Source organism: Nyctereutes procyonoides, unplaced genomic scaffold (assembly GCF_905146905.1).
Source record: "Nyctereutes procyonoides isolate TBG_1078 unplaced genomic scaffold, NYPRO_anot_genome, whole genome shotgun sequence".
In the NCBI taxonomy this organism is placed as follows: domain Eukaryota; kingdom Metazoa; phylum Chordata; class Mammalia; order Carnivora; family Canidae; genus Nyctereutes; species Nyctereutes procyonoides.
Window position 1 is genome coordinate 4,681,245 of NW_026575040.1, and position 105,273 is coordinate 4,786,517.

Here is a 105,273-nt window from a genome sequence, read left to right on the forward strand (position 1 = left end):
GAGGAGAACACAGGCAACACCCTTTTTGAACTTGGCCACAGTAACTTCTTGCAAGATACATCCACTAAGGCAAAAGAAACAAAAGCAAAAATGAACTATTGGGACTTCATCAAGATAAGAAGCTTTTGCACAGCAAAGGATACAGTCAACAAAACTCAAAGACAACCTACAGAATGGGAGAAGATATTTGCAAATAACATATCAGATAAAGGGCTAGTTTCCAAAATCTATAAAGAACTTATTAAACTCAACACCAAAGAAACAAACAATCCAATCATGAAATGGGCAAAAGACATGAAGAGAAATCTCACAGAGGAAGACATAGACATGGCCAACATGCACATGAGAAAATGCTCTGCATCACTTGCCATCAGGGAAATACAAATCAAAACCACCATGAGATCCCACCTCACACCAGTGAGAATGGGGAAAATTAACAAGGCAGGAAACCACAAATGTTGGAGAGGATGCGGAGAAAAGGGAACCCTCTTACACTGTTGGTGGGAATGTGAACTGGTGCAGCCACTCTGGAAAACTGTGTGGAGGTTCCTCAAAGAATTAAAAATAGACCTGCCCTACGACCCAGCAATTGCACTGTTGGGGATTTACCTCAAAGATTCAGATGCAATGAAACGCCGGGACACCTGCACCCCGATGTTTCTAGCAGCCATGTCCACAGTCGCCAAACTGTGGAAGGAGCCTTGATGTCCATCGAAAGATGAATGGATAAAGAAGATGTGGTTTATGTATACAATGGAATATTACTCAGCCTTTAGATTCTTTTTTTTAATTTTTTATTTATTTATGATAGAGAGAGAGAGGCAGAGACACAGGCAGAGGGAGAAGCAGGCTCCACGCACCGGGAGCCTGACTTGGGATTCGATCCCGGGTCTCCAGGATCGCGCCCTGGGCCAAAGGCAGGCGCCAAACCGCTGCGCCACCCAGGGATCCCTTACTCAGCCATTAGAAACGACAAATACCCACCATTTGCTTCAACGTGGATGGAACTGGAGGGTATTATGCTGAGTGAAGTAAGTCAATCGGAGAAGGGCAAACAGTGTATGTTCTCATTCATTTGGGGAATATAAATAATAGTGAAAGGGAATATAAGGGAAGGGAGAAGAAATGTGTGGGAAATATCAGAAAGGGAGACAGAACATAAAGACTCCTAACTCTGGGAAACGAACTAGGGGTGGTGGAAGGGGAGGAGGGCGGGGGGTGGGGGTGAATGGGTGACGGGCACTGAGGGGAGCACTTGACGGGATGAGCACTGGGTGTTATTCTATATGTTGGTAAATTGAACACCAATAAAAATTAATTTATTAAAAAAAAGAAGACTCTGCTGGACCACCAAGTGGATTCAGAGGAGTAGATACTAGGATAGAGGGTCTAGTTAGGACGATAGTGCAATCCTGGTGAGGAAGAGTAGGATTATAACATCGGGATTGATTTAAGATGTAGGATGTTTACAAGGTAAAATTGGTCTTGTTTAAATGAGGGCGGGAGAAGTCTAAGATGCTTCTTTCAGGGTTCAGGCTGAACTAGTCATAGATGCCGTTTATGAAGCTAGGAACATGGAAGAGATGCAGGCTGACAAGAAAATGTGTTTGCCTATGAGACATACAAATGGAGTTGTCTAAAAGGCAACTTATCCAAAAGGCAACTTGAAGAAGGAAAGGAGGAAGATATAAATTTGGGAGTCTTTGTCACCTGCAGTCAGTGTGCCACACAGGATGATTGAAACAGAAAAGCCATTTGTTGAAAGGGCACTGGGTGGGTCATAGTATCGCCAAGCAGGACATGCAAGCTTGGGAAATGAGTGGGAACAATGGGAGGCCAGTCCACCAGAACAAAAGCCAAAGTTAGACGTCAGAACCAGAGAGTGAGAGTACTAGAGATTTCATCATCAGTGGATGCTTCATGTCACCATGTCACTAGTACCCATCCCCCTATCGCTCAAACCATGGGAGAGAGCTGACCCTGCTGTGGCCACTGCCAGGGTGAATCATCCACAATTCTATTTCTCTGAATTATTTACCCCAGAATCCACATTTCTGGGGGCTACTTGGCCAGGCCCTGGTCACATACCTCTGCCTTAGCTGCCAACCCCTTTGATGTCTGTCATGGAATGTATGCTCTGCTTATCTCCAAGACTCGTAAGAAGGAAGGTGAATCAGATTCTGAGAAGCCCCAAATTACTAAGGTCCACTTCAGGTGGGGGCTGTTGAGGTCAATGGGAAGAGTGAAGAGATGAGAAATCGTGTGGACTAAACTGTTTTCTCATTTTTAGGGAAGATTTTTATTTTTAAGTAATCTCTACACCCAAAGTGGGGCTCGAACTTACAACCCCAAGATCAAGAGTTGCATGCACTACCTGTAACCTGAGCCAGCCGGTCCCTTGTTTTCTTATTTATAAATAGTGAATGACAGAAAAGGAGTCCATTAAGGATGCTGCAGAGGGCCCATGTGAGCGTAGGAAGAAACTGGAACTGGGTAGCCCCTAGGAGCTAACAAAGGGTGCAGGATCCGGGTGGTCAACAAAGCCAAATGACATCAAATGGTCGAATAAACTAATCCATTTCCAATGGATTTTTCAGTTCAGAAGTCCTTTGCAACTTCACTGAAAGTATTTTCAGTAGGGATTTGGGGAGAAGGTCACCAGATTTAAGCACTAGGTTTAAAGAGTACATGGGAGGTGAGGAAGTGGAGAGTCCCACTACTCCCTAGAAGTTTGCTGCAGGCAAGAAAAAATGTGCAACGGTCAGTAGTCGGTGGGATTAAAATTGGGTGTTTTTTTTTTTAATTTTTATTTATTTATGATAGTCACAGAGAGAGAGAGAGAGAGGCAGAGACACAGGCAGAGGGAGAAGCAGGCTCCATGCACCGGGAGCCCAACGTGGGATTCGATCCCGGGTCTCCAGGATCGCGCCCTGGGCCAAAGGCAGGTGCCAAACCGCTGCGCCACCCAGGGATCCCTTTTTTTTGTTTTTTTATTTTTATTTTATTTTATATTTTTAAAAACATATATATATATTTTAAAATTTTATTTATTTATGATAGAGAGAGAGAGAGAGAGAGAGAGAGAGGCAGAGACACAGGCAGAGGGAGAAGCATGCTCCATGCACTGGGAGCCCGACGTGGGATTCGATCCCGGGGCTCCAGGATCGCGCCCTGGGCCAAAGGCAGGCGCCAAACCGCTGCGCCACCCAGGGATCCCTGTTTTTGTTTTTTTAGATGGGCCCAGTTGATCAAGTTTATGTGCTGAGATCAAAGAATAGGGAAGAGGGAAAAGTTGAATATCCATGAAGGAGAGGCATAGTGAAGGAACAAAGTTCCTGAAGAGATGAAAAGGGAATGAACTACACATCATAGTGGAAGGATTAACCTTGGATTTGAAGGGAAACCTTCTTTTCTGAGAAAGAAAGGGTGGGAGAGAGTCAAATGCTTGGAGGGAACTGGAAACTAAGACAGTTTCCTCCCCCTTGCTTTCAGTTTCTCTGTGAAGCAGACTGGGGGATGGTGACAGAAGCTGACCCGTAGAAGGACTGCTGGGTACACTGTGGGCACAACTGAAGAGACTGAGTTTGTAGTAGCTCTGCATTGAGTATAAGTTAAGTTAGCTTACACGATTTATTCTAGATAAATGTGAATCAGAGACCCCAAAGTCAGAGGGTCTCACAAAGGGCTTGGGAAGCTTTCAAGAACCAGAGACCAATCTCATCATTTCTGGTCTCAGCCTCTAGATGGTTCATTCTCTCCCTGAAGGTAGTCTTTCTCCATCTCCCATTCCTCATGGAGGTAAATTCACCATAGCTCCTGAGTTTTTATTTCTTCTGTTCAAGAAACCAGTCCAGTTAGAATAATCCATTTCTCCTCCCTAATCCAAGATTCCCAGGAGAAAACATTTACTTAGCATAATTTGGATTAGGGATCCACTAACAGTTCAAAAAAGCTGCAGCCACAGTGTCAGGGGTCACACAAAACGAGCATGGCCCTGGAGCCCACAGATCCGGAGGGTGAGTGTGGAAAATATAAATCCCAAAGAAGAGGGTTCATTAGCTAGACTTAAACAGTGTCCACTCAAGAGCACAGTTCTGCAGGATTGGGTGATTTCCCTTATCTTGGTTTAGTAGGAGAGGGGAGGGGAGCGGAGGGGAGGGGAGAGGTGGGGAGGGGAGGGGAGAGGAGATAAATGGCCGGAATAATCCAAGATTATGATTTTAAGGGCAAACATGTTAACAAAAATGTGATAAAAGTAATTGACCAGGGGCACTTGAGTGGTTCAGTGGTTGAGCATCTGCCTCTGGCTCAGGTGGTGATCCTGGGGTCCTGGGATCGAGTCTGGAATCACACTCCCCGCAGGGAGCCTGCTTCTCCCCTCTGCCTATGTCTTCCTCTCTCTGTGCCTCTCATGAAAAAAAATAAATAAAACCTTAAAAAAAAAAAAGCAACTGCCCATAGGATCTGGACTGGATAGTAAAAGAAGCAAAGCAGGAAGATACCGATAAACCATGAGTCAGTCAAGATTCATGTGATTCATAAGGAGTAGAAGAGCTGGTGGTGTGAGATGGGAGGGGGTGAAGAGGGGGAAAGCCTGGAAGGTTGTGAAATACCAGATTTTGAGATTTTACTCGTAGGGACCCACCCCCTCTGTTTACTCCCAAGTGCTTGTGTTCAAACACTGTCAGGCTTTTAAACGCTGTTACAGGGACTTTATTGTGGGGAACTGTTGTAGGGGAACAGAGCCAACTCCTTCCCCCAACTACTCTGAACTTCTACACTCTGAGACTAAGGCTTTAAGTCCTGTTGTCTTCTATCGCTCGCTTTTTTCAGTTATTATGAGCTATGGGTGTAACAACCCGATGCTAAGACCGTGTTGTGGCCCAGGCTGAGAGAAAGGTGAAAGGACCAGGGAGTCGGCTTCATAAGGAGGGAATCCGAAAGGAGATGCTGAGCATATCCAAGGGAGGGATGGATATGACCTGCCTCTACCACTGTGGGCAAAGCTTTCCCTGGGCCTGCTGTATCCGGCTAAAAAGAGGCAGGGAGGAAGGAGAGTAGATCCAAGGTAAGCCTTCCCCCCTTAGTGCGGATGGGAAAGAGGGGCATATGGGAGCCCTGACATGCAAGTCTAAGGAGGAAGGGGGATGCGGCCATACCTGAGATCAACTACAACGGCCCTAATTAGGGCTCTCGTGCTTCCTACTGGCAGGTTCTTATATGCATTATGTTGAACCGTCGGACACTGCAGGTATTTGACCCTTTACAGCCTGCAAAACAGCAACCTCATAAAGGCCCGAGCTATCACCTTAGTTCACCCTCACCACCACAACCCCGTTACAAGGTATTAGTGCCCCCACTTTAGAGATGGGAAAACTGACTCGGAAAGTGAAAGTCGTGGTTCGCGGCTGAACGGGAAGTTGCCGCGACCGAGCTCAGAACCCAGATCGTTCTCATGGAAAGCCAGAGCGCTTCCCGGCGACCTCAGGAAAAGCTGGGATGTCTGACTCCGCCGCTGCAAACCAGGGGGGTCCTGGAGCCCCGCGGGGTCGCGGGAAGCCCTCCTCGGTCTCCAGCTGCAGCCGAGGCAGCCGGGGCGGTCGGCCCTGCTCGTTCCTCCCGGCCACACGGGGCGCCCAGCGCCGACTGCCTGTTCCGGAGCGCTCTCCGCGCACCCCAGACCCCTCGGTTTCCCACGCACCCGCCCCGAAGCTCCGCGCATGCGCCACCTGCCGCTGCCCCGTGCTCCGCCCCCCCCCCCCCCGCCGGCGAGGCCCGCGCACGCGTGGAAGCCCGGCGTCCGGGGCGGGGGCGCGCCCGGGGGCAGGCCGCGCGGCGATTGGCTGGGAGCCGGCCACGTGACCCCGGCGGCGCCGCGCGAGCATGCGCAGACTGGCTCTGCGCGCCCGTGACGGAACGACGAGACGTGGGGGGAGCGCGACCTCGTCTGCCGGGCCCGGCCCCCGCCCCTTGGCCTGCCGCTCCGCCCCCGCGGGGCGTCCCGGGCCGCTCGTCCCCTCGGCGGCGGCCGCACGCGGCCCGGGGTCGCCGTGAGTACTCGCGAGGCCGGCCTGTGGGGCGGCCGCCACGGGGACGGGGCGGGGCGGCCGGGCCGCGGGAAGGGTGCGGGGCCCGCCCCGCCTCGGCCGGGGTGGATGAAGTGAGGGGCTTGGACCGGGTGGCGCTGAGGGCCCTCCCGGGCTTGACAGGCTGCGCTCAAGGCCGGGCGGCCGGCGGCACCGACCGGGCACAGAGCTTCTTCCCGGGAGGCAGGTGCTGGGTGTGTTTGGGGTCTCCGGGGGAACCCGGGGAGGAGCCGTGCGGCTCGCCCCGGGGAGGCCTCGGGGCCTGCCCTGGAAGCGCGGAGGGCAGCAGGGTTCGGGGGCTCCCCTCGTCCTCCCCCGCCGCCGGGCGTCCCGGGGGCAGCGCTAGCCTTCGGGAATCGCCCCCCCGTGGGTGTCCGCCCCCCTCGTGCATCCCCCCCACCCCGCGCTCTTTGTTCCGTGGCCTAGTCTTTCCGGGGACGGAGCGCTCGCCCTGGAGCGGAGGCACCCCCTTCCCCGGGAGGACAAAGCCGGGAGTCAGGCCCACAGCTTTATGTCGGGATCCGAGGCTGCTTCCACTTAGACGAGAAGTTGTCGCAACCGAGAAGTGCCCGTGGACCCGGGGGAGGACCTTTGTGATCCAGACTTGAGGCGCATTTACACTGGGCCCGTTCCCGTGCAAATCCGTGAGGTCTTCTGAGCTCCACACTTCACCCCGAACTGAGAGAGTGGAGGCGCTCCCCTCCCACAGTCTGTATTTGGCCCAGCCTCTCTTGAAAGGTTCCCTCCTTCGCCTCATTTAGACGGATCAGATAGGTCTTTCTTGCTCAATTCATTAAACAACTCCTTTCATGAGTTATAACCACATCGCAAGAAAAATTGGATGCAATTACAATTAGGACCTGTCCAATGTGCTTAAGTCCCAGTTCCACTATACTGATGCTAAGCCACTTGCTCAGCTTTCCTACAACTGAGTATTCTTTTTTTTTTTTACAGATTTTATTTATTTATTCATGAGACACACACACACACACACACACACACACACAGAGGCAGAGACACAGGTGGAGGGAGAAGCAGGCTCCATGCAGGGAGCCCGATGTGGGACTCGATCCCGGGTCTCCACGATCCCGCCCTGGGCTGAAGGCAGCACTAAACCACTGAGCCACCCGGGTTGCCCTCCTACACCTGAGTATTCTGTGTATAATACATACAAAAGCATTGAGATAGATCATCTTTTGGGTTTATGCCTCTTTGAGATGTCTGTGATTCTGCGAATGTCATGACCCACCACTTCCCCCTTTCCCACTGTTTTAAAACCCATTTTCTACCTCTTGGGGAATGGGTGTTGAGAGTAGAAGGGAGTTGCTTTCACTGAAACAGCCTGGTTTGGCAAAGATGGTAGTCTCTTGAATTGTTTCTTCCCTGGACGAGAAAAATCCCCTCTGAACTTTTTCTCCTTGTGATAACAGCAGAAACCAAGCAGCAACAGCCCTTGGAGAGAGGCTAAGTTTCCCTTGACTTCTACGGCGACAAAGACCTTGAGAAAATTGGTACTTCTGGCCTACGCTGCCAACGTCCTACCACCCAGCCCAAGACAGCCCAAGCTGGACAATAGTGCCTCCCTCTTTATTCCTCTGTGATCATCCAGATCAGCACCTGACTGTTTATTTTCAAATCTCACAAACCCAGCTCAGCCCTCAGATCTTCATAATTTTGGTTCTCAGCTGCTCTTGAAGGTGAATGGAATCTTGCTTTTTAAAGTCATTTATTTTGTATGATTTTGTCTATGCGTAGACACATTTAAGTTCTCGTATGTATCTCCCTTTTGGTTTAGGTATCAGACAGTTCATTCAGTAAGTATGAGTTGAGGGACTGACAACATAGACAGTAAAGAGTCAAGGCCTCTGCCACCACAGGGCTTATGTTCTGATGGAAGATAAATAAACATTTTGTATGTCAGAGCATGGTGCTGTAGAAAAATATAAAGTGGGTAGGGGACATAGAGAGTGCTAGTGTGTGTGTGTGTATTGAGGTTTTGCTGTTTTATAGAGGATGGTCAAGATGACCTCTGAGCAGAAATCTGAAAGTTAAGGAGCAAGCCATATGGATATCTGAAAAGTGTTCCAAGAAGAAGCAACAGCAGGGACAGGCCTTATGGTGGGAATATTCTTAATATGTTTGAAGAACAGCAAGGAAGCAGTTGTGGAGTTTCAGGGATTATTTTCCTATTCACATTTAGAGTTGACTTTTCAGGGCCCCTGAAAAAAGTACAAGAGTAGCTTATGATTTTTTTTTAAGTTGTTATGAAATTTTCCAACTATACACAAAAGTAGAGGACAAGAAACCCTCATGAATCCATCACTCAGATTGATCATTAATATATTGCCGTATTTATTTCATCTCCGTCCCGCCCACTCCACACAGACACATACACACATACACCCTAATGCCCTTTTTGGGCTGGAGTAATATTTTAAAGTAAATCTCAGATATTGGCCATTTCATCTCTAAGAACTTCAGTTGTAGTTTCCCATATTGTTTTTGATGAGTCAGTCACTGCGATCAGTGTTTGCCCTGGCATTGTGCCATATGTCCCCGTCGTGAGTCAGTTATCAGGCTTAGCTTGGTATCTGGGAACAGACCACAGGCCCCTGGAGCACACAAGGATTTAGAACAGTGGTTCTCAAATTTTATCATATGTCGGCATAATTTGGGGGGGCTTGTTAAAACACAAATTACTGGACCGCATCTCTGGAGTTTCTAATTCAGTAGGTCTTTTTTTTTAATTTTTTATTTATTTATGATAGTCACACAGAGAGAGAGAGAGAGAGGCAGAGACACAGGCAGAGGGAGAAACAGGCTCCATGCACCGGGAGCCCGACATGGGATTCGATCCCGGGTCTCCAGGATCGCGCCCTGGGCCAAAGCCAGGCGCCAAACCGTTGCGCCACCCAGGGATCCCTAATTCAGTAGGTCTTAATAGAAGTCTGAGAATTTACATTTCAAATGTTTCCAGATGATGCTGACATTGCAGATCCATAGATCCCAGTCTGATCTATAAACCTAAGGTTCAGTAGAACCATATTAGAGACCAAGAACACCTCCTTTTAAGGTTGGAGAGAGTGAGACAGATATGTGCAGAACCAGGAAGGCCTAGATAGTGGTTCTTAATTTTGTGAAACGGCTAGGAGTTAGTGTTTTTCTGACAATTGGGATCATTATTGCATTTTTATTTGGAGAATAGGTTCCAAGACTAGTCCAGGGTATTTTGGCCATGACAACTTAGACCATGTCTAGTAGGGGATTTTCAGTGTTATTGAGGACTTTTTAAGTTAGCTCTGATTGTCATATAAAGGATTCTAGTGGTAATGATATTTAATAAGTCATGATGATTCAATTTGAGTACATAAGTAGAGGTAAAGATTCCCAGAAGAATCTGATTCTGGTGAGGGTTGGTACTGTGGATGAATGGACTAGATAGAGTAGCATATCATCATCTGGTCTTAACCACCATCACTTTTGGCTTCAAGGGTTGATCTAGCATTATGATCTAGAGTAGGAACTTGCTCTAATCCCAACTCTTGAGCTCAAATGGAACAACAGTGTCTTATGTTTGTATAGTGCTTTCACGGTTCGTTATCCTTATGAACTATGTGTACAAGTGTGTGTACATGCATGCAAGTATGTCTCTATGCAAGTGTCTGTAATATGTCTAATAAAAGTGTATCCATAAACATGTGTGCCTGTGTAATACCATCTAGCTGTTAAGTGGTGATGAAACCAATTGTTGTCTACTTTCCACAGGAGAGTGACTTGTTACCACCACCACAGCAGAGCCTGACCTCCCCAGCAGATCTCCAGTCAGCCCCTGACATCACCCCCTCCTTTGTCTCCCTCTGTGGCCTCCTAAATGCCCATCCCGTTGGCCTGGGTTCAGCTGGTGGTATGGAGGGGTGCTGCCTAGCACTGACCTGGGAGTGTGTGTGACCCACTGACCCAATGGTGAGAACTGACTGCCCACCTCTCCCAACTGATCATTCATGGGATAGATGGGACCAAGTGCAAACCTCACCTTTTCCTGGTATTTTCCCTCCTACCCTTTTGAAAGGTAGTGTGTTTATCTGAATTAACGGAAAGAGCATGGAGAGAGTATTACTTGGTGTGTGTACAGGTAGATTTTCTTGGGAAGGGAGGGGAGAGTTTAGTAAGGGATAGAAAAGGAGTGATAGGACAAGAGAGCTTAGCTATGTGTGGTAGCTTCTTTGCAGTAATGATCCTAGAAGGGGCCAGCTTGCACTAGATCTAGATATGCCTAGGAATCAACATTGATGTTGAAGTCTGCATCTCTCCCCCATTGGCTACCAGAGCCTTAATCATCATACCTACGCTCAAGAAGGCCAAAATTCCGTTTTCTTCCATCCCTCACAAGTCAGAGGTAGGCCATGGATATGACCAGATCCAGGAAGAGACAGATGTTCCCAAGGGTGAGGCAAAGGGAGTAAAGGGAATAGGGCCTCAGTTATTCCATTCTAAGAGGCCTCCCATTCTTTGTGGGAATCTGTTTCCTGTCACCCCACTCCGTTCCGTGGGATGATAGAGATCCAACCAGGGTTGTATTATTTCTCATCACTAGGACATCAAAGGCCAGTTCTGGAATGATGATGATTCGGAGGGAGATAATGAATCAGAGGAGTTTCTCTATGGAGTTCAGGTGAGATTACAACCCCTAAAAACCATGTTTGATAGTCTAAATGTGTGTGTCTCTGAATACAATAAGTAGTGAAGGATTATTCTGGAGCAGGGATAAGATGAGGATACAATACAATGTTCGTATGGTCTGAGCATTGTCTCAGCAGAGCTGATCTCATATCCTTGCTATTGCCTGAGACCTATACCTTTACCAGAGTAAACTACATCCTTTGGATGTGGAAGCTACCCATGTGTTCTTGGTTGGAAATAATTATTTTTTTACTCTAATAGCTAGTGGGTATCATTTCATTCATTAGGGTCAAATTTTTAAAAGATTATCCTGCCAGTGATTGCTTCATGCTATCACTACCCAGGACACAATCCTGAAGAGGAATGTTGAACTCTTCACACAGAACCATCTGAGTTAAATTCTATATTCTTCAGCCTGTTCTGGGTTCTCATAGAAAGGATACCTAAGTATCCCTGGCCAGGGTCAGAGGAAAAGATGCAGACTTAAGGCTGTGTAGTTCTTAAGCGAAGCCTGCATTTATTTGGTCCACTGAAACTTCTTAGAGTGGAGATGGCAGGAGACTTAGGTGCCAACGATGGATGGCTAGGGCCACCATCAAGAGCTCCTTCACAGAAGCAGCCTTTTGCTTATATGTACTGCTGCCATTTGATTTTCCTATTCCTGGTGTTTGTTCATGTTGTTTTTATTTTTCATATCTCTTTTCACCTCTTTTCCCTCCCCCCATTTCTCCCCACTGTTTTGGCTGCTGACTCAGGGGAGCTGTGCAGCTGACCTGTATCGACACCCACAGCTTGATGCAGACATTGAAGCCGTGAAGGAGATCTACAGTGAGAACTCTGTATCCATCAGGTGGGACTACACTTCAGGAGCAAGCCACTTCTTTCTGAGCTGTTAAAAGGCTGGAGGTTTTTTCCTTTTATGGTATCATTAGGTGTCTGTGGACATGGATAAATTATGAACTTAGTGATAGATAGCGGAGTTGCCTAGAATACTTAAGCTTAGCTGAAAGCATTGATGAGGGAGGTATAGCCACTTTTCTTAGAGGTTTACTCTTATCCTAGATCCCTCTAGGCTGATAGTTTGACCTTTGAGGTAAGAAGGGCTTCTGGCCTGGAGAAAGCCCTGATCATATACGTGGCCTCAGGCTGCAACTAAGTCTAGATACAGAGCTACCTTCCACTCTTCCCTCTCCCCTGGCCCCAGGCTCAGTTCTCCCTCCTCCTCAGTCTTGTTTCTCCCTTAATGAGTCTCCCCTGTATCTCTGTAGAGAATATGGAACTATCGATGACGTGGACATTGACCTCCACATCAACATCAGCTTCCTCGATGTAAGTGGTGCTAGTACCTGCCAACAACATGTCTAGCTGGACTTGTGGATTTTGTCATGTAGGCCAGGAGTCTTGTTCCTGAGTGCTGTATTTGGAGCATATATTCTTCATCCCTGTCTTTCCTAGACCATCAGCAGACAGTGGTGTGTACTGTCATGTGCATGTGCGTGTCATATAGGGAAACTTCCAAGTCCATTCCTCTCTGTTGCTAAATGGGAAATTGTTTCCCTTACTCTTGTAGGAGGAAGTCTCTACAGCCTGGAAAGTCCTCCGAACAGAACCTATTGTGTTGAGGCTGCGATTTTCTCTCTCCCAGTACCTTGATGGACCAGGTAAAGGCACTGACTTTGGGCAAGTAAATGCTTTGAGTGTGGCCTAATCCAAAGTTCTAAGTTAACTGAGCCAGAGAAAAGCTAGGAATAAAGCCTTTGGAAATAGTTTGCAGGCCATTGGTAGAGGCTTTTCAGTTTCCTGTCACTGGTATCTCCATTCCCTGTTGCCTGATATCCATCCCCTAAAGGCCTTCTTAGTGATGAAATTGTTTTCTCTGGTCCCCAGATATTATTTATTCCTTCCATTCCCTCCAACTTCCTCATAGAAGCTAAAATATTTTAAACTGGTCAGACAGTTCCCAGAATCTACCCTCTGCCTCAGATGTTTGCCTCTCCATCACTATTGGTTAGAGTATGCTTAGAATCTGAGGAAGCTTGTCCTCTGAACTGGAGTTTTGGACTCCCAGGAAAATAGATTGTACATACTAGGAGCTTTTCCTTCTCTTTGCAGAACCATCAATTGAGGTTTTCCAGCCATCGAATAAGGAAGGGTTTGGGCTGGGTCTTCAGCTGAAAAAGTAAGAACTTTGATCTTTCTGGTGATGGACATATAAGGGGAAGAGATGGACATATGGATGAACAGGCACACCTTTGGATGGAATGTTTTCTCCCAAAAATATCTTTCTGATATATTCCCAAGAAAGACTAAATTTGGAAAGCAAAATTTATGGCTAGGTAGGATATCCTCTGGTTCTGGGGTGTCTGGCTTTGAGACTTCCTGGAGGTAAAGGTAAGGTACTTGCCATTTAAGGATAAGTACAACCCTAGAATTAGGGTAATGCTCTTCACTTTTTCTCTAGTGGTATTCTCAGAGTGGGGCTCTAGCAGCTCAGACAGTTTTTAGTTTATGGAATATGTTCAGTGCCTTGCTAATATTGGTGTACAAAGAGAAATAAATGAATTGTAGATGAATACATGTTCTAACACAAGTGAACATATAAGATATAGAAAGAATATAGAGGAAGGAGTGACTCAGTCTGTCTAATGGTGGGTGGAGGGCTGAGTGAATGAATGAAACAGAGATGATTCATGTTTTCAAGGATGGATAAGAGTTGCCCATACAGACAGACTCAGAGAGTGAATAATATTTGCAAGGACATAGTCAGGTGAAGCAGCATGTGTGTAGGAAGCTCAAGTAGTTAAATATTGCTAGTAAAATACAAGGGGAGAGTGGTAGGAATCGAAGCCAGAGAAGTAGGAAGGGGTCCAAATCAGAGAGGATCTTGGGCTTTTATCTTGTAGGCAGCAGGAACATTGAAGGATTTTAGGCAAAGAAAGAATGTGGCCAGACTTCATTTTAGAGAAACGATTCTGGTAGCACTGTGTAAAATCAGTAGGAAAGGGTGAAACAAGAGACCAGAACTAGTTTAGTAGGAGGCTTTTGTAGAAGTCCAGACATAAGATGATGAGGGCCTGAGCCAAAGTGTGACTGTAGGTGAGAATAGAGGTGAAAGATGGACTAGAGAGCTTTCTGGAGTATAGAATCACTAAGAGTTGAGCGTTGATTTGGATATGTCATATATGGTCATAAGAACTAAGGAATAGTGGGAAATTACTCTTAGATTTCCAATCTATATGTCTGGGTAATTTGTAATACCACCAATTTAAATAGGGATATAAGAAGAGGACCAGGTTTATGGGATAAGGATAGATAATTAGTTCCATTTTAAACATGTTGTTTAAAGATAACTTTGAGGGGAGTCATCTGGGTGGCTCAATCAGTTAAGTGTCCAACTCTTGGTCTAGGCTCAGATCTTGATCTCAGGGTCATGAGTTCAAGCCCCGAGTTGGGCTCCATGCTGGGCATGAAGCCTACTTAAAAAAAAGAAAAAGATAATCTTGGGATATTCAAGTGGAGGTACTTAGTACATGGTTAGATATGTAACAGAAGTTAGGGTTGAAAATATATTCAGTGAATGAGTGGAGATTACAACTGGTATAAAGTAGGAGACTGCTAAGGAAGAACATGATAAAATGGAAAGAAAATAGAATCAAAGGCAGAACACCCTTGAACATCCAGGCAAAATACTCAAGAAACCTGCAGAGTAGGCACAGAAAGAACATTGAAGGCAGTCCAGAGAGGTTGGAGAAGAATAGGAAGCAAATGGTGTCAGAAGGCAAGGGGGAGTGTTTCTACAAGGAGGGCAAGAGGCCAGAGAGGATAAGTCAAAGGAGAACATAAGAATTTTTGTTGGATTAGTTGGATAGTGGAGTAGCAGAGGTAGAAACCAGACTGCAGTTGAGTTGGGAAGTGAGTGATTAGCAATGAAGTATAAACAATAAGTGTGAACTGAGATATTTGGATGAGGATAGCAGGGAAAGAGAGATTTAGCTAGACTGGGGTGCATGCAGAAACTTGAAACTTTTTGTAGAGTTTGGGAAAGGAACTGACAGGAGAGGGGGATGATTGATGAATCAAGATCCGTAAAGAGGCAAGAAGCGGCTGAGATCTAGAGAATAAATAGAGGAATTAATAGAAGGGTTATCTTGTTTCCAGAGAATGGAGGAATTGAAATAGAGGAAATGGAGATAGATTTTGTAGCAGGCTTGGAAAATTAAAGCCGGTAACTGACAGCTTCAGTTTTCTCTGTTAAGAAGGAAGAGGTTGGGATCTCTGGGTGGCGCAGCGGTTTGGCGCCTGCCTTTGGCCCAGGGCGCGATCCTGGAGACCTGGGATCGAATCCCACATCGGGCTCCTGGTGCATGGAGCCTGCTTCTCCCTCTGCCTATGTCTCTGCCTCTCTCTCTCTTTCTCTCTCTGTGACTATCATAAATAAATAAAAAAATTAAAAAAAAAAAAAAAAAGAAGGAAGAGGTTGGGGATCCCTGGTGGCTCAGCAGTTTGGCGCCTGCCTTTGGCCCAGGGCGCGGTCCTGGAGTCCTGGGATCGAGTCCCACGTCGGGCTCCCGGCATGGAGCCTGCTTCTCCCTGTTCCTGTGTCTCTGCCTCTCTCTCTCTCTCTCTGTCTATGTTTATGTCTATCATGAATAAATAAATAAAATCTTTAAAAAAAAAAAAAAGGAAGAGGTTATCAGCTGTAGGTGAAGTGAAGAGCTTAGAGAAGGCAGTAAGGATTTAGAATAATAGAGTAACGCCAGGGAGGACTGATCAAAGACAAGTGAAAGGATTGGTAAGACTAATTGGGGGCTCAGCTCAAGTTGGAAGCCATAAGTTTGGGGATATAATTTTTTGCTTAACAATGTTATACCCCTCATGTCCCATTCCTTTTCTTCACTATTCCCAAAATAGAGGGTGTTACTCTATTCCATCCAACTACCTCTGTTCCACTGTCAGTATGGTCATTCTTGGCAATAAATTCTCAGGTTCATGGCCATTGAAAGCTCATCTTTGAGATCCTCCACTAAAGGCAAATCATCTCAGAATTGTTCTGGTCCATTAGACTAGGTAATGGGAGTGGGTATTTACCCTTAGGCAAAGAGGTACTTTAGGACAGTACATTTCCATGTGTTAAGATCATTATCAGGGTGTCTTCAGACACACATTCCCTTACCACAACTAGCTTACAGCTCCTGGGTCTGAATTTTAGATTAATTGCTTTTCATAGTTTTACTTCTTGACTTCCTCCCCTGCCTGACCTTTTGTAAGTCCATTCACTTTGATTTCTTAGGATCCTAGGTATGTTCACTTCCCAACAATGGAAACATCTCAGCAACGATTTCTTGAAGACCCAGCAGGAAAAAAGGCACAGTTGGTTCAAGGCAAGTGGTACCATCAAGAAGTTCCGAGCTGGCCTCAGCATCTTCTCACCCATCCCCAAGTAAGTGCTGCTCCAGGAGCAGCTCATCTCTAATAATGGTGGTCTTGTCTGAGCTCCAGCTCCACTTGCTTGATTATGTAAACTTACCTATTTTGCTTTCTCCCAAGCTTCTCCAAATTCTGCACCTTTAACTATTAACACCACCCACATGGCCCTGTCCCCCATGAGTCTTTATCCTTGTACTTCCGACACCAGTATTCATACTTTGTCCTTTCATGGTATGTATTTGAAGAATTGTATGCTAATTTTTTCCAACTTTTCTTTTTATGAACCTCATCCATTACTCCCTCTCCTGAGAAAGCAGAGTCTGAGTATAGGCATCAACTCCTTGCCCTCATGAAAGGGTACACTGAGGGGTGCCGGGGTGGCTCAGCTAGTTAAGCATCTGCCTTCGGCTCATGTCATGATCCTAAGATCTTAGGATTGAGCCCTGAAGCAGGCTCCCTACTCAGCAGGGAGCCTGCTTCTCCCTCTCCCTCTGTCGTTTCTCCTGCTTGTGTTCTCTCACACGTACTCTCTGTCTCAAATAAATAAAATCTTAAAAAAAAAGGTACACCGATTCATTATCTAGGTTTTGGAAATAAATATTGTCTCGTTCTATGTCCCAGGCCTACATTTTTCCCCACTGGTGCCTCTAATTTTCCCAAAGGCAAATACAGACGCAGATTTGTAGTTTCCCAGGCACTATTCTTGACAGACTGTCAGACATTAGGCTCTTTGGACTTCAACCACTTGCTTAGTATAGTATTTAGCACTTAATCATATGTGTATAAACACCACACACACACACCCTCCCCAAATAAATAGGCATCCTGTCCAAGATCATTCCATACCTAGCCTAGATGCTATAGAAATTGACTGAGACTTTGCCTTTGCTTGTCTTCCATGTTCTAATCTGAAGAACACACAAATAATGACATAAAAATCAATTCAGGTTTGTGATCTACTTGTTTTAAAGGTGTTTAACATCCAATGGAACTTTCCTCAGATGGGATTTCTTCTTTGGCTTAAGTTGCTTCACCCATCCTGACCTAGGACTCAGTGTTCTTCTAAGGGGCTCATTTTGAATCCCTGGTTTCATCACTTCTCTTTGCTTTCTCTCCAGGTCTCCCAGTTTCCCTATCATACAGGACTCCATGCTGAAAGGCAAACTGGGTGTACCAGAGCTTCGAGTTGGGCGCCTCATGAACCGTTCCATATCTTGCACTATGAAGAACCCCAAAGTGGAGGTGTTTGGCTACCCTCCCAGCCCCCAGGCAGGTCTCCTGTGCCCCCAGCACGTGGGCCTCCCTCCCCCAGCGCGGACCTCTCCTTTGGTACATGGGCTGGGGAGGGTTTGACTTGGGTGTCAGGAGGGTGGGAATGGAGATGTGGGAGATAGCTTCTCAAAATGAGGTGGGGGTAGGGTTTTTCAGGCATCCTAAATCAAACTTGGACAGGTACCATGAGTGGGCAGAATGGAGCACATTTTTTAATAGCTGAAAACATGTCTAAACTGTCTGGCAAGCTTCTCTGATAGTAGGCCATGAAGCAGGGAGTCTGAACTTGGGTATCCCAAGGCATCATGCATGATTTTATTAGGGTGTGGTTAGGACTTGGTCATCTGCTGCTATATTAACCTATTTATCTACCTTGAAGAAGGTTAAGGACAGGTGAGCCCTTTTCAGGTACTTGTGGCAAAAATATCCAAGGGTTCTTTCTCCAGCTTTGGGATTATTTAGAGTAATTGGAGCTAGGGTGAAGCTACTTTAGGAGAATCTTAGGTGTTGAGTGTGAGGTCTATCTAGACACCAAATTCATAGAAGGCTCATAATGTCTGTCTTTTTACTCTCATCAGGTCAGTGGTCACTGCAAGAACATCCCCACTCTGGAATATGGATTCCTTGTCCAGGTAATTGAGTTCAAAGCTTCATTCCTAAGCCTTTCCCCTGTTTTCTGACCCATCTGTTCCCCTAACATCTCCCAGCTCCTCAGTTAAATATTTCCTGAATTGCTTGGCTCCCAGAACCATACTAAGCATTTGTGGATAGCAGAAAAGAAGGCATAGTACCTATCCTCAAGAAGCTTACAGCATTATTGGGAAGATGCTTACAGACCATGTCTGATCAAGTGCCAAATGATGCATTACAAATTTTAAGTGCATTTCAAAAAAATAAAAAATAAAAAAAAACACAAATTTTAAGTGCATAGGTGTCAAGATATGAGAGGGATTGGCACTGATTTCCTTATGATCCCCAACATCCTCATTTAGATGACCTTCAGTTTTCCCTATACCTCTTTCATTGCTCAGCTACTACTGGGTCATATTTTTTTTTTTAATATCTCTTTATTCCCTGGGTGTGCTTTTTCTCACTTTTCCATCTCTATTATCTTTGTTCACATCATTATCTCTGGCCTTCCTGCCCATATCGGCTTGTTGCAGTCAAGCCTCAATGCTACCTTTGCCATAAAATTCTTCTCTAGTACTCCAACCATATTAGGTAGGAGTGATCTCTTCTCTCATTGAACTCTTAAGGTGCTTTTTATTTTGTATGGCACCTCTGTGTTGTGTACCATATGCTGCCTTGAGTTGTAATTAATCTGTATATGTGCCACAGTTGAGTTGTAATTAATTTGTATATATGCCACATCTCCCTTGTTGGCATTGAGGGTCTGAGAAGAGAATCTTTTATGTTATTGCATAATCAAGGAGACCATTCACCAAACTGGGTACATAGTAGGCATTTGGTATATCTGTGTGAAGAGAAGCCCTTTCATCTCCCTTTCTCAGCCCAAAAGTATGTGAAATGGGAACAATTTGATTTATACAGAAGTATACCTGGTAGAAAGAGTCATGGTAAGACAGAGTGTGGTTTTATTTCATTATTGTTGTTTTTTAGGTTTTATCTTTTAAGTAAGCTGTATACCCAATGTGGGGCTTGAACTCATGACCCCGAGATCAAGAGTTGTGGTCCGCAGACTGAGCCAGCCAGGTGCCCCTAGACAGATGTTTTAGAAAATTCTTTACTAATGAGCACTGGGTGTTTTATGCAACTGATGAATTACTAAATTCTATTCCTGAAACTAATAAAACATTATATGTTACCTTAAAAAAATTGTTTAGGATATTGCCATTTGGCTCTGGATTTGTGCTCTTTTCCCAACAGAGTTGTATCTCTGGTTTTGACCAGTGGACAGGCTGATTGTTCCGGATAGTTGAAATGGCTTCTCAGGCCTCCTACCATGTAATCATGGACTGAATATTTACCTATCTCAGAGGGATAATCTGTAATTACTTCAACTAAGGTTAATAGTTTGGTTAGTACCTGTTAATGTTTATAAAATACTTTCATGAAAATTATCTCATTAATCCCCATTTCTCTGAGGTGAATAATATCTTACTTTATAAATGAAGAAACCAAGGCTCAGGTTAACCTATTTGCCCAAAGTTACATATGTTATTTTTTTTTAAAGATTTATTTATTCATTCATGAGAGAGAGAGAGAGAGAGAGAGAGAGAGAGAGAGGGAGGGAATGAGAAAGAGAGAGAGAGGCAGAGACACAGGCAGAGGGAGAAGCAGGCTCTTTGTAGGGAACTCGACGTGGAACTCAATTCTGGGTCTCCGGGATCACGCCCTGAGCCAAAGGCAGACGCCCAACCACTGAGCCACCCAGGCACCCCAGTTACATGTGTTATTAAGTAGTAGAGGGGTAAGATCTTAAGTCAGCTCTTCTACCATGGCTGGTCTCATTTTTACTATGATATAAAGTGGTAGCTCTCGAGTTGGGCCATCAATTTAACTAAGTGCAGGGCCCAAGAATAGATTTTGCCTTAGGCACAGAGCTGGGAAGAGGGAGAGTAGCTGGAAAAGAAGCTCAAATTATTTCCCATATCTGTGCCTGTATTTCCAAAAGACTTGATACAATCTCTTCTCTCCCCAGATCATGAAGTATGCAGAGCAGAGGATTCCAACATTGAATGAGTACTGTGTGGTGTGTGATGAGCAGCATGTCTTCCAGAACGGGTCCATGCTTAAGGTATATGCCCTAATCTGTGACCATCTTCCCTGAACCCCTAGCTAAAGCTCCTTCACTCCTCATCTCCCCTTTATTCCTTTCTTCCTGGGTCTGTAGTAAAGACAGAATTCTGTCCTTATTCTCTGGGACTCTAGAAATAATTGTTTTTCTCAGAAAACAAATCTCAGCAGTCCTATTTGGAAAGATAAGGATATATGGATATTTTTGAAGATATAATCCCCATTCAACATTTAAAAATAGGGGTCAGGTGTTGATTAAGATGATTGCATATGATGCTGTTCTCAAGGACTCCCAAGTCTAGGTGGGTGGACAGATACTACACTATAAGTACGTAGAAAAGATACGAACAATGTTGTAGGAGCTCACAAGTGAGAGCATCTAACTACTTAGGGAAGTCATGGAAGGCTTCATAGAAGAGACAGCATTAATTCTTAAATTTAAAAAAGTAAGGTATTTTAATTAAGACTTACTTATAATTTTCTCATGACATAGAGGGCCCCAAATTCCTACTTCATTCTAGAGTTGTCTGAGGTCAGATTTTTCCTTCTTTCCCTGTAACACCTTCTTACTGCATACCCTGTGCCACTACTGTCTGTTTAATATGTCCATTCAGCCAGCTGTCTGTACCCGTGAGCTGTGTGTTTTCTCCTTCTACACACTGGGAGTCATGTCGGGAGCTGCGGAGGAGGTCGCTACTGGAGCAGAGGTATGGAAGAAGGAAAAGCTGCTGGCGAACTGGAATCAAGAAAGGCCAGGGAACCTAGCATTTTCACTTCTTGCAATTTCACCCCTAGAAATGTTTTCATATGTAAGGATGTTCACAATACTGTTGTTTGTAATAGAAAAAAACATGGATACAATTCCATCTGTGGGGGTTCGGTGAAAGAGATCCTGGTATGTCCTTACAGTGGAAATACTATATAGCTATTACTTATGGGTAGAAAATTATAACATATACGAAAAAGAAAATATGACAGTATGTGTAACATAGTTCTTTTTCAGTTGCCTATTTAATAAAATAACTGTTTCCATAGGAAAAATAGTCTAAAAGGATTGACATCAGACTTAACAGTTGTACTTGTGAGGAATGAGATTTGTTTGGGGATAGGAGGATGATTTTTATCTTCTTTAGTCACTTTTTAATTCATTGTTAATTGAATTCTTATGAACAGCCTGTATTTTCTAATGAAAAAACCATAAGCATGTTTACTTTTAAAAAGAACAACAGAGAGAAGTGCTGAGAGCCTCTTGAGAGGTGGACCCCTGCTGGACACTGTGACTTCCAGCTCGGGAGATCCCTTAGTTTCTGCCCCCTTTCTCTCTTTTCCCTGAAGGTGGTGGATCTGCTGGTGGCCATGTGTAGGGCAGCTTTGGAGTCCCCTAGAAAGAGCATCATCTTTGAGCCTTATCCCTCTGTGGTGGACCCCACTGATCCCAAGACTCTGGCCTTTAACCCCAAGGTATTGTTGCTTGGGAAGAAACGATAAGAAGTAGTGGGAGTTTGTGGGCCGTTATTCAGTGGAATGCGGGACAGAAAGAATGGAACACTTGGTTCTCGGGAACTTCTAAACCCCAAGCTTTAGCTCTTGTGAATAAATGAGTTTGTTAGAAGGAGGTGGGAAGAATTAATATTATTGTGTTATGTTAGGGAAGAATATAGACTGGAGCCAGGCAGACCTGGATTCCATTTGCGGGTCGTTGTTCCCTAGCTTAATGGTGTAAGAAAAGCCACTAGTCCTTTCTGAACCCCAATTTGCTTATCTGAAAAGAGGGTGTAATACCTACCCTGCAGATGGTTGTAAAAGTGATAGCATATGCAAAGTACTGTATTAGGGTTTTCCAGGGAAACAACCAATAGGAGATATATATCAAAAGAGATTTATTAGAAGGAAGTGGGCTCATGCAGTTAGAAGGTTGAGAACTCCCAGGTTCTGCAGTTTCCAGGCTGGAGACCCAGGAGAGCCAGTGCTGTCAATTACAATCCAAAAGCTGGCAGTCTGGAGATCCAAAAAGAGCAGATTTTTCAATTCCAACCCAAAGGTAGAAAAAGGCCAGTGAATGTCCTAGCTTCAGCAGTCAGGCAGGGGGAGTTCCCTCATACTTGGTCCTTTTGTTCTCTCCAGACCTTCAACTGATTGGGCGAGGCCCACCCAAATGAGGGTGGGGAATCTGCACGGCTGATTCAAAGGTTAATATCATCTAAAAACTCCCTCACAGACACACTGAGAGTAATGTGTGACAAAATATTCAGGCCCTCCGTGACTCAGTCAGATCAACTCGATTAACCAATTAACCATTGATGAAATTAACCATCACAAGTACACAGCAGAGTACCTCACCATTACCCTTCTTACTATGTATCAGGCACTGTATGGGTTCTTTACATAATGTTAATATATTTATTACATAATGTCTTCAGAACATCTCTGTGAGTGTTTCAGGAATTTTTATCTTCATTTACATACAGAGATACCGAGGTTCTAAGAGGTTAAGTAACTTCCCCTATTACGTCCAGCTGGTAAAAGAGAACTAGCATGTGATTCAGAACTGTCTGACATTAAAGCTGTGTTCTTTCCATGACATGCTATACTGTTTCCCTGGGGCCTAGACTTCTTTTGTACATCTGGCCCTTCTTTTCATCACATCTTCCTCTCCACTTTTCTTCATCTGGGTCTTCTCTTCCCATTGATTCCCCACAGAAGAAGAATTATGAGCGACTTCAGAAAGCTCTGGATAGTGTGATGTCCATCCGGGAGATGACCCAGGTATTCTGCTCTCTGCCTGTCCTGCTTACGTGCCCTGTTGTGCCTGGAATCCATGGGAGTGGAGTAAAGATTTAGAAATGCTACTCTGTTTCCTCACTGTATTTTCTTTAGTGTTCCCCCTTAAGCCTTCCCAGTTCTTGTTCTCTGTTATTCCTCTTTTCTCACTCCTGATGTCTCTCTCAGCCTCTATCTTTGCTGCCAGTTCCTTCACGAGTTGTTCATATTTAATGTTTTCCCCATAATTCTTAGGGAATGAAAGAAATGAGGGAAAGACTTCTGCCCAGGGTTGGGAGGGTGAGGAGGGGGCTTGGATGTAAGGAACTCGCCCCAGGGGCCTACATCTTCTGTCCTTCTAGGGGTGGGGCAGCAACATGGAGCAGTGACCATCCTTTGACTCAAGGCTGCCCCTCACCAGACTTCCCCACCCCTCGTCTGCAATCTCTGCATGAATAGACATTCATTTGTACTCACATTTACAGGTGGGCCTCTTCTCAGCAAATCCTATATATCACAGTTCAGATTAACACATAAGATATACCTAGGAGGGGTGATTTGTCAGAAAGACTCTCTGCTTTATGTAAACTTTTACCACAGGATTCCTTAGCCTGATCTTTCTGGGACATTGATTTTATTTATTTTTGATTTAAAGTCAACTTTTTAGGGTTGTAGGAATTGCATAAAATGAGGGAGACCCACCTGCATGTTGTTTTGTAAGCATTTTCAGTCATTTTCATATTTATTTATGAGTCTTCCCAATCTGACTGGGCTCCTTGAGGGTGGGAACCATCTCCTCTTGCCTTTGTGTGGCCTTCAGTGCCTACCTTGCCCTGGGCCCTGATAGTCAGTCTGTTTGAAGTGGGAGGGTTCCCACCTCTCCTGGGAGATAACTTTATGGCCTTTGTCTTACAGGGTTCATATTTAGAAATTAAGAAGCAGATGGATAAACTGGATCCCTTGGCTCATCCTCTCTTGCAGTGGTAAGTAGTACGGATGGAATGGTTCATCCTTTGGGGATTGGAGGGGAGGTGTGGGGGTGTATAGTATGAGACACGGAACCTGCACCTTCTTTTAGAGGCAGTTTTTTTAGCATCCTCCCTGAAGTTATACATGTTCTGGCTGCTTTTTCTTGGGGTTTTATTGATACACTTGCCTGGAAAAGAACTCGGAACCTCCCAAGAGCTCACAAATTCTGACACCATTTCTCAGGTTCTCTTTAGTTATATCTTGTTTCCCAGTAGGTTTTTAAGTACCTCTGCATGTAGGAATTAGTACTGTTTCAACTAAGTTTTCTGTGCATCCAGAGAGGTCTGTCTCCCTCTTCTACTCCTTTAGACCTGTCTCAAGACCTGTCTCAAGACCTTCCCTGTTGATGTATACTGTCCAGAGCCTTGAGGCACTATTATTATTCCCTTCTACAAAAGATTCTGAGCATTCTCTGCTGCCCTCCACCGCCTGCCCTCCTTCCCTCATCTTGATTTCTGTTGTTTTCCTGACATAGCTTTCCCCTCTTTCCCTAGTCAGCTTTTGACATCAGTGCTTTCTCAATGCAACATTCTCTCTCAGAGCATGAGGGATGGCCAGGCATAGACTATCCAGGATGGCATCACCAGTAAATGAGTGAAGCCCAAAGAACCAAACTATCCACTACATGAGATAACATTGCCTTCTGAGCCCTCACTGTTTTATGCCTTTGTTCTCCTGTTCTCTGAGTTCAGCCTACACACAGCCCAGTCTGTCCTTGAATCCTCAGGAAGTTTGTTGTAGTTTCTTCTTTTTCTTCCTCCCATCCTCCAGAGCCCTGAAGGCTTCCTTTGAGCTCGATAGGATGGCTTTTAAGCCCCAGTTGTATGTCTCTAAATCCTAAGAACAAGTTGTCACCCTACTAATACAGATCCCTGCTGACTTTTTAAATTTTTTTTATTTTTGTAACTGATCTTATGTGCTCTTCCTTTTGTATTATCCTTTCCTCTTCCTAGATGTAGCAGTCTTCCTACCACCCCCCTCTCTTTCTTTCATCCATCATTTACCCAGTAACTAGCTGGTCTCTGGTCAGTAGCTTCCCTTTTATGCTTTTCTACCCAAGCATTACCACCCACAGGAATATCCAGATAGTAATCTGAACATTTCACACAATTCAGATAGCCCTGGAATCCTTGCTTGTTCTCTCAGGGTTTTAGCAAGCCTCTGCTTTGTTCTGGATGCTCTAGCCACACACTCATTCTTTCCATTCCTTTTTTTTTTTTTTTTTTTCTGTTTTATGCTAGGATCATCTCTAGCAACAGGTCACACATTGTCAAACTACCTCTCAGCAGGGTAAGTGACCATTCTTCTTCTAAATAAACCCTTTAAATTGCTGCTGAGGGGCAGGGAGGGGCTCCAAACCAGCTAACCATATTGGTTCTAGACTTGTCTCGTTGGCTCTGTCCATCAACAGTAGTCTTTGGACCTAAGCATATCCTCACTATTTGGGGTCAGTGCAAACCTGATTTGCTCCCTATCCTCAACCCTTCCCTCCCTGATCTCCATTTCTTCTCTGTTTTCCTGACCCGACCCCCACCCTGGGCAGCAGCTGAAGTTCATGCACACCTCACACCAGTTCCTCCTGCTGAGCAGCCCTCCTGCCAAGGAGGCTCGGTTCCGGACCGCCAAGAAGCTCTATGGCAGCACCTTTGCCTTCCAGTGAGGAGGGTGGGGACTGGGGGTGGGGGGACAACAAATAATTTAGGGGGATGGGAGGGCAACTTCACTTGAGGTATATGTGTGTGTGTTATCTATATCCATCAGCCAATCAGATATTTATTATTATTATGACAGGTACTGTGGAAGGTAGAAAGATACATATGATATGGTCTTTACTCTCAAGCTACTTATGTTGTAGGTTGAGGAGAAATGACATTTACATATAAAAAGCTGTGGTTGGGGATCCCTGGGTGGCGCAGCGGTTTGGTGCCTGCCTTTGGCCCAGGGCGCGATCCTGGAGACCCGGGATCGAATCCCACGTCGGGCTCCCGGTGAATGGAGCCTGCTTCTCCCTCTGCCTGTGTCTCTGCCTCTCTCTCTCTCTGTTTGACTATCGTAAATAAAATAAAATAAAAAAATTTATAAAAAAAAAAAAAAAGCTGTGGTTAAAGGAACAGATTAGAGGAGATAGGTCTGAAGAGTATTTTGAAGGAAATGAGCAATTTATGCCTGTTTATGCGGAGAGAGAGAAAGTGAGAGAGATATTACGAAGGGAATGGTGGTACCCTTTTCTTAAAACAGACATGAAGTCAGGACTGGCTGCTGTATTTGGGATCAGTGATAAGCTTGTCAAGTGTGAGATGAATCTGCTTAACTTGAAGTATCAGGAAAATAGACAAATGAAAATACTGAACCAACATTTGGTGATTTAGGATGGAACTAGCTGAAGTACAGAAAAAAGGATGGGACTGGAAACTAAATGGAGGGTTAGCCGCACATATTTTGCATGCCTGTGGCTATGTCCATGTGCATCACTAGGTGTATCTGCTCTATCATGGTGTCCTGTGTGGGTGAGATTGGGTGGGAGTGGCAGTCTTGGAAGTGCTTCTGGGCACCTCAGACTTTGAGGAGACCTGTATTCTACCCTCCTTACAGTGGGTCCCACATTGAGAACTGGCATTCGATCCTGCGCAATGGGCTGGTCAATGCATCCTACACCAAACTGCAGGTGAGGCTGTGCCCCTTTCCCTTTCTCTCCACCCCCTCCCTGCCCTACTCAATTTTAGGGAAGGCTGCTCTAGAGTAGTCAACTGTTTTTGCTTCAGCATCCTCAAATCTAGCCTGCCGGGGGCTTCCCTAGGAAAGAGGTTGGAACTGTTTGTATAGCATGAATGTGGTTTTTGTATAATTGACCCCAGGCTGTGTTTTTTGGTGGTTTTGGGAATGGGATTGTAGCAATATGCAGGAATATGAATTGCTGACTGCAGCTACTATGATAAATTAACCTATTAAACAAAGTTTTTTTAATTTATGTGACTGTTCATTCAAAAAGTTGATAGAAAAGGCTTATTTCTTTGCCCTGTGAGACTCCAAGGAATGGTTATTGTTTCTCCTCTTGGCTACCTGTTCTATCATTCCCTTTTTGGAATCTGAATATGTACCAGGGCCTGGAGACAGGAGTATGGATTCTGAGGGACTGACTCAGTGGCTCTGCCACTCCTCACTTTCCAAGACCTTGGTTTCTAGTAGGGCAAAGGGGTTAACCTGCATCCACTTTTCAGCCAAGTAGCTTTTCAAGAATAAGTTCCTAGCGTTATCTGAATGAGTAAGAAGGTAATTGGAGGGACAGAGGGCTGGATAAGCCTTGTGGCTGCCTAATATACAGCCATGGGAGGGCCCAGGCTCATATTGCTCATCCTGGTGTTTCCCTGCAAGCTGCATGGAGCAGCCTATGGCAAAGGCATCTACCTGAGCCCCATCTCCAGTATTTCCTTTGGATACTCAGGTAAGAAACACTCTCTGGCCACCTTGACTCTATTTACATCGCATCCATTTTGTAAATACATAATCTATGCTATCTCCTCCTCCTTCATCATGGACACTTGGTCTATGTCAGCTCTCTCCCCAGTCATAGACACATAGTCTGTCTTTTTCCCTCCTCCTACTAGAAATTTAGATTCTTTAGAAGGCAAGGCCAATTATCTCCCTTTCCCTTAGGTGGTCCTCTTCTCCATGGGGATGGTTTTATTCATTGTAGAGGCTTGGCTCTGAGATTAAGTTAGGGAATAACTGGGAGATTGGAACGAGGTTTTTCATAGACCACTTTTTGGTGTTAGCAGTAGCTTGTCATTATTATAGATAGTGTATGTACCCATGTGCATGTGAGTTGATATATGAATACACTTGAAGGTTTGATTATCTTCCATTGGCTTACAAGTCTGGGGACATTGTTCTCCTTGTCATCTACCTTTTAAAATATAAACTGTCTATAATTATATAATAATATAATAGTTACATTGGATGGAAGTGAAAGCCTTTTATTCCAAAGATAAGGCATGAATAAAGCCCATATTTTAGTCAGGAGATAAGTCCAGCTTTGTTCTGTTCAGAGAATGAATCTGACTCGAGGCTCTCAGTGTACCAGGTTCAAGTCTTAGTTCTTTTTCAGTCTTCTTTTGTTTTTCTTATTCTATATAGTCTTTGTATAAAGGATATCCACCATATATTGCGTGTCTGACATACAAAGGGAACAGTGTTAGATTCTTTATAGATTATTTAGTATTCTCCAGTAATTATAACTGTCATAAAGGTAGGAAAACTTAGATCCAGAATCAGAACTAGAAGGGTCTCTAAATTTTAAACTACTCTAACAAACAACAAACCAAAAAACTCACCAAACCCAGATAGTTTTATAAGTGAGTCTTAAACCAAACCTTAACCAAACCAAACAAATTACTGTAGTCTTATACAAATTATCCAGAGAATTGAATTATAAGTCATAAAAGATCAGTAAATTTGACTTTATTAAAACTAAAAACTTGTGTTCGTCAGAAGACATCTTAAGAAAATGAAGTTATAAACCAGAAGACATTTAGCAACACCCTTAACTACAAAATCAGTAATAAAAATGTATTTTTAAAATGCTTGAAAATCAATAAGAAAAAGACAATCCAATAGAAAAATAGGTGAATGAAATGAACAGGCATTTCACTGAAGAAATGACCAAAAAATATGAAAAGCTGCTCAACTGCTTTTTTTAAAAAGGATTTTATTAATTATTCATGAGAGACACAGAGAGAGGGGCAGAGACATAAACAGAGGGAGAGGCAGGCTCCCTGTGGAGAGCCTGATGCAGGACTTGATTTCAGGACCCCGGGACCACACCATGAGCCGAAGGCAGATGCTCAACCACTGAGCCACCCAGGCATCCCTGCTCAACCACTGTTAATCAAGGAAATAAAATCAAGACCAAGATGACTTACTGTTTAGCACCCAAGTAGATTGGCAAAAATTAAGAAATCTGGTAATACCTTTAATGATTCTAGAAGTTGTAGATCAGCAGGATTTCTTTCATTGTTTATGGGGATATAAACTGGTACAGCCACTTTGGAAAACAACTTGGTGTTAAATTTTATAGAGCTAAAACATTTTATCCCAACGACCCAGCATTTTTATTCCTACCTACATACACCCAGAGGTCTACATGAATGTTCAAAGTAATACTGTTTGCAATAGCAAGTCTTGCAGATGACCCAAATGCTCATTATCAGATTAAGAAATAAATACATTTTAGTGTATTCTCAGAGTGGATTATTATTTAGCAATGAAAATGGATAAACAGTGGTTCTCAACTATGTGGAAAAATCTAGTAATTAGTTGAGTTTAAAAAAGGCAAGCCCGGGCAGCCCTGGTGGCTCAGCGGTTTGGCACCGCCTTCAGCCCAGGGCCTGATCCTGGAGATCCAGATCCGGTCCCACGTTGGGCTCCCTGCAGGGAGCCTGCTTCTCCCTCTGCCTGTGTCTCTGCCTCTCTCTCTCTCTCTCTCTCTCTCTCTCTCTCTCTGTCTCTCATGAAAAAATAAAAATCTTTAAAAATGAATAAAAATAAAAAGAATTAAAAAGGCAAGCCCAAGAGTACCTGGGTGGCTCAGTCTGTTGAGCATCCATCTCTTGGTTTTGGCTCAGGTCATGATCTCAGGGTTGTGAGATTGGAGCTCATGTCAGGCTCTGCACTCTGAAATCTGCTTGTCCCTCCTCCCTCTGCTCCCCTCCCCCACCCTGAGCACACACTCACTCTCTTCCTCTCTCTCAAATAAATAGAATCTTAAAAAAAAAAAAAAAACCCAGAAGACTACTGTATGATGTCTTTTTTATATTGTTCAAAAGCATACAAAGTTAAACATTTAGGGGTGTATATGTGGGTATGTGTGATGAAACTAAAGAAATTTCAAGGTAGTGGTTACCTCCCAAGGAGAGGCAGATAGTTAGGTATAAGTCACTAGTAATGTTTTGGTTCTTGGATTTAGTTTGTAGGTTGGGTCTATAGGTATAATAGATAATAAATAAATAAATGATAGTATGTCATGAACCAAACCTGGTGATGAATCTACACAGGGTAAGTGCCCAATAAATATTTATTGAATGTGTGCATGAATCTTACTCTGTGTGCCTGGGGTGCAAAGTAGGGGTTGTGTTGGGGTAGTCTATTTGGCTTCTTTGTCCAGGTTTCTCAATTTTTATCTTTGTCCAAGCCTGAGCTTCCCTCATTAAGCTCTTATTTTCTGAGTAGTGAGATTCTCCTGGTTTTTGATGCCCGCGAAACTCTTGTTTCCTGTCTGTTCTCTCCCTATTCATGCCCTCTTTCCCCTCTCACTGACTTTTGTTTCCTACTAAGTACCTGAGTCCCTTTAGTTACCAAATGAAGCCAGGAATCTCTGTTGACTCCTTATCTTTCTTTATTACTTTACTGATGACATAACAACATCCTATGACACCATCCCTTTCCCTCTTGCAAAGGTCCATTGATTATCCATACAAAATGGCATAGGATTTTACTCTTAATAGTTAGAGATCATCTCATCCAATCCTTTATTACTTTACAGATAGGAAAGCTCATACACAGAGAAGTTAAATGACTTTCTTAGGGTCACATAGCTAGGAGTAGTAGAGCTAGGATTGGAATCCAGGCCTCCTAACTTCTAGGCCAGTTTTCTTATCACTATATTGGACTGACTGGGTAGGCGTTACTTGAATGACTGCGTCTTTGAGGGCCCACAGATATGTGAGAATCTCTAGAATGTGAGGCGCATACAGATGTCCAGTTTATTGTAGTTACTACACTACGTTCTTAAAATGTTTCCATCTACCCTATTCTACTCTGGTTTTCTCTGTTCTTCTTCAGGGTATCCTTAGTTTTGTGGCATTCAGTGCCCTCTGGGAGCCAGTATGAATGGAAAACATCCATTTGGCTAGTGGAGCCTCCACTCCAATGACTTGGCCATTGTGTGCAGGTTATAATGAGGGCCAGTGAGAAAGGAGATGGTAAACATCTGTTTGTTTAGTTCTGTTTAGAGATTTCTGAAACATGAATACTTTGGATACAAAGCATCCAGGGATGATTCTAGCCACCATATTCTCAGGTTCTGGTCTTGACAAAAGATCATTGGGTCAAAATGGACAGGACAGTGTGCAACAGGATTGGGATGGGACAGGATTTGGATTATATCATAAGTGCCATCTCTAAGATCAGCCATAGCAATCAGATTGTTGGGCAGCCCTGGTGGCGCAGCGGTTTAGCGCCGCCTGCAGCCCGGGGCCTGATCCTGGAGACCTAGGATCGAGTCCCACGTCAGGCTCCTGCATGGAGCCTGCTTCTCCCTCCTCCTGTGTCTCTGCCTCTCTCTATATATATGTCTATCATAAATAAATAAATCTTAAAAAAAAAAGAAATCAGATTGTTCTTTCTTATCCTCTAGGGTAGAACTTGGGTGGGGATTTCACTCAGAATCTTGCACTGAAATACCCAAGATGAGGAGGTCCTGATGTTTAGAATCAGAGCTAAACCTAGTTGAGGCTAATGGAGAAAGTAAACATAGAGGGGTGGTAAGTGTCCTGTAGGAGGAAGAAATTAATTAGTTTAAGTCTTGCCTTGAGTTTTGTTTAGGCCATAATCTGTCATGGGATTTTAGTGTAAGTGCATGACAAATTGACAGCCTGAGCAACGAGGAATATCAGTCCATTCATCCTCACTGCTGCACCATGGCTATCATAAAACCAAGAATCGAAGCAAAATGGGATTAGTGGTAGAAAGTTCCAGGGCAGAGTGTTGAGATAGGGGCCCAGCTTATAGCCTATAATGATAGCATCATATCCCATCTTATCCCTCTCCCTCTCCAACAGAAGGGGACACACACACACACACACACACACACACACACACACACACTGTGCTAAGGCCGGGCCTGTGAGAAAGCTTAGTACAAAGACTAAGTCCTAGTCACAGGCCAAAAACAGAGTGGGAGCACACAAGCACTGTTTTGTCTCTAAGTAAGAAAAATCTAGAATGAGTCCATGAATGTTATAAACTGGGAGATAAGGATGGTGGAGGATTTATGGATTTAGGTAGGGGGGAACATGGAGGGAATTGGCATCACTTCCTCAAGTCTGGGAAGACTTTCTGAAGGAAACAGGACGCTTAAGGTTGTTGCCATTATGGCTACTTGTGGAAAATTATTCATTACTTACCTGCTGTGATCTCTGCCTTATCTCTTAAATGACTCTGGTTATAGTTTTCTACGTTACTTTGAGATTAGAGCAGATCTGACTTGCTCTGCTTGCTTCCTCTTCACTCATTTTGCTCAACCTGGCATTGATCGGAGGTGTTGATACCACGCTCCTGGGCCCCTCATTCCTGGCTCATTCCATTGTTCCTCCCCTGTCTTAGAACCTTTAAGTGACTCTCTGATGTTCTCAGGATAAACTCCAGTTGTCTTAATACGGCCTGTAAGGCCTGCCTGATCTGATCGTAGCTCCATGCTTCCACATTGTCTGTTGCCACTCCCCTTCCATTGACTATGCTCCATACAAACTAAGGCACATTGCTTCCTTCCTCCAGGCCTTCCATGCCCTGTTACCCCTGCCAGAACACTTTCCCCGTCTTCATTTAACTAATTATTCCTAGCTGTCACTGGGTAGCCTTCTTCAAACTGGTAGGGCAGGCTAGTTCCCCTCCTCTAGCCCCACATTGTTCTAGATTCTCCCCATCACACCTCTTGCCATACCGTGTTTTTAATTACTTGTTCTTTACCTCTAGTCTCCATCAGACTAAATTGTGTCAGGGCAGGTACCTTGTTTGTTTTATTCACTACATGTCTAGCTCAATGCCTGGCACATAGTATGCACTTTAGTAAATACTTGACTGAGGAATGGGTGAGTGAACTGAATTTGTTGTTCTGTGACAGGAATGGGAAAAGGACAGCACAGGATGCCCTCCAAGGATGAGCTGGTCCAGAGATACAACAGGATGAATACCATCCCACAGGTATTACTAGTTGGCACTGCTCTGGTGAGGCAGATCTCTTCCCCTGAGATAAGTTCAGGCTACATAGATGGATGGGGAAACACATGGTCGGGGAGGTGGGTAGTCTGAAGAATATTTGAAGAAATCAGATAGGTTCTAAGATGAACACACTTCCAGAGTCACATATAGCCTCGGTCATAAGTATGAAAGCAGAGACTGAGTTTAAATGCAGTGACGTGAAAATGTAAAGATGGAAGCTATGGACTCATCCAGACTGATTATGGGAAAGCAAATTTGGGGGGTGGGGTGGCTGGGGAGCCCCAGATATCCCTAACCTATGCCCCTAGCCATCAGCAGCTAACTGTCCTGTCTAGGGAGAGCCGTAACAGTCCACTTGGCTCTGCTCTCCTTCTCTTCCAGACCCGATCCATTCAGTCGAGGTTCCTGCAGAGTCGGAATCTAAACTGTATAGCACTTTGTGAAGGTGGGTAGCTCACCCAGTCCCTGTTTTTCTGTGTCCCCAACCTTATGATCCAGCTGAGGGTGGTGTTGACGTATCATGTCTTCCCTCCCCTGCCTAGACTGTGTGACTTAAGCATTATATCTATAACTTCTGGCCTCCTTCTTCCCAGTGATTACATCTAAGGACCTCCAGAAGCATGGGAACATCTGGGTGTGCCCTGTGTCTGACCATGTCTGCACACGGTTCTTCTTTGTGTAAGTCTAGGAGTGTACCTAGGGGGTTGCTTTGAGAAATGAGGGTGGGGGTGTGATGCTGTGACTACTGGGAAAGTCTGTTTCTGTCATTCAAGACTTGTCCCTGGCTACCTGAGTGGAGCTGCCACTGGAACTTTCCCTGTGGATGATAGGGATGGGTATAGATCAAAGTCTGTTTAAAGGAAACCAGATAAGCTGAATCTTTTCTACTCAGAAGAGTAGCAAGAAAGGGTTTGGCTTCTGGGATGGGATGGCCACACCTCCAAAAATAATTCCACTGGTTGACATTATTCTGGTATTGTTCTCCCTCTTATGCTCACACTTGCCCTATCTTTGGCAGATATGAGGATGGTCAGGTGGGCGATGCCAACATTAATACTCAGGACCCCAAGATACAGAAGGAAATCATGCGTGTGATCGGAACTCAGGTTTACACAAACTGAGGGGGCCCCAGCCCTCGTACCACCCCTGTTCCCCCAGGATCCATCTGCCCTCATACAAGGGCTCAGGAGCAGCATGCGAGGCTGCCCTGAGGAATCAAGGGGCCATTACCAAGAGGCAGGAAAAGGATAGAAGAGGCGGCCTTCATGGTGGAGACTGACCCAGGAACCACTCCACATTTGGATGGCCCAGAATGACTCCCTACTCCTGATTTTCCCAGTTGACTTCACCCTGTTTGTAAATAAAACAATAAAATGGAAGGTGCTGTGGACTGGATATGATCACTGTGGTCTGACTAGCCTTGGCCCAGCACCAGCCTCAAGCCCCCAAATGGGGTGTTGGGTGGGGAGAGTAGAATATCCTCAGGGTCGGAACGAATTACATTGAGTGGAGTCAAAGCCGAGTCCATCTAGTGTAGTGTACTATAGATATGGCAACATTTTTATCAACGGATGAAGAAAGGAAACTTACCAGTTATGCAGATGACACAAACTCAAGGATATAGAATACCACTGATACCTGTTCCTCAAGATTTAAGGACTGTTAAGCCCAAAGCAGCTCAGATTTCCTACTCTAAGGATCTCTCTCTGCTTTCTGCATTTAACCTAGCCACTCTTCCTGCTCTAAGTCTCAGGGGTTGGGCGTCTACTCTCTTCCTCCTCCCAGCTAATTTCTTTTTTTTTTTTTAATTTTTATTTACTTATGATAGTCACAGAGAGAGAGAGAGAGACAGAGACATAGGCAGAGGGAGAAGCAGGCTCCATGCACCGGGAGCCCGACGTGGGATTCGATCCCGGGTCTCCAGGATCGCGCCCTGGGCCAAAGGCAGGCGCCAAACCGCTGCGCCACCCAGGGATCCCCAGCTAATTTCTTTAAGATAAGGGAGGTGAGGGGGAAATAGCTGACAGGTGCAGGAAGTTGGCTTGGTCTCTAATTTGACATGTAGAGAAATGCAGCCTCCCTTAATGAAACCAAGTCCAGATTCTCCAAGGAAAGATGGCTGTTTTGAGGAGACCTAATTGTTTCAGTGAATTCGATCTCCCCGTTGAAATTCCCACCCAACCTACTGCTGGCCTTTCAGGCTATGCCTCATGTACGTCTAACCCTAAGTTAGTTCTCTGACAAGTTGGACACTGCCAAATATTTTATGAAATATTAATGAAGGAAAACAGGACTATAAGCACAGAGAATACAAAAAACATTAAGTAAGTTTGGCTTTTCAAGTTAGGGTTTTTATTCTGTTACAGCTTCTTGATTTACAACATCCACCCAACACCACCTGTTGCCTTTCATTACCTTCACCCTATTTTTTTTTTTTTTAAGATTTTGTTTATTTATTCATGAGCAACGGGGGGAGAGAGAAGGAGGCAGAGACACAGGCCGAGGGAGAAGCAGGCTCCATGCAGGGAGCCTGACGTGGGACTCGATCCCAGGACCCCAGGATCACACCCTGGGCCAAAGGCAGGCACTTAATTGCTAAGCCATCCAGGGATCCCCTCCTCACCTGTTCAAGACTGCTACACTCTGACTCTCTAAGTTTCCTAAGGCTCTCTGTCCCATTCTGTTTTCAGGTCTGGGTGAAATACCCTTCCATTAAGTAAATGGCCCCATCAGGAAACCCACCATGACTGAAGTTCCTGTCTCCTGGGAGGACCCTTGCAGCTCATCTGCATAGTATTAGAGATGGCTAACATTTTTTAGTTCTTACTGGGTAGGTGCCAGGCATTATACTAGTAAACACTTTAATAATTTGCTAACCCTTTGCTTACTTTCAACCCTTTGCCACTGTTGTAAGCACTGTATGTGTATGGACTAATATAATTTACACAAGCCTATGATATAGGGGCCATCATTCACATTTTGTAGGTGAGAAAACAGAGGCCCAGAGGATAATTGATTTGCTCATATTCCACAGCTAGTGACTAACAGTTCACCTAACTCCAGAACTCTTCTAGCTCTAGGCTAGATAGCCTTTCAAACTTTGCAAATAATTTTTTCATTTAGTCCTGATAACAAAGATGAAAGATAGGTTTTCTTTAGTGATCTTAAATAACGTGTCTAAGGTTGCATAGCTGGTTAGTGGCAGTGCTTGGTTTTTAACCAGAACTGCCCAACTCCAGAACCTGAGCTCTTAGCTATTGTTTTAATTCCCCAGAGGGTCTCATACTGCTCCCACGGGTGTTCCAGCACTCAGCCTAGGTCCTTGGCCAGTCCAGTGGTGTGGCAACATTTTTGCTCAATTTTCAGAAATTGTTAATGGACTGTTCTCTGTTATAAGCATTTCTTATAATTTATCAGTGGTATCTGCTCTAGCAAGCACTAACAAATGACAGAAAGAGAAGTAATGCACAGATAGTATATATGACCAGAAAACACTCAAATATCTGAGCTAGTCCCATGGATGTCACCTTTTTTTTTTAAACGGCATATATTATGCCAATAAAACTGTAATGACCTTAAATACACCTTTTTATAGTGTTCCACATAAAAGCAACAGGACTCAGAATCTGAGAAGTTTGAAAGCCATACATAATCATATCTGAAAAACTTAAAAAACCTATATGGTATAAAACAAATCTAATAAAAACCTATGGCACTTCTCTAAGAACAGTGCCTTCATTGCCAGGAACTTGCAGGATGGGGCCCTGGGTTTCTGAGTAGGGATCCTCCCACAGCCTGCAGGAGGAGCAGATCAAGTCTTTCTCTGGTCCAGGCCTGCAGTACCAGAGAGGAGGGGCCTGTGAAAGCCAGGTCTGAACAAAACATCATCCTTCACAGCGTCCGAGGCTAGTACAAACACTGCACACCGAAGTGGACAGTTGGCCTATCTTTCACATAGTCCTGGGCTGAAGCAGCCTTACTTCATTTAGGGCTGGACATGCGTAGTCAGGGCTAGGGCCAGGGAAAGAGCTATCTTCCTCAGTTAGTTCCAGGTGGAGAGTAAATGGCTATGATTTCTGGATTGAGAACTCTAAAAACTCCTGGAGTTTAACTCTCCTCTTCCTTCTCATGGTAATTTTCCATACAGGCAGGGTGTGGTCCTGACTCAGTTTGTGGTAAGGATGTGGCCATCCATAGGGGAGGAGCTTTCTGCTTGGTTCTTCCTTTGATTCTGGCCAGTGGGCAGAGGCAGAGCCTGGTGCTGAGTCATAACTGAGTTACTTAACAGCTTCTCAGGGATGGATTCTGACATGGAGGTTTGGAAGATGTCTCAGCTTGGACCACCTTGGGAGTGGTGGGGAGGAAGCCTTGTGGCTCACACAACCCACCCAGAGTACCCCTCCCCAGAAGGGGGGGGGACTAAAAGTTGGCTCCAGTTCATCTGTAGGGGCATCATTCTCTTTGGAATATAGGACATTCCACAGAGATTTCAGAACACCCCCCTGCTCCCCCCCCCGCGGGGCCAGCGATGCCATCCTTTAGGTTAAAGCATTACCTACAAAAATATTTTATCTAGGAGAGAGACCAAAGTCTCCTTAGTCCTATCTGTCCTTTCTAGGCTAAGTGGGTCAGGTTATGTGGATGCCAGTGATTACGGAGATGAAGACTGGAGGTATGGTGACAAGGGAAACACAGAATTTGACTGAATGCATCAGGAGGCATTCCTGGGGAAGGGGGCCCTTGGTCCATTGTTCACCGCTGCCTTTCTTCGTCTTCCAAATCTCAATTACTTTCTGGGGCCAGGGTCTGGTTATGATCCCACTTGGTCTTAGTGAGCCCAGCTGTGGCTACACTTGGAGGGAGAAAGGAGAGAGCACCGGGCCTCCCTGGGACTGGCATGGTGGATAGGATGAAAGTACTCTGGGGAGGTTTTGTCCTGTGAGCCCTAACAGTCATGGCTAGAGAAAGACTTGCCCTCTTTTTTACCCTGGGTCAGGTAGGCTGACAGGGTCACCCTGGCTGAGGCAATACTTCCACTGGAATGAAGGACTCCTCAAGCTTCCCTCCTGCTTCTGAATGCTGATGAGGCATTTCCCCAGGAGGGGGGAACTAGATACACAGTTGCATTCAGGAAACATTCTTTACCTTTCTTATCCTCTGGAATGGCCTTCCCATACCCATCTAATCAACCCTCCATGTCTCTTCCTACATGAAGCCCTCCCCTTCCCACACAGACAGCTTGTTCTCTCATTATCCCTAATTTGAAAAGCTCAACTTTCTCTTCCTTCCAGAATTTTTCTGTGGGGGAACTCTGGAATTGAGATTTTGTGCCACCCTGGTGAGCCCAAAGAGCTCTTGGGAATCTGAAGGAAGGCATAGAAGTAAATTAAGTCCACTTGGCCTGGCTCTGGAGAGGGCATATAAAGTCTAAAGTGATAAGCACTTCTGCTTTAAATCTGATACTTGGGGCCAGCGGGCTGCCCTGGAAATCCGTACTGGCCTATGAGAGAAATAACACTCTCATTTCAGGCAGAAGCCTAGAGGTCATATAACGGTAAAGCCTGTAAACCTCATCCTCTTCACCAGGGCCAAAGTTTGTCTTTGGACCCCAGGGGTTTGGGTCCAGTACCATTTGCTGACACACTTACCCCACCAGGGACTCCAAATGACCTTGGAGCATTAGACCATTTAATCCCAGGTTTTGTGGTTCTGTGGCCATGAATCCAAACCTAGCAATCTGCACCCTCACTCTTACCCCAGTCCAGTGAATCTAGCACCTCCTCATCCCATCCTGCCAGGTTAGAGAGCATAGTGGAAGGACTGGCTCTGGGGAGGAGCTTCGGGGGGGGGGGGTGTTCTGTGTTCTGCTGTAGCATCGCCCCAGGTTCACATAGCCTCCTGGATACTTATTGAGGGGTCAAAGGAGTGGGGATTCAGGATGACCAAGAGAAGTTACTTGAATTCAGAAGATGTTCTGGCACTAGTTATGAGGACCGTCCTCCACAAGATCAATTCCCAAAAAAGAGGAAGCCTGCCGGGCACCATGCAGTACTCACACACATCATCTGATCAAATTCCATCCTATGAAGCAGGAATGGTCTTCAATTTACTTTTAAGGAGCTAGGCTCTTACACATTAAATTATAGGATATGGTCATAGAACTAGTGGGTAGGGGATCCCTGGGTGGCGCAGAGGTTTAGCGCCTGCCTTTGGCCCAGGGCGCGATCCTGGAGACCCGGGATCGAATCCCACATCAGGCTCCCGGTGCATGGAGCCTGCTTCTCCCTCTGCCTGTGTCTCTGCCTCTCTCTCTCTCTCTGTGTGACTATCATAAATAAATAAATAATTAATTAAAAAAAAACTTAAAAAAAAAAAAACCTTAAAAAAATTAAAAAAAAAAAAAAAAGAACTAGTGGGTAGAATTGGAACTAAGATGGAATCCGAACTTTCTTAAATATTATGCTTTTCAGAAAAACAATGACAATCACCTTAAACTCCATGTGACAGATTTTCACTATGCATTTCTGTGTAAGGCCAGAGTTTCATGGATGACATTTTTTATGACTCTCCAGTTTAATACGTGTGCATTTCAATCTTGGGACTATGTCCAGACTTAGAACTTTAAAATGCAACGTTGTCCAGCACTGGCCAGATGACTGACACCCCCCACCTGCCAGTATTTTTCCTTCATCTTTAGCTCAGGGCCAACCAACGTCCTATCTACAACCAAGGGGACCAGAAAAGGCTTCCAGAAGAAAACTGAAGGATTCTATCACAAACAAACTTACTTTTAGGCTGTCCCTTTCTGTTCCTGGCTTATCTGAACTTCTGAACTAACAGAGAAGCAGAATGAAAGGCCTGTGATTCAGCTGCAAGCCAAGTGCCTGCTTGAGCAGGTCACACAAACTGGTATCATTTTCCAAGAAAGGACAAGACCCTAAGCAGTCATGACTTTTAACGAGGGGACATTGTTCTCAAAACTCGGCTTAATGGAGGCAGGAGTTAGCTGCCGTATCCTTGATAACTAATGACATCCCTGGTTGTTTACCAATCACCGGGGAAATCGGAAAATACCTTGGAGAAAAATAGAAGAAAAGCTCCAACGATATTGAACGAAAACCATGAGATTGAAAACAAAAGGGCTGATTCCTGCAGATTATCTGCCGTAACGTTCCACATCTCGTTCCTGATGGGTCAGTTGTGCACTAATACGAACACCTTCCATTCGCTTTCCATCGTCTCGGGCGCGCTCCGCAGGACTGCAGCCCCAACCAGTCCTCCCTTGTGACCCTCCGAACGACCTCCGGCCACCCCACGAGGCTCCAGCCCTCCCCACCTCCGGACCCCACCTCGGCTCCCGGGCTTCCCGGGCGAGCGCTGCAGGTGCGCGCCGCGGCGGGGCCCTCGCGGGCTGGGGAGGGGCGGGCCGGGGGCTCGGGGGCTCGGGAGGGCTGGGGGCGGGGCTCGGGAGGGCTGGGGGCGGGGCCCGCCGCCAGCCACTTCCCCATTGGCGGGCGGCGGGCGCGGCGGCCGAGTGCCGTGTCCTTCCGCGCGGCATGTAGTCCCCCGGAGGGCACCCAGACGCCGCGCCCGGCCCGCGGCGCTTCCTCCCGACGACGAGCGGCCCGGCGAGGACGCAGGGGGCGGGGCCCGGCGAGCCGGGAGCCGGGATTGGGCGCAGGGCGGGGCGGCGGAGGGATTGCGGCGGCCGCGGCGGGATAACCTCGGGGCCCCGGCGGCCGCCCCCCGCACAGCAGCGCCGCGTCGCCAGCGTCCGCAGCGCCCGCACCGCCCGTACCGCAGCGCAGCGCAGCTCGAGCCGGACCGCGCCGGAGGTGAGCGGGGCCGCCGCCGCGCCGGGCGTCCCCCCGGGCTCCCCGCGCCCCGCCGGGCGTCCCCCCCGGGCTCCCGGGCATCCTGCTCGGGGGCGGGGTGGGCTGGCGCCCCGGCCTGCCCTTCAGAGCCCCCGCGTCCTCCCGCGCCGGCCTCCCCCGCCCCGGGGCGCGCTCCCTTCTGGCCTCGCCGCCGCCGCCTGGATCCGCTCGCATCACCGCCTTCCTTGCAGCAAACCCTCCTCCCCGTGCTCCCTCCTGCCCTCCGAGCCCCGCTCGCCCCCGCCCGGGGCCCCCTCCTCCAGATGCTGCCCCGGCGCCTCCCCGCGCCGCGTGCTCCTCCCGCGCCCCCGCCCCTCCCCCACCCGCGCTGGGGCCGCCCCTCCCCCTCCCCCGCCTGGTCACGTCCGCTCCTCCGCATCCCTGTCCTCCGCGCCCTGATTCGCCGCGCCCGCGGCCTCGCCCCTCCCCTCGGGGCTGGGCTCGTCCGCCGGCGCCCCCCGCCCCGCCCCGCCCCCCGGTGCCCGCGGAGGCGCAGGGGCCCGTCGGGGGCGCAGTCCGGGGCACCGATCCGCCGCGCTGCTCCGGGGGCCCCTCCCCGCCCTCCCCGCCCGGGGACTTGCGCAGCCTCCGCCTCGGGGGACCGACGCGCCCGGAGCCTGGAGCCCGGCGGTCCCGGGAGCGGGTGGGAGCGGGTTAGGGGCGCAGAGGAAGCACGGGGAGCGCTTGGCGCCACGGACCGCCTCCACTCGGTGCAGCCGGTGCTGAGCTGCTCTGGGGCGGGGGGGGGCGTCGCTAGAGGGTCTCGGCGCGCAAGGCTCGGGAGGATGCGGGCGCCGCGGGACGGGGTGCGGCGCCGGTGCCCTGGGCGGGGGCCGCGCTCTCTGGGTTCGAAGCCCGGAGGGACCTTCCGCTGTGAAGGTCATTGAAGAGCCCAGTGGAAGGGCGTTGCGTTCCTGCGCTTTTTATCCGTGTTCTTCAAACCCAAGGCGCGGATCCTCTCCTGTGCGCGTGAGTCAGAGCTGATGACGGTCCGGGCACGATGGACAGAAGTTAACAGGCTTCTAGAATCGAATTTGGCTCGTTAGCATACAGGAATGGTGCAGGGGGTCCCCGTGTGTAACGAGTAACCTCTTTGCTCCTGACTGTTGGATGGGTTACTATTCACACTGGGCGCAGTGTCTCCTCTCTAGTGAGAAAATGTCCAGAAGAAATGACTCCGGATGTGTTCCTCGGTCACTGAGCACAATTACATAAACTGTACTTCAGCACGAGGGCTCATCTTCTCCTTGCCATCCCCAAACACATACTCCTAGTTAATCTTGGGATTAACTCCTAAATCAGGGTTTCTAAATACTAGAAATCTCCTGGAAACCAATCCCCTAAGGGAACCTGGTACAGTGATTACAAAGTAACTAATAAAGGTTACCTTGCAGCTCCCCACTCGGCTACACGGGCTCTTTGGTCTCCTGAGGTTAGTAGACAAAGGAAGGCCAGGAGGGTCAGAATTCTCGCAGTGGTGTTGGGCTGTAAGACTAGAACCAGACCTGCAGCCCCCCCACGCTGCACTCTTCCCCCGCTGTCTCCACCTGCTCCGGGTGGAGTTCTAGATTTGCTCAGCCAAGTGGTCAAGCGTGAGGTTGGGATTGGAGGCAAGGACAGTGGCCTCCTGTCGGTAGTACTGAGGGTGCGGCCACTCCCTGGGGTACAGAGGATATCTTAGGTCAGGACTACTGCTCTGAGGCATTGTGAGCAAATAATTTACTCTCTTGATGCCTGAAGATGCTGTTGGGAAATGCAGTGCGGCTGTCCTGAGGGGAAGGGTATGTAGACCCATCACTAGGTTTGTGGATGAGTGGGGAGGCCTCTGGGGGAAGATGACTCAACCTTTCAACTTCTCTGCTTTTGAGAGAATTCTCTTTGTTGGGTGAGTGGGAAACTGCATTGTGGTCTTCACAGGTTTAAAAAGTCCCTTCTCTTCATTTAATGAGTCAAATAGTGAAACACACATTTTCCCCAGTTAAGTGAAAAGTGGTTGTCCAGGTTGTCCCGGCTCTCTGTACTCCCCTAAGAGCTTAGGTGCAGCGTGACACAGGCCTGTGCCCAAGTAACATAGTCTGTGCACCTGCATTCCTGAGACTTACCCAAGGGACACGGCAGTCCTTCATGGGAGGGGGGGCTGTTATGGTTATGAATAATGATGACTGAAAGAATGTCCTTGAACTCACCTCTGACTTGAGTCAAAATAGACGGACATTAGTCTCTTCCAGTCTTAGTTTAGCTGCTCTCATTCTAAGCACTGTGTTAGGAGTAAATAACTTTGGTGTTGAATTCATAGTTTAACAGAAAGCATTTTTGGGTGTCTAATAATTTGCCAGTGACCTGGCCAATTTGGTAGGGGGGACTCCAGACAGAACTTGTACCTTGTACAAGTTGCTTCTGTGCCTTGGATGTTGTGACATTAATGGGGTGGGGGGTGTCACGGGAAAAGCCATTTTATTTCTTAAAGCTGTGTGTTTCTTAATGTTGAGGCAGTGGAAGAAATGAGGAAATGGCTGTGAGCTAGGAAAAACCCAACTCTTGCATTATCAACTCACACTACCCTGGTTCTAATTTATGTTGCTTCAGCTTGTATGAAGGCATGTCAGGATGTGTTATTTTGGCCAAGAGCTAAGACTGAGCTCAAGGTAGGGGAAAATGACTCATTTGACATTTTATTTCTGAATCATTCCAAACGTCTACAGTCAAATCTCAGTTAGGTGGTACCCCACAAGGATGAGTCGCCCGTTTGAGCAAAGTTCTTTTGCAGCCTTGTTGAGGACGTTGGGAGATGTAGAAGTGTTTTACTCGGTGGGAGATCCTGTAGGAGGGGAGCCTGGCTGGCTCAGCCAGTAGAGAGCGGAACTCTTGATCTTGGGGTCGTGAGTTTCAGCCTCATGTTGGGCACAGAGATTACTTTAAAAAGGAAACATTTTTTAAAAGTCCTCCAGGACTGTGAGTCATCACTTTAAACCTCAGTTCTGGTCCAGCCAGGACTAGAGCTAAAGAAAGAGCATTCTTAATGCGAGCATGCTCTGGGAACTTGGATTTTTCACCTCACCACGAGCCAGTCTCAGACTAGACCAATGAATAGTCTGCTTGTTTGGGGCTTTGTTAAGGAAGCTGTTTGGGGGAAGGTGAGCCAGGGTGGGTAGTGGATGGTGGTGTGCAACATCTGGTGGGCCTCTTGGCCTCCCGGTGTGACTGCTCAGCTCAGGGGAGGGGGTGTTGGCAGAGCCACCAAGTGGTGTGGCGCCCGCCCCTGCAGCGGTCTGTGCCGTTCTGCACGTAGGAAGGAGGGCCTGCAGGAAGGAGGGCCAGCCGGGCTGCAGTACCTCCGGCGGCCTCTGAGACTTACCTCCCCCACTTCTGTCCATAGCAAAGCTTCCGGGGAGCTCTAAGCCTCTCTTCCCTGACGCCAGCAAGCTATGTTTGGAAGTTAGGCAGGGGCCATGGTGGGGGAGATGCCAAGCCAAGCTGTGACAGTGCCAGCTTAGCTGATATAGTTCGAAAAGGTCTCTGGAAAGGCGCCCATTCCTTCCGAGCCTTTGGAGTCGACCTACAGCTAGTACTTCTTTAACTTCAGGTAATTAGTGTCTTCCGTGTTTCCAGCGACGAGGGCAAAAGAATTAACCCGGTCAGTGAATCAGTCACGGTATCAGACAAAACCATGGGCAACTTGAAGGAGCCCTGGGAGTTTTAATCTCGTTAGAGGTAGGGAAGTAGAGGCTTTTGATAACTGGTATCCCTCTTTTGTTATGACATTAGGAAACAGGTTAATGTCACCTATCCAGAGGGTCTACATTTTAAAGCTCTGACAATATTGAATGCTGGCAGAAGTGTTAGAGGGCAAGAACTCACATTGCTGGTTGGTTGTAAATGGATATAACCACGTTAGAGCCCTTCAGCAATATTTAGCAAAATAGAAAATAAACATACCCTGTGACTTAGGAATTTCATTTCTGGATATATATAGAAGCTCACACTTGCACATACAGCCGTGTCCTAGGAGAATTGTTGATTGCATTGAATAATAGGGGGAAAATTGATTGGATTGCCAACCAGTAAGGGAATGCATAAATAAACGATGTAGTCGTGCAGCGGATCGGTATAGTCGTTCATATGAATTAACTAGATCTATGTACCCGCTGGATAGATCTTACATGTGCTGAAAAAAGCAAGATGTTTATTTGTACAGTATTGTACTGAGGGCATTTTAGAAAAAACGGTGTGATAGGGATCAGTATAGATATAGATGCTTAAATGGATTAGAAGGATATACAAAATTCCTGACAGTGGCTGGGTGTCAAAGTTCCTCGAAAGGTTGGAGGGCCCTGGGGATAGAGGGAAAATAAACTACAAAATTGTAATGGTTAAAAAAAAAAAGTCTACAGGAATTCTGGCTAAATGTTAGTAGTCAGTTCTGGGCGGTAGAAATACAGATGTTAATATTCCTTTTTTTTTTCTTCAGTTAAAAATAAAGCAAAATAGAAGCACATCTGTGAAAGTCACTTTAGGAAGACCAGTTTTACTAACTAGGTCAGTGTTCTTGGAGAGCTGGAACTGCCCTTCCTCATTTCATCCTCCCCTTCTCTCCCTCCAGCTATGGTGCAGGACAACCCCTCCTTTAAATGCTGAGCTAGAACACCTCACTTTGCAGAGGCTATCACCCATCCTGGTTGTATCGGACTTTGAAGGGCCCTAACCTAGAGTCCCAGGTCCCTTGCTACTTCCAAACTATGCATATCATGCCCTGAAACACTGCCTCACTATTTTAAGCCTAGTAAGGAGGCGTGGTAACACAGGACAACAAAAGTTTCATCCAAACTTCCTTCTTCAGGCTGAAACCACTTCTCTGCTCTGAGCTTCTGTGGTCAAACAAGGACATCTGAGGTTTCTCTGACTTGGGACTTCCTGCTCTGGAGTGGAGTGGTTCTTTGGAGGCTGGGCCCGTGTTGTATCTAATTTTGTGCCCTAATCCACTTTACTTTGAAATATGACTTGAGACTCCTGCTTGTAAAGCCACGTCCCTGAATAAATAAAAGCAAGGGAATTTTACTTGAACCGGCAAGTGGGCTCATTTTGTTTCACGTAAGCAGGTGAGCTAGACTTTGCTGTCTGCTAGGGAGCATGCTGAGGGTAGAAGGAACCTCAGCTCCCTCCTCCATATCGCTCCATATATAAATGCACGATATCATTACTCTGTTTATCAGGGCAAACAGCCATTCGGTGCAGACCTTACTAGGTTCTGTGGGTGGCCTGGCACCTGTTTTGATCGTGTTGTCAGATTGGGGTCAGTCTTGGGAATTGGGAATTCTATTGCTCCATCATCTAGGAACTCTGTATGGAGCACGCTGGCCTGAACGCCTTGTGTGTTTTGAAGATTAGAGACCTGAAAGGCCTTCACCATGCTAGCTTGGAGACTTGGAGGTGTAGGTAGCATATTGATGACAGAGCAAGGACCACAGTTGTGGGCATCAGGTGCCATCATCATTGGGTTACTCTGTGTGGCGAGGTCAGCGTCAGAGGAAACTTGGTGCGGAGAGCCCTGGCTGGTTAAAAATTGGCTTGTGTGCATACAGCTCACGGGCCAGGCTGGTTTACTAGGGCAGAATGATTTGGGCCTTTGTGAAAGAATCAGTGGAGTGAAGCGTGAATCTTTCCCGGCACAAACTTGCCAACAGTACTGGCCCTAAGAAGTGGCACGTCGTATCTTTTATGTGATTCCCTCCCACTGTGGTTTCTGGAGCGTGGCCGAAGACCTGTGTCTGGCACAAAGGAAACTATAGTTTTGGAGAACCAGGAGCTGCTTAAGATGAGAAAGGAAAGGTGGGCCGGGGACCTGTGGAGCTCAGGTGTGACTGTGCCCACCCCATCCCCTTGGCCTGGTAAGGCTTCTCACGGTGTCTCCTTTCTCACAGAGGAGAAATGGCTCTGAGGAAGATGTTACTGCAGGGGCTCAGGCTCAAGAATAAGGTTGCCGTACGTGGGCATGGCATTTGCCACCATCAGTGGATACGCCGGGCTTCTACTGTAGGCTGGAGGTTGGCTCTGCATGTCTGTGCCTCCTGGGAGGAGGGTGCAAAAGTGAGTCAGCTGGGCACCCGCTGGCTGCGTGTCCCGGCAGGCGCTGTCCAGACGGCCAGCATGAGGGAGGGAGCTCTTCCCAGAGGCCCGCCGGGAAACCAGGGCTTTGGCTGCTGCCCTGGGGGCAGGGGAGAGTCCTCGGGGGTTTTGGCAAGAACTTGAGGGTAGTGGTGGTTGGCAGGACGGGGAACTGGTGCTCAGGAGGACCTGAGAGGCAGGCAGCAGAGCCCTGACTTCCAGCAAGGGGGGCTCAGAGGCTGGGAGCTGAGTGCTCTGGTTTGGTAGACGTGTCTAAGGGCACTTTGAGATCTTGTAGGAGTCTGGACAAGCAAGCTTTTTTTTTTTTCTTTTTTTCTGATTACTGGTGTGGAAATCCACTCAAATACCAAATTAATGTTCATTATTATTATTTACATTTCATAGGCTGGGTGAGCAGAAAATCAGCTTGCAAAACCTCAGATTTAAATTTATTTATTTATTTTTTAAAATTTTTATTTATTTATGATAGTCACACAGGGAGAGAGAGAGAGAGGCAGAGAGACAGGCAGAGGGAGAAGCAGGCTCCATGCGCCGGGAGCCCGACGTGGGATTCGATCCCGGGTCTCCAGGATCGCGCCCTGGGCCAAAGGCAGGCGCCAAACCGCTGCGCCACCCAGGGATTCCCTCAGATTTAAATTTAGATGGTAAAATAGGGTTGTTGTTTGAGCGCAATATAATTGTATTTGCTAATGGCATCTCCTGGCCTTGGAGACAGCCCTTCTGTACCAGAATATCCTTGTCACAAAGATTATGCTGTGAAGTTTGAGGACAGACTAAACAGACAAAGAAGTTTGCTGGATTTGGATGCATAACTAACAGGTTTGGAGCATAGAATTGTCCTGTGGTCTATGTTAACTTTTTTTTTTTTTTCCTTTCTTTCTTTGGGGTTCTAAGTGGATCAAAGTTGGCCTTCTTAAGCCAGTGGAATGGTCTGGCAATGCTTTTGTGATCTGGGGCCTGAGACGTGTTATCTTGCCTCTGCCACATTTAAGCAGAGTATTCCTGAAGTGCATAGAGAGGCGGTTGATTAATGAAACCAGAAGCTAAGCTTCATTTTTGTTTTGATTCCAACATTTTTACCAGGAAACTTATAAATGTATCATTTTTGGAAGAGGTACATTTGTGATATTTCTTAATACAAAAATATTTCCATTAGTAAATTTATTAGTAAAGCGAAGAAAACATTTTGCTGTAATCCTACCACCTAGGTGACCTGCCATTACTTTATGGGTAGATAGACTTCCAGGCCTATTATGCATGTTTAGTTTAGTAGCCTTTCTCCCTCAAAAACTGGGAGTTGACCAGGTTCTGGTATAGAATAGTGAAATGTTAATTAACCACAGATTTAAAGGGAACTTAGAGCGAAAATAATCTGGGTATTCAGGAGGAGATAAAGCATCATAGAGCTAGCAAGAACTTCTTTACCTGCAAATTTTCTGTTACCATTTTCTTGGTATTTCCTTGGAGGTGTGTGTGTGTGTGTGTTTTAAGATTTTATTTATTTATTCGAGAGAGAGAGAGAGAGGGGCAGAGGCAGAGAGAGAGGGAGAAGCAGGCTCCATGCAGGGAGTCTGATGTGGGACTCGATCCCGGGCCCCTGGGATCATGCCCTGAGCTGAACCCAGGCGCTTAACCGCTGAGCCACCCACGCGTCCCATATCTATGTTTTTCTCTGTAACATAGCAGAGTCTCCGGGAGCAGCTACCATCTGGTTACCTAGTTATTAAGGTCATATTTCCATTGCCCCAAAGAACTTCAGTTACACTCAGCTTCTACCTTGATCCTTGTACAGCTCTGCAGAGCAAACCTTACTCAGCTCTGAGCGGTCTTTGCAAGTGAGGCCAAGGAGCCACCCTGAGCCACAAAAAGGACATTATGTCACCGGAAGCCCAAGCCCCGAGAACACAAGGTATGACCCAAAAACCAGTGGCCCCGGCCAGGTTTTTGTTTGCAAGGAAACACTCTTGTTTCGGGTCTAGAGAAGAGACAGCTGACTATGTTTTTGTGTTTTTTATGTTTCTGTTTTTGTTTTTTGTCAGCTGGTGTTTTTTTTTTTTTTTTTTTTTAAATTTTATTTATTCATGACAGACACAGACAGAGAGAGAAGCAGGCTCCATGCAGGGAGCGTGATGTGGACTCGATCCCAGGTCTCCACGATCACGCCCTGGGCTGAAGGCGGTGCCAAACCGCTGCGCTATCAGGGCTGCTCCAGCTGGTGATTTTTAAGAAGATGCAGGTTAATTATTCCAATCCACTCTTTGAGATCTTGTTTTATTCATGATGACAGTCCTCAGACTGGATGATGATCCCACTTGGAGGCCACAGCTAGGCCTTTGTGTTCCAGTTGGCTGGGTGTGCCACCTGGTGCCATCTCTTCAGTCATGTTCTCTCAACAGGCAGACTTACCTCAGCCCCGCCATGTGCTCCGAAGGCACAGGAGCCCTGACTCCACACGAGTGCCAATAAAGAAACCCTGGCTGCCGAGGCAGGCCCTCTAGTAATTCATAAATTCTTCAGATTTGGGGAAGGAGGGAAGAGAGGTATAAGTTTGGTTTTGACAAAGAAGCTTTGGGGTACACGGAAAGGTTCAGCAAACACTGGAACACTCCCCAGTACTAGGTGCTAACAGAGAACAGGTAGGTCACAGAGGAGAGGACCTCCAAACGTTTTCGTTTTGGTGCCTGGTGTGTATGAGGGAGTTAGGAAACACATGTTGAAAGGAGCAGTGCCTTTGCCGTGTGGAGTAGTTAGCCAATATCTTATTTCCCCATTTTTGAAGCATTAGCCTCTGTAGCTGAGGATGGGTAGCCATGCGTTTTCACTAGCTGACAAGTTTTGCTCACAACTGGTCACAGAACTTCTTGGGCGTGTATCAGAATTCTTGAAGGTAGCAGATACGGGCTGAGATGCAAGCTACCCCGAGAGGCCCCAAAGTCAAGGGCGGAGGGAGGAGGAAGTAAAAGTGGCATGTATGGCGTGCCTGGATTCAGAGCCCTGAGAGTTAGTTAGGAGGAGCTGGGACAGGCCTGAGGAGAGGCTTGTTCAGGAGCCTGGGCTGAAGCCTTGAAGCACCCAGGGTGTTAGGAGTAACCCTTGGTCCAAGAACTTAAAGAAGGGACAGCCTTGTGATGAGGAGGGTCGAGCTTCTGACTCACATCCTTACCTGATGGTTCTTCAGACCAGCCTGGAAGCTTCTTAGGTCTCTATAATCAGCAAACTAACCGGCTGAGTGAGTTTAGCTGTCAGTAGTGAAGGAAGCAAAGGTCGGGACAGTTGTCAGGATAGTGACACCTGGTCTGGTTAATTACCTGAAACAGATGGTCTTTGCGGTGTGCTTGTCAGAAAGGGAATCGGGATGGTGTATTAGAAAATCAGGTGGGGGAGAGGGTTTGGCCATTAGTCTGGATTTCCTCAGGTGTAACTGTCCTGTTAAAGTAGCTGTAATATGTCTAGAACCCGACCAGTGCCATTGGGGTTATCTGGTTTAATGCAAATTGCTTTGCACGTCCCTAAAGTCCTGCTGACCACAAGTAGCTGTGGTTTTCAGGTGCAGACTCCTGGGGTGAAAGTGCGCTCGGGATTTTGGGTCAGCTCTGCTTCCTGTCCAAGGAGTGGTTCTTACTATCTGTCAGTGAACTGGGATCGGCTCTCCTGCCAGAGCGAGCCAAGGAATGAACTTACATGTTGCTCTGGCTTAGTGAAAATCTAGGATCCCAGAGGTCAAAGGACTGCCTGGATGATGATTGTCTTTACAACCAGGAAAATCACTTTGAGTTTGGGTGGGGATTATTAAAAACCACTATGGATGCCCCACCCCATAGCGGACGTTTATAGCTTGAGATAGCTTTTCATACAAAGATTTATATTTGCCAAGATACTAAACTAGCAGTTAGTGCTGTCGCCGGAAGGTTGGTCACGCCTTCCTTTGGAGGTAGCTTCCTTCGATGCCTGTGAGATGTTGTTTGGGGGAGGACGAGGAAAGCTGTCAAAGCAGATACCAGCCCGTTGTAAGGGAGAGCTGCTTACAGCGGATGCTTGGGAAGTACGTGTGTTGGGGACGAGGTTTTAAATTGGTCTTTGAGGTCCTTTCCACTTGCTCATGGTCACATGAACCCTTTGCCCGACTTGAGGAGTGCCCACGCGACCAGAGCATGGTGGGGCTCCCTGTGGCTCGTGCAGAGTGTGCCTATTGAGTTAATGTGTAAGCAGGAAACAGCCTCTTGTGCTAAGTGATCTGTTAACCACCTGGGCTTCTCAGACTGATTACTCTCTCTTCAATTCCCCTGGATCCAGGACCTCAGCAGCCATGTCAAAGCCCCATAGTGATGTCGGGACCGCCTTCATTCAGACCCAGCAGCTGCACGCGGCCATGGCTGACACGTTCTTAGAACACATGTGCCGCCTGGACATCGACTCCCCGCCCATCACGGCCCGGAACACTGGCATCATCTGTACCATTGGTGTGTGGGTGTGTCCCCTGCTGCACCCCCCCCCCAAAAAAAAAACAGGGGCTTCATATGACCGTGATCTTCCCTGAAAAGACAAAAGAAATGTAGCAAACCTGGGTGCTGAGCAAGATGCTACACAGGTTCTTTGGGAACTCTGGACTCCGGTCCTAGGAAGTTGCAATAAGGAATTTTGCGTGCTCTGTGTTTGCTGCTAAAGGCAGAATATAGACAGTGTGTTCCTTAGCACATCTTTTAGGAGCATCTCAGAAATCTAGGGAAGATCCTTTTTTTTTTTTTTTTTTTAAGATTTTATTTATTCATGAGAGACAGAGAGGGAGGCAGTGACACAGGCAGAGGGAGAAGCAGGCTCCATGCAGGGAGCCCAATGTGGGACTCAATCCTGGGACCCCAGGATCACGCCCTGAGCCTAAGGCCGACGCTCAACCACTGAGCCACCCGAGGATCCCTAGGGAAGATCTTTCTGACTTGCTGTGTGCAACCAAGATTCTGTGGTTGGACATCTGGCTAGGCTTCAAGGCTAAGTCTTACTTAGGCCTTCTTAGATGGCCTGTAGGATTTCAAGGGCATAGCAAAAGCATCCCCTTAGCTCAGGGAAGTGGGTAAACATAATATTAGTCATGTATATGCTTTTGAAAGAATTTTGAGCTGTTTCTGGGAGGAAAATTTAGGGGAAAAGGATATCAAGAGTTCTTCAAACTTGAGAGTGTTATTCCTCCTTTGAATATTTAACACTTTGGCTTTAAAACTTTTTTTCCCCCTCCACTAGGACCAGCTTCCCGATCGGTGGAGACGTTGAAGGAGATGATTAAGTCTGGAATGAATGTGGCTCGTCTGAACTTCTCTCATGGAACTCACGAGGTGAGCCTCAGCTGGACAGCCTGGCCATAGGGGCAGCCTGTAGGAAATTGGGTGGCAGTGTGGTTCATTTAGTCATAGTGAATTAGGCAAGAGGAAGTCTGGGGTTTACAGCCAGCGGGACGAGTGTCTTCTTCACTGGCCTATCCTATCATCCTTTCCCCATCTCCTGCCATCCCAGTTGGCCAAGTCTTCTTAACCAAAGATGACCTATTTGGTTATTGGCCATGGTTTTCTCACACTCGTGTACTGACAAAAGTGTGGAAGGGTTGGGGCACCTGGCTGGCTGAGGCAGAGGAGCGTGCAACTCTTGATCTCAGAGGTGAGCATTTGGGGCCCACACTGAGTGTAGAGCTTGCTGGGAAAATAACTTTAAAAAAAGAGTGTGGAAGGGTTCTACTGGAAAACCCTGTAAGCCATTAGGTAGCATGGCCTCAGTGCTTGACATCTCCTACCCCTGGGTTTCTATAGCTGTTCATATTGCAGTGATGGACCAAAAAATCACCCTGCAGGTTGATTTCTGGCTGAGTGTAGACCCAAGATAACTGAGCAGGTCCAAGAGAAGAGTTTCTATACCATTGCAAGTTAAGGACCGAGTCCAATGTAATCACACTATTCAGCATACAGTACCCCACTTCATCAACACTGTTCCTAGCCTCTCTCTTTCCATGGGTTCTAGCATGTTAAAATAGAGTCAGCACACTCCCCAGCAGCCTGGTAGGAAAGGATCTGTACTGAGGCTGAGTATGAGCTGACTTGACCTGTGGACAGAGACTTGACCCAGGGACCAGGTGGCAATTCTTGGGACATGCTCCATCCCCCCTCCTGTTCCCAAACTCATTTTGAGGGAGGAGTGGAGGTTCCCTGAGGGACAATTCCTTTTAAAACCCATCGGGTTCCATCATAAGCTGTGGGATTTCAAAGTGGTGTTGATAAAGAAGTAATGAAGGCACCAGACTTTTCCTTCTCACGGCTTCTGATATTTTCTGTTCAGAATAAAGAAAAAGCTGCCCTGTAAGGACAAGTGGTGAGGGGTTGCCCTCTGGCATTTGGAAGCTGGTCTTCAGACTAAAAATAAAGCCTCAGGAAGTACAGCCCAAGAGGTGAACTTCTCCTTCTGGAAACGTGAGACTCTCCAGCATGGGTTCCCTAACCCAGTTTCATAAACAGCCTATGGCCTGGCAGGCAGCCGGCCTCCAAATGTCATGGGGGGGCCTGACTGAGTTCAGAGGAGCTGGGCTCAGCCGGCATTTCAGGCAGGTTAAGACACGTCCGTGGTGACATTCTGCAATTTTCCAAAGTCGGGGTCCTTGGCAGGAGTCCCCAGGAATTCTTGCAAGGGTTAGCTCAGCCCAGAGAGAGAGTTCTAAAGATATCAGTGGGGATCAGTTCACCATTGATCCCCGCTGCCGGACCATGCCAGGGTCTGCTGGGTGCAGCAGAAGCAGCAGAAACAGATTTGAAGAAGTTGACCTTTAACAAGGCTTGATGGCCTCTCCCATCCAGTAAATTAACACCGCAGCAGCTCCAAAATGGCAAGGCTGAGTGGTGTCCGCTACACCTGCTGGACAGGGGGGCTGGCTCGGGGATTTGGACTTTTTAAAACAAGAGCCATTTGGAGATAATCTCTGCTTACTTATTCCCAGATTAGAATTGGGATTTGGGAAAACAAAAACGCCCAAGTTCCTGTTGTTTGAGGTTTTTGACTAGAATAAAGTTGTCTCTGGGATCAAGGGTTTGAAAACTCCTCTGAAATTGTTCTGATATCCTATAATGTCACATAAGCAGTTTGATCGCATATCCGAGCTCTTACTTAATACCCACCTTTGATTAGTGGCTACAATCTGCTTTCCCAGCTCTTGACAGTTTTTAAATACTCTTCTAAACAGAGCATTGAAATAGTTTTCTCTCCCTCACACTGACAGAGGGATGTCTACTGTCTGCATCTGATCTTTTCTGACAGCTTTGCCTGCCGCACTGTCCCTAACCCCCTTGGGCAGTTCATATGTGCAAGAGGTATTCTTACTCAATGTGTGGTCCCAGAGACACAGACTTTTTTTTTTTAAGATTTTATTTATTCATGAGAGAGACTGACAGGCAGAGAAACAGGCAGAGGGAGGAGCAGGCTCCATGCAGGGAACCCAGTGCGAGACTTGATCCTGGAACTCTGAGATCATGGCCTGAGCCAAAGGCAAACGCTCAACTGCTGAGCCACCCAGGCGTCTGGAGACACAGCCTAAATTTAGAACAGCCTAAATTTAGAACCTTCCACAGGGACAGTATTGATGGATGGAACTCTTTACCATTTGGTAACATCCCACAAAACCCACAGCCATAGTGGAAGACTCCGTACACTTCCCAGAAATGCACCAAAAGATGACAGTATAGAGGATCTGAATGATGTAAGACCTAATAATCTCATTTGTTTTTACATAGCAGATGATTTTCTGCCCCCCCCCCCCAGAACAAAAACGTGTTGATTTAGAATGTTTATGATTAGTTATTAGGCCACCAAAACCCCTCAAGTTCCATAAAATGGAAATTATATAGACCATATTTTCTGGGATATCTTTTTATGCAAATTTTCAGTCTCCAGAAAACTTTCAGGGGCATGGGCACACAGTAGGTTAATCATCTTACTCTCGATTTCAGCTCATGTCATGACCTCAGGGTTGTGAGATCAAGCCCCACATCAGACTCCGTGCTGGGCATGGAGTTTTCTTAGGATCCTCCCTTTCCCTCTGTCACTCCCCTACTTCATCCGCAAACAAAACTTAACAGGCTTAAATGTACTTTTTGGAAAGCAAAAGTCTTAATGAAAGTTAATGAAATACTTAAAACACTAGGAGCCAAATAATCTAAAAGGGATAAAAGAAAAGCACTGATCTTAAAGCATAACTTGATAAAACAAAATGAATTTGACAAACCAAAAATAACCTGTGAAACAAACTTCTGGAAAGCCTGGTCAAGAATGAGGATGCATAAAAAGACCATGAAAAGGGACTATTTCCCATATATTAGGAGAGAGTTTGAAAGTCATAAAAAGACTTCTACTCTAATTTCTGTAAGTTGGGATGAAGTTGACTATCCTCCAAGAAAAGAAAAGTCCAAGAGGTAGAAAGTATAGATTAACAGCCTGAAGAAATAGGAAAGGTAGACAGCCCAGGTGGCTCAGCGGTTTGGCACTGCCTTCAGCCCAGGGTGTGATCCTGGAGACCCGGGATCGAGTCCCATGTCAGGCTCCCTGGGTGGAGCCTGCTTCTCCCTCTGCCTGTGTCTCTGCCTCTCTCTCTCTCTCTGTCTCTCGTGAATAAATAAAAAAAGAAAAAAAAAAACTAGAAAAGGTGACTGTAGGCTCTAGCTCCATCCCAGGTCAAGAGGACTTGATGGCTTACTTCTGTCTCCCCTTGAAGGAGCTTTGTCATGCTGTTCCAGAGCCTAGAAGTCTTCCCAATATGTTCTTTGAAGCCAACACACACCCTGATAGTGAAGTGAGATGAGGACAGTACCGCAACCAGACAGGTTAGCTCTTGGGGCCTGTCTCTCACTTAGAAGCAGAAAGCAAGGGTAAAATTCAACAGTCCACATCCACTCATCTGTTAAAGAAATTTCTTCCCCCGTGACCATGTAAATTTTATTCTAGGAACATAAAGTCCACACTGGGATGAAATAGAGTGGCCAGTATGAGGTGATGGTGATAACTAGGTGCTCACCTCTGTTCTAAGGACTTCGTGGATTCTTTTACTTTTCACATCAGCTCTGAGGAAAAGGCATCTGACAACAACGAAACACCTACTCCTTTAAAATAAATTACCTCTGTATTCTGTTCTATACAGAATGTTTTTATTCTGTATCGCAAGCTAGCAATAGAAAGACATATTTTCATAACTCCTAGTAGGGATGTCTGCCCCCAGAGAACAAGCCATGGTCCTCATCAGAGACTATAATAGAAGCTGAAGATTCTCAGACACAGCTTCAGGCAGCACCGTCCTTGGAGATGAGACTCTGGTTCCAGCTCCCCCCTCAGCTGCCTTATGGGTGCTGCTCTCCCAGGCAGGCTGAAGGGAAGACAAGGCCTGTCAAGTGCTGAACTGGGTGCCCCTGTTACCAGCAACGTCCTGGTGGCTACACTAAGAACTTGGTGACGTCTTGGCTTTGAGTTCCTTTTTCAGTCGTCAGTCGTGGCGAGTGGGAAGGGAAAAGGCTGGGGAAAAGGCTGGAAGCCAGGGCGATTGGTTCAGAGAGAGGCGCATTTTCCTGTTCCCTAGACCACTCCAGAAAGTGATTGTGAAAACCGGGTCTGGGAGCCCCTAGGCGATGGCTTATTTAGCTTGAGCTATTGTAAGCTTAAGTAAATAACTCTGGAGTTTGAATTGTAGTTGGAATCAATAGGGGAAAAGCTCAGAACTGCCAACTCTCCCACCGGACTCTGACACTGATTGCCCGGCCAGTATCACCCACACACGTTAGTGCAAGGTCTTTTTCTCTCGCAGTCTGCTTTATTTGCCAAGGGAGCGTGAGCGTAAGGGAGACAGGCTTCTTTCATGTTGACACGTGTTTACACCATCCCTGTAGTGGGCTTTGGTGGCCGTATTCTCGGGTTTCTAAGCTTTGGCCTTGAGTGAGTGAGTGAGTGAGTGAGTGAGTGCCACGGAAGGAGTGGGTGGCAACGAGGCGATTGAAATGAGCAAGTGGGGGGTGCTCAGTGAGTGGATGACCCTGACGCCAGACACAGGAGGGTAGAGGTGTGGAACATCACAGGCCTTTGCGGAGTGATCTGCTTCAGCTGCAGCTCCAGATCCTTGGGTGAGTGCACAGCTGTCCTCTTCCTTCCCCCAGTACCACGCAGAGACCATCAAGAACGTGCGTGCAGCCACAGAAAGCTTCGCTTCTGACCCCATCCTCTACCGGCCAGTGGCTGTGGCCCTGGACACCAAAGGCCCTGAGATCCGAACTGGCCTCATCAAAGGCGTGAGTATGGGGGGGGCAGTGGGAGGGAAGGTGCAGGAGGCAGTGGGCCCTAGAGAGCCATCCCGGTTGGAGGCCGTGTTCCTCACAGTGCAGATCTGGAAATTCTATTCATCATGGCTAAAAAAGTTGATTTGGTGTACTTTGCTAAAAAATGGTACAAAGAAGAATCTTTTTTTTACTCTGAGAACCTCCTTCCAAGTCTGTCCGTCGCTTTTCCCCTGTCGTTACATAGCGAGACGATGACGTTGTAGGTTCGTTGTAAGTCTTTCTTTCTTGGGTCACTTCCTTGAGAAAAGATTGTTTATTTCCAAAGCCAGAAGCTTTATTGTTCCTCATGGCTGGGATTGGAGCATGTTCCCTGGAGGAAAGAGCTTTTTTTTTTCCTTCGGAGAGGGCCCGGCTCCTGTGGTTTGGACTCGTGGCTTATTCTCTTGTCTATAGAGCGGGACTGCAGAGGTAGAGCTGAAGAAAGGAGCCACTCTCAAGATCACCCTGGACAATGCCTACATGGAAAAATGTGACGAGAACATCCTGTGGCTGGACTACAAGAACATCTGCAAGGTGGTGGAAGTGGGCAGCAAGATCTACGTGGACGATGGGCTTATTTCTCTGCAGGTGAAGCAGAAAGGTATGTACTGGAGGCAATGTCTCAGTGTCTAGAACCAGCCCCAAATTTCCTTTGACCCAAGGAAAGTGGGAAGTTTGGCTGACAGCAAGGTTAAGGCTAGTTTTTCCTCAGGATTTCTTTCTGTAATCCCTTGTCCTTTACAACAGACTTTGGCCCAACTTCATCACCTTCTTGGGGAGCATAGGAGAAAATTTCTTTTTCCCCGTCCTGTTTGTGTCTTCCTTCCATCGCTCAGTGTGGTTTCCTTCCTTCCTCCCTTCCTTCCTTCCTTCCTTCCTTCCTTCCTTCCTTCCATCCATCCATCCATCCATCCATCCATCCATCCATCCATCGCTCAGTGTGATATGTGTCAGGCACTATCCCAAGTATTTTACATGGTAATTTGTTCACGTTTTATAACAACCTTATGAGTGGGTATTATGATCTCTGACAGGTGGGGAAACAGGCACAGAGAGGTTAGTTGACCTTTCCCAGACTACACGGTTAGTGAGTTAGGATCTGAGTTCTGGACATAGTGGCTCCAGCACCCACAATGTGCTCCTTTCTAGTTCACCCTCCTGGGGAGAGCCTGCTTCCTGTTGGACATTGTGCTCCCATCCCTCCACCCCCATTTTGCACAGGTGCTGACTTCCTGGTGACGGAGGTGGAGAACGGTGGCTCCTTGGGGAGCAAGAAGGGTGTGAACCTCCCCGGGGCTGCTGTGGACCTGCCTGCTGTGTCAGAGAAGGACATCCAGGATCTGAAATTCGGGGTGGAGCAGGACGTAGATATGGTGTTTGCGTCTTTCATCCGCAAGGCGGCTGATGTCCATGAGGTCAGGAAGGTTCTGGGAGAGAAAGGGAAGAACATCAAGATAATCAGCAAAATTGAGAATCATGAGGGAGTTCGGAGGTGGGTGTCCTGACCGTCCCCTGCCCCTCAGCCCCAGCCCGGCATTCCAGAAAGCAGACTGTATCCCGTGGATACCCAGGTCCCAAACCTGGCGACCTACCCATCAGAGTGCAAACTCCCAAGCTTAGGCTAGACCCACTAGGAGAAGGCATTGGCATTTTTAATTATTTACATAAGGGTTTTTTTTTTTTTTAATTTGATGTATTTATTCATGAGAGACACAGGCAGAAGGAGAAGCAGGCTCCATGCAGGGAGCCCAATGTGGGACTTGATCCCGGGACTCGAGGATCTCGCCCTGAGTCAAAGGCAGATGCTCAACCACTGAGCCACGCAGGCGCCCCTATTTACTTAGTTTTTTGTTGAATTTTATTTAAATAATCTCTATACCCGATGTGGGGCTTGAACCCACAACCCTGAGATGTAGAGTCGCATGTTCTTTCAAGTGGGCCAGCCAGGGGCCCCAAGGAATGGGTATTTTTAAGAAAATACATATATCATATATATCTTCCCAGGTGATTGGCATGGCGATGCACCCCAGGAGTGATTGACATTGTTCTGTAGGCCCAGGGCCCAGTGTTGGAGTTGATTGGGGGGGGGTCACTGCTCGCAGGGGCCCTCATGCTGTCCTCCTGATGAGCGCTACCTATGTTTGCTGGAATAAGAGGACATTTCCCCCCATCCTACACCTCCACCCCATTTTTCCCAGTGGAAGGAAGAAGATGGCAGGCTGTTAGGAAGGCGCTCTTTTTTGGCCCCTCACTTGGGAGATAGGTGGAAGCTCATGGTGTCCTTGTCTTCACTTAAAAGGCAGCTGGCCTGCTGACTGGGCTGGTTCTGGCATGTTCCCAGCTTCCTGGAGGAAAGCATGTGGTCCTAGCTGTACTTCACCTCCTCCCCAGTATCCCCAAGTAGAGCTAAAAGAGTATGGCCAGCTTGGTGACCTCTGTTCCTCTGCAGCTCCCTGCTAGGAACATAAGTCACCAGAACTAAAACCCCAGACCTACTTGGGTGGATTAGGCCTGTGCTTGGAGAGGGCGGAGGGGCAGCCCTACCTGCTATTTGATCTTGGCATCCTTAGCTTTGTGCGGGTGGCCTTTGTACCAGGCAATATGGAGTCCACCTTCTGCTGTCCTGATAAACCATGGGTGCTAGCTGTCCTTGGCCACAGGCCAGGCAAAGCCACATGTCCTCATGCCTTCAGCAGGTTGGAGGGGCCCACCTCAAGGAACAGCCCTCAAGTGTCCTTGGCTGGAAGGCCACAGACCTTTGTGTGCAGTCAGCTAACCTTGGAAGTGCTGGCTGCAGTGGGTGTGGTAGAGAGGTGCCTTAGGCGGGGCCTCGTGACCTGCAGGGGGAGAGGAAACAAACCCAGGGGGCTTCGGAGGAAACCTTGTCTTTTTCCCTACCCCTTTGTGGATTGTCTTTTTCCCTACCCCTTTGTGGAACTTCCATATGAGTGCTAAACAGCCCAGCAAGCAGTACGGTTAGCCCACCTTGGGAGACCAGGTAGCTGGAACACCCCATCCCCTTTGTGCCCACGGTGAGGTCCTGGACGGCTGTCCTGGTGAAGGGCTGCTGAGTCAGAGTCCAGGAGACCTCTGTGCCTCCCTGCACTTGCGGCCTTGTTCCATAGAACCTCTCCCTGCCCTCTCTGTTAGGTTTGATGAGATCCTGGAAGCCAGCGATGGCATCATGGTGGCTCGAGGTGATCTAGGCATTGAGATTCCTGCAGAGAAGGTCTTCCTTGCTCAGAAGATGATGATTGGGCGGTGCAACCGAGCGGGCAAGCCTGTCATCTGTGCGACACAGGCATGTGCCTCTCCCCACACTCACACACTCACAGGCGGGTGCTGCTTGGTCTCTTCCCAGGACCCTGCCCCACCCCTCTCAAACACACGTGCACCCTCCCTTCCCCTCGTGCATGCACACAAAGCCATACTCTGTGCACGAACACAGGATCCAGGGAATCAGCCTGTAGTCCTTCCTTTCTGGAGACCACCCAGGCCACATCTCACTAATGCTCTGTCCCCACGCAGATGCTGGAGAGCATGATCAAGAAGCCCCGTCCCACCCGGGCTGAGGGCAGTGATGTGGCCAATGCAGTGCTGGATGGAGCTGACTGCATCATGCTGTCTGGAGAGACCGCCAAAGGGGATTACCCCCTGGAGGCTGTTCGTATGCAGCACCTGGTGAGTTCCTCGGGCCTCCCCATGTCTGCAGGCTCGGGCTGGGTGGAAGCAGGCTCTGGTACGAGGCAACACCTTTTAGGCTTCTGTGCCCACAACCTTTTATGATCCTCTAATAAGTCACAGCAAGACTGCGGAGGTGTGTGCTGGGGAGGAGGGGGGTATCTTGGTTTTCGTTCTCTTCTGTCTTCGCTGTCCACGCTCCATCTCCTGTCTCCTGTCCTGGAGGCATCTTCCTTCATCAGCCTAGCACGGTTCACTTCTGGCCTCGAGGTTGTGAATCTGTCCCATGATTCAAGTACCGAGGTACTTGTCCCTCTTCCTCTGGACAGCCCAGAGGACCCAGAAGAGGCCGTGGGCTCCTGCTCCCTGCCAGCCTGTCTGGCTTCCATTTGCGTCCCTACCTGGCCACATCAGGTGTCTCCCCCCGCCCCCAGGGGCCCCGGGCCTGCACTGGAGGCTGTCATGTATGTGAGGGGACCGAGCTGGCCTTGCATGGTGCCTGCAGCGGGGCCTGCTTTGCTGAGCTGAACGGTGGTGTTTAGTGACTGGCAGCAAGTCCACAAGTAGAGGCAGGTGGAAGACGACTGAGCCTGCTGGGGCGTGGAGGGAGAGCCTCCGAAAGAGTCCTGGAGGCAGCTTTTTCCCACCCCGGTAGCTAGCTAGCTCTGACGCTCTTGGGCTTGGCCACGTGCCTCTGCCTGGCTCCTTCTCAGTTCCTTGGCCCTGTCTGGTCCTGCTCTAGACACACGGAAGACTTAACCCAGGGTTCACTTACCAGGGCTCCTGAGGCCTGGGAGGCAGAGGCCTGCACATTCACTTTCTTATCAGTAGTCCAGTGTCAGCACTTAACATGTGTGGAGCTCTGCAAACTTGCCTCTGATCCTGAAGTGGTTTTTCCTTGACTGTCCTATTCCTTTTCCCATCAGCAGAGGGAACCCGTGCCCTTTGCGTGATGCCGCCTCCCCCGAACTCTCCCAGATGTAACCCCCCCATACACAAAGTCTCTTCCTTTCCTCGTTCACTTTTTGTGTGTCCAGTTATTAGCCTGTGTAGATTGATGTAATCTTCGTATGTCCCCTGTGTGATAGATGTCACCCCAACTTACGGATGAGGATTACATGATGATAAAGCCTTAGTTTGAACCCAGAACTGCTGGCTGCAGGGCCAGTGTTGTCCTGTATGTAGTGTTCCGTCTAGCAGGCGATAAGGCCACGTCTCCCATCAGGGGCCTGTACTGGGCTCAGAGATTAAGACTCTCCCTCTGGCCTCTGAATTCCAGCTATATTTCCATAACCAGTTTCTCCTCTGGACAGACAGACACACCTTAGAGAGAACCCCAGGGCTTGGATGGCACTGCTCAGAAGATAAGTGATGAGGTGTAGGTGAGGTGGCCTCTCCTCACGTCCCCAGTTAATGCCGAGCCGAGCTTCTCTTAACCGTTCACTGCTTTCTCTCGTGTGTTGTGTAAATGAGGCAATTAACCACCCATAACTCAGGGCTAGGCCGTCTCAGGTACGTCCCGTTTCCCGTTTCCTGCTCGGTCTCCTGTCCTTTGATTGCATGCACTCTGTTCTTAGAGAAGAAAGAAAACCTTTAACCTAGTGAATCCTGTCTCGTACCTGCCTTTACCGTCCAATTAATGGAATGTTCTTACTGATTTTTCTCGCACCTGTCATTCTCTAAGATTCCAATCTTCCAAAGCTTAAATTTTCTTTCTACTTCCTGATGTTATCCGAGCAGGTGGTCTGTGAATATAACGGAACGGCTTTCTCATGACTGTGATAATCCTTAATGTTTTAATCAAGCGTCTCTGTTAAACTCACCCGTGTGCTTCCACAGGCTTCTGTCCCTTCACATGGCTGTTGAGTGTGCCCCTCGCAAGTTTGCCATCTCCCCACCTTTGTGCTTGGACCTTGGTTAAGCTGTGTGGCTTTGGCTTCATCTGACCCCAGCTTTCCAGCGCTGCTCCGCGCGTTTCCATGGCAGGCCATCGGAAAGGCTCCTAGCAGCCGCATGCGAAGGCCAAGCAAGTGCTCCATGTGTGCATGGAAGCCAGGCAAGACGCCCCGTGGTAACCAGACAGCCATGTGAGGAGGGAGGGCCTGTTCCTTCCTGTAAGCTGTGTCATGAGGCAGCATGGTCAGGTCCTGCCAGGGAGCGGCGTGGGCCCAGCCTGGGCATGTTCCTATGCCAAGGCGCCAGTGCCTGCCGCCATCTTGACTCCCTCTACCCCCCACCCGCAATCAGAAAATCCTTCCAGAATGGAAGACCCCATTTTTCCTCTTTTGGAGGGGAAACCGCAGCAGTTGATGCTGGAAATTCTCCAGCCATCCCTGAGCAGTTGGGCTTTCATCATGCTGCCTCTTCGCATCTGCATGAAGGACAGATTTAGCCAATTAACCTAAGGTTACCTTCCTCTGATTAATTCCCCATTCTGTCTTTCCATGTGTTGTCTCTCGTTTTTCTCCCTCCCTCTTCTTGCTTCTCCTCCCCCCTCCAAACCTTACAGATAGCTCGTGAGGCTGAGGCAGCCATGTTCCACCGCAAGCTGTTTGAAGAACTTGTGCGAGGCTCAAGCCACTCCACAGACCTCATGGAAGCCATGGCCATGGGCAGCGTGGAGGCTTCTTATAAGTGTTTAGCAGCAGCTTTGATAGTTCTGACGGAGTCTGGCAGGTAGGGCCCCAAAGGCAGGTAACTCCGTAGGATAACCAGCCTCTTGCTCCAGCTGATCTAGAAGACGGCTGGGGCGCAGCCCTGCAGCTGGGGCCCGGCTCCAGTCCTCTCCTCGTCTGCAGGAAGCCAGCCAGGGAGTCAGGGCAGGGCAGGACCGCAAGGGCCTCCGGCTCGGTAGGCACAGTGGCTGCCACAGGCACCTGGTGATGGGCCAGTTCCCATGAACCTTGGTCTTACGCGGCTCCACGGCTCCAGTTGTCCATCGCCTCTTGGCCTCCTGTCCGGGGACACGTCCCTCACCAGCTGTCTGTGAGCCTCTTCCCCTCCGTCTCCCGTGCAACACAGCTCTGACAGTCCTGTCCCCCTCCTGTCCCTCTGGACGGATGTTGCTCCCCTAGATTGCCCGTGAGGCAGAGGCCGCCATCTACCACTTGCAATTATTTGAGGAACTCCGCCGCCTGGCGCCCATTACCAGCGACCCCACAGAAGCCGCCGCCGTGGGCGCCGTGGAGGCCTCCTTCAAGTGTTGCAGCGGGGCCATAATCGTGCTCACCAAGTCTGGCAGGTAGGAGGTGGCAGCGGCTCCCAGGGCACGCCCTGCTCGGGGCACCTTCCCTGGGCGTCCCGAGAGCCGTGCGTTGATCGGGGCTCAGATGACCCTGAGCCCAGGTAAGCCCCTCTGCCTGCCACCTGGGCCTGAGGACCCGAGGTTAGACTAGAGACTTCATTGCAGAACGAGAGACCGACTGCACATGCTCACTTGATTATTTGAAAGTTCATCTTTTAAGAAAGTAATTGATGATCAGTTTTGTTCATTCCAGCCACTATATGCCCTTTAAAAGTTCAGTTTGGGAGATTAGTGCTGTTCACTGACGTGCTGTTGGGTTGGTGCACCTGTCTCTGTCTGTCTTTGAGCCCCAAAGGCAAGCAGGTTCAGGCCTAGGAAAGGTCACCACGTCGTCTTGCTGGCACCCTAGTGTTGTGCCGCCGAGCTGAGGCTGCTGATTGGCCTTGGTCTTGGGATCTCCTCATCTGGACATGGAGTCAGCCTCTGTCATTGCCCCAGTCTGGGAGTGTGCTCCTCATCCCTGCCTGCGGGGCCACAGGAATTCCTGGAAGGGGAAGGGATGGGGTCAGGCTGGTGGTCCCCGAGCATGGAGGAGCGGCAGGTGGGGTTGCCTGTAGAACCCGGACATGAGATCTGTGCAGATTACCTCAGCAGAGGGCTCCAGATAAACAGCTCCAACCATCCGGGTTGACCTTTGTGGAAAGGTCCAGCCTTTGCTCTTTGGCTATTTTTAGCTCCAGTCTTCTGGGATTTCACTCTAACCAGTCCCGACTTCAGCACTTGCTTCCCTCTGAAGCCTTGTATGGGGGCCAGGCCTTTAGCAGGGCAGCCTCTGCTGTGACATGGCTTAAGTTTCCCTGACACCTGTCGGTGTCCTTAGGGCTTGCCTTCCGAGGCCCAGTGCCTCCTGCAAGCAAGCCCCTCCCCAGCTCCTGAGACACGTCTACAGCCACAAGTGTAAAGTGTTAAAGGAAGCATGTGGCACTGGGGCCCAGAGGGGCCCTCTACCCTCCAGGGGACTCTGCACAGACAGAGCCTCCCTCCCACATTAACCTTTCCATCTCCTGGTCTGGCCTCCTGGGTAATACCTAGGTTTGGCTCTAGAGCCGGGTTGCTAGGACTGTTTTAGGGACTTGGGGGCCATGTAGGCTGGGGGAGAGGACACAGCAGTAGAGAGGGCTGGCTTTGTAGGTTCCCTGGGGGGCTGGTGAGCTCTGCTGCTGTTCTTTGCAGATGCCAAGAGTCAGGTGCTATTCACATGCTGCTTGGCTTGTAGCTGCTGCTGGCAGCAGGAGGAATGGGTGCTGGTGAGGTTGGGCAGGGCTGGATCTGTGCCAGGATGGGAAAGTTCAGAGGAGGGGCTTCTGCCAACTGTGAGTCGTGTGGGGTGAGTGGGTGAGACTGTGCCGGGTCGGGTCGGTGTGATCCTGGGGCCCTTGGCTGTGGGGAGGGGGGAAGAAGCCAAGTGGACAGATAGCATAGGAAGAAGAGTCAGATTCTGTTCCTCGGAAGGTAGAGGACAAGGGGCAGCCCTGGCACGGGGAGCAGATGCTAAAGTGGCCAGAGTCTGATGCTGGCAGAATGAGTTGGATTAGAGGCTGAGTTGTTGCTAAAGGCCCTGTGGGGCTCTGGGAGGCTCTGGAACACTGTTTAATGGTCTCTTCTGCTTGGCCGTCATCCTGTCTCAGGTCCGCTCACCAGGTGGCTAGATACCGCCCCCGTGCCCCGATCATCGCTGTGACCCGGAACCACCAGACTGCTCGCCAGGCCCACCTGTACCGCGGCATCTTCCCTGTGGTGTGTAAGGACCCAGTGCAGGAGGCCTGGGCTGAGGACGTGGACCTCCGGGTGAACTTGGCCATGAATGTTGGTGCGTGGCTGGGAACAAGGGCTAGGACCTGGAGGGGTGGGGACGGTGCTTGGGCACTGATCTCCCTGGGATCCCAGAGAAAGGGGAACATGCTGACCTTGGAGTGTGCAAGAGTCCTAGCTGTCTACCCAGGGAACGTTCTCTGACTCCTCCTTCCCATTCCCTGAAGTTCTGGGCTAAGCCCAGGAGGGAGGAGCAGCCTTGGAGTTCTGGGGCTGAGCTGCCCACTTCTCTGTCTTCCCATCCGGGGCCCAAAGCAAAGGATCCTGGATAGTCAGGAATGTCCCTTCTTGGGCATCTGCTCCTTGTTGAGGGTTAAAAAAAAAATTAGAGCTTTACATCATGGAGTGTCCTACACACAGATCACGTACTCATGGCCTTTGTCCCTAATAAAAGTAGGATGTCGGTGCATGAGAGGGACTACTCCACCCTCTAGAGTAAAAAATGAATGATGTCCAAAGGTCCCTCCCTGGCAGCTGCCATTTCAATTGATAAGGAAGCGTCGGGGCCTCCCTCGTCCCTGGGCTGGGCGGCTTGCGCCACCTTGTGGTGGGTGGCAGTAAGGGTCACCCAATCCGGCTTGCTACCTCGGCCACCTGCCTGGCTTGCTTTTCCTCACCGACCTTTCTTCTCTTCTTTCAGGCAAGGCCCGAGGCTTCTTCAAGAAGGGAGATGTGGTCATTGTGCTGACCGGGTGGCGCCCTGGCTCCGGCTTCACCAATACCATGCGTGTGGTGCCTGTGCCGTGACGGGCCCCAGAGTCCCTCCTCCAGCCCCTGTCCCACCCCCTTCCCCAACCCATCCATTAGGCCAGCAATGCTTGTAGTGCTCACTCGGGGGTTGTCATGTGGCACTGGTGGGCTGGGATGCCAGGGAAGATGAATGCCTCTGTAAAACATGACTTTTTTAGGAGCCTGTTCAGTGCAGGTGGCCCAGAGCTGGGCTGCACATCAGGTGACCTCACCCCAGCAACGGACGAGGGAAGGGTGCAGGACTGGAAGCCCCAGAGCTTTAACACGGAGGGCAGCAGCTCCTGCTTCTCCTCCTCTGTGTACTCCATTCGGTTCCTATAGAAAATGGATACGCAGAGAACTCCCAACCCTGGCCTGGCCGGGTCTAGAGACCACCGGCAAGAATCGCAGCCCAGGGCAGTGGTTCCAGTTACACTGGCTCAGGCCCTTACTCGCTTCTCCACCCCCCTGTCTCCCCCCACTCCCACCTGCCCTTCTGTTCCTAGGCTCAGCTGTCGCTGCAGGCAAACACTCCACCCTCCATTTCCCCCACTCCTGCAGCTGCCTCCAGGCCTGTTGCTATAGAGCCTACCTGTGTGTCAATAAACAACAGTTGAAGCACCCATTTCCTTTCTTTTTCTGGTGTTGGGGGGTGGGGAGCGGGGGAAGGGCAGGGGGTAGAGGGGGTTTAGGAGGAGAGGGAGACGAACCTCAAGAACCTTGCGCTCCTGGTGGTGTGGCGACCCAGGCCGCCTGCCCTGGTGTTGTCTGCAAGTGTCTGCCGAGAAAGCAGAAGCTGACAGTCCTGAGATAGGTTCCCCCTTCAGTGCCCCCAGGAGGTGGTAGCTGGGTCTATAAAGGCTGCAACTGGGACATTTTATGGGCTTGGACTGAAGAGAGTGTAGCAACAAGGACCCCTCCGACCTGCTTTGGTGGGGGAACTGAGGCGGCCTTTGCCCTGCACCTCCCCTTAGGTCTGATGCACAAAGGGCCCTAAAGCAAGGGCGCTCTAGGAGAACAGGTTCTGCTCCCAGGTTGCAGAATGCTGCTCTCGGCTCCCTTTGCCTCCTGCCTGCCACTGTCCTCCATCGCCCCCATGACAAAGCGGGGCCAGGGGGGTGGCACAGGTTCGGGAAGGGAACTGTCTAGCTTGCACCTTCCTCTGGACCCTCCCAAGGACCAAGCCCTACGAGGCGGGAGGAGGGAATGGTCCGAGGGCCAGGTGGGCCCAGGGAGAGAGGGCTTTGGCCTCGCTCTGGAGGCCCAGCCCCTTGTCCCATCGCAGCCCTCGGCTTACCCGTCTTGCTTCCCCACTCGATTCCTGGCCGTCAGTCCCCCCACGGGACCCACCTCGGGGAAGTGCGTGACGGCGCCCGGCTCCGGGCTGGCCTGTGTGCCCGGTCCCTCGGGTGGGGAGAAGCTGAAGCCCAGCCTGCAGCTCGAGAGGGCTTAGAGGAGGACGGGGGCCGGTTGCTGCAGAGGGCACCGGGCGAGACTGGTAGGGCCGAAGAGGAGGAGGAACCCGGAGGGGACCGGAGGGGGCCGGAGGCCTGCGCTGTGAGGGGCGGAGGTGCACCTCCGGGGGCCAGGCCGCGGGGCCTCGCTGGTCTGCAGGCTCCAGTGGTCGGGATCCCGCGCGGAGCTCGGCCGAGCCGGGAGGAGGAGGAACGGCCAGTGGGCGGGGCCCGTCCCGCGGCGGCAGCCAATGGGCGGGGCCCATCCCGCGCCGGCAGCCAGTGGGCGGGGCCCGTCCCGCGCCGGCCACTAGTGGGCGGGGCCGTCCCGCGCCGGCAGCCAATGGGGGGCGGGGGCGGGGCCGGGCGCTTGGTCTGGCCGCGGGGTCCCTGGCGCTCGCGGGAGGCTCCGGGATGACCGCTCCGAGCCGGGGCGGGGCCGCCGAGGCGGGCAGGTAAGGGGCTGCGGCCCGCCGGCTGGGCTCGGGGGCCCGGGGCTGCGCGAGGGGATGCCGCCCGGCGGGGCGAGGCGGCCGCGGGGTCTCGGCGCCTGGGCCCCTTCTGGCCGCGGGGCAGGCACTCCGGGCCACCGGAATTTGGGCTCCGCTGCAGGGCTGTCCGGGGCTGTCCGGGGCTGTCCGGGGCTGTCCGGGGCTGCGCGGCGCGGGCCCGGGCGCCTCCGGGGGCTGCGAGGTGTTGGCGGGGGCAGAGGGCCCGGCCGTCGGCGCCCCGTGCTCCGTCCCGGGGAATGGGGGAAGCCCGCGCGGCCTCAGGACGTGGCGTGCACGCTCCTCGGGGCGCCCCCGGCCGCGGCCCCGCCAGCGTCGCTGTCCTTCCTTCCTTCCTTCCATCCTTCCTTCCTTCCATCCATCCATTCATTCGTGCGTGCGGTCCGCAGCCGAGCCGAGTCCTTCGTCCTGGCGCCCCTCACCCCAAGTCGGGCGCTTCCCTGCTGGTCCCGGAGGCGTCCCCCCCCCCACCCCCCGCCGGCTCGGCCCGCCGCGGCCCCGAGGCAGCTCGGAGCTGTCCCGGCACGACTCGGCCGCACCCGGGCTGCAGGGGCCGCCGCTCCGCCTGGAGACTGATCCAAAGTCGCGTCGGGAGGAGGGACAGTTCCTGCCGCGGAGCACGGGGCAAGGGGGCTGGGCAGGCTGCAGGTGCTGCTTCAGGTAGGCAAGGGTTGTGGTCTCCGCCCCCGGAGGGCCTGGGCGCCGCGGGCGGGGCTGCTTGGGGAGGACAGGCCGGAGCGAAGCTGCAGGTCCCAGCGCCGCAGCCTGAGCCCCGGAGGCAGCCAGGGCGGGCCGCCAGCGCGGGGAAGCGGTGAACGTGCGGGTCCTGCCCGGTCCGCCCGGCTGCACCCTCGGGGACCCCCCTGTCCTGTTTTCAGAGGCCGGTGGGCCTCCACCCAGCTGTCATGTACCCTGATTTTCTTTGCTCGCCTCCCCCCTCCTCCTGGGTAAGGGTGCCCCGTCCTTGCGGGGATCAGGCTCCCAGCGCTGAGAGAGGCGCCCGGACCGTTGTGAGGTCTTGGCCCCAGGTGCGCCTCTAGCTGGCTCCAAAGTCCAGCGCTTTTCGGAGACTAGACCCCGTAGTGCGGGGTCCAGCACACCCCCTCTGCTGTGCTCCGATTGTGCTGGCTGGAGTCCAGCCCACGCTGATCGACGCAGGTGAGGGTTTGACAGGGCCAGGGCAGCGGTGAGCATCTCTGGGGCAAATGGACTGGACCGGGGTCTAGAGGGCAAAGCTGACGGAAGCTGTCACGGAGCTTCCAGGACTTTCCGCAGGGACCAAATGGAAGTTCTTCCTGACTTGCCTTAGGGAGAGGTTTCTGAATTAGCCTAGACTGGACAGCCCTGGCCCTGTCCATGCCCTGATGCTACAGGTGGCTTTCAAAATTCTGAACTTAGGTGAGCCCCCCAAAGGCTCCATGCAGAGCGAAATACCTGTGCGCCAGCTCAACGCCCCCGAGAGGACTCCCGAGGTGAGGTGGGGAGTACTCAACATGAGTCTATGCCAGCCAGGCTCCCGCTGATCTTACTAGCACCTCTTGGGTGGCTCTGCCCAGTCCCTAACCTGGTTAAGACGTAGCCTGGGCTCGGAAGGCCACATACCGTGTCCACCCGACCAGCATGAAGGGCCTTCCTCTGGGAATCAGAAGTTGGTTCTAAGCCTCACGCTGTTCCTGTTTTGCTGAGACTTGGGAAGAATCAGGTCCCCTCTCTGGGTCTGTTTTGCCATCATCATAAGGTGAGGAGATTGGATTATAGGCTCCTGTAGGGCCTTTTCTATGATGTCATTCAGTGATTCTGCGAATTAGCCTCAATTTCCCCTCAATTTCTGGAGGTATTTTATTTCTTCACATAATTTCTTCTTTGCTAGGACTCCCTATAGAAAGTCCATGAAATCAAGGGGCACCTGGCTGTCTTGGTTGGTGCAGCATCTGTCTCTTGATCTCCAGGTCATGAGTTCAAACCCCATGTTGGGTATAGAATTTACTTAATAAACACACACACACACACACACACACACACACACACACACAGGCCCATGAAATCAAAAATGGTACAGTATTCCACTTTGGTGTCCAGTGTCTGAGTTTGGACACCAGAAAATAACTTGCTTGTCTCCTTTCCTGAAAAGTGAAAATAAGCCCCCACAGTACTGCAGCTATCTCTGGTACCAAGTGTAAGTTTGGCATGGAGTCGGTCTGGGCCACTGTGCCTGGGCTGCAGGGCATCAATCTGGCACCATTTGTCATCACCAACCTTTGAAGCTTTGATTAATCCCCCAAGTGTTTACTAATGTAGGAAGGGAAGAAGAGGGGGAGACCAGAAGCCCCTGGGAACAGAGCTTCCTGTGTGATAAGAAGCTAACCGCCCCTCCCTCCAAGGATTACCTGCCTGCTGTAGCACAGATTCCAGAAGGAAGGGTTTTTTCACCCAAGAATGTAAGCCTCTACAGGGTAAGCTGTTTCCTCCCTTCTCCCTACCACATCGACACATTTTTACTGCTTTAGAAATGTTTGGTCATAGGGGCATCTGGAGGCCCAGTCGGTTAGGCATCTGCCTTTGGCTCGGGTCATGATCCCAGCATCCTGGGATCGAGTCCTGCATCGGGCTCCCTGCTAGGCAAGGAGTCTGCTTCTCATTCTTCTTCTCCCACTGCCCCTCTCCCCATACTCATCTCTCTTTCTCTCTTGCTGTCTCAAGTAAATGTTAAGAAATTGTTTGGTCTATATTAGGACTGGAGTTTTTTTTTTAACATTTTATTTATTTATTCATGAGAGAGACAGAGAGAGAGGCAGAGACACAGGCAGAGGGAGAAGCAGGCTCCCTGAGGGGAGCCCGATGCGGGACTCAATCCTAGGATCCCGGGATCACGACCTGAGCCAAAGGCAGATGCTCAACCACTGAGCCACCCAGGTGCTCCAGGACTGGAGTTTTAATAACCCTTGGAGTTTGAGCCACTCTTCAAGTCCTAGTCTTAAATTAACTGCATGTTTCCTCAGGTGATGTTTAATATCCACTAGAAAATCACATGGTGAGTTTTTGAAACAGATGTGTTTCTGGTGGGCACTATTTCTTTTTTTCTTTTTTCCTTTTTTAAATAATCTCTACAAAAAAAAATAAAATAAAAAATCTCTACACCCAATGTGGGGCTTGAACTTACAACCCTGAGATCAAGAGTCACTCACTCTACTGACTAGCTAGCCAGGTGCCCCACACTATTTCTATTTTAATCTGAAATAGGAAACACATAAAGAATTAGTTTAAATCGGGGGCGCCTGAGTGGCATAGTTGGTTAAGCGTCTGACTCTTGATTTCAGCTCCGGTCATGGTCCCAGGGTCCTGGAAAGGAGCCCCATGTCACACTCAGCACGATGTCTGCTTAAGACTCTCTCTCCCTCTCCTCTGCACTACCTCATCCCCCCTCTCTCACTTTCTCTCTCAAATAAATAAATAAATAAATCTTGAAAAAAAAGAGTGAGTTTAAATCAAACACGAATTGGGACACCTGGGTGGCTCAGTGGTTCAGCATCTGCCTTTGACTCAGGGCGTGATCCCGGGGTCCTGGTATCGAGTCCCACATTGGGCTCCCCGCAGGAAGCCTGCTTCTCCCTCTGCCTGTGTCTCTGCCTCTCTCTCTCTCTCTCTGTGTCTCTCATGAATAAATAAATAAAATCTTTTAAAAAATAAATAAATCAAGCATGAATTCCTTTTCCTCCTAACAGGGTGATGTGGGACATTGATGGTATATTAAATAATTGTCAAAATCATAGTGCCCTTTTATTTCATTGGCATCTCTCTTCCTCTGACTTAGGGTCAGAGCAGCAGCATGAGTGGTATGTCTGAGCAAACAACTGGGACCAGTTATAAAGATTTTCTTTGTCTCTTCAGAAAAAAATTTAAATATTTCTATTTTGTGTTAACATTAACAGGATTATTCAAAACTTGCCCGTACCAACCAGAGCCACACAAAGTGCTTTTTAAAATAATTTTTGAATTTAGAAGGACTATCCAGAAAAGTTATTTTAAAACAACTCACTGACAGGGGCGCCTGGGTGGTTCAGTCGGTTAAGTGTCTGATTCTTGGTTTCGGCTCAGGTCATGATCTCAGGATCCTGAGGTCGAGCCCATGTTGGGCTCCCTGTTCAGTGGAGAAGCTACTTCCCCTCTCTCTCTCTACCTGGCCCATGCACCAGCTCTCTCTCTCTCTCTCTCTCTCTCTCTCAAATAAATAAATCTTTTTAAAAAGAGTTAAAAATAAAATAAAACAACCTAGCGACAATACCTCAGACTTTATATTCATACTGGGCTTCCTTGACTACCAAACAGGTTGAAAAATGCTTATATTTTTCATCATTAAATCCTTTTATTGCAGAAAAATTCAAATGTATATACAAAGAGAGACTAGTATAATAAGCAGGATGTGCCCATCACTCAGTAATTATCAAGTTATGGGCCAGCCTTATTTCATATATATCTTCCTCCTCTCTCACACCTGGATTGTTTTGAAGCAAATCTAAGGTATTATTTGATCCAGAGCTATTTCGGTGTATATCTATAAAAGATAAAGTCTTTTTTTTTTTTTGAAAGATAAAGTCTTTAAAAAATATAACTACAATACTGTTTTCACACCTAAAAAATAACAGTCACTCCTTAGAATCACCAGTGAGTTAGCATCTAAAGTTTCCTCATTGTCTCATAAATGTCTTTGTACCATTTATTTAGTTTAATAAGGATCTGAATGAGGTTTATGCAATTGGTTAACATATTGAATCTCTATATCTATATCTCTATAATGTAATCTATAGATCCCCCTTCCATTTCTTTTTTTTTCCCTTGAAATTTTTAACTAATCTCCATACCCAGCATTGAGCTTGAACTCACAACCCTGAGATCATCAAGAGTTGCAAGCTCTACCGACTGAGCCCATCAGGTGCCCCTTCCTTGCAATTTATTTGTTGAAAAAATCAGATTAGGGATCCCTGGGTGGCGCAACGGTTTAGTGCCTGCCTTTGGCCCAGGGCACGATCCTGGAGACCCAGGATCGAATCCCACGTCGGGCTCCCTGCATGGAGCCTGCTTCTCCCTCTGCCTGTGTCTCTGCCTCTCTCTCTCTCTCTGTGACTATCATGAATAAATAAATAAAATCTTTAAAAAAAAAAAAAAGAAAAAATCAGATTATTTGTCCAATACCATTTTCCAGTTTGTTGATGGTGTTCAAAATGTTCCTGTGAGCCCTGTATTTCCTATAACTTGGGGTTGGTCAGATTCAGGAAGGTATTAAGCACTGGAGGGGTTAGGTTAGCACAGGATCATTAGACTTAGTTCTTTGTCTTGGGGGATGTTAGCGGCCACTGATGATTATTTCCCTTAGACACATTATTCATTAGGACTTTAAAATGATGTTGCTCTAATTCTATCACTTTTTCACCATCTATTAGCTTGAATCTTTCTGTAAAGAAATATCCTTTCTTCAACTATTTGGTCACTGAGATATAGCACTAACAGTGGAGATCTAGTTTTATCAAGGAAGGGACAGGATGACATAGGTTTGTTCCTTGGTGAAGGATCATTAGTTAGGACAAGGTCCATTTGGGTGTTGGAAAGAACTTTCTAACAGAACTTTCTGCATGACACACCTGATGGATGATATTCACATGTAGGTACACATTTTTAGATCCCTTGTACCTGATTGCAACTTTACCTTTTTTTTTTTTTAAAATCCACTGGACTATTTATTTCCTTATAGCAAGTTCCTTGATGTGGGTAACACTGAATGAGGGTTTTTTTTTTTTTTTTCCCTTTAAGTCATTCTCAGATATGTAGTCCCTGTGATAGAATGATAAGAAGAGGCTTAGTGAAAGACCTGGATTCAGTTCCTTTCTCCTGAGTTATTACCACTGGCTCTGAGCCTCCCTTTCTTTATCCATAAGACAGAGTCACATCTGGCTTGCTTCAAAGGTTCTCAGGCTGTGCAATGGCTTGTGACCCAGCAGATGCCACCAAAAGTTAGTTCCCCTGCAGTGCTTCCACCTTTGAGAATCTGAGACCAGGCCTCTCTAAGGATCCAGCCCCAGCTTTAAGAAATCTTTAGGTCTGTTTTCCTTTTAAAGGTGCAAAGTTCATTTTTCTGAAATAAATTTTATATTTAGAGATAATTGTAGATTCACATGCAATTGTATGAAGTAATGCAAAGATCTCACATATCTTTCACCCAGTTTCTCCCAGTGTAACATCCTGTATAATGAGAGCACCATGGCACAACCAGAAAACTGACATTGATATAACCCATTGACCTTATTTGGATCTCACTGGTTTTACATACACTGGTGTGTGTGTGTGTGTGTGTGTGTGTGTGTGTGTGTGTGTGTGTGTGCATGTTTAGTTTTTTTTGTGTGTGTGTTTAGTTTTGTGCAGTTTTATCACATGTGGGGATTTGGCAAAGTCCATTTTAAAAATCAAGGTTTCTTTTTCTGTTGGATTTGGAGGGTTTTCACGTAAGAAGAGTGAGGTGTTAGGAATTTGGATTTTCAGAGGTGTTTATTATTATTGCTGTACCCTTGAAACAAGTCTTTTTATTGCTATCTCTTTCTCCTTCCTTTTTATTCTTTCCATCAAATGAAAGTAGTTCATTGTGATCATAAAATTCAGGCAAAGAATGCAGGAAAGTATAAAGAAGAAAAATTTTGAAAACACCTAAAATCCCAACTCATGGAGAAAAATATTGTTGGAATTTTGGTGAGCATCCTTCCCACATATATTTTATTTTATTTTATTTTTCCACATATATTTTATTATGCATGTTGTTCTATGTAATGCTTTTCCCGATGTTATGTAATAGTATTCTTTTTAAGAATAAAGTCGGGGCTTCATAGAGATTTAGTTTTAATAAATAACTTGATAAATATCAGTTTAATTGTTACCCAGACTTTCATTCCATGAATAAACTGCAATTTGTTCATGCCCTATTGTTCTTTTTTTCTTCTTAACTATAGTTCAGTGAACATTCTGATACATTTAAATTTGTGTCCAGTTGTTTTCTAAGAATAGATTGTTAGAGGTTGAATTTATGGGTGGGATGGGTATCTACATATGAAATGTAAGTACCTTTTCTCACCCTGCCCTACCACGCAGTATTGGGTAAGACTGCCCATTCATCAGCATGTTGATCGACAGTAGATATTATTAAACTTTTAGGCCTTTGGCATTTAATAAGTAAAAAAGAAGATATCATATCTACCTTTTATTTTAAATATTAAAAAAGTAAGCTTTATTGTTTTTGCTGATTTTGAAAGTATTACATGCCTGTTATAATAAGCTTAAATAAAAGAGAAATTAAAGAGAGTAAAAATCACCCTATAATTCTCACACGAGATAGAATCACTGTTGCTTGATAAATACCCTTAGGAATAGAAGGTTAAATTTTATAAATGGATTAATTATATCTTACTAATCTATACCTACTTTTCACTAAACAACACATATTGGACTTCTTTTCTATGAGCACATGCAACTATATTCCACTATTTTAGTCAATTGCACAGGAATCTATGATATTGATAAAATATTATTTAGGCATTTCCACTTTTTTCATATAATTGTTAACCATATGAATATAAATTTTTGCCTACTTGTCCATCTATTTCCTTATACCAAGTTTCTGTGAGATGGAGTTGTTGGTTCAAAGGATCTGTAGGTTTGTAATACATCCTTGGTGATACTGAGCACTATATTTTGCTCACTTTTCTATTAGATAGTTTACATCTTCTTACTGACTTGGATGAGCTCATTATATGTTTAAAAATATCAATTTTTTATTACATTTTGATATACAAGGTTTTTAATTTTTTATGCAATTAAATCTTTTATGTGTTCTGGATTTTACATCTTGCTTAGAAAGATCTTTCCTAATATGTTCATATCCTCCTGTATTTTATTTTAGTTCTTTATTTAGAAAATATTTGAAAAAAAAAAAGAAAATATTTGGATATTTAATCTCCTTGGAATTTATTTTTGTGAATGGTGTGAGATAGCCAATTGCCCCAGTATCATTTATTGGACAATCCATTCTTCTCTTACTTATTTTGAAACACCTTCTTTATCAGGTACTAAGTTCTCAGATATCCATAGATCATGTTCTGGACTCCCTGTTAGGATCTGTTTATCTTTCCTAAGGCAGTAAATACCATGGTATTTTGATTGCTCTAGCTGTGATTGCTCTCGCTTTGTTCGGACATCTGGTAGGGCAAGCCCTTGCGTTAAATTTGAAATAAATTCACTTCTTTAAAAACTTTGAATCTTCCCACTCAAGAAGACGACTTTATTCAAATCTTCTTTTATGTCATTTAAAAAATGTCTGTGGTTTTCTTCTTGTGGACTTTCTACATAGTAAAAGTTTATTTTTGGATATTTTATATGTATTGTTGCCATATGAATAGAATCATTTTCCCCAATATATTTTATAACATTTATATATTTTATAATATATATGTGTATATAAATAAATATAGATAGATTTTATCATGGGTCTATAGAGAAACTATTGACTTTTATGTAGATCTTATAATCCCTAGAATAATAAACAACGTAGGAGCTCAGTATGTGTCTATCCCTCCCACAGTCCTGTCTAACCCAGTGTCCAAATATAAGAATGTCTAGGCCACTTTCTTCTTTTCTTTTTTTTTTTTTTTTTTCAGTTGATTGTGTGTCCTCTAGATAGTTTATCTTAACCATCTTTCAAATAAAAATTCTCTTTTTCGGGGAGCTCCTGGTTGGCCGAGTCAGTGGGGCATGCAACTCTTGATCTCGGGGTGGTGAGTTCAAGCTCCGTGCTGGGTATAGAGCTGACTTAAAAAAAAAAAAAAAGAATAAAAATAAATTTAAAACGTTCTCTTTTTAGCGTCTAAAGCTTTTCTTTCTTTTTCTTGCTTTTGTGCCTTGGCTGGAACCTCCAGAACCTTGTGGGATAATAAGGGCAAGAGCAGGGAGGGGTTCCTTGGAAGTTTCCACCCATTGGACCATCTGGAGCCCCCCCCCGGAGGAAGAGGTCCCAGGCCTTGCAAGGCCCTAAGACCAGGTCGGGGTTCTGGCCCCGGGACCCTGGCAGCTGGGGGCATCAGCAGCCTGGCGGCCCCAGGTGTGGCATTCCGGGTGCGGGCGCCCGGGGCGGGGGGGCGGGGGGAGGCTCCGCAGGTGAGGATGCGGGCGCGGCTGGACCCCGGGGGCGGGCGCAGGGGACCGGAGGGGCTCTCAGAGGCCTGTCCCCGCTGGGTGCCCCGGGGGCACCCACCAGCCTGGGTGAGAGGCAAGGAGGAGCAGGCCAGCAGGGTGGGTCCCTGCAGTGCAGGGGCTCAGGGCCCGGCCACCACCTCCCTGCCTGGAGCCCAGGAGGGTTTTCCCGCCTCTAGTTTTCTTCCTACCTTCCCCTAGTCCCCTGGGGGCCTCTCAAGAAGTGGTGATGCTTCTTTGGGTCCCAGATGCCCCTCCTCCCCCTCCTCCTCCTCAAGATCTAACCCACATACCACAAAATCCACCCTTTGAAAGTGTACAACTCAGTGGCTTTCATGTGTTCCCCCAGTTGTGCAGCTTTCCCCACTGTCGAATTCCAGACCAGTTTCGTCACCCCAAAAAGAAACCCTATGCACATGAGTCACTTCCCATTTCCCCTTCCCCCAGCACCTTGGCAGCCACTCATCTCCTGTCTCCCTGGATTTGCCAGTTCTCCACACTTCCCGTCCTCGGAATCCTACAGCACGTGGTCTTTCCTAACTGGCTTCCTTCACTTGGTGTGTAGGGTTTTTAAGGTTCTTTCATGTTGTAGCTTGAATCAGTCCTTCCCTCCTTTTCCTGGCTCAGTACTATCCCACCGCGGGGATGTACCGCAGTTTCTCTGTTCTCACTTGATGGATATTTGAGCTGTTTCCATTCTGGGGGGCTAATTATCATAATTCCACGAGCCTTCTTGTACACACAAGATTTTGTGTGGACATGTTTTCAGTTCTCTCCGGGCGTGTACCCAGGAGTGCCATTGCCCTGTCATATAGTAACTCCATGGTTAACCGTTTGAGGAACCACCAGACTGGTTTCCAAAGCAGTTGTACCATTTTGCATTCCCACTAGCAATATATGAGGGTTCAATTTCTCTGCGTCCTCACCAACACCTAATATTGGTTATGGTCTCCCGGCGGGTGTGAAGTGGTATCTGATTGTGGTTTCGGTTTGCATTTCTCCCGTGGCTAATGATGTTGAGCACCTTTTCATGTCCTTATTGGTCACTTGACATCACCTGTTTCTTCAAACATTTGCCCATTTTTAGTTGGATTACTTGTCTTTAGCATTCAATTTTTTTTAATTTTTAAATTAATTAATTAATTTTTAAATTAATTAATTAATTTATATCATTCAATTTTAAGAGTTCTTTTTAGTGCCTGGGTGGTGCACTCTTGGTTTGGGCTCCAGTGGGGATCTCAGGGTGGGGATCTCAGGGGACTGAGTCCTGGATCGGGCTCCACCTTCAGCATGGAGTCTGCTTGGGTTTCTCTCTCCCTCTCCTTGGGCCCCTCTCCCCACCTCCCGCACACATGTGTGCACACTCTCTCCCTCTCTCTCAAATCTTTAGAAAAAAAAAAATTTCTTCTTAAAAAAATTTTATTTTAATTGTGGTCAAGGAAAACACATAACATAAAACTTATCATTTAACCATTTCTAAGTGCATTTGCACAGTTCAGTAGTGTTAAGCTTATTCATATTGTTGTGCAACTGGTCTCCAGAAATTTTTGATCTTGCGAAACTGAAATATCCATTAAATACGTCTCCACCTTCTCCTCCTTCCAGCCCTTGGCAACCACCATTCCACTTTCTGTTTCTTTGAATTTGATACTCTAGGTACTTCTCAGAAATAGAATCACACGGTATTTATCTTTGGAGTTCTTTATATATTTTGGATATTAGTCTTTTATCAGGTATATGATTTGCTAATATTTTATCCCATTCTGTGGGTTGCCTTCACTTTCTTGATGATATCATTAGCAACACAAAGTTTTCCAGTTTTGATAAGGCTCATTTTACCTTTCTTTTTGTTTCCTTTTGATATTATATCTTGAGAGACCATTGCCTAATCAAAGGTCACAAAGATTTACACCTGTTTTCTTCTAAAAGTTTTGTGGTATTAGCTCTGACATTTTTAAGCTTATTTTTATATATGGTGTGAGCTAGGGGTCCAACTTAATTCTTTTTTTTTTTTTTTCAACTTAATTCTTTTGCATGTGAATATCTTGTTTTCCCAGTCCCATTTGTTGAAAACACTAATCTTTCACCTATTTGGTTTTGGTACCCCTATTGATAACTTCTCTTCTTTGTGTATTGACTTTCCTAACTCCTGCACTCATTCTTGGGCCAGTAACTCAGAAATTTATCCCTTTATCCTTGACCTTTTTTCTGAGCTCCTTATTCCTAAATAGCTTGACATCTCCACTTAAATGTTTCTCACAGAACTTTAAGACAACTCAGATTGTTTCTTCGAATATGCCTTTTTTTTTCCGATATATTTTCCTGTTTCATCTCAGCAAAACAGAGCAGTATCCTACTTGTTTATGCCAGATATCTGGGCTCATACTTGATATTTTTTCTCTTATACCTCACATCCAGTGGATTACCAGGCCAGGTTGATTTTATTTGGAAATATATATCCTGAATCCATCCTTGGCCTCCATCACCACTGCCACCAAGTCTGGGACATCATCTCTCCGTTGGAATCCAGTCTCCTAACTGCTCTGTCTCTATGGAGAAATTTTAAACATAAAAAAAGGAGAGAGTTGTAGGGCGGATCCCCATGTATCCATCACCCTGCTGTAATAACCATCAATAGAAGATTGTCCCTGTTTCATCAATACTTACCTTTACTCCCCCTTCCCCACCTCCTTTGGATTACTTTCAAGCGAATCTATGTGTCAGAGTGATCTCTTTAAGATACAAAGTTGATAGTGTATTTCCCTGTTTAAATCCCTTTATTGATTCCCCACTGCTTTTAAGAAAATGACCAAAACCCTTACAGGGGTTCCCCTGCATGATCTGGCCCTGCCAACCTCGCTAGCCTCATTGTTCACCACTTCACTACTTCCACCCTCTAGACACAAAGGTTCTGTTTAGGTGCCTCATACATGCTACACACCTCTGGCCTCAGGGCCTTTGCACACCCATCATAAAACCTCTACAATGACCCCTTTCTAATTCCTTCCAAATACCCGCCCCCCATCTGATCAGCATACATTGGCTATCAGCTCAAAATGCCACTGCTTCTTAGGGAAATCCTCCCTGCTTTCCAATGCTGAGTCAGGACTCCCTGACAGGGGTCCAACTAGGACACTGCTCTTCTTTCATAGCGTAAATTACACAGTTATAATTATGTGTTGATTTGTATAAATATTTGTTTCATGTCTGCCTCTCCCACCAGGCATTTCGGGGATAGCAGCTTGCCTTATCCCTCCTAGTATACACAGCACTGACACAGAGCTGGTGTTTGCAGGAGGGAGGCAGAAAGGCTGGCGGCCCTTTGAGGACCATGATCCTGCCAGCCTCTCCTGGGAGAGGAGACCCTCTGACCACAGGATGGTCAGTGGCCATTTGCAGTTCACCCAGCTCCTAACTGCCTCATTTTTTCCCCCTCAGACAACATCTGCTTTCCTTCTTGGGCTGAGGCTTTCTTGCCCCTTTGCAGAGAGAAACTGAGGCCCAAGAGAGAGGGAGTGGCTTCTCCAAGCCCCCATAGCAGTGAGAGGGGTTTCCAGGCCTGCCTCTCTGTCTTCCTGCCCCGACTCCCCCGAGCTTGGGGCCACAGACAGGAATCCGGAGGTGGGTGTCACAGGCTGGTGGGAATGGGGTGCGCTGTGGCTGGACGGAGTGGACTTGTCCCGGGAGCAGCCGAGCCCCCTGGCAGCCCTGAGTGGGGGCACTGGGCGGCTGGGGCTGCCTGCGGGTCCTCCCTGGGCAGACCCGGCACAGGGCAGCCTCCAGGAGCACAGGGGTGCTCTGTTTCTTAATGAAAGCCAGTCTGTGTTTAGACCTGAATGACCAGCTTCTTGTCTGGAAAGGGCCAGGCCCTAAGTGGCCGGCCAAGAAAAAGTGGTCTGTGCCTGCGTCCAGGGGTGGCAGCTCGCACAGATGCTTCTGCAGCAGCGGGGCGCCGTGGGGTGAGGCCCGCAGCAGGCCGGTCACCCCCCGCAGCACCAGCCACCTGCTCCACGGTGCAGCCCGGGCTAACCCCGGACATCCCAGGAGCTAAGCGTCCATGCTTCGGCTCTTTGTCCTGTTTGTCTCCTTGGTGACTGTCCTCGCTCCGCAGGCCTCTGAGCTCTGGCCTCAGACCTCCGTGGAGGCGGGGGAGGAGAAGTGGGGTGCTGGGCCCGGTGCTGTCTGGCTGCAGCCCCGGGGAGAGGTGCAGAGGTGCAGCTCAAGCATTGAGCTCTGTGGGTGCCTCTGTGCCTGCTTCCTCCGGGGCAGCTGGACGTCTAGGCACCCTGCAAGGCGCATGGGTATGCAGAGCTCTCAGTGCTGCGGGCAGGGGGGTTCAGGCTCAGCCGGCAAGGCTCTGAGACACCCCCCTCCCTCTGGGGCAAGGCCTTGGCCTCTCAGATCCCCACAGCAGCCCTGAGGATCTGCAGGTCAGACTGGGGATTTGCCCCCATTTTACAAGGGAGCAGACCCAGAGAAGGTGACTGGGGGCCACCCAGGGGTCGAGGGCAGCCAGAAGCAAACTGGAGTGACTTGCTCTCCCTCCAGGCCTTGTGTTTGGGTCCCGGGGTCCCAGTGCTGCTGAACCAACTACACAGAGGAGCTTCTCAGCGGGGAGCCTTTGTTTATTCAGGACACGGTTATTGAGCACTTACTGCATGCCTGAAGCTGTGTGTGGCCCAAGGGTGAGAGATGAATAAGGAAGACTAGTGGGGAGACAGCCACATAAATGGGCAATACAGCCATCTGAGCGCACCCCGTGTGGAGGCAAGGCGGGAGGGGCCCGCAGCTACCAGTGTTGGGGGATGAGAGTTGAGAGGGAGGAGTTCTCAGCTTGGGCAGGAGCACGTTGGCTAAGCAGCGCTCAGACTGAGCTGAGGGGCAGCTCATTAGCAACTCTTCCCAGTGCCCGAGAGGAGTCAGCTTGAGCACTTTGATCCTGAATTCTGTCCCTGTGAGGACGTGGGCCTTTTCTAGTGTGCCCCAAGAGCCAGGCCTGGGTGGGGGAGGCCTGAGAGCAGGGAAGAGGGGAGTTGGGGCCCTTTAACTGGGGTGGGGCCGGTCAACCAAGGAGCTAAGGGCTTGGCTCACCAGCTCTGAGCTCCATAGAGAGACCTGGGCCGTGGGCAGTGTCCTGGCCGCCAGGAGTGGGGGAGGGGACAGCCTGGCCTTGGCCTCTCAGCTCCTATTGGGTGGAAGGCCCAGGAGTTTCCAGGATGCCTGTAGGTAGGAGTCCTTCTTGGCAGCAGAGCTCAGAGGGGTCCTTGTTCGCCCAGGATGCAGCCACCCACAAGGACCAGCTCTCCCAGTTTGTTTAGTTCTTTGAGCAAAGAAGATAAAGGCTTGGTGGGGGTGAGGGAGGGGAAGGAGTTTGATCCAGGGAACCCCACTTCCCACAGGGGGCCCTGCGTGGCCATCTCAGCCCAGACCTCTTTTGGCCTCCCCCTGCTCCCCCCCATCGTGTCCAGGGGGCTACAGCAGAGAGCACAGCACCAGGCCCCGAGCACCCCCCACAATGTCCGGGGGGCTACAGCAGAGAGCAGAGCAGAACCCCGGGCTCCGAGAGGGCGCAGGTGTCGGCCAGGCTGGAGTTTGAAGTGGGCTCCCCGAGCTCTCCCCCTACCTGCCAGGCTCTCCCCTCCTCCGACCTGAGCCGCATCCTGCACGCACTGCGGCCTGGTGCCTGGAGGTCCCAGCCACACCTGTCCCCTGCTTCTCCCCAGGGCCCCCCGCCACTGAGGGGGCTGGACTTGGGCTGGACATCCTTCCCCTCCCCGTGGGGGGCTCACGGGGCATGAGTGAGTGCAGGCCTCCATCACTGGGCCCGGCTGAGCCTGTGTCCAGAGCCACCTGTCCCACATGAGTGTGACAGGTGACATCATGGTGTGCCCTGGTTTGAGGGCTTTGGCCGAAGCAGGGGGGCTACGGGCCTGGCTGCGAGTGCTGGCAGCACAGAACTGAAGGGTAACGGCGGCAAGGGGGGCAGACCCTGACCCTCCCACCTGGGGCCGCCCCCCCCCCCCCGCTTCTCTCTCTCCCTCTTCACTCGCTCTAGGCCAGCTCTGGGGGTGCTGGGGGCACCAGGGGCTCCGCTCCAGGGTCCCTGCAGCAACCTCCCTCCTGCCCATCGCGGCCTCTGGCTGTGCACTTCCTGCCTGCTCTGCCTTGGTTAGGATCCATTAGAGATGAAGTCAGCCCCCCCCCCCCCCCCCGGGGGCTCAGCTGCATAAGCGTCTGCCTGTGGCTCGGGTCATGATCCCGGGGTCCTGGGGTTGAGCCCCACATGAGGCTCCTGGCTCAGCGGGGAGCCTGCTTCTCCCTCTCCCCCTTCTCCTGCTTGTGGTCTCTCTCTGTCAAATAAATAAATACAATCTTTAAAAAAAAAAAAAAAAGGTAGAATCGGAAAAGATCATCTTTTCCTCCAGAGAGGCCCCTGGTCAGCTCGCAGCTGGCTTTGTGTAGGTCTGGAGCGCCAGGGTCCTTGGGTGCAGACTGTGACATCTCGGGAGGCAGGGCACCTGGTTTTCCCCATTCCCTTTCATCTCCAAGCTGCCACTGGTGGTCAAAGTGCATCCCTAGCGCAGGTGTTCTCAGACCTGCTCCTGGGAAGTAGGCTCACACCTGTCCCACCTCAGTCCTTTGCTAGGGCTGCTGAGCCAACAGCTGGATTGGGAGCAGCGTGTGGCCCCCCTTACACCCAGGATGGAATTCAGTTGTGGGGTTTTCTCCCCTCTTGTCAGCAGAAACAGCAAAGCAGTTGTCCTAGATGAGGAATATCAGCTGAGAAAAGAAAGCGAGGTGCAGCTTCTGTGTCAGAAATCATAAGATTATTTTTGCAAGAGAAGATTGCCTTTTATCTCCAGGTTTTAGAGTACTGAGGATAAGCCTGACTCTATCAACATTCTTCCAGTTTCCCTTTGGCAGAGGTCCTGTCAAGCAGCTTCTGGGCTGTGTGTCAGAAAGGGACATAGGGAGGCTCTCGGGAAGGACACGGAGCCAAGCCGCTGCCACATGGAAAGTTGCTCCTGCTTCCTTGGCATGACCTAGTAAATGTGCTCTGTGACCTTCACCGATGAAGGAAACCTCTCCGAACAATGTGATTCCTGTCTTGCTGAGGGTGTCCTGGAAATCCAGAGGGGCAGAGTGAAGGCACAGAAGGGTCAGAGGATTCACCCTGGGTCCCAGAAGGTATGCTTCTCCCTCTGAGCTGCAAAGAAAGGAGAGAAGCTGGGGGCGGGATCCATCCAGTGGTCTCTTCATGCTGGTTGCGTGTTTCAAATCACCTGAGAGCCTTGAAAAGCCTGAAACCCGCCCACCAATTCCAATCCCAAGTGTTTACCCATAGAAATGAATACTTGTGTCCACACGACAGGTGGTGGAATGTTCCTGGCCACCCTGGAAACTGCCCAGATGCCCATCTAGTGTCCAATGAATAAATCAGTTGTAGCATGTCCACGGAATGGGAGTCTAAACACTAGTGAAAGCGCAGTTTCCAGCTGCACACAACACCGTGGACGGACCCCACAAATGCATCGCTGAGTAAAGGAAGCCACGGGAAAGAGTGTGCATGGTGTGATTCTATTCACAGAAAGTCCGCAGAGGCGGAGGCAGCATGTGCCGTGGAGGCCTGGAGGGTGGCTGTCCTTGTGGGCCTGGGAGAGGGGATGAGACTGGAAGGAACGGGGGAAGGGCTGAGTTTCTGGGGGCTGGGTTCCAAGTGTGTTCTGTTGGTGAGATGCATTGGATTGTACACTGATTTTCTGTGCACTTTTCTGTATGCAGTTTATTCTTTAATAAGTTAAAAATATGTAGTTACCTAGCTGCTACCCCAGGGGCTCTGACTTAATGGGTCTTAGACCGGGCTCAGGCATCATTTTTGTTTGTTTGTTTGCTTTTTATTTTTTAAGAGATTGTATTTATTTATTCATGAGACACACACACACACACACACACACACACACAGAGGCAGAGACACAGGCAGAGGGAGAAGCAGGCTCCATGCAGGGAGCCCGACGCGGGACTCGATCCCACGACCCCGGGGTCATGATCTGAGCTGAAGCTCGACCACGGAGCCAACCGGGCGGCCCTCTGTTTTCTAAGAAAGCTCTCCATGCCATGTTAGCAGGTACCCAGCAGGCTGCACAGCGGAGTTAACGGGATGGACTCTCTTCCCTGTGAAGGTGGGGAGCTGGGTGCTGAGCAGTAGGTCAAAGTAGAGACGGGCCATCTGGGGGGCCTGGGGGGGACTGGCGTTCTGTGCTTTCGGGGATGTGCTGGTGAGGAGTATTTTCTGTTTGGAAGAAGTCTCTCGGGGGGGGGGTCACCCCAGGGTTGGCTGCTGCAGGGGCGCCGGGCCCCAGAGGATGCTCTAGTGCCTTGAATGTCCAGGAGAAGCAGACTGGGAGGTGCCCCAAGGCGCCCCAGGGGAGCTGCCTGTGCTGGCGCAGGCGGGGGGCTCAGGCTCTGGGTTTGGGTGCAGCTCCCGCCAGGGGCACGGAGGGGCCGCGGGGAAGTTCGCCCGGGGCTGCTGGGGGAGCTGGAGGGCACAGGCCAGTCCAGGGCCATGCGGGGCGGCTGAACCCTGCGGGGAGTCAGCCCCCCCCCCCCCCCCCCCGCCTGCCTGTGCTTTCCCCAGATACCACATCCCATCCCACCTGAGCCCCTTCATCTGCTTTCTCTCACCTTCCTCCACCCCACCCCGGGGGACCCCTTTGACCAGCCAGGCAGCAGGGACTGGGTGCCCCGTGGTGCTGGGCCTCTGCTTGTGGTGCTGGGCCTCTGCTCATGACCCCAGGGCCTCCGTGAGCCCAGGGGCTTCGAGCAGTGCCTCTTCCTCCCACTGCCTTGCTTTCTTCCTCCCCTCCTCCCTCTTGGAGTGTCACCCTCTTTCTTTCTCTGTCTCCTTCCCTCTTGGTAGCAAACACTGGGTGCCTGCTGTGTGCTGGGGACACAGAGATGTATAGGACACACCCCTGGTGGACTCAGAGTCGCCTGGGGGCAGATGGATGCATAAACAGACAGACCAGCTCAGGCCAGTGTGGTAAGTGCTGGGACAAACAGCAGGACAGAGGGGACCGCAGAGGAGGGACTGACCTGCTCTGCAGGGGGGAAATCAGGGAAGGCTTCACGGAAGAGATGATATTTGAACTAGGGCTTGAAAAACAAGTGCAATTACCTGGGTGGATGAGTGTGGGAAGGAATTCCAGGTGGGGAGGATGCCCGGCTGGGGAGCGCCGGGGAGGGCCACAGCGGAAGCTGGGGCTCAGGTTAACCTGCAGGAAGGCAGGCAAGGGGAGCAGAAGGCGCAGGAAGGCCTGTGCTGGAGGCGAGAGGGAAAGCAGCGCGAGGCCGCAGGATCAGATCTGGGCCCGGCACTCTGTGGGCGCAGATGCAGGAGAGGGCCGGGCATGTGAGCAAGCTCGGTGTCAGCGTCAGGGAAGGATGGTGGGGACCGGCGGCAAGCACAGTGGGATTGGGGGGGCCTGGTTAAGGCTTGGTGGGGCCCTGGGGACTGATTGGTTGTGGGGCGGGGAGGAGGGAGCTTGGGGTTCCGGCTTGGGCACCTGTGGCGGAAGGAGCCTTCCAGGGATGTCAGGTGCTCAGAGGGAACAGATCTGGGGGGATGACAATGAGCTCGCCTTGGTGGGTGCATCGAGATGGCGCGCTGGAGCTCGAGAAGTCAGGTGTCAAGGGTCGAGGCTCAGATTTGGGAGTGGCCACCTGGTGGGAGTATTTTGAGCCTGGGAAGCATCCAGAGCCAGTGCACGTGTCAGGGGTCCCGAGAAGCGTGGTCCGTAGTTCTGCAGGAGGCAGCTGCACGCCAATACCTCTGGGTTCCCTCCTCATTGTCTCTCTCCTCCTCTCCTGCCTTCTCTGTGGCCCTCCCTTCTCCACTGCCCGGCCTGTCTCCTGAGAACGCCCCAGCTCTGTTAGCTGCCCACCTCTGCCCTTTCAGCAACCCCGAGTGGTCAGCCCCCCCCTGGGCTCACGTGTGAGAAGCTCAGTAAGTATTTGTGGAGGGAAGGAAGGAAGGCTTGTGGGCAGGACAGGTGCCTGCTGTGTGCCCTGGAGAGGCCTCTTGCCCTGGGACCAGGCTTAGCCGGTGAAAGCGCCCCTTCTGAGGGGTTCCCCACCTTTTCTACCCCCTCTAATGTCCAGAGTATTGGACCTCTTCTGTTGCATTCCCTTGATGACAATAATGATACAGGAGCGGGGCTTTGATTGCAAAAATAGACCTGGATTTGGGGACTTCTGCTGTCACCCCACAGTGCACGTGTGGAGGTGGGAGGGGCTGCGTGAGCAAGGGTATGGTTCACAACACACAGGGTGGGAGCAGCTGGCTCGAGGAGGTGTGTGTGGAAATGCACGGAGGCTGCCAGCAGGGCGGGGGGACCCAGGTCCCCCACTCTCCAGCTGCCTGCTAGAGAGGCCTCCTTCCTGGCCTTCTGCGGCAGGGGGACCATTGCGCCCCAGACCTACCTTCGCATCTGACTTTGCTCCCACGTTTTTACTTTGACTTGTCTAAACCCTGTGGGGGAGAAGGCTAATGGGTAGAAAGTCTGGCTTGGTGACGTTGAAAGCGGTACGTTCTGGCCACGGGCAGGGTCTCTGTAGCAGGGCATTATGAGGACAGAAGGGACTGGCCTTCACAGATGGGCAGGTAGGAATGGCTTGTAACCATCCTGCTCATGCTGCGTAAAGGACTCGCCTGAAGTATAAAGATATCTGAGAGTCATTTCCGCCCAGTGGCTGCATTTTCCCACCATTCTTTTCTTTCTGGAGATGCTGTGGGAATGGACACAGCCTTCTTCAGATTTTCTCTGGTCCGTCTCTCCTCCAGCCTCACTTACTGTCCCCACCCGGTCATTCCTCCGATGGGTGGCGTGTGGGTGCTGCATGCTGGCATCGCACCCAGCTTGGGGCCTTTGGTGACGGGGGAGGCAGAGTCCCTGCCATGCTGGAGGCCCCGGAGATGAGCGACTCCAGCACTGACCCAGTGTGGCAGGTGCCCAGAGGGAGGCCAGGACTGGGGTGCCATGGGTGCCTGCGGGGGGGGGGGCTCCTCACTAGGCCCGGGGAGGGCCAAGGGCAGCCCCCCGCCCCCTGAGAAGGTCACACTGGACCTAAGGATGAGTTCAGTTTAGAACCCATGTGCAGGCATGATTAGGTGATAGTCCTACCAGTTGGTAAGTTTGGCTTCCGTTTCTCTAGGAGCCCTTCTGTGACTCTCTGTGTGCTCTCGGAGCTCCTGCAGCCCTGAAACCTCGAATCACCCTTTCCAGTGCCTGAGTGGCGGGCTCCCTGCCTCTGACACCATGGCCTAGGTCCTTCTTGGGGTCTCGCTCTATCTCTGGTCCTCTGGGTTAGAGTGTGTTCCTCCGAGCGGGCCCCATGTCCTTCTCTTTCCTGACGGCCCAGTAGAGCTCGCCGGCTGCGGGGTCCAGCTCTCCGAGGGCTCAGTGATTGGACTTATACAGGCTCCACCTTGGGGGCCTCTCCAACCAAAGCACTCAAACCAAGTGAGGAACCAAGAGGTGGGAGACACGGCTGGAATCTACCCACACGAACATGGAACAAAGGGATCCCTGGGTGGCTCAGCGGTTTGGCGCCTGCCTTTAGCCCAGGGTGCAATCCTGGAGTCCCGGGATCGAATCCCACATCGGGCTCCCGGTGCATGGAGCCTGCTTCTTTTCCTCCTCCTGTGTCTCTGCCTCTCTCTCTCTCTCTCTCTCTCTCTGTCTATCATAAATAAATAAAAATAAATAAATCTTAAAAAAAAAAACAAAAAACAAACATGGAACAAAGCCAGAGACAGAACTAAAAGGCAAATGACAAACTGGGGGAGATGTTCACAAAAATGATAAACTAAGAACTAGTATTCTCGAGAAAGCATTTAATACAAATCAGTAAGGCAAACGTGAGGAACCTCAAAGACCATTCACAGGTGAAGGTCCAGTGGTTAATATGCATATGTGGGAAAACTCGTTCAACCCGTCAGTGAGCAGAAAGAGAAATGAAAATAGCATATTTCCACGTATCAAATTTGCAAAAGTGAGAAAAAGAGAATAGCCAGGGTGAGGGAGCCATCCATCCCATGGATGTCGCGCTGATGGCCGTGGTCACCAGCAGAGCGTCTGGAAGCACTTTGTGAGTGGCTGTAAAGAGCCCGAGAAAGGTGCACTCTCTACCCACGAATTACACTTCTGAGAATCTGTCTCAGCCATGGACGGGGACACAGGGAATCCTTATCAGATCACGTTAATTAAGCAACAAAAGTAAGATATATGTATTATAATGCATAATTCCATTCACAAAGGTTCTGCATTTATGCATAAATCTTCCTCGGGTGATTTTTGAAGACTTCCTTTCCTTCTGGGTGATTTTGATCATCGTATTTATGTATTAAATCTTTTTCATATTTTCTATAATGAGCATAATAAAAATCAAGAGGGGGGAGAGAAAACCCTCTTGAAATGTGAAAGGAGGGAACCACATAAATATAGTAATTACCTTTGCGAGTCAAAAGGGTCAAATCTCTAGCAAAACGTGTCACTTTTTAAAGCAAGGTTAAGGAAACCTATGTTAGTGTGTGTACCAAGATTCTCCATAAGGTTAAAGGCAGAGGTCACCAGGCCGTGTGGCTGTGGATGGGCTGATTTTGTGGGGTGAGGTTACCCGGCTCTTCCTTGTGTGACCCTGGGTCCAGCTGGTTCCCTGGCGGGTCTCAGTTTCCTCCTGTGTACACAGCATGGTAGGGGGCGCAGACTAAGGCATCTGTGAGGGTCTTGGCAGATCTCGGCCCAGTGGGCAACTCTGTTCCTGAAGAAGAGAACCTTGACTTGCCGGGTGACAGAGCCGAGAGGGACCCGGGGCTCGTAGTGACAGGCCTCAGCCCCCAGCTCCGTATTTGCTGAGGCTCCTCATCTGCCCAGGGCCTCGTAGCCTACCTGTGACCACTGAGGGCCCTGCCTTGGCCCTGCTCCTTGGCCGCCCTCTCTTCCGTCAGCTTCCAGCCCTCTCAGTTGATGTGTTGATCCCTAGCCTGTCTTCCCTGGAGGGGCGGGAAGGGGCTGTGGAGCTGTTTAGTGGAGGCATGAACTCGAAAGCCACTGGGGAACCCCACCCGCCCGGGGAGATGGTGTTTCCTCCCTCCACGGTCCTCTGTCTGGGACATTTTTGAGATGGTTTGGCTCTCAGGGCTGAGGTGAAGGCCACCAAAGGCCACTTCATGGTGTGGGGCCGCTCCTGCCTCCCAGCCCATAGTCACCTGTGGGCTGACCGGAGCCCCTCCCACACCATCTGTGGCACCAGTTCCTCAGCGCTGCTTCGGCTTCCCGTGCTCAGCATCCTTTCCTAGATCCCAATGGCTTATGGTAGTGCTCCCCAGGGACCTCAGAAACGTTTGCTTTCAGCCGGGAGCGAGACTTAGAGTCCTCCCTCCCACTGTGCTTTCTCAGGGGTGCGGCCAATGGCCTGCCTGCCTGGTGCTCCACCAAGGTAGGCTGATTTTCCTTCCTGTCTGGGCATAAACCGACCTGCAGGCTTCCAGAAAAGGCGGCATGTGGTTGCCCTCTTTGTTGGGGGCCCGAGAACCCCTGCCTGAGCTGCTGGCCTCTGGACTGTGACACCTGCAGCTTCAGCCTGAATGACAGGGCTGGTCTGGGTGCGGGCGGAGCAGCTGCCCTGGGCATGGAGCTGTTCCCCTAGAGCTGTTCCACAGACCCCCTTCCTGACATGGGCCTGTTTCTGCTCAGCCACCAACAGATGCATGGAAAGACGGCTTCTCTGAAGAGCCCTGTGTCCTGCTCAGAGAAGCTAGCCAGGGTTCAGGCACCCCTGGACTCCAGGTGAGGCCCCTCCCAGTCAGATGTACATCCGGCTTGGGGGTGGGTGGGAAGGGGCAAATAAGAAAGAATGAACTCTTACCACTTGCAGTGACATGGTGGGAGCTGGAGACTATTACGCTAAGTGAAATAAGTCAAAGACAAATACCATATGCTTTCACTAATATGTGGAATTTAAGAAACCAATCAAATGAGCAAAGGGGGAAAAGGGAGAGAGACAAACCAAGAAACAGACTCTGAACTCTAGAGAACAAACTGGTGGTCACCAGAGGGGATGGGGCGGGGGGGTGGGGGGAAGGTGACCTAGGTAATGGGGATTAAGGTGAGCACTTGTCGTGATGAACAAGGGTTGAGTCACTATGTTGTACACCTGAGACTAATAATTAATTGGCATTTAAATCAAGTCTTTAAAAGAATAAAGAAAGAAAGGGGCAGAGGGGTTAAAGGGCAGAAAGGGGACCTTGCGTCAGGTGTTGGGCTGGGCACAACACCCAGAGAAATGGGCACCTCTTCCTCCCATTCCGGGGCCTGTCCCAGCTCGGGGCGAACTAGCAGAGTCTGGGCCCCTCGGGTTACCAGCCTCTGCCCTGCCCACCTTGCCTGCAGGCCAACCTGGCCAAGGTTGCGTCCCAGCACCACCCCTCTCCCTCAGCCTTGGTAGCCTCCATCAGCTCAGGGGAGTCTGCTGAGCTTCAGGCTGCGGGGAGGAGGCTGCAAGGAGGGCAGGCCTGCGGGGGTCATGGCCCAGGGCCAGGCCCCGGGGCCGTGGGTCTGCCGTCTCCACCCCCTGCAAAACTGGTCCCCATCCCCGCGTCTCCTGCCCACTTATCCTTGGCTCTGCTCCTCTGCTTATCCGTTGCCAGGGAAGCGGGAGAGGGTCTGTGGTACCCAGGGGTGGGCAGCTCCTCAGCGTCTGGGAGATGCAGGCTCAGGCCCCCGTCCTGGGGGCGCCGCTGCCCACTCCTGTTGGGGAGGAGGGCCCCCAGCGTGCAGGAGGGCCCTCCCCGGGGCTGTGGCTTATCACCTTGCGGTGGCTCCTAGGGAAGGGCCTCAGTCTTCAATCTCTCCCCCAAGCTTCTGGCTTGAAGCCAGGGCAGACCTGGCACTGAGGATACATGGGCAGATCTCGAGGGTTCCTTGTCCCTGGAATGGAATGTCTCCTTTGCAGTCTGCACTGGCCGGAAGGCTTGAAGGCTGAAGAGATAAAGAAGTGTGGCCGAGAAGGGGTGAGTGTGCAGAGGCCGCCTTTTCGCTCCCACCAGGGGAGGGGCTCTGGGCTGACCCAGTGGCGGTTGGCTCCTCGGCTGCCAGGTCTGTCATCAAGGGAAACCTGAGCCAGTGTCCCTTCCTGGGTGGCCATGGGGCGTACCCCAGTCATAGGCTGCCCCGTCAGGACCTCCGGCCATCGCCACCGAGAGACAAGCTGGGCTTGGAACTCAGCCTCTCACCCCCACTGTGTCCCCGATGGCATTATCCCCCGGTGGCTGGCGCAGGCCCTTTGGTGGTCCGATCCCCCAGGACGTCTCAGCCCTGGCTTGTGTGTTTGCAGACGCTACTGAGTAAATACAACCAGCAATACCACAAGCTGTTTAAGGACATCCCCTTGGAGGAGGTGGTTCTCAAAGGTGAGCCGTCCCCCTGGTGCGACTGGACAGGGGCCTGGAGTGCCTGAGGCCCAGGTCTTCTCCTCCAGAGCCTCCAAGGCATATTTTTGCTATGGGAACTGGCTGCCCTTTGGATGTGGTTGGACCTGTTTTCTTCAAAAGTATGAGAAGGCCGGGCAGATTGGGGATACGAGATGGAATTTATGAAAGTTTTCTTGAGGCGATGTCAGGGCTTCCTCTCACTGAGAGGCCGAGCAGGAAAGAACAGTCATTGATATGAACAGAAGTACACAGTGAGCGTGTGCGAGCATTTGCACGATCGAGGCCCTCTGTCCACAGCGGGCAAGGAGTTCCGCCTGAGGGAGCAAGAACCCCGGCTTAGGGAAGGAAGAAAGCTCTAGCAGTTTAGTGGGCTCCGGTGGGGCAGTCAGGACTCTCAAGAAGGACTCGAGGTGCTGGTGGAATGGGTGGGTTGGGGCCTGGGGCCAGAAAGGGGGAGTCTGAGGAAGGCCGTCCCTGAGGCTTGGCCGTGACCCCTGAGTGTGCAGACCAGGCCCTGGGGCTTCAGGGCTGGCTTGCTCATGCCTGTCTTCTTTCCTGTGACTCCCCAGTGTGTTCCTGCGCCCTTCAGAGGGACCTCCTTCTCCAGGGCCGGCTCTACATCTCCCCCAACTGGCTCTGCTTCCATGCCAGCCTCTTTGGCAAGGATATAAAGGTAGTAATAAGTGATTAAGGGCTGCAGTGGGCCATGAGGCTCCAGCGGGGAAAGACACCCCCTACCCAGCGGGCGGGCATCAGGCACCTGGGGAAGCCTCTCACGGGAGCCATCCAACCTGGTCTCCAGGGAAGTAGCTCCACCCCTTCCAAAGCAGGGCCCTAATCTAGACTTCACATCTGGCCAGAGCTGACCCGAACAGATCACAGCCAACTTATTCTGCCTATGGGTGCCTCTGAAATGCCTTCGGCATCAGAGTGGGATGTCTCACTTTGGGGGAGCCATAATTGTGGCCAGGTGGGAGCTCAGGGAACTCTTACCAGAGTATGGGGATCACCAGGGCAACCACCCTTGGCCTCTTGGATAATAGGGTGAGAGCCCAGAGCAGTGTGCTGCCAGGCCTGGGGCAGGGTGGGACAACTGGAAGGGGAGCCTGCATGAGACGTGGAAGGCTCCATATCCTCCCACATAGGTGCAGGCTTGTCCATGGTGTACGTGCTTGGCTGACAGCCGCTTGTGGCTGGGGCCCTGTGCAGGAAGCAAAGGGACCATGTCCTTGGGCGTGAGTCCTGAGACCCCCGTGCCTCTCCGCCCTCAGGTGGTCATTCCCGTGGTGTCTGTCCAAATGATCAAAAAACACAAGATGGCGCGGCTCCTTCCCAATGGCCTGGCCATCACCACCAACACCAGCCAGAAGGTCAGTGAGTCCCCGGGCCAGCCCCCGCTGGTTAGTCTCCCGTCCCAGCCCCGGGATCCTGATTCTGGCACCCTCTCCAGTCTGTACTTACCCCACCCTTTTCTGTTTTCTTTCTCTGTCCCAGTACGTCTTTGTGTCACTGCTTTCCCGGGACAGTGTATATGACATGCTGAGGAGGGTCTGCACACACCTACAGGTATGGAGCTCAGGGGCAGGAGTTGGGCCAGAGAGGTTGCTCAGGCCTAGACAGAGGTCTTGGGACCAGGCGGTTGGGAGTGGTTGGCCCATCTTTCCAGCACAGGGACCAAGGGCAGGGCGAGGGGAGTAACAGGCTCAAGCCCAGCGAATCCGACCTTAGTCCTTGGACCGAGTGTCTATGAGCATGTGTCTTTGAGTCAGAGGCCGTGAACGGACAGAAGCACGCGGCTCCTTTCCAGTATGCCCGTGGGGAGGGACAGCAGCGTGGGGAAGCACCTTGCCGTGGGTTTGCCCTCTGCTCCAACATTAACTAGGGCACCCCTGCAAACTCTGGGAGCTAGGCTTCATCTTGACCCAAGGTGGCTTATTTGGAGGTAAAGCTCTCTTGGAGAGTGCTAATAGCCCCTCACTCCTGACCTTGGCCGTTCCAGATGGACAAGTCACCCCTGTTCCCTTTCTTCCTTAGCCTTCCAGCAAGAAGAGCCTGAGTGTAAGAGAATTTCCAGAGGAACCTGAGTGTGAATCTCTGGTGAGAGCTGAAGCTGTTGGTGTGAGAGAGCCCATGGCTCTGGGGCTTCAGGCAGGGGCCCACAATGTAGAAATGGGGCTCCAGGCTCAAGAGCCAGTGGCCACACTATTCCAGGGGGTCCCCTAGACCTGACACACTCCATTCCATGCAGAGCCACTAGGCTCTGGGCAGATCTGCTGACTTTCTGAGCAGAAGAGATGTCCAGGCCCCTGGACACTGCCCAGGTTGGATTGCACACCTGTACAGCCACAGAACCAGTGACCTATCCTCTTTGGCGGAGTCAGGAGGGCCCTCCAGGGGATAGAGGTGTCCTTGGGGAAGAACTCCAAAGGCTATCCCCGTGGAACCCAGACAGACTCATTTGAGATTTTCCGAGGTCCCAGCAGTTTCCTTTGCTGTTGGGTTCTGGGTAGGCAGAGCTGAGTCTCTAGAACAGTGACGGGGATGGAAATGACCCCAGGGTGTTCAAAGCCTCCTTAACTAGCCATTAAGCATTGAGTCAAGCATACAGTATACACAGTACTATGCAAGGGACAGAGGAGATGATCCCATTTTTGTTGATAGGCACCCTAGGTACCCCATGCTAAGGTCAGTGATGGGTTAAAGTCTGGATCAGAAGGATTTATCCCACCTAAGATATATTATAACAAGTTTTCTTGGACTCGGTGGATATGAGCACATACCTGGGTTAGCTCATGTCTTAGATCCCACTGTGGTTCTGTACTAGTGGTCTTCAAAGACATTGTTCCCTGGAAGAATGGGTGGTCACAGCAAGGGAGCAGCTAAGAGAGACACGTGGTTGCTATGGCAGTGGTTTCCCTCCTTCTGGGTACCTGCCGTCATGCTCACTTGGTATCCATGTTGGCAATATCTCAAAAAGCTTCGCGAAACCTCATGTGGGCCCCTTAGGACAGGTGAGATCCCAAGGCTCACAGAGAGACAGTTTTTCCTGATTTCTCTGCAGGAAGTCCTCATCCCTGAGATGAAGTGGAGAAAAGTGTGTCCTGCCTCCAGGTCCCTGTCCCTCCCAGACAACATCCCTTGTATGGATTCCGTGGACAGCTTCTTTCCCTCCAGGAAGCCTCCAGGGTCTGGTGAGCTCAGGGTGCTCCTCATGACTGCTTGCAAAGACCAGGCTTTCCCTGCCCCCACTTCTGCAAAAAGGAGAAATCACAGCCAGCAAGGCTTCTGAGAACTGTTTCTTACTTTATCCTAATCCATAAGGGAAAGCCAAGAGCCCAGGCAGTTTGAGAGAATGGGGGGGGGGGGGCTATGAAGGGGTGTGTGTGCTCCTTGCTGGGCTGGGCTCTTGCCTCCTGCCCCAGGAAGATGCCTAACTGCTCTCCTATCACAGAGAATGCGGTCTGTGAGGAGGAGAAGCTGGAGGAGGAGCCCAGGAGCGAAGGAGAGCTGAGGCTCTGGGATTACCAGCTCCTCAAGATCATCTTTGTGCTGTAGGTGACTATACTGGGGGCCGGGGGCCAAAGTCGCCTGGGTGTCTGGCTGTTGGAGCAGGGGCCTCTGTGTGTGGGGAGGTCACTGTCCGAGTGAAGGGAAGGCCCTAAATCAACTGAAAGCTCCTGGGTGTGTCTGCAGGCTACACAGCAGGCCAGTCTGCAGCACGACAGAGTGTCTCCAGTTTTTACTCATGCACCCCTGTAATTTAGAGTTAAGGGTGCACAGTAGAGAGGGAAGGATATGAAGCTGTTGAAAAAAAAGGAAAAATTGCACGGGATTGTGGAGGGGGAGGGCTGACAAAATTGGAGAGGGCCATCCGACAGGCTAGGGGAGAGCCATGGTCTTCCTGCTACGCCTTCAGAGCCGTGTTTTTGGAAGTGCAGACTTGCCTGTAATTCTACCTATGGGCCAGCAGAGTGGTGAGCATGGTGGGACATTTCATGAATGGCCAGCCCCTGGCCTCGCCTCCCCTTCCCTCCTGACCTTCCTCTGGTTCTGCTGGCTGAGTGCCAGCTGTCAACCTCCCTTGCTGGGAGAATGGACCTACCACTTTAGGGGATGATCCTAGTGGCCTTGAAGAAGAGGCCCAGGACCAAGGTGGCTGGTCAGGGGGAAGGTGGGCTCCGTTTCAGGGCCCACATTTCCTGCTGGGCTTTGAGGACACCTCCATGGGGGCGAGTCTCAGGACCCCCACACAGCCTCTGGGAACAAAGGTATCCCGGCCTGGACGCAGCTGAAGGGCAAAGGATTCTTTCCTTCCTCCAGTTGCAGGAAGTAGTTTAGTCCCCATCCTCTTTGGTGAGCCTCTAAAAATGCCCGTTTTACAGATGAGATCTCCTTTTTATCTCTTTCTCCAGGATCTGCTTCTTGGTCATGTCCTCATCCTATCTGGCATTCCGCATCTCCCGGCTGGAACAACAGCTGTGCTCTCTGAATTGGGATGGCCAGGTCCCTGGACACAGGTGATGCCCTGTCTCTTCCTAATGCCTCGGGGATTGAGGGTGAGGGACTTCAGCTAATACCTATGGCCATGCTGCGTGTTGTCCTGGTTGGACTTGGCCCTGCCCTTGAGCTGGCTTGATGGCCCCAAGCAAGTGTGTCCAGCTCTCGTTGGGGTGAGGGAGGAGGGGGGCAGAGAAAGGCTCTACTGACCTGTCTGCCTGCCTTCTAGTCCCTTTCCCTGATCTGGGCATCTCTTGTGTGCAGGTAACAGCCACCTTGGCTTCTCCAAGAAGAATGCTCTGGGTGTTGAGTTTCTACCAGGGACCCCCGTGGTTTATGCTGCTGCTGTGCTGACACTGAGTATGAAGGAAAATACTCCAGATCCTTCTCCTCCCTCCCACTCTTCTCCCTCCTGTTTACAAAGCTCCTACAATTTGGGGACTCAGACAAAAAGCCAGATTCTTGGAACCAGCTGAGAAATTCTGTATGCTAAGCTTCAGCAAGCACTTGGAAAAAGAAAATTAACTTGTTCCTTGGAAACAGTCTGGCACAGAAGCAGAGCTCTAGGAGCCACCAAGGGACAAAGGCCACATCTGGGTACCCGGAATGCCGCTCTCCACCGTGTCACTGCAGTAGTGGGACAGGGGCCCGAACCCAGACCGCCAGCGGGGCTCTGCTCTCTCCCAACATACTGTGCTCCCTCTCACTTGGGCCCCTGTGAGTCCCTGTTCTGGGGCCCAAGGGGCTCCTCTTTGAGGAGCCAGGCACCTGTCAGACCAAAGACAGACTGGGGAAGTGGGGGTGGGAGAAGCTACGAATGAGGAGAAGAGGGTGTATAGCTAGGATTCCAGCCCCAGAAGCTCATGCCCTGTGCCGAGGCTCCGTCCTGGGCCCTCACAGAGGAGGCTGGCCGAAGTAGCTGCCACTTCCTGGTGAAACGGGTGGGGCAGGGCCTTTGATCACTGTGGTCACAGCCCTGGTACTGCGCCTTCCCCTGGTGTGCCCCAACAGTTCTCAGGCGCGCCCCAGGCGGGAAGGAGAGGCTGGGGGGGTGGAGGTTGGTGGCTTTGATTTGAGCTCTTGCTTTGTACTCCCTGCCTGCCTACCTGCCTGCCTGGGAGGTCATGACCAATAGCAGCCCGTTGGGGAGGTGTGGCTGGGCAGCTGGGCTACCAGGGGGCAGAGGTCACCATGTCACCTGCAAGCAATGAGCTGCAGGCCAAGGGAGGGCCCTCCATTCCATGAATAAGGTGGGGGTGTCCCAGGTGGGCCTGGTACAGTGCAGGGACCAGGGCAAGGGGCTGTGTGTGATACCTCTGGGGACAAGGGAGGTAGAGGATGGGAAGAGTGGACACAGCAGTGGCTTTGCCTTCAAGATTCCTCCGTCTCCGCCAAGGCCTTCTCTGCTCTCAGCAGCTCCTCTGTGCCTCAGAACTCCCCTGCTTTCCCTGGGACTTCCCTGCTGCGACAGTGCCTTTGGAGGGGTGGAAGGGCCTTAGTGGGGAGGTCAGAGGTATCAGGCGAAGTCACTGGTGATGGATGGGGTGAGAGGTCTCGGAAACACCTTTTCCTTCTTCAAACCCCTGAGAGGTTAATCAGGGAGAAATTCAAGTGGAAATTAGTTATTGGGGAGTCAGGATTGTCCTGTTTATGACAAACCCAAATGAGGATTTGAGGGACCGTCTGTAGGTGACAAGTCCCTAAGCTCAGACTGATGGTCTCTTCAGCCTCCACACTTACTTCAGGCTCTAGGGGAAAGCTTCAAGCCTGCCTGGGGGTTGCTTGCACCACATCTATGGTGTGATGTGTGTCATGTGAAATGGTGTGTCATGTGAAATCATGATTCCATTCTCCCCACACACAACCCCACGGGGTAAAACCCCATCTTTTTTTGGAACCAGCTCCCACTGGAGCTGATGGTTTTGGAACCATCACGCCTTTCTATTACATTTTCAGGGAGCTAATCCTACTTGCTCCAGTGCCTCCCTGTCTTGTTCCTTGCTGAAAGGCAGAGAGAATAGGTCCATTCTCTGAGCCCGGCTAGGTGGAGCCAGAGGCTCATGAGACGCCACCAGAGGTGCCAAGTCCTGGGTATCTGTGCCGACATGCTGGTGAATCTAGTTTCCAGTCATGCCCCAGGCTCAGAAAGGACAAGAGGCCTGCTATAGGGTAGGTGCCTTTGGAGGTCCTCTGGGGTCCAGGGATTTCAGTGGTATACATGTGCCTGTCACTCTGGAGGGTCCTCTCTCTGCTTCTCTCTTGCTCCTCAGCCTGGTCCTTTGGGGTCAGTGTCCTTTCTATTGTGCTCATTTGTAAATTATGTGTATTTATACAGACCTGCTCACACTGGCTGATGCTCCTCTGATTCCCTGAGAGATTGATTCAACTATCCTCGGGCTGTTCCAGCAGGGCATTAGCCTTTGAAAATATTTTAAAATACAAAACTTTGATTTTTCTAGTGTCCTGTGGTATGAAACGTTCATTTTTTATCTTTTGACTACTCACAAAAGGTACTTGTACGGACATATTTGGCACCGACGAGACTGACGGAACCCAAGGCATTCCCAGAATCTCAAGTACTCTGCAAATCTCACAAGACTAGCTGGGCTGCCTCATACTTGAGGCGTCTTGGGAAGGGGAATAGCGGCCACAACCTCCCTAGGCGTCTGCCTCTGTTGGGGGGACACCCAGAATGCTTTCCTCTTTCTCTTGGGCGGCTCCAAAGCAATGTCCCTGGTTCAAATGATACTGTGCTTCTGACTCAGGAATGAAAGTCCAGAGCTCAGAGCCAGAAAATTCCCATGTCCCTTTTACATGACATCAAGCCTAGATTAGGGAGGTTAAGTTTCAACTGGGGACACATCGCCTTTCTTTTTCCCTAGGATGCCCCCTCTGGAGGCACTGGGGACATAGTGAACATATCAGGCTGTATATCTGTGTCCCCATGGCACTTATGCTCCATGTAAACGTTAGGTTCCAAGGAAATATGTAAATAAGCAAGGTTAAGTACAGGTTGTGATTAGGTTCCATGAAGGGGAGAAATGGTGATAGGAGAGTAAATGGGGAGTTGGCTGTAGATGGGGACTCAGGAGATGTTCTCCGAAGTGACATTTAGGTCAGTGTTAAAGGATGAGGAACCAGCCATAGGAGGAGCGTTGCGTGGTAAATGGACCAGTAACTGCAAAAGGTAGGAAAGAATGCATGTGTCTCTGCACAGAGAGACTGCATGACTCTAGGGTATGGATCAGGTGGGAGTGATGTGGAGAGAGGTTGGAGAGGTAGGACAACACCAACAACACATACAACCAAGTAAAAAATGGCTGGGATGTCTGGGTGGCTCAGTGGTGGAGAATCGGCCTTTGGCGCAAGGTGTGATCCTGGGGTCCTGGGATCGAGTCCCACGTCAGGCTCCCTGCATGGAGCCTGCTTCTCCCTCTGCCTGTGTCTCCGTCTCTCTCTCTCTCTCTCTCTCTCTGTCTCATGAATAAATAAGTAAAATCTAAAAAAAATGGTAAGGAACTTGAATAGACATTTCTCTGAAGAAGGGATACAAATGGCCAACAGGCACATGGAAAGATGCTCAATGTTACTAGTCATTAGGGAAATGCAAATCAGAACCTCATTCAGGTATCACTTTACACACATTAGGATGGCTAATCTCAAAAAGAAAACAAGTATTGGTGAGGATGTGGGGAAACTGGAGCCCTGTGCACTGCTGGTGGGAATGTAAAATGGTACAGTCGCTGTGCAAAACAGGATGGCAGTTTTTCAAAGAATTAAAAGGAATTACCATAAAATCCAGTAATACCACTTCTGGCTCTATACCCAAAAGAACTGAAAGCAGTTTTTGAAGAGTTATCTATCTGTACACCCATGTACAGAGCAGCATTATTCCTAATAGCCAGAATGTAGAAGCAACCCAGGTGTCCATTAACCAATGACTGGGTAAACAAAATGTGGCATATGCATAGACTGTAATGTTATTCAGCCTTAAAAAGGAGGAAAATTCTGACACATGCTGTAATATGGATGAACTTTGAGGGCATTTTGCCAAGTGAAATAAGCCAGTCACAAAAAAGACAAACACTGGAGCACCTGGGTGGCTCAGTTGGTTGAGCGACTGACTTGATTTTGGCTCAGGTCATGATCTCAGGGTCTTAGGATCAAGCCCTGCATCAGGCTCTGCTCTCAGCAGCGAGCCTGCTTCTCCCTCTCCCTCTGTTCCTCCCCCTGCTCACTCTTCCTCTCTCTCTCTCTCTCTCTAAAATAAATAAATCTTTAGAAAAAAAAAGTCAAACACTGTGTGACTCCACTTCTGTGAGGTGCCTAGACAGTCACATTCATGGAGACAGAAGTAGAATAGTGGTTGTCGGGCGGGGGGAAGGGAAGTGGGACTGAGTGTTTAATGGACATAGAGTTTCAGTTTTACAAGACGAACAGAGTTCTGGAGATGCTGATGGTGGTTGCACAGAAATGGGAATATACTTAGCCGTATGGAACAATACACTTACATATGGTTAAGATGGTAAATTTTAGGTGTATTTTAACACACACACACGAGGTTGGAGAGGTAGGCAGAAAAAGGAAGTTTGGATTTTATACATTCCCTGGGTATTACTGCTCAGATCTGAAAATTTGGAGTCTGGAGGATCAGTGGCTGCTGAAACCAAGTACTTTCTTTTGCTGGAGGAAATGAACATGTGAATGTAATATGCAGGAAAAAATGGTTAATAATCTACATAATAAATCCCCTTTCCTTTATTCCCAGGGACCGGTTTATAGCAGCAGCATCACAAAGACAGCATATAATCTTTGTATCTTTTAAAAAAGATTTTATTTATTTATGAGAGACACAGAGAGAGAGAGAGAGAGGCAGAGACACAGGCAGAGGGAGAAGCAGGCTCCATGCAGGGAGCCCGATGCGGGACTCGATCCTGGGACCCCAGGGGATCATACTCTGAGCCAAAGGCAGACATTCAACCGCTGGGCCACCCAGGTGCCCCTGTATTTTTAAAGTTGAAATGAGCTTTTTTTTTTTTAAGATTGTATTTATTTCAGAGAGAGAAAGCAAGCACAAACAGGGGGAGCAGGCAGAGGGAGAGGGAAAAGCAGGCCCCCCATGGAGCAGGGAGCCTAATTCAGGACTCAATCCCAGGACCCTGGGATCATGACCGGAGCAGAAGGCAGACACTTAACCGACTGAGCCACCCAGGTGCCCCTGAAATAAGCTAACTTTATAGGGAAGAAACAACTGCCTTAAATTTGGAGAAACTGAAGAAATAAATACATGTATCTAGGGATATGTGTATACACACACACACACACACACACACACACACACACACATTTCTTACTATGTACCTATGCATGTATCGTGCAGGAGCAAGGGTTTTACAACACGGGTGTAGCCAGACAAGGAGGGGTCGTGGGAGGAGCATGAGTTCTAGTGAAAAGGGCATTCAGGAATGAGGGGCGCTCCGGAGAACTGTACCCCACAGAGGCCTCCTGCGGGTAGGGGACTGCCCCCACCCCGACTCCCGGTGCCCAGCCTGCTGGCCTTGCCCTTCAACCTGGTGGCCATGGCACTGGGGCCCTGTCGAACTGGGTGAGGTCATGAACCTGTGGTGCTCCTCTCTGGGTGAAGAGGTGTCCTAGGGTGGAGAAGCTTCTCAGAAGGCTCTCAGCTTTGCCTCCGGCGGGCATAGAAGCCAGATCTCCAGGCTGAGCCCTTTGAAGGCATGTGGGCCACTAGGTGGCAGCAAAGTCCAGCAGGACCTGGAGCCTCAGGAGAGGAACAGACTTCAGGCTCCCTCCTCGAAGAATGCCGCCATCCCCACTGCCCCCCAACTGTCCCTTTGTGCGGTGAAGACGGGCCAGGTGTGGTTCAAGTCCAGGGCGTGGCCAATCCAGTTGGCAGAAGGGAAGTTCTGGCAAGCTCCTGTGGCCATTCCTCCACGGTAGCCTTTGATCCTTTCTCTTGTCCTTTCCCCCTTCCTTCCTGGGGAGGGGAGAGGTTGGGGAGACTGAGAAGGGGGTGCGTTCCCAAGTGCTCCTCAGACCTTCTGAAGGTCAGGCCAGTAGGGAGGCAGAACTGGCAGGTGTCAAGGCCCAGCCTGTGTTGTGTGCATGTGTGTGGGGAAGGGGCAGGTGTTTTTTTGGGGGGAGGGGATGGGTAGGTGTGGAGGGGGAGGTGGGGGTGCTCAGCTTCTCTTTCAACAAAGGCATAGAAATCCCAGCGCTTCTCCTTGACCTGCCCTTGCTTTCAGTAGCATCTTCTCTTGCTCAGGACACAGAATTACAGAAACCAGGCTCCAGCAAAGTACAATTTCCAGAGGCTACAACACTGTTTCTTCTACCTTTATGCAGAGATGAAGGGGCTGGACCCCAGAGGAAAGGATTCAGATTTAGAAGGTTAACACTGCTTTGTCCACCTAAAGTGAGAGGGAGGGAAGTGTTTAAGCCTCTGAAACGATAATCCAGAGAAACCTGAGTGCATCTCCCTGCGTGCCTGACCTCCACAGAGCCAAGGAGCACCTGGCGCCCAGCAGGCCCAGCTTGCTGGGCTGCCTTTGTGTTGGCAGGGCTCCTTGCCTTCCCGGAATGTGTTCCTTCTTGTTTGCCACTCAGTGCCTGGCCCAAAGCCAAACCTGGGCTGCTCGGAATACCATGCCCCACTCTCTTTTCTCATAGAATCTGAGACAAGGCTCTCTTCCACTTGGAGAAAAGGCCAGGACCTCTCTACAGCCTCATTCCACTGGTGTCCACTTCTCTAGGGATATCAGAGCCTCCAACTGCTGAGAGCAGAATCACTTAGGGAGGATACAGCTGGGACCCTGGCAAAGCAGAATGTGGCATATTGACATCCTGTCCTATTGGTAGCCTTCTAAATTGGGCCAGAGTGGGCAAAGTGTTACTCATGAGCTATTCATTAACTTGTTAAATGCATAAAGGTTAGCTTAGGCACCACTTTGAGAAAATGTGACACCCCCTGATCTTGGATTCACTCTAGCATGAAGGCGTGTTAATTGGTGTAGAATTTCTGATGCAGTTTTTCTTTGCTGTTAGTTCCAAATACCAGGCTAGTCTGAATGCATGCTCTCTCCAGTACATAACTACCATTAAAAGATTTAAGCGCATTCCATGAGTGCCCAACTGTATACTACTAGAGATACTATGATAATATAATTTTCTGAGCACTTAACTGGGTACCAGGCCCTGTACAAGGTGTTTTTGTGGTTTTTTTTAATA

The 105,273-nt window shown here is 49.3% G+C and overlaps 3 protein-coding genes across 10 annotated transcripts; all 3 read left to right on the forward strand.

Moving 5' to 3' along the window:
- The first annotated feature begins 5,919 nt into the window (after window positions 1-5,919).
- On the forward strand, window positions 5,920-34,400 carry PARP6 (poly(ADP-ribose) polymerase family member 6). Of its 6 annotated transcripts, none has more exons than XM_055319835.1 (24): window positions 5,920-6,050; window positions 7,517-7,783; window positions 9,852-10,049; window positions 10,681-10,758; window positions 11,522-11,616; window positions 12,035-12,095; window positions 12,337-12,427; window positions 12,879-12,945; window positions 16,057-16,206; window positions 17,312-17,522; window positions 18,044-18,097; window positions 20,128-20,223; window positions 20,837-20,929; window positions 21,558-21,683; window positions 22,923-22,988; window positions 23,898-23,965; window positions 25,253-25,301; window positions 25,555-25,667; window positions 26,604-26,676; window positions 27,384-27,453; window positions 32,908-32,987; window positions 33,387-33,450; window positions 33,599-33,683; window positions 34,024-34,400. In XM_055319835.1, the coding sequence occupies exons 3-24, from the start codon at window positions 10,047-10,049 to the stop codon at window positions 34,124-34,126; spliced, it is 1,896 nt and encodes a 631-aa protein (XP_055175810.1). In that variant the 5' UTR covers window positions 5,920-6,050; window positions 7,517-7,783; window positions 9,852-10,046; the 3' UTR covers window positions 34,127-34,400. The 6 variants fall into 6 exon arrangements, 5 of the variants coding, with proteins under 5 accessions (XP_055175810.1, XP_055175811.1, XP_055175812.1 ...); XM_055319836.1 differs by having other exon boundaries at window positions 7,520-7,783; XM_055319837.1 differs by lacking the exon at window positions 5,920-6,050 and having other exon boundaries at window positions 6,280-7,783; window positions 25,558-25,667.
- A 6,286-nt stretch (window positions 34,401-40,686) lies between these two features.
- On the forward strand, window positions 40,687-67,473 carry PKM (pyruvate kinase M1/2). Of its 3 annotated transcripts, none has more exons than XM_055319812.1 (11): window positions 40,687-40,840; window positions 51,296-51,462; window positions 52,238-52,329; window positions 57,166-57,297; window positions 57,739-57,925; window positions 58,546-58,816; window positions 60,475-60,625; window positions 60,853-61,005; window positions 63,515-63,681; window positions 65,938-66,119; window positions 66,762-67,473. In XM_055319812.1, the coding sequence occupies exons 2-11, from the start codon at window positions 51,309-51,311 to the stop codon at window positions 66,866-66,868; spliced, it is 1,596 nt and encodes a 531-aa protein (XP_055175787.1). In that variant the 5' UTR covers window positions 40,687-40,840; window positions 51,296-51,308; the 3' UTR covers window positions 66,869-67,473. The 3 variants fall into 3 exon arrangements, with proteins under 3 accessions (XP_055175787.1, XP_055175789.1, XP_055175786.1); XM_055319814.1 differs by lacking the exon at window positions 40,687-40,840 and adding an exon at window positions 41,713-41,848; XM_055319811.1 differs by lacking the exons at window positions 40,687-40,840; window positions 63,515-63,681 and adding an exon at window positions 64,080-64,246.
- A 1,245-nt stretch (window positions 67,474-68,718) lies between these two features.
- GRAMD2A (GRAM domain containing 2A) lies at window positions 68,719-100,414 on the forward strand. The gene is made up of 12 exons (XM_055319621.1): window positions 68,719-68,759; window positions 91,793-91,885; window positions 93,051-93,108; window positions 93,432-93,507; window positions 94,098-94,201; window positions 94,800-94,898; window positions 95,023-95,094; window positions 95,563-95,625; window positions 96,590-96,719; window positions 96,980-97,079; window positions 97,941-98,045; window positions 98,290-100,414. Exons 1-12 carry the CDS (start codon window positions 68,719-68,721, stop codon window positions 98,291-98,293), a joined length of 945 nt encoding a protein of 314 aa, XP_055175596.1. The 3' UTR covers window positions 98,294-100,414.
- Window positions 100,415-105,273: the final 4,859 nt, after the last annotated feature.

What these genes read in the sequence shown, in the direction of transcription:
- PARP6 (XM_055319835.1), top strand. An exon ending in TCAACATCAGCTTCCTCGAT is followed by an intron (nt 12,096 to 12,336) that starts GTAAGTGGTGCT and finishes TTACTCTTGTAG; the next exon opens with GAGGAAGTCTCTACAGCCTG. An exon ending in GCTCATCCTCTCTTGCAGTG is followed by an intron (nt 23,966 to 25,252) that starts GTAAGTAGTACG and finishes GTTTTATGCTAG; the next exon opens with GATCATCTCTAGCAACAGGT.
- PKM (XM_055319812.1), top strand. Translation starts at nt 51,309, where the DNA reads ATGTCAAAGCCCCATAGTGATGTCGGGACCGCCTTCATTCAGACCCAG. An exon ending in GAACTGGCCTCATCAAAGGC is followed by an intron (nt 57,298 to 57,738) that starts GTGAGTATGGGG and finishes TCTTGTCTATAG; the next exon opens with AGCGGGACTGCAGAGGTAGA. An exon ending in AATCATGAGGGAGTTCGGAG is followed by an intron (nt 58,817 to 60,474) that starts GTGGGTGTCCTG and finishes CCTCTCTGTTAG; the next exon opens with GTTTGATGAGATCCTGGAAG.
- GRAMD2A (XM_055319621.1), top strand. Translation starts at nt 68,719, where the DNA reads ATGACCGCTCCGAGCCGGGGCGGGGCCGCCGAGGCGGGCAG. An exon ending in GGAGGAGGTGGTTCTCAAAG is followed by an intron (nt 93,508 to 94,097) that starts GTGAGCCGTCCC and finishes GTGACTCCCCAG; the next exon opens with TGTGTTCCTGCGCCCTTCAG. An exon ending in GGGTCTGCACACACCTACAG is followed by an intron (nt 95,095 to 95,562) that starts GTATGGAGCTCA and finishes TTTCTTCCTTAG; the next exon opens with CCTTCCAGCAAGAAGAGCCT.